The sequence below is a fragment of the Zosterops lateralis genome, assembly GCF_965231275.1.
Source record: "Zosterops lateralis genome assembly, chromosome: Z".
Classification (NCBI taxonomy): Eukaryota; Metazoa; Chordata; class Aves; order Passeriformes; family Zosteropidae; genus Zosterops; species Zosterops lateralis.
The window spans coordinates 7,353,456-7,497,634 of NC_139800.1; the positions used below are offsets into that span (position 1 = coordinate 7,353,456).

Consider the following 144,179-nt stretch of genomic DNA (forward strand, 5'->3'; position numbering starts at 1 on the left):
TTGCATTTAGATGTAGATGATACTGATATTGCAAGGACATTTCAAATATTGAGAATAATAAGGAAAAAGAAATAGGACCTGAGAATTAAAATACCACAACTGATTAAAAGTAAACATTGTTAATGATGATAATTATAGGGCTACTTAAGAGAAGAGGAAAGAGAAAAGAAGAAATTCATTATGGAGGAAATAAGGCACATATTGACCAAGAGTATTACATAGTTACCAGTTCATGCTTTTCCTGCAGTAGCAAAATATCCACAAAGAGGTAGTGAATAAAGAAAATTCCAATGTCCAAAGCAGAAATAATAGGAATTTCTATTTCAGTGTATAAGATCTTACTAAGCCATTGCCTACACCTTAGAGCTTGGATCACACCCATATTCAGTAATTATACAGTACATACATCTACAGTGGTTCACAAAATATTAATAAATACACAAAATACACATGGTGGCCACCACACATTAATAAGGCTGTCTAACTATGCCACAGAAACCTTTAAAAGATGGGGTTTTGCTAGGTGAGTACATTTTAACAAAATCACAGATTTCAACTAGTACTGCTTCTGTTAAGACTTTTTTTTTTTTTCTTGCCTTCTCTTATGTGGTATTCAGGGGATGGTTACACAAGAAATTGGAGGGTACACTTGCAAAGTCACTGAATGATATGTAAGCACAGGTCATATCTTAACATCAAAATTAATTCAGCTGATGAACTTTCCTGGGAGCCACATTTCATTACAAATTGTTGCAACAATTGGAGCACTTAGAGAAAATCCTAAAGGAGAAAATTGTTAAGTATCATTTACTAAAGTAAGAAGAATTACACCTCTTTATTTCAATGGAGTGATGCATCATGTTCTGTCAAGGAATTGACAGTGTGTCCAGGACACAGTACACAGTTACTTTAGTGCTGCAGGAAGAACAAGAAAGGTGCAAGGTCATTAAAAATGGTTCCATGAAACAGTTTCTGATCAAGTTCTAATATTGAAAACTATGACTGAAGTCACTGTTAATATGCAGAATATATATTCTGGCCTTGAAACAGCAAACAAAAAACCTTGTACAGCAAGATGCTCAGGGTTTTCCAGTGATGTCATAGCAGCAAAATTAATAAAACCCAAAGCTGAGGGTTTATCAGGAGCTTTTATGTGTGTCCTCTACTTACTGTGTGTGTGCCAGTCTTCTGGATTCACAGTTTTGGAACAGTCACCATTTCTAACAAGTTAAGATTCTTGTGGTTTTGGCTATCTGATTTCAATCAAAACATGTGACTCAGTGCCAAATCATAGTTTTTTTAAAGTGATTGTAGGCCAAGTGGTCTTCAGGAAGCACAGACAGAGTACATGCAGTTAAAACAAATAAAGATCACCTTTTTATCTCTCATCTGTCACATTAATTAAAGAATGATAGTGGCCCTGAACCTCCATTAGTGCTACTCTAAACATAATAAGTGAATCATTCTCTCTTTAAAAAATAACCAAAGAGGAAACACTACTTTATTCTACATAGTCTGGTCATAAAAATAAAATCCAGTGAATAAATATTTTGCAAGTCATGGGTCTATTAGATAATTTAAATTACAGGTATCTTACTTTTCTCATGTAAATACAGAGAAAGGAGAAATGTGGAGTAACTCACAAGAATAAAAATCAAGTGTTTTTACCCCTATACTTGGAGAAACCATATTTATTACCAGAGAAGTGGATGGTCTGTACCAGAATTTGAACAAGTGATAACCATAGCTTGAGGCACAAACTGAATAAACACAAGGAGGTTACATATTTAGGCATGTAGTGAATCATCTGCAATGTTCTTAGCCCCAAAAACTAGTTTTCAGTGGAATTATTCTGCATTTGGAACCTGTTAAAGAAAACAAACATGTTAAAGTGTTCAGCTACAATAACTTGTAAATAACTGAATATGTAAATCCAAGACTTGGACTAACATGGTTGTACAGTAAGTTGAACTACATTCAGCACCTTTATATTGCTTTATTTTTCCTCATAATGTTCAAACATATTATTTATGTTAATAAACTTGAACTACAACATTAAAATTCAGTGTCACTGATCATAATTCATCGTGCTAACAATTTTAACTATGTAATTAGGATTTCCTGTTTGTTTTCCCCCTGATTACACTATTTCTTTGTTTAAATACAGCGGGCATTTATGTCTCTAACGTCTTCCAGAACTGCAAAAAAAAAAAACCAAAAAAAACCTCTCCATACCAGAGACAGCAAAGAATGCAAAAATGAATGACCCTTCCAAGTCAATAAAGAAAGTTGGTATCATCCTCAGCAACAGCACATTCTATCAACTCACTTGAAATTGCCAATATCATCACATTTACGATAAGATACAATTATGGAAGATTCCCACAGCCCTGCCAGATTCCTCAAGGTTATTAGCACTTGTCTGATTGCAGTACACAACAAAGACATTGTTAAAATATCAGTGCATCAATCAGGAGGAATTTGGAGACTTTGAAGTTTAAAAAAAATAGAACAGTGTGGGAAAGAGAAGCAGCTACAACAGTTAGGTGCAGTTATGTTTGTCAGATTTAGTTAAATGACACCCTCTTGGATAAGAGTTTTATTCTTAATTTGTCAGAAACATATGTAGAAATAACTTTCCTTTTAAAAAGAAATTCATTAATATCAATAGTTACTTGAAAGTACTTCAGCTTTATGTGATCTTTTTCCCACAAGGAAGAACTAGCAAAATAGAACGGAACATTAATCACCATTAACCATGAGTCTCAGCCTTCTAATTAAGGGAGTGCAGAGCCTGAGACTGCACTTCCTTAACACTGTTGCCAGTGTTCCTTCCTCCCAGCAGCTGATTTCAAAAGGGTGTGCAGAAAGTCTGGAGTGTTGGATCTATGAAGAACAGGGTATAGTAAATGTAGTATGTGCATTCTCTTCTAAATCCCTCTCTGTCTTGTAGGCAATGCATAAACTTCAGGGGAACACAATTCACTAAGAGTGACAAAGAAAAATACCCACATCATATCCTAGGAGCACAAAATTATGATGCTGGAATTTACTGTTGCAACCTCCTTACAGTAAACACACGGAAATGTAGTGAATTTTGTTTTTCTAATTTACATTAATAGTTTCTGTCACTGTTTGGGTATGGACCCAAGCTAAAAGTCATTTACCAGAGGAGTCACCTATAGGGATTATTCCAACCAAGTGTAGAATTCACCAAAATCTTGCTATTATTTACCCAGAAATTTGTACTAGCTGCGGGAGTGGACTTCTCAGAATTTCTTCTGAAAATTCAGCAAATATCATAGTTTTAAGAAATGATACAAAAATACTTATCTCTTCAAAAGGATCTTGAATAGATTAGTCACGTAAGTGACTAAGGAGGTTCAATATATGAAAATAAAGTGCAGCGCATACATTGAAAGCACAGAGAAGAACAACCAGAGACTTCCTAACTGCTCTCCTTACTACATTTGTTCCTATTACAAACAAGACTTATTGAAGTTTACTCAGTTCCAACTGAATTTGCATTTTGTATCATGCTTAAAAAAATCTCATTTTTTTCAAATAGCACTGAGGTCTTCCAATGAAGTCAGAGGGCAAGCTGACACCAGCATGAACTTGAACAAATCCTTAATGAGAACAAGCAACCAGAGCAACTAGATAATTTTACTAGTCCAGAGTCTTTGCAATTACTATTGTAAAAATATATATCCATCACAGAAAGATAAATTAACAGAGATAACGGCAGCAAGCAAAACTGTGTGTCAAGATGTTTGCTCTATCAAGTATCTTACAACCATATTCTACAACTGATGCAGCCATGGTCATTGGATGAATAGGCTTATGCAGTTAGGACAAAAGTGTGTTTGAACAGACACACTGTGCTTACAGAAAAATTATGCTTTAAAATTGTACAGCTGCCCTTAACCATAACCATACCATCGGCAGAGAAATAACGAGCCTGTCAGAAAGAAATTACAGACTGACTAGAATTCAGTTACTCCTTCTGAGCATGAGAGACCCAATTGTTACCACTGCATGCATATGCAGAAGCATGCCACCACCACATGCTTGCTAGAGACCAGATACTAAAAAATAGGAAAAAGGGACTAATATCTTTCTAATCACTGCATACTTATTGGTATGAACCAGCACAGCTCCATTGGCTACAGCCAAGCTGTATCAGCCTCCTATTATGAAGATCTTGGCTCTTCCACGACTTTTTATTCCTCATGAGTTTGGAACAATAGGGCTGAAATCAGAGAAATGCAAAAACATGAATTCTCAGTGAAACGTGCATAACTAGACAATGTGATGAGAGCAGGAACTGACAAGAGAAAGGCCAGGTCATGAAGCTTTCAGTTTGTACGTGCCAACAAATCATTAAATGTGCATGAGGCTTTACAAATGCTACAGGATCTGAAAATCTGTTCTGCCTTTAAGTTTTTGGTTTACTGCCTTTGAGAGGAGAGGAATGAAGAGTGTCAGATTACAAAGTGGAATTCCTACTGCTGACCAGAAAACATTGGATTTCCTTGTTCGGACCCTAAGGGAAAGAACAGTAGCCACTGTTACGGCTTTTTGGAAGTCAATTCCTAAGCAGTAATGTAAAATTAAATATAGGTCCATTTAAAAAATATAGAAATCTACCAGATTTACTGTGCTCTCTGTCTCTGTGGACTCTACTATGGGTTTACCAAAAGAAAATTCTGTCTTAAACATATTTCTTTATGGGGTTTATAGCTATAATTTATTATTCCTTTTAAAACTTTCATTTCCAGGGGCAGAAAGATGAGAAAATGGAGATCATAACATTTTCAATGCAGTAAATCTTATTAATGATAGGTCCTAAGGTCTGTTCTGCAGGTCTGTTTAGAGACTGAAGTCCAATGAATAAATTGTATGTTTGCTAACTTTCTCTGGAGTCATATCTAGATAACTTTTATTTTAAAGATAAGCACATTAATAATATTAAGCAAGAATAAAATGTTTGCAATATGCATAGATTTAAAAACTGAGAGCTACTAGCTGAGAAAGTAACTTTCTCCTCTTCCAGCAGTGATATAGAGTAACAGTTGCCATCTTAGAATATTTTCAGATTGATGTTCAAAATAAGCCACGATCCCACTACAAATATAACTTAATCAGTGAACAATAATTTAAGAGTTTAATGAATTCTAACAATGATTCCAGTTTATATGATAAACAGCAATATTTAATTCTTCTCTCCAGCTTGACTGGGCCAGTTTATAAAACAAATGGGAACCCTGACTGCACTCAGGCTGAGTGACCAACACCCCAACACCAGCACAGACCTTTCTGTATTTCTTACAGTACCTTGTCCTCTCCATCTTTTCACATAGGCAACTAAGACACATGGATGTGAATTAATTGTTAATTAATTCAGAATCTTCTGACTGCAGCTCATGAGCAAAGGCTGTTCATAGGCACTGCATTCACTTGAAACTCTGGCCTTGAGTGGGATTATTCAGTTTCACTTTGACAGTACAGAGTCAGAGTTGAACTATGAACTGTGTGGTACAGAACTATGCAGTAATCAGCTCCTAAGACAGGAGTGGAAGGAAATAGTGCTTCAAGTGCACTGCAGTTGTGTGTGCATTTGGGGCTGATGCCAGATCTCTGCTATATCTAGAATTTTGATGGTTATCAGTGTATTTTAGTCACTTATTACCTGGATAATATTTAGGATGAAACCAAGTGTTCCTAAATCTTTTCTTGTATTCTCATGCATCAGGAGTACATTTATGACAAGCATAATAAAAATAAACTATAGGTAATATCATCATTTGCATTTAAAAATAGGCCATTTGATTTGAACATGTCATCAAACAAATGTCATTAAATAATGTTAAATAAAAGGATAGATTGTGGCTGTTGTTAAAAAGTGTGCTTTTGCTTGCAGCTTATGACACTTACACTGCTGTAGGCTCTGAAAAGAATTGTTAAACAGTGTTGTGATAGCAGAATCTCAGCATCCTCACTGCTTTTGAAAAAAAGTAAGTAATTCAATATTGATATTTAGACTCAAAATATAAAATTTAGAAATACAGTAAACTTAGACAACGTAGGAGCTTGCTTTGTTTAGATTTGGGGTTTGGATTAGGTCCACACATTTAATGCATATTTTGTCACAAATTAAATCTAAAATGCATAATTCACTCCATAGTACAAAAATTCTCAACAATATTTGTGAGTTAATATTTGTACTTGCCTCTTAACACTACACTCAGTCTTTATAGCCAGGAAGATAGATTCTTGCAATTACCTTTAATGCAAAAATAGAATAAATATTTGCATAGAAACTCTTATTTTTGTAAGAAAATTCTCTCCATTTTATAGTCTTGGAATAATAATTTTTTAAAATTTCCTTTCAAAATTTCTTTTCCATGTAACATGGCCTTTTCTTTAACAGAAAGTCAATACAGAAAAAGGTGAATGCTAAAAACTTCTCCACACAAAGCAATGTGCATTAAGTTCTTGCATAGTGTGGGCAAAAAAAATCCTGTTGTTAACAAGCAATTATAACTCAGAGGAATTTCAGACATCCTATACCTGCTGCCTCTAAGAGACAATCTCTCAATCATTCACATTCCTAAATGTTTCTTCACAGTGGGCTACTTTCTAGGGCAAATATAAACAGAAATGCAATTGTTCTGCTCTATTCCCTCCTGCATTTTTCAAAATCCAACTGGGGTATTTTCATAAGTTTTTCCTTTGATATTATAAATATGTCTATTTTTTACTCAGTCAAAGGCTATGCCATTTCAACTGTTCTGGATTTTTTTTTTTTTCTAATGCTGAATTTATGGCAAAAGAAAACTGACAGTAAATTCCTAGCCAGGCTTGTCCACTATATTAGTTTTGGGGCTTTAGTTAGAAACAGAGTGATGGTAATGTATATGTTGCTCTTATCCAGTTGTTTAATATACCATGACCATGCTCTCTTCATTATAGAGTAAAGTCAAAACAGAACTGAGAAGGCAGGAGAATGACTTTGTTTCTACAACATGTCACTGCTGGGGCTGCAGGGTATGACTAGACCAGACTAATAGTCACTTTGGGATTATTTCAGACAGTGCTTTATCCATCAAGTATGACTTGTAAAACAGAATATTCGAAAACAAAGCAAAAAGGACAAGAATTAAAGTGAAAATTCGGTACATCTATAGGGGCCACCTACAGGGCAGCAGTGCTTTCATGGCTCTTGGGCTGGCAGTTCACAATGTTCACAGCCTTTTTAAAAAGGCTCCTCTTACCACATACACAAGGGAAGAGGGGAAAAAAACTATGGTTCTCCAGGAACTGTCTGTATTCCTGGATAACTACACACTGATGAGCAACATCAAGAAGAGAGTTTGGAATCATAGAATTGCTCTGACTATAATCTACAGATTTAAAAAATACCCAAAGTATTTGTTACAGTGAGTAAAGTACAGTTAAGCTGGAACTGAGAGAATGTTTTCTGGAAGTTAAGTCCACCCTCTGACTCAATGCTCTCAACATTCATCTTTTCATCATCCAGACAGACTCATTAAAGTTTTCCCAGTGAAGCAGGATAAATGTGAAGGGTAAACTTAAGGGGTCAGATGTCCTTGAATAAGCCATTTCTGGCTTTTCTATCCAATAAAAATCAATGACTCCTACTTCATGAGTGTGCTTGGAGAATGTACACAATCAAGAAAGACTTCAACATCCCTGGTTAATAGGGCCATTGAGTGATGTTTCTGGCAGATTTGCAGGTCCCATGAAATGATTTGGGCAGGCCACAGATGTCCTGATCAAAGTTTTGCATTCATTACCATGGGCTCTATGCCCGAAATTACTCAATAAGCATTGCTGAATACCAAACACAGCTTACTTTGTTTGTACGTGTATTCACTGTGTTCTGACTCCTTGTTTGCTTGAAGAAATAGCAAGAATGCATAGCTGAAAAGAAAGACAGGGCTTTTTTTTTTATTTTTATCACTGTCCTGAATGCCAAAATCTGGCAGCCCAGAACTGTGGCTTTGGTGCAGTACCTTGTTGTGGCTTTTGAAGATTGGTCCAAATAAACACTGCATTCCTTAGATCCAAATCTAGCTATTCAGACTATACTTTTTCCTAACTATAGTCCTGCAGACAAAAATATAACTGCCTTTATTGCTATTGAGTTTAGCCAGGATTAGGGGATCAGCATCCGGAAACTGCTTTGATGATGGCAGCCGGTAGTCACTTCTTTGAAACTTGGCAGCAGATACATCACCAACCTTTCCAGTATCTCTGCACTCCACCCCACAGAAATAACACTCTCAGGAGGGAACACCAACACAACAAGAAGTTCTGCACCATCCTCCTTGCCTCTGGTAACCATGATATGCAATTATCACAAGGGCCGTCACTGATCCCCTCCGTGGTTGGATGGCTGACTCATTCCGACTGCTCTGTGCCAAAAAAAGATTTTACTGCTCCTTGCAGCAGTTCTGCTCCATGTAGATGAGCTCATACATTAATTGCAAGGCACTGGAAGAATACGGGAGAGCACTTCTGGATTCAGAAGCAGCAGCTTTGGACCCCAGGGAATTCTTTACACCATGTATTCAACCAGCATCTTCCCACATAATAACCCAGCCTGAAACAAAATTGAGTCCACTCCCTGCAGCTGACAGAGAGAGTAAGCTGGAAGAGTTAAAACATTCAGCTGGAAACCCGCTGGCAAAAATACTGCTTAACCTCCTCAAACTTAGAATTGGCAGGGTTTTTTTCCCTTTCTCTTAGCAAAAGCACTACTTCCCCATGACAAACCTCAGCTTATTTATAGTTAGAGAGACATGAAACCTATGGGCCTACTTGGGGTGGGGCTCCAAAGGGACTGCCAAGGGAAGGGCTGGGCTGGATAAATGGTCCTCTGACCCCTCCATCATGCCAGAGCTAAGGTTAGTGTTATGAGAGATACACAGCCTTGGGGTCCAGCTGGAATGGGGCCTGTGGTGGGCTGCCAAAGGAGCAGGTAGGCAGGAAAGCAAATCCTCCCATGATAACTGCTACATCTTGGAAATGGTTTGGTGTTCCTACACTTAGGACAGCCCTAACCTGTGGTTAGATTCTGGATCCCCTGGTTGTGCTTGACATTGTGTGTTTTTTATGCGTCAAGTAATTTTTCATTTTGACTTTAAGTGTTTCGTCATTCAGTTGCCTCTTTGTCATTTGGGTGTCCTTGGCCCTAGGATTACAAACATGTGGACTGCATGTCCCTGTGTGCCAAACTCCAAACACATGGATAGGAGCTCTATCATTGACTCTGTCACCATCAATCCTTCCATCAGGACCCTTCAGTAAGCCTGCAATAGGGTGGCACAGGTTTAACTGGATTCCCTATGTCACTTCACGCTCATTTACTGTTTGTTAAAGAAAGCATAAAACACTTTCAGGTTCTGTTGCTACTAGTCTTTCTACCATTAAACCACTTTGTCAGAAAGTAAGATGAAAGGCAAATTCACAGAGGCCAACAGGGACTGGTACTGGAACTTCAAATCCATACAGACCACAAGTGTTTAAACTCTGGGTTCTTCTGTTCAGAAATTCCAAAGGGGATTAAACTCAGATCTTTATCCAAGACCCATTTACCAACCTTACTAAAGTTGGACAAATTGTTTTCAGGCTGAATATAGGGCCTTTGACTCAAGAAAAGACCCAGATCTTCTCTTTTGCTCATAAAATCATCCACTCCTTGACTGTGTACATCTTTTTTACAAGTAAGCAATGCAAAATGAGTAGCCAGTGTCAGCATTCTTCCTAAACTTGGTTACTTTTCTGAAGCTTAAATAATTTCTAAAGCATAAAGATTAAGACTTTTGCATTCACAATGCTCAGATGTTTGCTAGGTTAAGAATGAATCTTAAATTGGAAAGGGATAAAATGAAGTTTTATTTAGAGTTCAAAATATTTGCATCTTTGAATGTTACTCAAGTAACCACAAAACGTATAAAGAATTCTCTATTTCCCAATTTGAAACAACTTAACAGTGTACAACTCTTTGCAGATGCCAATCTAAACGTGTCAGCCAGATGTTTATTTTCCCTAACACAGTTCAATTAAAATGTTTTATGAAGGACCACCCATGGAAAATAATTAGAAAATAATACATATAAAAAAGTCTACTGTAGCTGGGAAAATAATGAATCTTTGGATTCTAAAATATAATGAGAGGAAACAGGTATTGAATACCTGTGTGAGACAATGATATGTTACAGTTACTTCCTAGTAAATTAAATATATAAATTATAACATCAGCAAGACATTAAAATGCAGATTGCAGGACACAGAGAAAAGAGAACACATAAAAGTCTGCTTACCTCAGAAACTAAAATTAGACTTTTTAAAAATCTTTTTGAACTTCAGCCAAGAAGCTGACATTGATGGGAGTCAATGCCATTAATTACTTGAGTTGTTACAATTTAGGTGATTTTTTCTTTTCCATTAAACTAGGTACCAGCATAAAAACCCAGATAAAAATATCATTAACAGAAGTTTCCACTTCTGTGGGTAAGACAACATCTTTCCCCATGTAATGCAAGTGCTGAATGCTGAAGGACACACCGGAATGTAGGGCAGAAATTTCCCCCACCCAGTCCAGTCCCTTGTTATTGTGAAAACCACATCTTGTAACTCCTACTATGAACTAAAATTTTACATGTGACATTGACTGAGAACAGTTAGCTTTCTAATCTTACATGTCTGCATGTGTACATAGGGCACTAAATAAATAAGTACTACAAAAAAGGGGTGAGGATAATATAAATTCCTTGGATCTACTTGCCTTACGTACTGGGGAATGGCTGTCAACATCTCCATTTGCATTTGATTGCACAAATAAACTATACCAAAACATTCTGGATGAATAAGAACTAATGGAACTTCTGCTCTTTGGATGATTTATTTCAAAAAGACATTTGAAGGACAACATGTATCCTTATGACACATGCAAAAATAGTAAATCTAAAGGTCACAAAAGGTAATTTAACACTCTACTCTTTCAGAATCCTGTACTCAAAACTATGTTACTAACTGCATGCTACAATTAGAATATGGAACTTAGAGTTGCACTGAACAGATCAGTTATAAAGTAATATAAAACATTGTATCAGTATAAAATAAACTGACTGCAACAGTTGGAAAAGGAAACTGCAATTAAGGTTTTTTTGAGGGCTTGGAAGGAAGATGCAAGCTTTGTCAATGTGATGCAATAGCTTATAAAAAGGTTTTGTTGCTTACCTTTTCTCTACTTTGATGTGATCAGCAAATAACAGAGCCTGTGCTTCAGCTATCATAAAGAATCTTCAAAAGCTCAAAACTGAAATGCTGCTGTGTTCTGGAGCCAAGATTGTCATAGTCCAGTTGGATCTCTCTAATTTACAGGACAATACGGTCTGTAAATTATTTTACGAGCTCATTAGGAAAGGAAACAAACACACACATCAAAAAAAGGCTCAATCCCCTTCATACAGACAAGACCAATGTGGGAATTCACTAATCCATTCCTTAATTCTTAGGTTTTTAACTCACAAGTTGTCTAAGTCATAATTTACAGATTATAAGCAAAATATTCCCAGAGCTGCTGGTGAGAGTGCTCATCCTTTTTGCTCTGTCACAGTGCAGGCCTCCCATGCATCCCATCAGGAAGCATGAAAACCTCAGCAGACTGGCTGATGCTGGATATGCTCCAGAGGTGTTTTTGGGCAAGCTGTACAACAAGCATGTACAACTTCCAGCTTTAAAGTTTGGCCTACATGATTGCCATAAGTTATGGGATCAGAAGGAACTGACAATCAGTAGGAAGGATTATGTCTGCAGCAGACAAGTAAGGGCTTTGTGATGACCTGAGTAATTTCTGTGGGCTTCCCTAGGTGTTGCTGTCACTTGGATTTCACAAGGCTGGTCCTAACAACATCAGGTCTTTGTATGAGTTGTGTGTTAGCTAAAACCTGAGCAGGAAATCAGTGAAGAACCACATGACAGAAAGAAAAGCCTGAATGTGTTTCATGAAATGGAAGGAGATATGATCAGGTATCAGTTTGGAGACCACTTCTGTGGAACATAAAGTATTTTTTAATTTAATATTTTAAAAATACTAGTTTGTATGAATATTGCTAACTGTAGTATAGTAGGAGCTTCTGTCACAGCACATATGTTTTAATAACAAGAATATAAATTACCTGGAGGCAGGTAACAATCTCATGATTCTCCCAGTGTCTAGATAAGATGTGGAAATGCAGGACTGTGTGAATACCAACAGCTTAGGAAGTATTGTAAGGCTAGGCATTATACCTAAGGGCCCCAGTGGAAAGGTTGGGGCAACCTAATGGAAGAGAAACTAGTCTTTGAGGCTCTGAGCAATTTTTGAGAAGGTAAGGAACAATCTGAAGAGCTTGCCCAGTCACATCCTGCTGCAACCATTTGCTTTCAGCCACTGATGGATGAATGGAGAAGGAAACTGAAACTTGGTCTGAAACAGGATTCCACAGGAATACATCCAATTAAACCACAGAGAAAATACATTGCTTATGATATGAGAATTACTTTCTCTGCAACTACTTTTCTTTCCTCTTTGTCTTCAAGGCTAAAGATAGCGAACGAAATAGAGTAGAAAAAGATACTGACATAATGGATCAGAGTTGACAAAGGAGCCAGAGAAACATAAAGCTCTTTGGGAGAAAGATAAAAAGCTAAACAGGCTTCTGGAGAGCTTTAGCTTCACTTCTACTTACAGAAAAAACATCAAAGGTAGAAAAGACAAGCATTTAAGATTAGATTAAAGACAGTGTAGTGGAGAATCAGCTGTATTAGAAAGCATTTTCAGTTTTCTTATCTCACCTTTTTCCAGACTTGTGGTGTTTTTTTTTTTTTTTTTTTTTTTTTTTTTTTTTTTAATGCACAGATTTTGTCAAGCCTTTCCCTTCATTAATCTGTTTGCTAACAATTAGCACAAGTCTCCCAAGAGAAAACTGGGAAGTTGTGCAAAATTTTAGTGCAATTTATATGAGTTGATCCTGCAGCCAGGAAAAAGGCAATTAGATTCCTGGTTTCTGGAGATGATGACAGATTGAACTCTGCATCCTGAGAACTCAGCCAAGGACACTGAGAAGCAGTACCAGAACTCAGGGTTTGAGACACTAATAGAAAGCTGGCAGGTTATCTTGCATCAATTTGATGAGTAACTGAGAAATGTTTCTTGGCTTGGTTTCTTCATGGCCCAGAGCCCACTTCAGGATGAAAACAGACTCCACTATGGTAATAAACACAGAGTACTTACCAGGCAGGTAATAAAAGTAAGGTTTTGTTCATCACAGAATTGTTGTGTAATTCCTGCAGAAAGGGGCCTTTGGAGGTCACTTGTTGTTCCTCACCACCTCTACCAAACCAAGTCAATTTGAAACTTGATCCGGCTTCAGGGATAGAACTGTTCAGAATCTTCTCCAACCAAAGACTGAATATCCCCAGGATTAGGGTTGCCATAGTCTCATATTTCCCATATTTAATTAAACTAATGGTGTTTTCTTCCTTTCCTTGTATTGCACTGGAACTCCACATGTTCCCTGTGTGCTTTTCATCTTGTGCATCTCTGAGTCTGGCTTCCTCTTCTCTATGCTCTCACATTAGGCAGCTGAAGATAGCTCTCACCTTTTTCTCACCAGCAAAACTACCCCATTTCTTTATCCTCCCCCTGATCATATTAATAGTTCTCCACTGAACTAACTCCAACTGGTCAATACTTTTCCTGTACAGGGAAGCTCAAAATGTGATGCTATGCTCGAGTACTAAAAAAGGGAATTAAGACTTCCCTTACCTGCCGGCTATGTTCTTGCTTATAAGGAACAACATGTGGTTGGTTTTCTTCACCTAGAGAGGAAATGGCAACTCTTGTCATAATTATTGTCCAGAAAGATGCCTAGATTTTTTCCCCATGAAAATGCTTTCCATCTGGTCATGGCCCAGCATGTACTCTTGAATGCAGCTGTTCCATCCCAAGTGGAGGAATCTGCAATTGTTAACATTCATGAAATCTTTATTCACCCATTTTTGCAGCCTGTCAGGATCCTTTACCTGGCAGTCCTGAGAGTTGAGAGTGAACAAGAAAGAGAGATTTTGTTGTATTTGTGAGGTTTTCTTTTTTACTCTTCCTTTTTCTGAATAGAAGTACATGTTAAAGGCAAAATTTTTTATGCCAATACAGATATATAATACCTTTAAGTGGAATTTGTCTTCTGGACAAACATGAAACCAGAATTCAGTATACTCCACAAGATTGATTAATTTTAGATGTGCCTGCTGCCGTAACTCTTTACAAATAATTAAATTCCTTTTAATTTCTTTCAAGGAAAGAGGCAATGTTCATCTTCTGCACTTAAAGCATATTCTAGACAAAGAATATTAAAAATATATAATATATTTATATATAATATATATAATTTTATTAACATTTCACATACAATTTTTGGGAATGAGAGAGTGAGAAAAGACTGAAATATGATCCCCAACATATCAAGAATAAGAAATACTGAATCATTCAAAGAATAGGCTCACGATTAGAAACAGCTCATTAAAGAAAGTACAAAATACATGACTAAGACTCTTAGTCCATACACCAGAGTCTGCTACAGTGTTTTTTGCAGGATGCAGTGTGTGCACTATGCCCAAGGACCCCAAGCCCCAGTTGCTGCTGGATCACAGCCGGGATCCTCATCAGGATAGAACACAGGCACTGAACGTTTGTGATAATACTGAAGCCGTGAGAGCAGTTTTTCCACCACATGAGGGTATTTTTCAGATACATCATTTTTCTCTTCAGGATCGTGAACAATATCAAACAGCCAAAGTTTCTTTGTTGATGGATCAGACGACTGAATCTGTGACTCATTGAATAAAGACGGTGGAGGGAACCAGTGACTGCAACCTGCAGGAACAGGAACAGAACAAGGGTCAGTTCTGAAACACAGAGCAGCAGTGTGGAGACAGAGTTTTGCTGGAAGTGATGAATTCACTAGGTCCCTTCACAACCCCCTGCAGACTGACTGTTGCTGCACACCTTAACTCTAGCCCTGCACCAAAGTCTCTCCAGTCCAGGGCTACCTAAATAGGAGTCTCATTTATGCAAAAAAACCCCAAAACACTGCACCGCTGAGATTCAAAATTCCATGTAACTTTATTTCATATCAAATAAATTAATAGACCTTTTTCTTGAATTCCATGATCCTTATAGGTCCCTTCTAACTTGAGATAGTCTATGACGTTTTTTTTTTCCCTACAGTTCGAGTAAGTTGCAGATAAAATATTTGGAAAATGGAAAAAATACATAGTTTGGATTTTAGAAGTGCTCATTCTAGACCTTAGCATGTGGCCAAAAACTTAAGAAGTTATCAGAATTACTAAAATAAATTAAAATACATGAAACCAAATTAAACTGTGTTTGTGGTGGGTGGGAGATAGGATGCACTGTACAAAAAGGAGTTATTTTGTTACCTGGATATCCAGTTAGTAACTTCCATTTTCCATGTCTTATTGCTGCATGTATGGATGTATTGAAAAGTGTATCATACCATGGAGAAAAATTGCTCTGTGGCAAAGATGTCCTCTTGTCAATGCCAAGACCTTAATCAAACAGTAAACTAAGTTAGGTACATTGCATATTCACAAGGTAGTTTTTTGTACTCTGTTGGAAAATAATGCAGTTTGTTGTTACCCATTTATTTTTCCCGACTGGATAAACATTTTGTTGTATATATGTGCAAAGATCTGTGCTATGATTCAATGGATGTGTTTAACTCTGAACTTGAACTGCATTTTAAAAACTTACCAGTGGAAAATATTACAGCTGAGTCCAGATAACTGGACTCATTTTGTACACAGATATAAAATGTGCATCTCATATACCTGTATTAAGAACATTCAGGATCAGAATTGCTAAATTTGGTCATACCAGTGCCTGTATCTTTTGCCGGGTAGGAATACAGGATTGAAAGATCTCCTGAGTCAATGTTACTACTGTTAACTCTCTTAGTTCACCACAGGGAACAAGTCCCAGGTTCTGACCTGTGGGCTCTCTCTCTGGGCTGAGCTCACTGTGTTCACAAAAATCCACATCTGGTCAGCAAGCTGCTTCTGTGGCAGATGTACTGTCTTTGGAGGAGCTGTGTATGAGGTGGCACCCACATTCAGATGCTACTGAAAACTGAAATGTCAACTATGCATACATTCCCCCTCCAAAGGAAACCTGAAATTCCTTATAGGAGGGAGCTCAGGAAAAAGGATTAAAATGCATTGTCCAAGGATGATTAGGAGACCTCTTTGTTATTGAAACCAACAGGGAGGAAGTGAGTCAGAGGGACAGACCAGGAGCATCCAAACCAACTTCCATTTCAGCTTTCATAAATAAAATAGGAGTTCAACACATAAAATCTAGAAGTTTTATATCAACTGTATCAGCTGGTAACAGTTTGCCAATGACTACCAGAAGGCAACTTTAATCAGACTAGAAGACACATTAGAAGATGGAGAGAAACCAATGTTGATTTTCTAGCTTCTTTCCAAAAGAAATGGTTTTTAATCAGTTTAGGGAACCTGACAGACTCAGCTGACAGACTTTTGGAAGAGAATCAATGAGATGTACAAGGATCATGTAAGACCAATAGGAAGCAGAACTAGGTATTTCTAAAAAGGGTGAATTCAGCCCAACACAGTGAGGCAAATACACATCTAATGGAAAGAAGAACATAAAGCTGGGAAAGGACATAAATTAATAAGGACATAAAAGGGGCTACTTGTTTGGAATATGCACACACAGACTGGAGAGGACTCAGCCCATCTTAGATCAAGAAGCACCTAAACTGATCTAAAAATGAAAACAAACCTCAAACCCCTATGAAAACAAGGAAAACCTCATACGTAACCCCAGCAGAATCTCTTCTAGAGACAAATCCTCACAGCCATGTGATGTCCATAGAGAAAAGGAAACGTTTTGAAGATTAATACTGCTTACTTTTCAACATCATTGTGTTATGCCATTCACTTTGCTACTCCTCCTTGACAGCTCCTCTTTGCCATCTACTTTCTTCAGCATAATGAAAGACATTCTTCAGGTCAAAACAAGAAAATCATGCTTTTTAAACCTCATGTCTCAAAACTAGAATGTCAAGGCTTGGTCTAAAGATAAAATTATGTGAACCTGCATTTCTGATTTTAAAGTTTAGTGTGAAGAATATGTTTCTGCTTGCAGAGCTACATACAGTATGTGGAACCATAACATTACACAAGATAAACTATTTAAAATACTACAAATAAATGGTATGAAAGATTGTATTTTTAGATATACTTTGCAAAAAATGTACGAGACTTAAAATAAGATTCAAGGAGATAAAATAGTTTTTAAAAACTCTGATTTGGTCTAGATGACAAAACTAGACTCCTAAATTTAAAAAAATCCTTTAACCAGAGTATGAAGTTAAAATTATTTGGTGAAATATTGTCTTTCAGCAAAATTTCTTGAAGAGAAATGGTTATACTCCCTCATGTTGAGCTGTTATAAACAGAACCCTGTCAGTCATGTTAATTCACCCATTGCAAGCACTTGTTTTGTGCCAAAGAAACGTACTGTCTATTACCCAGGGAAGTGCATTGCCTTCCAGACAGTACAAGCCAACTTTCATCAAACGTATTGGTCATGGAAAACAGACTGATGGTTGTTGGAATGCTCTCTACAAGGATACTTACAGGACTGTCAGTTTATTACATTACATAAGCATCAGATACAGAGCTATTTAAAATAAAAATTTTGCTTGATATGAATTCCTTTCTTCCCATCTGTATGACTTACAGATTAAACTCAGATATTCCTCCTGCTGCATTTACCCACCTTCCTCCTTCTCTTCAGCCCAGCTGGTAAGTTTTTACCTCTGCCTTCAGCTTTTGCTGGTGCAGGTGAAATGCAAAATGCCTGGGCTGTCTTCTCCCTCAGTGTATGAATTTTGCAGGGATTCCTTTTCTAGTTTTGCAGACTGAATAAGTCATATTGGTTTTGTTTCCTTTTCAAGACATGTTCACTCCCATAGCATCTGAGCAGGTCTTTTCTACACTTGTTCTATATTGTGGGGGAGTAACAACAGCAGTGGATTAATTCAGCAGTCAAAGGACAGATGCCTTTTATCAAGCTCTGTAATCAAGTCAGCCTTCATGGGTCTGCATACTCTCCTTTTAGACTTACATATAAAAAATGTGATGTTTTTCCCTGTGTAGAGGCTAGAACATTTTACTTTTTTTGCCATTTGATCACTCTATCAGTGGCTAATGAAATAGGGCTTTGTTTTTACATTGAAAGAAAGTCTCACAGCCTTCCTCTGAATTTTATTATTGTCAAACAGAAGACACTGTTTCCTGAAGCTCAACTTTGGAGCCTCACCAGTAGCTGCATTTCTTTTTTAAGTAGTCTCTTGTGAAATGATCAAACTTGCATTAATCAAGGAAGCAGTGACCTCTCATTCAGATATTTATTTTCAAATATTTAATGCTAAAATAAATTTGTCTAAAGATTTTAGAGTTTTGGTTGGAATTCTAGGTCACCAATTAGTATTCAAATAGCTTTTATATCTCTACAGTAAAAGCTAGGTACCTCCAAAGACATTGCCCTTGGTAAGTGATTTTGGAGTTTATAGCATGTTTCAAGAAATCCTTTATATTGACAGCCTTAAAATGGCTTCAGGATCAGATTTTTAAAGGAATTGAGGTGGCCAACTCTCACTACCCACAAAAGTAAATACTTTAGAAGTCTGGCCCTTTGCCCCTAATGGAAACTTTAGCTTAGTTCTTTTACTTCTGTTACCTTACATTGTTTCTATACACATACATATTTCAACTTAGGATGAAAAATCCTATGTAATTATCAATAGCTAATCTGCACCTTAAAGAAACATGATTTTTCCAAAGGCCAATGTCATTAACTCTGAAAAATCTATACAAGGTGCTCAGAAAGCATCAGTTAAAACATTGACTACATTTGCAAAAATAATTGCCATTTTGATAATTTGAATATTCCATAGCATACCCTTCAGGCAGGATGTTGAAAATTTTAATACTGGGTAAGTATATAAGTAACATCCTGATTGTAGTCCAGAGAATATCCTGGACTTTTTTGGAAAAGAGAACAGTCTTTCAGTGCACTAAGTCTTGCTAATGCACAAATTTAAGTAAAACAAAAGGGAAAGTAAAGAACATGGCAGGGAAAACAGATACACAACAGAATGTGCTCTGAACTAGCTCCTGCTATTTAGGGAAGTGTTTGTGAAGTTTTAATGAACAAGTATGGTCCAGAGGCTGTCCAGAAAGGCAGTCCCAATACTAAAAGTGGCAACACAGAGGACACTATGCCACCACTGAGGTCCTTCTGTGCCTCACATGGTGTACTCTGCAGTTTTGGTTCCCATGTTAAAATATGGACACAGAAAAGATACAGAGACCTGAGACAAGGAAGATTAAAGCTATGGAACAACTTCTGTGTGAAGAATGACTAAGTAAATAGGACAAACTGGACAAAAATGGACAGATGACGAGAGAAGGGACAAAGGTCTAAGAAATGGTGTGGCCACAGGAAACTGAGTAAGGAACAAAAAGTCTTTCCCAACAAGGACATTGAACAAATTAAGATGTCATGTACTGAAAATAAATTATAATATAGATATAATATATATATTTTTATATAATATATATTAATATATATTAAGTTTACATTATATTTAAATTAAATGAAATATAAATTAATTTAATTTAATTATATTTTATTTTAAATTATATTATATATTTATATAAATATATATAATATATTTTTATATATTATTATTATATCTTATTATATTTTATTTATTATTTATTTATATATTTTTTATTAAAAAACAAACTCAATTCTTTTATATGGAATGCTGTGGGTGCCCAAAGTTTATGCAGGCTAGTAATAAAAGGATTCACAAAGTAGAAGAAAAATCCCTCAAGAATTCTTATATCCAAAATCACAGCCTGAAGATTAGGAGCAGGCTGTGTGGGCCACACAAGAGAAGTATATTTATGTGCTTGCTCTCATGTACTCTGTCCTACACAACTGCTGCTCTCAGAACAATGAACTAGACAGATTTTTGGTGTGGTCTTACACAGGATGTGTTACCAAATCACTTTCAGTTCAGGACAGTCAAAAAACTTACAAAATAAAGTGCTATATTGAAACAGATTTATAAAACTTCTACTATATTAACCCCTGTATGCACTGAACTGAAAGGGTCAAAACTTCCACAAAAACTAAGTAGAGAATATCTACTTAGCATATTTTAAGTAGGAAAGGACTCATGTGGATCATGGTCTCCAGCTCCCTGCTCTTCACAGGACTGCCCCAAACTAAACCATATCAAACTGACAGGCATGGAGCTGTGACACTCCCTGGGGAGCCACTTTCAGTGAAGAACCACCTCGTAATGCCCAGTGTGAACTTCTCCTGGTGCAGTTTCATGCCATCTCCCATGCCCTGTCAGCAGTCCCAGAGAGAAGGGATCAGCACCAGCCCCTCTGGTTTCCTCCTTGAGGAAGTTGCTGCTCTGAGGTCACCCCTCAGCTCCTCCAGGCTGAGCAAACCAAGTGACCTCCCATCCCAATGCCACCCATCCCAAGCCTTGCACTTGAAGTCTTCCACCACCTTAGCTGCCCTCCTTTCTATGTATATATGATTCAGATTCAGGTTTAACTACGATTTGACACTGAACACTCTTAAGTAATTTCTAGCATATCCTCTCGTTTTGTTCAAGTGCTATTCTTTAAAGGAGGGGTAGAATAAAGCAATGTAACATTAGTTTGCATCAGCAATGACTTCCAATGCACAGATCAGTGCGTGCAGACAGGTCAGCTATTTCCTTAGGGCTGTTTTTTCACTTACAACAGAATATAAATCAAGAGGACAGTAACTGAAATAATGGATTCACATTGAAATCAGGATCTGACACCTATATTACTTCCTGCTAGTCATACAATTTTAGACTTTAGAAAAGCCCCTAAAATTTACAGAAATGTTACAAGATGATGGGTTTTGCCATACTGAAGTGCGTACCAAAACACAGTTACTAACAGAAGAGTCAATATAAAACAGAAAAGATAAACCAAAACTTCTTACTTTGCCCAGCAATCTGTTCTTTCACTTCACTTCCTAAGCCTAGGAAAGATCATAAAAAATGCTGCAATGTGCTTAGCCCTGTTTTATTCCTCCTCGCCTTTCATAAAAACTCTCTGACCTCATTCAGTATCCCATGTGTACTCCTGATTTAAAACACCATTTATGTTAGGAGGGTAGTTTTTCCAGAAAAAAATTGTCTTCCTACATATTTTTGCATACACTTACAGAAACCTTCTGCTTAACTCATTAGTTCATCTATCCAACTGGGCAATGATTCCTGGAGGTGGAAAATAGGAAGCAAAATTTTTTCTCATTTCTACCCTGCTGATCAATGTATGCTTGAGAATCAATCATCTGTTCCTTGGCTCATACAATCCTAGTTATCTACCAGGAACTTACCTAAAATTAAAAAATACTAATTTATCTGACTACCATGAAAACCACAAAAATGTCTGAAAATCCGTTTATTTTCTGTACAACTCAAAACCTTTTAAATTTTTCTACTACTGCTGCAAACCAAAACAACTTGATGATCCTTTGATACCTGCGATGCTACTACACTGTAATAGAAGAAAAGAAGAGTTGATCCAGTTTTACTGCATTTTACAGCTTTAGATGCCTATCAGAAGCTCTCATCTTCCTTTAGGAGACTATAAATCTACTTCGTTTATCTGTCTAAGTCAGGTTCCAACAGTTTCACTGATAATCTCTAAAATATTTAATATTTAATCAAGAGTTCCAATTAATATTTAATTGGAACAAAGTTTTCATAATGCAACCAAAATCGAAAACAGCACAGACAGCAGCAAAAAGCCACTGCAACACTTGGTAGAAAGGCTGGAAAATTCAGATCTGTAAGCTCCTTTGAAAATATTTCCTATGATTCACTTCAATCCTTTGCTTTTTACCCTGCAAAGCAAATAGTCCAAGTACCACGTAACCGCTACTTGTAAAAAAAGGTTAAGGACAGTCCATACCCACATTGTGCAAACTTGCCAGCTCAAGAAAATAAAAGGTACAATCTGAACCTGCTTTTTAAAGAAAGGCTTGCTCTTTAAATTAATCTAGAAGACAAATTTGTAGAAACATTTTACTAAATACAATTGGTTTCTTAAGAGTATACTCAGTTAACATCGATAACTAATTTTTAATTGTCAGAAGGAAAAAGAGAAACTAAATAAAGTGTGTCTCTTCAGCTGTGATTTAAAAGAAGGACTAGAGATATTCTATATCAATATTCATGGCATTTTGCAGATCTAATAAACATAGATCAGTTACTCTTCTCATTCCTCTAGCTTTCCTTCTTTCATGCACTGAGACCAGCTTAAGCAATTGGTAGAAACTTAAAAAAGTGTGGCAACATAAATAGACAGTACATCTAAAAATAAACCATTCTGCCTTCAGTGTATGATTAAGATGATGAAAATGACCGTGGTAGAGAACAATTTTTCTTGGCTGGTAAGAGATCAAAGAGTACAGAGTTCTCTCTAACATGCCACTTAGCAAGGTCCTGACCACAAAACTTAAAGTGCCCAAAATGATGTTGCGTGGAGAATTCTGTATTTCTGTACACTGTGGTCTACAATACAAGCATGTGGGGAGGCAGTGCTGGGTACTGAGCAACAATTTTGGAGAAGGACAAAAGACCGTTAATTTATTATTTATTTGGGAGACAGAGCCCTGACCAAAGAGTAATCTGAACAGCTAAGTGAATATCAGAGTGGCCATGCCTACAATTTTCCAATATCCTACACAGCAACAAAAACATTCTTTTATAAGCAGCTGCATATAAGCAGGGCCCTTTAAGGAAAACAGAAGTAAATTAAGTTTCTACTGTTGCTTCTTTTCATCTTGCAAAACAAGGTTGTTAGAAGTTATCTACTTTTTTCAGCATATTTCCCACAGGAAAAAATGAAAAATATTAGCATTCTCTGTAGTTAAATTTCTATTTCTGATAATATAATGTAGCAGCCATATGACAAGGAAAATATAATCACAAAAAGCTCCAAGCTTAATTGCAACCTGCTTGACAGAAAAGACTGAAAAGGCTGTATTAAGAAAAGCCACAAAACCCAGAGTTAATTAAGATTTTAGACGGCTCACACTCTTTGCAGTCCAAATAAAAAACACATCTGAACAAACAGTAAACAGGTGCTACTGCTTTGCAGGTGTAAAGCACATTCCAGAGCATTCAGCCCAAGTAGGAATATCACCAGCCTTTCCTGTGACACAAGTGTGTGGACACATTACATTAGGTGTCTCAATAGTTTGAAACTTTGCAGTGTGTAGTGTATACTGCACAAAAAGGTTCCCTAGATATTTTCTCATTAACTAAATTTTTTCTCTGTAGTTCTCAAGACTTGTATTTCAGTATATATTTTGTCTGGCTATGCAACACCCCCTATAACTCGTTTAGTTACTCCACCCAAATATTTAATAACAGATAACAGAATCCACATGGAACAAAAGTTTACTTCTCACACTTCATGGCCATGTATGTCCAGAAAGTAAGCAACAACAGGAAAAGATGGAAAGATCCTCACATGGACAGAAAAATATCTAAAAAAATGGGAAAAAAACCCCAATTTTGATTTCATCACTGGAGGAGCCATCACTGGATTCCTAAAGGAATTTGTGTTGGGAACATGTTCCCAACACCATGGTACACCATGGAACATGTTCCAAATGACCTGGAAGAGGGAATGAACAGTAAGATGACAGAGACTGAATTAGGACAAGTTATCTAAAACTGGCTATGAAGAATGACAAAAAGCCTGTATGAGGCTGAGTAATATGCATTAAAATAATCAATTATATTTAACATAGACGCAGGTAAAGCAATGCATGTGTGAAAAAATCACTTGAAATTCATATAAACATATAAAATAATGGCCTTTGTGACACTCATAACCAAGAGTGAAACCCTGGAACCACAACAGATTGAGCTGACACTTTTTTAGAATTATGTCAACATTGTACATAGAACTGAGTGACAGGAAAGATTAGAAAACAACTTGATGACAAAGCAAAAAGCCCCATCCAACTGGAAAACTTTTTGGTCTTCCCATCTCAAAAACAAGACTGAGGAAGTTCAGAAACCATTTGCAATGTTAGGTGCTATGCAAGCTCTTTTGAATAAAACTCCTCTGCTAGATGCAGGCTCTACTTAATTAAATTTGAATTTTCTATGGAACTCCAGGGACCAGGTTGTTTTTGCTCCCTCCCATCCTGTGGGACACTGGCCAAATGTAATCATATAATCAAAACTTTATTGTTTTAAATGACAGCGGACATATCATTTGAACATGCAGGCCAAATACTTCAAGTTCTTTAAACTTACTACACTCACCTCATGAAGTATCTTGAGTGAAATTCCATGACCTAGGCAGTTTCTAGTATTTTCAGGGTGACTGAAATGCGGAGTGGCACTACTGCACACCTTGTAGGCACAATGAGAAAAACTCAAACATGCTGAAACACTGAGTGAGATTTAAATTCTTTACTTAAGAAATTCATTGCCTGCTTTGGCTAGGAATGGCCATGCTCAAATGGGACAAGACTATGTTTTCTGCACAAATGGAGTGGAGTTTTCTTTTTTGAACCACACTAGAGATGTTTCATAGAAAATCTCCATGTTATTCTATCATTTCTTAAAATCTTTAAATCACATCTCAGCTAATCAGAACAACTAGGACAACTCTCTGACCTGCCAGTCCCCTGTAAGCAAAATTGTGACTCAGACAGCAATTCAACAAAGTCCTGCTGTATTCAGACTCTTGGGAGGATCCCTGCTCATGTTTCCATACTCATCTCTGCTAACAGAGGCTGAAGGGACACACACAGAGCTACAGGTGTGACAAGAAGCACCCATCATGGGTTTCTCAGACATGGTCTCAAAGCAAGAGACACAGCCACTACAAGACTGCACCACACAGCAGAGAGCAAAATACTACTGACCTACAGAAACCAGTGCTTGCTCTGAGACAGCTTTAGAGAATGAAGTGGCACTCATGTATATGTTCAAAAAAAGATAATGTAAATAATTTAAAATAACTCAATCTTGTGCACAGTGGCTCTCAACTCACTGAAGAGTCTCACTCTTAACAGACAGGCTTTAAAAAGGTAGTTGTCCCCTGGCAATGGTTAAGTCTCAAAGGGATAAATTAGATGTTCAAATTCTGCTGAGATTATACTCTAAAACATCAAAAAAAGTTTGCTTATTTTGTAAAGATGTTTTCTATCAGAGAGAACTGAACAACTCCATATATGTTGCAGAGTAGAATTCTGCTTAATAGTTGAACCAAACCATGCACACTACTTCCAATAGGACTTAAAACCAACAAGCAGTAATGAGTATTATTTTCATAGTAAGGTGAGGCATACGCCTCCCTGCCTCTTGTGATCTGATTAGTAGTCTATAAAAACCACAGAGGAGATCCCCAGACAGAAGTCTGGGTCTGGTAAACCAAAACCCACTTACATATGAAACCCAAACAGAAAGAGAGTATTTTCTAGTATTTTCATTATCATCTTTTAAATCAACATACTATTTTAATAATCCAGTAAATTCCTATTGTATTCATCATCTTGTGTTGCCAGAAAAATGGTAATTGAATCATTCTCTTACTGCTTCCCCTAAAATAAAAGCTTCTGTTCTTAGCTAAGTTATTTGATGCTATTATCAAGATTTAAACTTTTTATTTACATGTTGCCCAGTAAAAAGAAAAAAGAAAACCCAAGCAGTTAAAAAAATTCACAAGTGATTTCTTTCCTAACAACAGACAATGCAAACTCCTTATAATCATCTTGCCCCATTTTTGTTGTACAATAGCAGAAATGTAGGTAAAAAAACCCAAAAACTTTCTTAAATATTATGAAATTCCGCATAAAAACTATCCTCATGGCAGAAGTCTTCAGCCTCCCAGAAATCTCACCACATGCACACACTCAAATCCTGCATGATTGGCAGGCTTCCTGTGCCCTACTAATGCTCAACTGTGGAACAGCAGGAAGTCTGTTAGGGCTTGAAAAAATCTACCCTGAAACAAATGGGAACCTTTCCATTAATTCCACTGGGCTCTGGTTCAAACTAGTTAAGCATCAGCAGTAACAAACAAGGAATTTACACCCTACCAATTTCTCTTATTCACATAAATGAAGCTAAATTCCCCTTTATCCATACAGTTGAATAGACACAATGTGTTTTCCACAAAACCATCATATGAAAGGCTTCCCCATTTGCATTTACAGCAATCACTTCTGGCAACAACACAAAAGCTTTAATCAACTCCTCAAATAAAAGTGATTCTGAAATCAAAACAGAAGTGCCAATACATGGTTTACCAACTCTCAAAAGAAAGAGTTTAAGAAACTAAGAACACACAGTGCCATGAGTTATACCAAAACTGAGTCTTACAGATGAGCAGATGAAAATTAATTCCAGAGTAATTTTCCCTGCTCCAAAACCCATGTCACCATGCTCTGAAGTTCTAGAAAAATCAAAAAAGTGTTTACTTAAACATATTTCCCTGCAGCACTGAAACAGCAGGATGAAGGCAGACTTGAGGTAACAGGTAACCAAACACTTGATCCTTTACAGGAGCATGAAGCCACATAAGGGAACACCAAGTCAAGAAATGAACCATAACTTCAATGCAGTAAAACTCAGGAAGCCACCCAGTAACTCTTCTTTGTGGTCAGCACTGCTTCCCACAACCACATCTTCTGAACTTTCCTCCAGCAGCATTTTTCCAACTGTCCAATAGTTTCCTCCCAAAGGGAATTCTCAGGCCACACCAAAAGCACTAACCAGCTGAGTTATTCTGTTTGTTACAAACAGTTTTGAACAGTCACCTCCCATCTTTCCAGGAGAGATTTCTCCCCAGCTCTGTGGAATTCTGTACTTTACATTTCATGTAATACATACAAATACTTTGAATGACAACACAGAAAATAAGTGATGGGGTATCCAGATGGGTTTGAGTTATTTTGATTTCCATTAACACCAAATTTGTACATAAAACTTTCAATTTATATAAGAAAGTAAGGAAAGTTAGCGGGCACACCATTTGCAATAAATTCTCAATGTTCTACTATTCTGTAAATCTTACTTCAGTGATATACGTGTTCCTCTAGCATTTGAGATGCAGCATATTCTGTAGGCACAGCATGTTTTTCATTTGGAAGTGATCTGGCCTATGGTTTGACTTGCAGACAGTCTACAAATACATTAAATCCCAGGTCTCTACATTACACCATAAAAACCAGAATGGTACAAGAAAAAAAAAAAAATCCAGATTTCCTTTGGTATTTCCCAGTTTTTAAGTACCTGGATCTGGGGAAAACAGAAAAGGTTGCAGGAAAGTTTAATGGGGGAATGTAAGAACAGAGAAATAGCTTTCAGAATACACCATTTCTAGTAGAGGCCACTTCACCAATTAAAAAATGGTACCATCTACACTGTTCATCTCTACACAGAATAAAAGTAGTATAGATCTACAGACTGTGTCAGAAATGCCAATAGATTTTCATTCTGTTTGAATTTCTTTACATTATGCTTTTGATTAAGCACCAACATGCTTTATTTGAACACAAGATTTTTTTCCCCTTCTGAATTTCAGGAAATAATATATTGAACATGATTGAAGTTTTTTTTTTACTATATACCCCAGACCACAGTGGTTACAGTATTGAGAGCAGTGCAAATACTAAACTTTTCATTTCCACCTATGAATATTAAATCAAGTCTCTTACTCACACTGAAAATATGGACTGTCTCTAATGTAGTAATATAATTTACTACCAAAATCGCTAAAATCCTAGAACACCCAGAGCAATCAAAAACTCACCTGCAAGATAAGACTATATTTTCAAAGAAAATTTTATTGAGAAATAAAAAAGCTAAAGGGCAAAGATTACAGCTATTTTTTTTTTTCCTGTTAGAAGATACACTTGGACATCATATATCTTTTATTTATAAACATAAGGTCTTTTAAAATGTCTTTTAACATTTGTTTGTTAACAGCATGGAAACACATGGCTGTTCTCCATAGATTTATAGCTCTCCATTTATAACTTTCTCTCTCCTATAGCCACAGAAGAAGAAAAAGTCCTCAGTACAAAAGGATTTCTGAGCAAAATTCTCACTTGACCATAAACAGAAAACTTTGCAGTGTGTTTCACTTGGATGAACTATAAATTTGTTGGTGCTATACTCCAAGTTTATTTTTAGCATTTTATACAGTGGAAACTTCATGACAAGAATTACCTTTTGCTAGACTTGATTCTTTGGAGCAGCCTGTCACTTCATTTTCATCAAGAAATGCACAAGACAAAGCAAAGTCCAGAAAGAGTTTTAAGAATTTCTCCCTATTGCTTTGGCAAAGAGCATACTGTTAGCTTGGCATGAATATAATTCATATTCCTCCAGCAACTGATTCAGCTCTTGAATTCAGCTCCCCTCCAGCAGAGAGTTCAGTTAACAGATGTATAATCAGTTCTGGTTAAAAATGCCAATCTCACTATGATTATTTGATACTCTGCAAATTATCTTAAGGCCTTTATTGATTGATAACTGCTGAACTTCAGCAAATCTCAGTCAATGAACTGCAAAAATGAAATTAGAGTAACTTTCACAAGAACACAGCAATTGTTCTTAATTTCGTGATTATAATGGATAATGTTACAAATGTATAGACTGTTCCTTCTTGGGATATATCCTTTCATTGGATATGATTTGAACCAACTTCACTGTATTTTCTCTGAATTAACTCTTACCTACCTGAGTAAAATCTCGGGAAGTGATAGAGAAATGGGAAGAGATGGAGAAACAGGCAGAAAAAAATGTTATGGATATTTGTCTTAACATTCACAGTCACCATCATTCACAAAAAAGGCAAAATTTAGAGCTTACTGAATGTTTCAGAAAATACGTACATTTTAGAGTCTTCCTAAACATAGTGGAAAAGTTAAACATCAAAGCCCCAGCAGGTCATTTTGACTGTTTTAAAGAAAGTATACATAAGAGTATCTTATTTGGGAAGAGACTGTTTTTGTGTAGACATTGCTTGTTGTACATTAACAAACCTTTAATCATAATATTATTTAGTGCTTCTTAGACATTTGCCTTGTTATGAAGCACTAAAGACAAAAAATATCTCATAGAAATCAAAGCTCAAAATTACAAGGTAGTTTTGAATAGCACTGCTTAATTAAGTAACATTTTCCCTCTTCACAATAAAAACCAAACACTATCAATGTGAGGGCTGAACAAGTTCTTCAAGGCTATTTCTAGGCCTGCTGCAGTGCTGTGGATTGTTGGTTTAGGTGTCTATACTTCAGCAGACAGACAATTCTCCTCGCCAGAAAGAAAGTCTTACACATTTTTTGAAAAGGCTTGAGGTCAAACAAGGCACCCTCTTCCATCTACATTTTTGTGTCTTCACCAAGATAAAGTCAATTTATTTTTGCTTTTTTGCTCATTCTTCTAAAGCCAACAATTTTTCCTTCATTTTTATAGTGAATAAAATACATATTCTACAGTGTTCTCTGAAAGATAGCTCATAGACAGTATAAAGTGATTTTTCTATTTCAGTTATAGAAATAGAACTTTCATATTGGCTTATCCCATTCATAAGGTACATTTCTGAAGCTGCACAATTATTTGTAGCTCTGGTGCCTTACTTAATGTGAAAGGTCATGAAAATATTTCCAGAAGAAAGAATAATCTTGGTACTTTGAAGCCACTTTGAAATGCAGATGGCTCTGTGAGCTTACAAGGCCTTTGCATATACGTGCTTTGTACTGATTCCTCTTCTTTTTTTTTTTTTTTTTTTTTTTTTTTTTTTTTTTTTTTTTTTTTTTTAACTGTGATGTGTAGAGCAATTATCTCACCTCAACAAGGAAACTCTGGAAATGTTAAGGGCTCTTCCAACCCACACTGTGACAATGAATTACCTGAGAAATAAGGGGCTTTGCTACTTCACTGAGGAAAGACATTTTGTGACCTTTTGCTGCTTTATGGCAATAATGAGTTTTCTACAAAAACTCTGAGTCTTTCTCTTATATTATTAAAATAAAAGCATTTGAGGAATAGCCTTGACCTTAACCTTGGGAGAATGAACAGAATACTGATCTTAAGGAGCAGATGAGCCCTAAGACACTGTAACTTCCTGCCATCATGCTGACAAGGTGTAGAGCTGCACATAAACTTAAACAGTGAAGCTCATCTATCTTAATTCACTTGGTTAAATGCTATGAACATCTAGACCTAGTATTATTCCTTCTAATGTTACTTTATCATAGCAATAGTTTGATTCCAAAAGAAAGATTTATACTAGAATATCATATTCAATCTCTCACCTTTCAAAGCCCTACTTAATTTCAACAAGAGTGGATATTTGAAGCGTTCGCCTTCTTTTTTACAATGTATTATTTCTTTTCAAAAGTACCACACCACACAAACAATTGAGTTAAATACAGAATCACTGAGAGCAGCAAAAAATTCTAGTGCATTATCAGCTAGGTGAATCATTTATCCAGGTTACTACATCCTTAGACAACAATAGAATAAAAAAATTGAAGTTATTCTAAATAAGAATAAACTTAACATTACAGCCTACAGTGTTAAATATGAAAAAAAAGAGAGACACCGAAAGTAAACGTTCAACTTTCAGTTCCAATGGGAAAATAAGGAAAACAAAAGTCAAAATCTCACTTTTTCCAGGCAAAAAAATGTAACTGATTGTATGGAACTTCAAAATTATTGAAGCTATGTCCTGTTGTGGTGGCCTTTTATGTGAAACACCCAAACCCCACCTGCATCACTGTAAGGATGCTGTATTGAAGGTAAGGAGAACTGAGCAGCAACTCTAATAACCTATGCTCTGTTAAAATTTTTCAGGTTTATGGCTCAGAGATATTTAATTTGAAAAATGTAATCTACCATTTGCATCAAGATCTGCATAAAATATAAAATGCTAGCATTATGTTCAAATAATTACAGAATACAATGAAGCATAAAAAAGCAGTATAGAGGGATTTCTGGATTCCTATAATGATACTTGCATTACACACTTAATCAAGTGACCTAATATTTCTAAATTCTAAGAGATTATCTACATCCCAAAGGAAACACGGGGATTACTATTTATGAGGCTCATCAAGCATGCAACCCTCTAGTATTAAATACTGCAGGGATGGATGGTTCACACTGAGATGCAGATGGGCTAAGAGCCAAGGCAATGCAAAAACACAGCCTAAACTTCTTGACAGCAACAGCTACACCCCAGAAACTCATATAGCTGACAGTCAAAAGAAAAACACCACTTGTCTCTGGTGTGAATGGCAGCAGAAGTAGCTGGAACAGCAGCCTCCCATTAAGGAGTGGAGCTGAGCTCTGCCCAAAACTGCCAGATCAGCATAACATGCACTGCATGAAGTGGCTGAGGGATGCAGGGTCCTGTGTTGGCAACTCCTGCCCTACAAACCTGCAGGGGGCCATTTCAATTTATGATTTTCTTGAAGTGGGAAGATGACAGAGTACAAACGGTCAGCATGCATATATGTAATTTTGCAGAAAAATGGTAATCTGGAGAAACAAAGAACATATCTGTGATTTTGTCCAGTCTTGACCATTCTCCAATTCCAGCTGTCATTATGTAAGCTCAGTCAGCTCACCATACTGGTCAATTTTCTGCACAGTTTTGACTCAGGAGTAGATTCTGGGTCTTAAGCCTGTCACAGACATGGAGCATATTTATCCCATTCAACACCCACTCAGCATGCTCATCCATGCATCTTCTGCTGCTACGGATTAACTCCATTATGACAGATTTTTCTCACTTTCTTTTTTTTTTTTTTTTTTAAATAACTCCGAACAAGCTACATCATCAGCAAAAGAACTGGGGAAGAAGTAATTTTTGTCCTATAAGGTCTCAGGAATCATCTTTTAGCTAGGCAAAATAAGTAATAAATGGGACATAGAGGAGCCTGCCATGTCTATTCCTTACTCAAGATGAATTATTTTGGTATATGTACCAAATATAATATGTATATAACATGTAATGCTACAGCCATTATAATGCAATTTTAATGTCCACAAATGACACATCAGTCCCAGAAGAGAAAAGATTTCTCTATAGTAATACATTATATGTTCATTCTGCATATAGCAGATCTAGCTCTTTACAAGCAATCATTTATTTTGGCAATTAATAGTGCAATATATGAGGTAATGGCTTCTTTCAAATGTCAAGGAGAGCAATGTAAAAATTGATTAATTTTGCTCTAGGCAAATAAGGGTTTGGAGGAAAATCACAAAATGTTTTTACAAGTTCTCTGTCTGTTCTCTCACTGAATAGATGTATCTTCCAAATAAATTTACTACAATTAGTAATCTACACTGTTATTATGTCTTTGAAGTTTTAGTTTATGGTTGAGTCTGGTATCTTAAATGAAGGTAAAAGTTTTTTCAGCCTAAGCCGGCGCCACCCAAAACATATTTATTTTGAATACATCTTTCTAATTTAAATAAATCCAAATTCTTTTTGAAGAGAAAGTGATGCTACACATGTAATCTACAAGATTTTGTGAAAGTCACTTAATTTATTAATAAATTTAGCAAGTCAGATTAAAGCTAATACAGTGTGTACTGACAGATTCTGATTAACAACTCTGAATTAAAGGGTACATTTCCTTTCAGCATGTCATTTAGTTCTGATTCTCAAAATAAAGTTGCCTTCTGTGGGATATAAAGTTTCAATGCTGCTTCAAGACAGGCCATCTAGCAAAGACTGTGGTCAGAAATAAGTTTGGTTTAGCAGTTAGGGGAATTGAGACTTAAAACCAGTTGGGTTTTTATTTAGCTGAATCACCAAAACTTGATGAAATGCCATAAGACTGTTTAAAAGACAGGAGATCTTTCACAATGGAAGAGCTGATGTCATCTGCACAGCTGCCAAACCATCAACAACTTGGCCTTTTTTTTTATTTTTAAAGACAAATTCACAAAAATGAGGCAAAACAGTTTTCTTTCTTTTCTCTTCAAGTATATGTAAATTTAGTTTTTTACTTTTTCAATTTTTAAGTTACTTTATGCATTTTATTTGTGTTTTCTTAACCTATACATTACAGAGAAAATTATACTCTCAACATAATTTTAGCTTTCTGTTTTTAATTTTCTTATTTTACTACTGAATCCTTAAAGCTAACAGAAAATGTGGATGTTCTAGACCCAAACCTGAAAGACAGATTTTTTGTAGCAAATTTACATAACTGTAAACTCTCTAATAAACTACAAATCTACCCTGAGATCAAGCAGCTGATCAAGCATATATTCATCACTTCTGAAAACAATCAAGAGTGTGATGAAGAAACAATCAGAAGGACAAAAGCAATGGCTTTCAGCAAGGAGGGAGAGGAGCAATCACCTCTGAGGCATGTGGGTCCAGCTCCATCTGCAGAGCTCACCAGACTGGTTTTTAGCAAGGCTCAACCAGAAGATGTGGTTTCTCACTCCTTCCCCTGGGGTTCTGGTTTCAGAAGCAGCCAGAAGGTGCTAGGAGGGTTGCCTCTCCCTCTGCCTCCCCTCTTCTAACCACACATCCTCCTTGCCCACACCTTGGGCTGACACTGGCATCCATCAGCCCCACCAACGTGCAGATTCAACCCACATGACAGAGGAAAACCAGGCTAGCAAGTTGGACCAGGTCACAGAGGTATCCAAGAAGTGCCAAAACCAGTGCAAAATAAGCACTAGGAGCATGTGGCTAGGGAAGAGGAGGGGAGAAAGTAAAGCACATCCCCAGCAGAAACCTGTTGGATGACTTCATCATGTATCGTGAAACAGAAACCTCAGGGTTTAATTTCAGAGCCAAAAGAATCAGTCTCACCTGTCCCCCAAAACTCTTTCTAGTCCCAGTCTTTGTGCCAAAATGAGCACTTGGCTATCCAGCATACATTCAAAAGGTGGTGGGGAGAAAGGCTTATTAAAATCTGAACCAGTCTCCTGACCTGGTTCATAGCTCGGCTCTGTGAGTAGTTTCAGTGACCCATGAGAAAGGGGAGCAGTGGTGAGGCACTGTGGGAGTGCAGGATATCCTCTGTGGTAGTAGCACCCTACTAACTTAAACTCCATGAAAGTTCTGCTTCTGGCTGAGGTTCCCAGCATGGTCAGAGCTGATAGTAAGTCCTGCGGCCAGACCCTCCATCTGCTCCCAACCACACACTGATCCCCTGCTCCCAGTCACACAGACACAGGACAGGTTAATTCAGCTCACTGAGGTGCTAAAAACCTTTCCTCCTCTTTTGCCTGGCTACCCAAAACAATCTGAAAACTGATCTGGCAGAACAATCATCTTGTCACCGTGTGATTTCTACATCTAACGGAGTGAAGGAGGGAGGATGGAGGAAGGAGAGGACAGGCTGGCCATCTTGACAACAGCTCACCACCAGACTGGTTCTGCAACCCCCAAAGATCACAACCCACCCCTCTCCTCATCCCAGTTTTGGAGATCCCACCCTAATTTTTCATTCCACTCTCTGCTCTTACATGAGTGCAATAGTTGTAGGTCTGCATCACAAATCAGATCAGTTTGTTAGAGAGAAGCTTGATTTTAACCACTCCACTGGGCTGCCACAGGTCGAGGGAGGCTATAGGCAAGGTCTGTGGCCAGGGAGAAGAACACCTCTTTTAGCACAAAATACAAAAAGTAAAAAATTAAAGTTTAAAATCCTGCCCATGTGTGTCAGACCACAGGAAAGGTTTGTATTTTAATGAAGGAAGTCTGCCTTCTGAGAAAGAAGATAATTTACTTGAAGTAGTCAGTGAAACAAGACCTGAGCAATTGTTTTTGGAAAATGGAACTGCAGGCAAACTATTTTACAGTGTTTTCCCTCTTGTGCTCTTTACTATTAACAACAGGAGAAGTGCAGTACTTGGTACAAGACTACTGCAGGGCTGCAGTGTTTTCCACTGGACATCAGGCCCTGAAAAAACATAAGCAGATGCTGATCAGCAGATTCATCAGATCTGCCAGAGTAACCCTGGCTGATGGCCAGAGATCAGAAACCAGCACTCAGTCTGAGAAGTTGTAAAGTTATAGATTGTTACCCCACAACTGGTAAATAAACACACAGCCCAAGGTCAGTTCTAACAGACCACAGCAGCAGAGATGAAGCTAGCTGTAATCTATAATCAAGACACCATGTCTTATTACTTTAACTTAACATTCTGTTGAATGCTTGGCTGTAACAGTTGACTTGTTACTAAACTAATTTAATGTATTTTGCACAAATACTTCCCTGAAGGAGTGCTTTTTTTTGGTGTAAAAAAAATCTGAACAGAACAAAGCTCAGTTTTCCTGTTTCAGTTAAATAACCCTATTAATTACATGAGACATACCATCATTCATGCTACTAAATATATATATATATAATCAGTTTCTTCTGACAGACATGAGGATAAATGCACCCATTAAATAAAAATATATTATGGTAAAAGAATGTATACATTATAGGCAAATCCACTCAAGAGTTCAGGAACACTGAACCCGCACTGAGTGCAGGTAAAATAGTAACTTATTGCTCCACATGTGCCCAACTACAACTGCACTGTTTTCTTGCCTGATTAACCACAACCACCTCAAAAGTTCTTTTTTGGTTAGATTAAATAGAATCTTTATATTTAATTGCCTAGTTGTTGTTTTACAGTACTCTGCAAACCCAAAGACTTGGCTAATCTTACCTTCCAGTTATTATTTCACTTTCTAATTCAAATTTGTATAAAAAGAAAGAGTTAGTATAATAGGAATACTTCATCTGACACCAGATGATTTAGGTGATGTTTAAAAGTATTTCAAAGTACTATTTTTCAAAGTAGACTAGGATGAGCAAAATGTGCATAAAGAAGGTAAAAGGTTTTACAGGAGTTTAGAAAGAACCCAGCAAAAACTGGACGCATCACAGGAAAAGAGTACTGCTATGTCTCTATAGGAAACAATAAACAAGCAAGAAAAGAGCAAGACTCCAGAGTTTATGATCTTGGTGACAAGAAGAGTGCATGGACAGTTTAAGATGCTTAAAAAAAAAAAAAAAAAAAAAAAAAAAAAAGAAAAAAAGCAAAGCAACAAAACATGAAGAGAACCATGACTGCTGAAAATCTAAACGTTCTAGCATATTCCAAGTTTTTGTGTCTCACTAATCTACCCATAATAGAGACACCAGCATAATTTTTTCTAGATATTAATTCTGAACTTATAACTTGGTTTCAATAAATGAAAAACAAACAGCAAGTAAAAATCAGCTGACTTACATACATATATAATTACTCCTAATAACTCAGGCTGCTAAATAGAAATTTTAATCCTTATATGACAAAGCATAATTTCACTAGGAGGCACAAAGTAATTTGCCAAAAGAGTAGGCCTTTGCTGAGAAGAGACAGGGAAACTCTACACAGTGCATAAGAATGTGCTTAGTTTTTTGTTTTTAATTATTTTTGTTCTTAATTATTGCCATTTGGAAAGGCACATAAATTGTAAATTTACAGGTATGCATATACCTTCCTCCAATCATGATTTTTAAAAAGTACTGAACTACTTCTTACCCAGCATGAGAGTTGAACCTACTGCAGATTCTCACTCCCAGCCCCACTTCCTGCCTACATTTCACACAACGCAAACAACTAAGGACATGATGTGTGTAGCAAACAGTGAACCATCATCAGAGCACAGTATCATGGAACCACTTTGGGGCCATATTTCCTAAGAGCTCAGGCTCCCAAAAACCTCCTCTACTTGTCCGCCTTCTGCTTACTCCAGGAATACGTGTAGTCAAACACTTCAGTCACAGACCATTCCTGAAAGGAAAAGATGGTCTCTGAAGAAGGCCTGAGAATACCTCACCAGGGCATAACTTTGTACAGGAATGCTATGATTCGCTGAGCATTTTTTGAAGGGAAATTGGAATAGCTACACCTTAATTCAATCAGTATGTAGGAATCATCTGCAGGAAGTGCTGCCCAGTCAGCATTAGATAGGCACAAGGTTGCTCCTTCTCAGAAAAGCACCACAGAACCAGATGTGCAGTGCAAAAGGCACCTTACCCATTTCCATCATGCTATTGCAGCACAACCTGTACTTGTCTTGCAGACAACAGATCACTGTCTCCATTGCACTACTATTGCACCACTTTTTCTCTGCCTGGATTTACTTATTTATATAATGAAATACAGAAATGCTATAAAAACACTGGAAGGGACCTGTTCCAATGTTCTGTAAGAAAAAAATGTCTGCCTGAAAAACTTGTAGTCCTTAGCAAACTAGTAATGTTGAATCATAAAACAGATGGTGCTTAAAAAGAGCTATAGAATTAGCAAACTTCAGCTCCAATTCATGTGATTGTGGTATTAAGGATTCAACCCACATGATTATGGAAAAAAAGCAATCACACAGCTTGGAACTTCACAGCTCCTCACAAACTCAAGCTTTCCATTTGCAAGGTCATACTATACAGCTGTATCAAGACGCATTTGGAACTCTGGAGAGAGGGTTTGGAAAGGGCTGCTGGCAGTGCGCCTCACTGTGCACCTCAAGCATACAGCTGCTCCTCAACATTTCCATGTCCCAAAGTACTTTATTCATTACTCAGCAGTGTTTTAGAGTTCTCTGAAATAGGAAGCCTGTGTTGATCATGTCAAAGTACTTACACCATCCAAGGGACGATGTCTCTGTATTTTAAAGCTGTTTACTGAGAAGCAAAAGGCATCCTACTGTATTTTGTTTCATCTGGAAGAAAATACTTCACTTGCAGAAGACAAGTAGTGTTCAGAAGGTAAACTGTAAGTTTAATAAATCTTGAGCATACTCACATGGGGAATTATCCACAAACATAGGGTCTATGTTATGGAGCAGTTCCACCCTGGGAGAAGGTCTTCCTTCACTAAGAGAGATTTAAAAAGAAAATGTTAATTATCTTCTATAGCTCATTAGGATTCTGAATCCTTTATTTTAAGGCCTTTTGTCATATTAACAGAGTGTGAGGTTATAACTTTAAATTGATTATTATCAACTTTAATCAGAGTGCTTCTTTCTGGCTGAGCAGCAACAATTTTTGTCTCTACAAGTTTTTCCTAACTACAGTGGTGTTTATTTAGATTATTCATAAGTTTACAGAGTACAGAACTGGCCCTACCTAAGCAGGGTTTTACAACAATCAGTTTTAAGAGTCAAATTTCACAGCATGAGCTGGCATAGCACTTGGTTTCCCTCTGCATACCTGAACAAGTGCTGGAGGCGTTATGGCTGGGTGCCTCAAAAAACACCACAGGCATTGCTACCCCACAAAAAAACCCACCTTTGATTTCTAATTGAGGTCACAAGGATTATTTAGATACTTAGAATCTTGTTGTGTTAAAAAATAAAACCATCCTCCTTTTTCTAGCCATTCAGTACATTGAGATGGTGGGGAATATGCCTCTGAATTTACCCATAATTTCTAGTTAAGTAAATCCCAGACTTAAAAACTGAGTAAATGAAATTTATTCCTGATAAAGGGCAACATGAGTAGGAAGACACAATTAGAAAGAGCCTTGACTACATGAAGACACAACAATAATTTATTATTTGACAGTAAACCTAAATGCATCCTTTCAGAAATTTCAAATATTTTTTTTTCTTTCATTGAGGAGCTTAACTTAAGACACAAAAATTCAACCAGGTTCTCTAAGCGTCTTGACATTAAGAATAAAAACCTCAGGTAATACAAACCTCAGTGGAGACATAAAAAAAAATTACAGTTATTTTAATATACTGAATATATAATCAAGCAGTATTTACCTGTAATTTAAAATTTTCAGTGACAAACAATTAAAATTTTTCTCTTACATTTCTAAAACCATTTCTGGATGATACATTTTGAGTGAGTACAGAACCAACAAGAAGAGCCAGAAGATTAAGTGTGTTCAGGTAATATAGTATTGGAATTAATACAGAGGAATTATTTAAGCTACAGTGTTAGTAATTCAATATATAGAAACTGCCACAAAAATGTTTTTCCCAAAATGTGGGTGAAAGGTTAACTGTCCCCCACTATAGCAGTCACACTCTTAATTAAAGAATACTTGGCCTTATTTAAACAAATTTTATCTTAGATTTAATAAACTCTGTCTCTATGTGCTCCATTGACAGCTGTGTTCAAGTGTGCCTTTCACCATCTGTTCATAGGTAACAGTAACAAGAACCAGTTAGCAAAAGTTAAACTAGAATTCAAATTTATAGCCTGTGACTGACTCTGCAATAACTGCCCGGGAAGGTTTTCTTCCAATTCCTGAGCTGATATTTTCCAGAATATTTTAAAAGAAAGAAACCACCAGAGTTATGCTAAGTAATCCAAGTATCTTCGACCGGAGTTAAATACTGAAAAATTGAGTAGCTTACTCCTATTTACCTCTCATCTTTATAGATTCAATATTCATAGAGTGCCACTCAGTATTCACATAGTGCGGAGTGACCAGCAGGGCCAGGGAGGGGATCCTGCCCCTCTGCTCTGCTCTGCTCAGACCCACCTGCAGGGCTGCACCAGCTCTGGGGGCCCAGCACAGGAAGGACATGGAATTGTTGGAGTGAGTCCAGGGGAGGCCATCAAGATGACAGAGATCTGGAGTGTTGGAACCCTGGTCACTGAGAATTTTAGACTTTCTGTGCTGACAGACACTGACCTCCAAGGAAACACTACATTTGACCTGAGGCCTTGGAAAAGGCTTCCAAAATTGAGTGATAGCAGCGTGATTATGGGTGTGAGGTTTGAATAGAAGTTTTCCACCATATCACATGGTGGAAAACTTAAGAGTATAAGTTTTTAGACTATAGTAATATATATAAAGCAAGATGGAGATTTTAGGGCATAGGCTAGTCCTTCTTTTTCACCTTCTTCTTCACCTTCTTCTTCATCGGTCTGGTGGTATTTTCTAATTGAATAGAAAAGTCCACATTGAGGGTAATGGGAGGTTGGTTACTGGGTTACAAGTAAAAATAATTTAGGTGTCATCTCTTAAGTGGAGAGTTTATCCTTAAAAGGCCTTGTAGAGAGATAGATACAGTTCCATTTTTACTTTGTTAGCTAGAAGTGCTTTGGAACTCACGGCTTGTGAGACTGCAATATAGATAAGAACTAATAAACACCTGAGTCTGAACATGAAATGCCGTCTCGAGGGTTTAATCCTGACTCTGGAAAAAAAAGAAGAGAAAAGCAACATGGAGCACCTCCCTTTTGGGACAGGCTGAAAGTTGGGTTTGTTCAGCCTGGAGAAGGGAAGGCAGCCCTCACAGCAGCTTTCAGTATTTAATGGGGGCTTACAAGAAAGACGGGGACAGACTTTTTAGTAGAGCCTGTTGTGACAGGACAAGCAGTGATCGTTTTACATTGATGGACAGTTGAATTAGATTAGATACAAGAAAGAAATTTTATGATGAGGGTGGTGAAACACTGGTACAGGCTGCCTAGAGGTGTAGTAGATGATCCATCCCTGGAAACATTCAAGGTCAAGTGAACAGGGCTTAGAGCAACTTGATCTAGTTGAAGATGTCCCTGTCTAAGGCATGAGGGTTGGCCTAGATGATGCTTAAAGACACCTTTCAAACAGCCTGTTCTATTATTCCATTAGAGTCTATGATTATACCAAGTGTATTCATAGTGTTCAAGCAGATTGAAGGTAACTTCCTTTATAAATTTTAACATGGAGAGTGGATATTATGTACAAAACTGTAATATACTATTTACATTACAGCTGATAGAACACAAAACCCCAAAGATTATACTTGCATTATTGTAAGTTTTTCCTGCAGCAGTTGCCATTATTATTGAATCAGATTTTGTTCTGGAATAGAATGCTGCTTTAGTACCTTGGATGTGATTTATATGTAATTGTGAGATACACTCTCTGAAGCTTGTGGCATCACTGCATTAAGCTCTGCAGAGCTATTACATGGTACAGCACTGCTTTTCAGTTTGAGTGTTACTGCAAGCATAGATATTCATAACCACCACATATCACAAAACAATAGGCAAAGAATGTGGCACTGAATATTGAAAAAAACACCTGTCTCACAGCAAAAGACATCAGGAAAACGAAAACAATATTCTGGGAACAACAAATAAGATATTTATGCCTGCAATAGAGATCTGTTTCCCTAGAAGTGACTTAACTCTGCCCTCCTTCCCATTTACAAAACTCCACAGAGACACAGATCCAACTACAGATTCACCTTGGCAGATGTTCTGCAAGGCTATTTTGCATCAGGAATATAGTCTAGCCAGAAGAGCTACAATAACAAAGCCATAATATTCTCTAGGGAAACCTGCCTTTGTATTTTAGTAACAGCCTGTGCAACCACATCTTACAATGGTCTAATTTTAGAATATTTATTTTTAGACTTCAATATCTGAATACGTCATCCCTCCCCTTAAACGTAAGGAACTTTTTATATTGTCTGGTTATTATTCTATCCTGTCAGATGGTAGAATAATTAAGATACGTCTTAATTATTAAATTAAGCAATCAAAAGCTGTTGTTTTTCAAAACAATCCTCCATGTAAGTACAGCCTAATGAAAGCATGTGGCCTAACTTCAGTGTTGGTATGAGAATCAATTAGTTCATTCTTCTGATTTGCAAAGTTCTTAAAACATACAGAAAGCCCTATTATTCCTCAGTGAGCACAAACAAAGATCCACATGCAATCTTTCACTTTTGTTGTTGTTAAACAGCCAGAAGGTGTCCTTGGAAAGGAATCCAAGGTTTTTCTGCGTAAGTATGTTTGTCTCGCACAAAAACATTCTCACTGTCACTAAGCAAAATCTGAGCCTTTATAACCTTGCCATATTTCTCTGGGTCTTATTTTTAATATTTTCCTAAAATGATTATATTTCAGATATGCTGGAAATAAACATACTGTCAGCTTTAGAGACTGCTCTTTCTTCTGTATTAATTTATATCACAACAATGAATTTTTTTAAAGAGGTGATTGATTCCTAAAACAAATGAACCCATTCAGTACAGTATTGAAGCTGATCTTACTTCATTTAGTATACCCAATAAGTTATATTACAACATTATAAAAGTATGAAAATGAAGCTTTCCCTACAAAACATACAAGTAAAACTTTAAACTCTCTGCCTAAAAATTAGCTTGGATGAAATAATAGTTATTTGTATTGTATTTTATCCTAAATCTCTCAGTGCCTATCATTCTGCTTCATGTGGTCTACCATTCCATTCTTCTGTTAATGCAAAATAAAATACTTTCTCTGAGCATGGACACACTAGATATTCAGTGGTGAAAACCAAGATGTATTTTAAAAAATGTATCAACCAAAGAAAAACTATTTTGCCAAGTGTCTTTATTTCAATAGAGTAGTAAGCATCTGGAGAACAGATGTTTCTTAAAAATGCAGCTTCCTTTTGTGATACTTGCTTGGAAATATGCAGTACAATTTAGACTCCTTGACTGGTTGCATTTTACTATTCTTCCTATTCTCAACTGCTATTTTTATAAAATATATCAGTGATATTATCACTTTATTTTCAGAAACAATTTGTAATATGTACATCATTTTAGAGCTATATTGTAGTCTTACCCATGATAATCTAAGGGAAGAGAAAAGGGAAATCTACTATGATTTATTATTTATGAATCTTTTTTAAAATGTTGATACCTGAGACTGGAAAGTTCTAAAAGTTATCCAAAAATGGGCTGACACAGTGATACTGTGCTAAGTAATTTTCAAAAAGAAGCTAAAGACATCAAAGAGGAAGTTAAATATCATTTCAAAGGTACTCAGAGAATAATAAAAATGACGTAAAAACGACTGGTTTAATTATAAAAATTATAAAAAATAATAAAAATGACTGGTTTAATTATATGCTGCAACAAAATTTTGGACAGAAAAGCAGTCCAAGATTGGTATGGAGATGGAGAAAGACTGGTAAAATCTGCATGTGAAGATAACCTCATGAGCACAAGAGCAGAGAAAGGGCTGTTTTAACAGCCCATGTTAATGACAATCCAGACCAGCAAAGCCCCAGCACATCGAGGCCATTTCCACTGGACAGGAACATCTGGAGACAAAACACTGATGGCCCTCAGGGACTCACAGGGGTGGTGCAGGACACAGATGCAGCATCAAAAGGACACAAACAGGCATAACTAGAACATGTGCAGAGTTACCAACCTAAAAAGCACACAGAAGAAGCTTGAAGGACTTCACAACTTGCATCCCTGGACCTCTGCACCACAGCAACAGATGCTGGGCCCATTTTGCATTCACAAACATCATGGTGCTGGGATGCCAGGTGGATGGCTTAAAATCCTCTGCCCCTGCCTCTGGCTGGGCAGACTTCCTAGACACACACCTCTTGGTGAGTAAGACTGTCAGGCTGTCAGAGTGTGAGCAAAACCTGCTCTATTTCAGTTTCTATTCTAAATAAAATCACATTCCTCTTTTATTAAGTCTTTCATTGATACAAGGTTGAAACAGTAACGGGTCAGCAGATGGATGTGGAAAGAGCAGACAAGCTTTTGAGTTAAAATGCCTGTCAAAGAACTTTCAAGTACCATGCAAATTTTTGCCTAGGAGTTCAAACAGTGAGACCACAAACACTGTCCTTCCTCAGCTTCATGCACTGCATGACAGAAACGTAGAGTATAGCTAACCAAAAAGAATGCGTAAGAAGATATTTTTGTCTACAAGATGTGTCCTCCTGAACATCATCTTTTTCCTGCTATTTCCTCCTAACTGTTAAATGTCTTCTGGTTCTTCAGGCCAGAATTAAGTGGACAAGGTATGAAAGGAACACTTGTCTATATATGTAACTCTCAGTACTTCTTTATACTACTTAATATTAATTGGTGTCATGTTAATGTGATTCCTAACTTGGACTATCAGTCATTTAAAGTCATGATACGAAGCTCATCTTGGTCTAGAATTTCAGAATTTATAATCAGCATTTTAAAATTTATGTTTAATTTCTGTGTATTGTACATATATTAATATTTCTATAGTATATTACATTTATACATAGTTATTTTCAGTAGTATAAGATTTGTTCTCAATTATTATGTTATATTGTATTTTATAATATTACATAAACATCATATTAAGAACCTATCTTTAAAATACTGACCATTAACAGACAGATATCACTGAAATAGATTCAATTTTTTTTTTTACTTCTGGGAATATCTGTACCATCCCATATATTCTTTTGAGTATCTGAATCAAGATTCCAAATTTATGATCTTTTTCCTTTTTATTGCACATATATCAACCAGCAGACTCAGAATTACAGTGTCCCCCCACAAAAAAAAAATCACAAGAAGCTTATGCATCTATTTATATTAGACTGTACTGAAAAAAATATAACACAGTGATTCATTTTCTTTTTTCAAATGAGTTAGAATATTAGCAAGTTATAATTTCACTCACTATGAGTCATTTGGTCCCAGAAAAACAACACATTTGAACTTTTCATCAGATATCACCAAAAGGGCACTGTGTCTTCACTGTTTGCTATCCAATATTCAAGTGACCTTTTGAATTATGGTCATGAAATTTAATACACTCATTTATCCTGATTACATGGGACAATCATGAAATTTGACATTTTGGCTGCAAGGTCAACCAATGAATAGCCTAGCAGTTAGAAAGCCTGACTTGTTACCTGTCCAGATAGAGACCCTCTCTTTGACACACCCAAAACCACTGGTAGTCACTTGTTCCCTGGAAAAGCCAGTAAGCATTGCATTCATTCCCTTTACAAGGAGAGAAATGCAAATGTCAGCAGTATGCTGGCATAGCTGTACCCTTCCTTCATAACAACTCTCCTGCTGAAGTACCCAGATCTCAGAAGATCAATCCATTGCAAAAATATAATGTTGAAACTGAACCCAAAATAGGCAGGAATTCCACTGGTAGCTGGAAGAAAAGTCTATGGTCTTCGTGTAACCTGGATCTTGCTGATGCTAAGTTTCCCCACAGGAACACTGACAAGTAAAACATTTTACTTTTTCTGGCTGGATGGGAGTCTCCATTCCTTCCTGGCAGCTAATGATCCCTGGCCTCAATTTTACATATCGTTATCTTCTTCCACTTGGAAGAGAGCCACACAGTACACCTGGGCACAAGGCCATGAGCTTCCTATAAACTCCAGCTACTAAAGGAAACCACCTCTTAGCTCTTCAGAAACACAGGCAGCGCTAAGAATGAAACCAAGTCTTCCAGCTTCAAACAGGTAATGCTACAGGTATAGACAAAACAATTCTGAACTCAAGATACGGGGCTTAGTTCTAGAGAGGTGTAGGGGGTTGGGTTTGGTTTTAATTTTTGCTTTTCACTCCAAGATCCATATAGATGGCTCCATGGATGGGTACATGGGTTCAAATCTGCCTGCTCTAACTCTCAATTTTTCATATCAGTCCCTAACCCAGACAGCACTCCTGCTCATGCTTATTTAGGAATTGATTTTGACTCTCACAATTCGCAGTCCAGGATACTAAGACACACACAAAAAAAAGGGGGGAAAAAAAGGTGATAACACACATAATAAGGTATAGCCTACCTGCTCTAAAAACAGAAAAAAAGCTACCAAAAAAATGAGAACACTAATCTTCAACTGAATATCAAGTAGGAAATAGAATTGTTAGTCCTTTTAGTTTGCTTTAGCAGTATTGAACTTTCCATCTTAAATTATTCTTATGTGAATTAAAATTGTATTCAAAGATCAACTAAAATAAATATAACTTCTACAAAGACAGACAACAGGATTTAGCCCCATCAATGAGTATATTACATGCAGCACAGAAAAGGAAGAAACAAAGGAATTTAAACCAACACACTATTTGGAAATTAGGTTGGTCACAGAACTTTCAAATTCTGCAGAAACTCAGGTTTTAAGGACTCCGTGATCCTTTTTAGTGGAATAAAAGAACACTGAAATAATCCAGCTGGAGCTATGCTGCCTCTTTCTTCCAGTCATCTAAGCATGTCTGCACTGTGCTTTTGAGTATTTCAACTTGCTTGAGTCAGTCACAACATGATGACCTCCTGGAATCAGGTCAGGTGTATTTTTGTACTTGATCTGGAGACACTGGACAGTGTGACATGGTTCTGTGCAAATAGTTACACTGTGAGACAGCCTGACAAGTCCCATACTGAGCTAACAAACGATCCAAGTGGAACCCATGTTCAATGAGTTTAATATCTGCACAGATTTCCCACGTGTCCAATTCCAGATGCGCACCACAGAGACACCTGACTGAGCTCTGTAGAGAACAGAGTTTGGTCCATAAAATGTACTAACTTATACTCCATGCTGTGCAAAATCTTTCAACATAATTTGGGATCACAGAATGCTCTTGAAGAAGTATACCATGCTTGTGAGCTGTTATATTCATACTGAAAAATTGAAAATACCAAGTTAAAGCTGTATGGAGGCTTTGCATATGTTACCAAGATTATTTTGCAACCTGGATAAGCTCTCACAGACAGCACAATTAACTGCATTTATACCTTCCCCTTTTTTATGGGAAAGGAACAGGTAATATTTCCCTCCGCATTCCAGTTCTGTTTTCTGGGCTGATTAAATTCTTCTCATACCAGAATGATGACTTGGTGATTTGACATGAAAGTTACCTGATAGCGTTCCAAACATCAAAGCCATCCAAAGGCTTAGTGCCATTGGTATGTCCTCCAGCAAGGTGCACCAGGGTCGGTAGCCAATCAGAGATATGGATGAGTTCATGACTTTCTACACCTTTCTGCTTCAGCAAAGGACTTGCAACAAAGCCTACACCTCTCACTCCTCCTTCCCAGAGGGTCCATTTTCTCCCTCTCAGTGGCCAGTTATTCCCCCCTGCTAAAGTCTGTCCTCCATTATCTGAAAAACAAATAAACAAAAAGAATTCTTGGTAAGAAAGAAACAGAACAATCCTCCCCACAACAGTCATTGATCCATTTGAAGAAAATATTTTCACAATACAGCTGTGTAATGTCAAATATTGAGGGCAAGTAACAAACATATGTTACCTTTTAACATCTACAAATTACATCAATGGAAAGTTATCACTACGAAGAAATTATACCATAATAGAAGACAGTAATTTAGAAAGACTGTGCTAAAAGTGACTTCTGACCAGGATTGAAAACACCATTAGGTATCCTAAGCTTCTAGAACCAAAGACTTCAAAAATTTAGTTTCAATTAATTTAAAGACCACAAGAAGAGTTGCTATCAATGCCATCATTAGTACTCAGAATACAATGGTTTCCAAAGCAATATAATACACCTAAAATGGAAACCTGTTATATCCAGTCTCAGGAAAATACTCACACACCTACTTTAAAAGCAGGTTTTTTCCAGATTTTTAGGCAGGTACGCTGATATATAAGGCTAGACAAAACAGGGTTTCCTTCTCTTCAGGCAGAATGAGAAAGCCCTAATAAATGAAGTGAAACTAGTTAACATAACTGAAATGATTCAGAAATTGAATTTATTGTTTGGTGAGAATAACATCTAAGATGGTTACAGAAAAAGCTGTATCACCACGACTACAGAAATATCTACATGAATTAGAGATGGTTCATGGCATGCTTTTCCTTTCAACTCTCTCTGACCAAGCTTCCACACTTACGCTAAAATCCAGATCCTTGAAGTTAACAGTAATGATTCTTTGAATTTACTTTCAGTACTGTTACATAGTTGTTCTTGTTCAAACCTATTGAAATGCTCTCAGAAGAGTCATTGCTGGCAATTATGTAAAGCATAATTTTCCTCTATTTTAATGAGGTTAAAATTATTTCAAATAGTAATTGCTGAACCGACGTTCAGTGTAATTTGATGGGTTCGTATTGTATTTTCTGATTAAAAACCATGAATTTGAGATCAAAACAAGAACTCCAACACCTTATAGGAGAACTTTACTGCAACCAGAACAAAATTATCTTTCTGGTTGACAAGAGTTTAAGAAGCATTTGGACATACTCAGGCACATGGTGTGATCCTGGGGGACGGTCCTGTGCAGGGCCAGGAGTTGGACTCAACGGTCCCTGTGGGTCCCTTCCAAGTCCCTTTCAACTCAGTTTACTCTGTAATTCTGTATTTAGTTAGGGATCAGTGTAAACCCCCACATCTTTCTACTGCACACAGAAGACCACTTTTGTTCTACAAACGAATAAACCATGAATATCTGTGAAGACTTTGAAAGCTAGAAGCCTAAGCTAAATTAAGCCCTTGGCAAAAGAAGAATTATTTGAAAAGAGTTAAATGTCCCGTGGCCCAACTAGCTTCCAGTTTGGTTGCCCATGTTCCTGCATTTTTGATTAAAAAGAAATTAATTAAGAGCACTATCATTATTTCTCTCACAACTATGTTGAGCTCTGACTTCTGAGAACTTAAAGCAGTTGCTGATTACAACGAAAAAAAAAAAAAAAAAAAGCTGTGTCAAACCACGACAATCAGTTTCAACAGTTCCTTCTACTCAAAATGTAAACAGGAATTCCTGTCAGAGATACTCATGGGAGAGAGTTTTCAGTAGCTTTTAACCTTTGGTGGCCTTAGAATAAAAGGCATCTTATCCACACTGTATTAGAGCACAGTTTGGACATAGAAAGGAATCAGAACTTAAATATGTTACATATCTCCTTTGTATCACAGACAGCTCACTGTCCATATCAGTTTAATAGCAGCACATGAGAGTTTTTCTAATTCCTGATTATCAACAGCAAAGTAGCAAGGAAATTACAGAAGTAGGTGGTATTTCTGAAGGATAGTGAGAGAGCAGCGTGCACTTCTCAGGTTACAGTCAAATCTTTAAGATATTTACTTTTTCCTTGCTTTCTGTAAAAACATTCACATTCTGCCAGTTTCACTACACATTAACTTGCCTGATACAAGGAATCTATCTAACATACATCCTGAAAAAACTCATGTCTTGTATCAGCATTCAGGCATAGTGCATCAAGTTTAAATGAAAAGGAAAAAAACATATTTTGATAGCTGATATGATATGCAAATGAAAAAATCTGACATATGAAACAAGGCTCACCTCCCACATTTGACTTCTCATTCTCACACTGCTAGAACATTTCTTTTTCCTTCCTCGAGAATTTATGTCTGGTCCTTCCTGCATAATTTCTTGACTGAGTTATCAAGAAAGTGTTGAAGGACAGAAAAGGATGGTTTCTGTTTAGGATTATTAAGGTTTGTTTCCTTTCTAGGTAGGCAGAACATAACTGATGTGTCACTACTAGCAGCTTGTATATAAGCAACACCTTCCACAAAGTCTGAAATATTATCAAGGACTTCAAATACCTACAAGTTGTTGAAGAAGAATTGGTTACATAATGGAAAAGCCTAATGGGATCTGTATCAATAAAATATTAAGCTAACCACTAAATAATAAAGGGAGAGAGGGTATAAACAAGAAACCACTGATTGCAAGGAGTACAGATGTGAGAGAAAGTCCACTCAGGACTGTAAGTGTTGTTCTGGTCCTGGTTTTACCTCCAGGAGTATGTCTGGACAGCAAGAGACAAGATGGGCACCAGATGTGTATGTGTGTGTTCTTGTTTCCTCTGAATCAAGAGCTGTGGATGTATATGTTGATGGTAAAAGTTTGCATGGGTTCAGAAAGCCACTGAAGAAGTTAAAGTTGGTTAAAGAAGAAAAAGGTACATAGTTTCTATATGAAATCACGTCACTTAGTTGCAAGAGTTTCTTCAGCCGCAAACTGCTTAAGATTTGCAAGTTTTCACAGAAGTTTCCTAGACACGCCACCAAGAATTGCCATAGTGAGGGGGTGCCTGCCTTCATTTGTGGAAGCACAACCATTCTCATTTTCTCCCAAATAAGTTATTCCTTATTAAATCCTTATGCTATTTTACCCAATTATCTCAAACATGGAACAAATTCCAAAGTCCATGTGGAAACTCACAGTAGCTTAAAACACACACTTAAAATCCACTGAGTTGTGAGACAAATGGAATCATTGTTCCATCATGTTCTACACTGGCTTCATATCCAATTCTAAATCCATTTCAAAACAGTATTTTCTGAACTATTTATCATATGTTTTGTAACTGTTTCTCTCTATGACTTACCCTATCTTATGTCAGAAGACAGTCTCCAGAGCAAGGCTTTTGGAATCAAGCTACCTACAATTTGTGGCCCTAATTTGTAAGATTGCTTAGAATTAAAGTTTCAGCCTTGCTACTTCAGCTGAAAACACAAGCCTCCCTCAGGCATAAAACTTCATTGTCTCTTTGCTGGAGACAGATATTAAATAGGATTTTTATTAAAAATACTGAAATAGTGTGGAAAATGGACTGAGAGTATGTTTCTTACGTGTAAGAATATTTTTTGCAATTACATTACATAATCTAGACTACAGCAGTACCCACAACATACTTAGGGGTATTAAAAAATCATAAAACTAACCAGCTCTTGTCCCTAAAGAAAGGATGAAAGCATCTAGAATAAGGCTGTATCTAGAAATATGCCACTTGGCATAAGCATTATCTAGCCAACATATGCAGCTTTGTTTGCATTCTTGAATGGAAGCACCACACATTTTTAAGGAGCTTTATTCCTTGCTTGCTTGGCTTTGAGAGATGTTTAGCTACCATAATTTCTCACAGGACTAATCACTCTAATTATATATTATTTTAAAGATGAGGGTACCTAGATGTTTTATTTCCATTCTCACGGAATTGTCTTCTATAAGGTGAAATTTGTGGCAACAAAGGAAAATATGGGGAAGAAACAGTCTCACTAATACAAGAATGGGCTGAAACAGAATTTGTAGGAGGCGCCACCACCAACAATGAGAAAATGCACAGCACATATATGCTAAACAATGATAAAACAAGAGAATAAAAAGCATCCTGGCTATTTTAAAGGGTAGTTCCCATCAAAGCTGAATCAACACCAGCCTTGATGGAAAAAGTTGAAACAACAAAAATACGTTGCAAAGTACCTCCATCCCAAAACAATTTGGGTGAAAATAGGACATATTTTTGACACAGAAATTCAGAGAATATAACCTATTCTTAAAATGCAGATGAATGCCTTTTGAACTACTGTGGTTCTCTTACTAAAAAAACACAAGGAAGGGTTATTTTAAGAAATATACTTAATAAAAACCTTTCAGCATAAGAAAAGTAGATGCAAAGCAAAGCTTGTGTGTCTTGAATATACAATACAACTTTAAAAATGAAGGCAAATGTTCTTCTCACAAACATCTGCTTTTGTAATTACTATTCATTGTCATATACATGAGAAAGAGTTTAATTTGCTAAATCTGTAATTTCTAAACTGTAAGAGATGTTTTGCAGGAGTTTTTAAGAGAATCAATAAACAAAACTAAACAGAGAGGCCCTTCTGTTCCTCCCAAATACTCCTCTGAAGAGTTGCCAGCTGCCAAACATTTTGACTTGTGCAGCGTATATGTACAGCGATGTGGGATGTATGCAACTAGTAAGCAGTTTAATGACTAAGACTTCTTTAAAGAAGAGATGGGCAATAAAAAACAGCAATAAAACAATTCTGAGAGGAATAATCAGTGAAGCATGGATTCAAGTCTTGGGATGGATTCACTTTCTTACAAAATTTCCCTGGAACTGAAGCAACAGTCTGCTTTGTACTATGATGTTAACCACTAGAAAGAGATGCTCACAACTGTGGGGAAAGCTTCATTTGGGATTTGTACCTCACTTGACAGTAAAAAAAAAAAAAAAAAAAAAAAAAAAAAGGTGAAAGTGTTGATTTAAGAACAAACTCTGACAAAAGGATCATAAATATCTCTTGCCTGCATGCATTCATTGCCAAGAAAAATCCACAGTAGTTACTGAACTCAGGGGAAATATTAATAGCATGAATAGATTTGTTAAAACTTAAAGCATCACTTCTCTGAGAAATTCATTTTAGACTGATCAATGAGCTTGAAAGTTATTTTTAGGAAAAGAAATTAAATGGAAACAAGTACTGTAATACTGTGTAAGGCCAGCTCTCTAATAAAGCAAGCTTAATCTCCCCCAGTTGTTCGCATTAAAAAAATCCATTATTGTCTATGCACAGGAATGAAAAACTTATTTAAAAAGCTATAAAGAGACCTTTATGTTTTATTTTTTTGGATAGTGGGCAAAATGCTACAATAAGAGTTTCCAAAGACCACCTAAGTACAGTATAGGTGGTCACCCTAGCTTCTCCACCATGTGAACATGTGGACCAAACAACTTCCTCATGTGACTTCTACTGCCTGCACATGTTATCTTAGCAGCTTTTGATCACAATCCTGCCTCCCGTCAATGCTTTAGAATAAGGGTACTGTTTTCTCTGCAAATAGGCCAGAAATTAGTCTTCATTTAAAGATATTCCTTGCTGGTTTTTATGTCAAGTCTTAGATAAGGCTTAAGTGTGACAATTAAAAATGGTAAATAGTACATGAAAACTTTTTTTCTTTTTTTTTTTTCCCTCCAAAAGAAACAATGTGTCTTCTTGTACAGCTACCTATTTTGTTCAAACAGACCAGGCCTTGTTTCAATTACGCTACAGAAAAGTGAATTTTATTTTTCTTCCTAACAGAGCATAGTTTTTTTGTCTCCCTTGTGACCACTCAGGTTGCTGCATTCTTCTTTCAACCACAACTGAGCTACACCCCACAGTCCCGTTGACGTGTCTGGCAAATTATTCTAGACAAGCTCTTCCGAGAGGGCTTCCTGGAATTTCTCCAAAGATTCATCCAGGACTGTATTTGGTGCTGTTATTAAGCAGTTTTCGCTCCAGCAGTTCTCTTCAGTTTGCATTTTCTTAGTTCAATAAAGTAATTTCTTAGTAATAAAGTAATTTTCTTAGTAATAAAGTAATTTTCTTAGTAATATCAGTCTCCTTACAAGTGAAAAAAATCAGTCTTGCTGACTACTTGAGTCAGAGAGTAGGAATACTTAACAAACATACTCATCATTTACATAAACTGTCTTTAAATTATATTTATTCTACACTTTCCATTCCGCTGAGACAATATAAGTGTGTTTAACTTTCTGATACATATTATACAACCTTGATTACAGTATCAGAACTGTAATTTTAGGTATATGGCCTAATAATCTTAATTCTCAAGGTAAGTTTAATGGTTTTGGCATTTGTAGAACAAGGAGTGATACTGAAAATCTTTATGGCAATACCTTTAGAAAACACAATAGTAATTAATTAATTCCTACAAGAAAAATAGCAAACTTAAGGAAAAAAAGTTCTCTTTCAGCACAGCAATCCAACAGGGTAAGTATTTCTGAACTGTTTTTCTCTGTATAACTCAGAACACAACAAATACTGCAAAAATAAATTTTAGCAGTAAGTTACAGAAGACCAAAAGTGCTTGATATCACACACACACTCACACACAGAATTGAACATGTTAAATGTTTTATGTTAATGAGGTTTACAAACTTAAGTATTTCTTGGATACCTATATTCACTTTTTAAAATAGCTATCCAAAAGTTTAATACATTTGTATGAATAGAACTCATATACCCACAGAGCAAGAAATAACCAACCAACATTTAAGACTTGACTGATTAGGAATCAGTAAAAAAAAAAAAAATATATATATATATATATATATATATAGGCAAAATAAATTAACTGCAATGAAGTGCTGAGTGCCAAGAAAATCTTTGACTATGAAAACACTTTTCTATCCTATTCAGAGCATGGCTCAAATAAATGATTTGAAATAATAAATCTGCAAAGGCAAAGAAAGAAGAAAACTTTAAATATCCTGGATTATATAAATATGATTAGATATCATGACCCAATTCAGTATTTGTTTATCATGTACTCATGATAACTTTAACCAACCATTAGAGCCTGGCTACCAACACCCAGGTCTCCTTTTTCCTGGAAACAGTTATAAAACACTTGCCAAATAGTCCTTATGTGTCTACAGTACTTTTCAAATCCAACATCAGCATGTCCCAGGCCTTTTTTTTTTTTTTTTTTTTTTTTTTTTTTTTTTTTTTTTTTTTTATTTTTTTTTTATTTTCCACCTGTACAAGCCCCTTTTGAATTGATGAATTTCTCTGAAGCTGCAATAGAAAACTCCCATGCTCTTTGATTTCTCCTCAAGGGCCCCTGCAGTAAGCTGATCTAGCACACATCTGTCTGATATGTAAACTGTGCCAAGCTCTGTTTGAAAGCCTTGTCTAAAGCCACACAATATTTTTAAAGTGAGTACAGACCAGAAGAAAAAAAACAACTTCAATTTATTTTATGATGCAGGATATTCCAATATGTTATCAAATTCAAGGATCTCCAAAATAGGGAGAAAAAAAACTCTTTTAGGTTTCTGCTACTCCTGAAACTAAAGGCTGCTAACATCCTAAAGCTATCAACTATATTTAACCTATCACGAAATACATGCATAAAAAGTTTGAAGGAGAAATGTGGTCAATAATAATTCTCTTTCCAGTTTCTTGCTTCTGATTAATACATTAATGGCTTTGTGAAGATAAGAGTGAAACTAAGGTGGTTTCTCTTGGCTAAATGGAAGAGAATCTGTCCTGTATGCTCCCTCATTGCATTTAAAATAAACAACTGTTGTAACTCAGAAGGATGCTTTGTTTCCAAGTGCATCTCCAACTCTCCCTACCAAACAGAAGAGATATGTCCATATGGTAGACAGACAATAATAAAAGAAGGACAGGATAGGGCTGACATATGACCAAAACTATGCTGGGAAGCACTGAATTTTACACATTAAATTTTCTAAGTACAGAGACTGTCCAATAGCTGGCAGCACCTGGGTGTTTTTATTCAGTAAAAGCATTCAGAAGTTTATTTTGAATACATTTCCTTTGCTTCTGGAAGCAGCATGACTCTCTCAGAACAAGCATAGTGCTATTATCAAAATAATATTATGGATCTAATTAGGAGGCATATTTATAGCAGCTTTTGGAAGAAAAAAAGCAGGAAGTGGGGCTGCTGTTACTATGCTTACAGACACTCTTTATAAGCAATGAAAACCACACCTTCAGATGTACAGAAAGATCTGACCTCAGACCTGATACATCTGTACTTTAGGCTGCAAGGTGTACGGTAAGAAAAGAAGATGCTATTGCAACTGTGAAGACAGGAACCAGTAAAAAACTAGTTTTACATTTATTGCTGATCAGAGCCATACAAAAGAAAAGAGGTCACTGACATCACATGAAGCAGAGGCACTGAGCTGCACGTGGCCCACAAGGAGACTGATAACATTAGGGGTTATTTCACTTTTCTCCAGTGTCATTTGAAGGGGAGAGAAGAAATTACTACGATTACTACAAACAATCTTCTTCCTTTCTTAAAAAAAAAAAAAAAAAAAAAAAAAAAAAATCCAAAAATGCACTTCCAGGGATATGACGCTGCCAAAACTCAGAATTAAAATGCAAACAGCAGAGACCTAATCTAATATACAGGCATTAAAGCCTCAGGGTTCTTCCCAGAACCCATATTTTCCATCCTAATATCCTGTACCCCTTCTTTCTTGGAGTTTATTTGAGAGGAAGCTGCTCTGATTGCTGTCTGTCACTCCTCTGGCACACAATAAACAGAGCAATCTGGAGTTAATTTAAGCACTTTAGCACATCAGGATACAGCTGGGAAAGGTTTTGGGAGAAAGGCTGGGGAGGAAGAACAGGGCTGCACACAGTCCAACCCAGCCTGTACACAGGAAAGTGGTGCAGATGGGCATCTTCCAACACCACTGCCTGCAAACAGGGAAAACTGCCCCACGGTGAAACTCTCAAATCAGCCCAGAACAATGGAAACCTCAGTTTCAAAGGATTTAGAAGTCCATTTCTAAAAGCAGGAGTGGCAGGGCCACTGCTTCATGTAAGGAGCATTACAGCTGATCCTTGGTCAACCAGTAGTAACCCAACCCCTCCTGTGTGTCTACCACTTTTACATTTCACCCTCTATAAGCCAGATGTCTTTTTTTCTACTAAAGTTTAGACACATGCATTGGTTTTACACTGTGCAAATGATGACTTGATTCCGGCCATTGGACAGATTTACATCTGTTTTTTACATCACTTTTGTTTGAGTTCTTAATCTCTTGGGGCCCTAGCTATACCCAGAATATATTGACTGAGTTCATTACCAGAAAGAAACACATACTTGCTGGCAAAAAAATAGAAAAATGAAACAAAAGTCTTTAGTTATTACTTACCACAGGGGACATTTTTAAAAAGTGCACCATGCACCTTAGGAAGAAGCATGTGTCCATAAGCTAATTCTCACACCAAGCCCACAAACCACAAAAGCTAAAACTCTTTACTCCAAAGAGTGAAGAAAATAACATTCTTTACAACACTGGTCTTATAGAGGGGATGAAAAAGGCTAATTGTTCTGTGATCAGTTTTAACTGTTTTGCTTGAGGTAGACTGTGTCATTCTCTGAGAGATTATGATAAAAAGAAACAGGTAAGTTAATTGAACAAGGTGAAAATGTCTCACATAAGCATGTCCAGCATTGTCTAAGGCTCTCCCAACAGCCACCTCTGCTTTTGCTAAATGCAACCAAGAACACAGGGGAGGAAAGGCCTTTTATAAGGAAGAACTTTTGTAAGTTAATATGGTGATAGAGAAACATAAGTAATGGAGAGTAATGGAAGTTTACATAAATAATACTTGTTCCCTCCAGTGATCTCATGACTAGTTCTCATAAATCCATTCTTCAGAGATGGGTTATGTTTTCCAGGCAGGGAAATGGCAGGCAACCTCTTTGCTGAATGAGTGTTTCAGAATACGTTTTGCTTGTTATTCCTTTCTCTAATATATTTGCTTGGTTACAAGTAACAATGGCTGAATAATACCCTGCTGAATCTAAAAAAAAGATGTTAAGCTGGAGAAAACTGAACTTATGTTCTCCAAAAAAACAGAAAAGAACTACCATTTACAGCTGTGCCTAATACTCTCCTCTCCTTCATTTTGTCACATCAATGCTACATTCAAGTGAATGACAAGAAGGAATACTTAAATTCAAAATTTTTAACTTACTAATATTATTTTATTCCAATTTTGTGATTTTTTTCCTCCCAGCCACATGCCAAAACATGCCCTCTTTAATTACTCCCATGTTTGAATCTCCACAATCTGCCTGCACCATGCTAGTTCAGTAAGGTCACCAGCAATTTCCTCTTGGCAAGACCCAACCTTTCTCCAATATCATCATCCTTGAACTTTCTGCCACTTTTGATCGTATTTCCTGAATCCTGAAGTTGTGAAATCTCTCCTCTTGGCAACATCTAGCTGTACAGACCACATTCAGTCCTCAAATATACACTACAACTCTCAGAGATTTTTAAGAGGAGCTGTTCATATGCAGAACAGAAACAACTGTAGACTTCAAAGGAATAGTCAAATTGCATATTTTGCTCTTTCTGGGCATTATAGTTTCAATGGGTTTGTGCCTAATGATCATTCCACAGAGCATTTACCCTGGAAACGCTATCCTTTACAGGGTAATTTTTTTCCTTTTCCTTTCCCGAAAGTGGAAAAGAAGCAGAAAAATCCAAAACGCACTAACAGATTCCTCTGCTCAAAAACAGTACTTCATTATAAACAGAATAAGGTTTTTTTGCCCCTGGATGGTCAAATGATTCACAGCACACCAGTACTTCAGAAATAGGCTAACCCAACCATTTTCAGAAGACATCTTGCCTTCTTTTCTCTGCAAATTTCTTAACTAATGCAGTGATATTAAAGCCATAAAGCACATCTGCTCTGTGATTCAACCTATGCTTGCCAAATTCCTTCCTCCACTATTGCTTGACATCCCTTGACTTGACGCCACCAACAGTCAGAATTTATCATGTCATTTATACCATTGACCAAACCACTCAGAGGATCCTTCCTAAACCTGCTTGGTCCAACCCTGCATTAAGAAATATGAAGTCACAGGGGTAGGTCACTGCAAACCAGGGGTGACTAGAGGTGATGGTGGCATCTCAAGTGGTGAGCTCTTCTCTTCTTCACATTTATAGCTGCAAAGGACTTCTGCTCTCATGAGTAACCCCTGCCTGAGTCATGCAGTAGTGAGTCCAGAAGCCACGTTTTCCCTCTACTCCTACTTAGGCAAGGGAGTTTTACTAAATCCTACTTCAGATTTCTCTCAGGATTACGGAATATGTGACCCATTAAACTAGGCCAGGTCTTCAGGTCCATGTTTTCCCAAAGCCTATCTCCTCATTTGCCTTAGGCTGTTGGAAGGCTCTGACTGAACTAATTTAAAGAACAGAGGTAATTAAAACCTCTTAGATCACACAAGAGGTCAACAATCCCTAAAAAAGGCAGGTATGATTGCAAGTATGCTTACTCTTCACACAGTTTTGTCAAAATTATCTAGATTAATAAATCGAAACTACTGTAGCTATTTAAATTGTTCAAGCTATCCAAGGTCACTTGGAGAGAATCACAGGAAGCCACATGCATGACCTGAGCAGCTGAAAGACCTCAGGGGCAATTAATTGCCTGTGAAAGGAGGCACCTGTGGGCAGAAAAAGCCCCTAACCTTAGCCCCACACATCAGCATCACTGTCTACACAGCTATTCTTCCACCTGAGACATGCATTTTTCCTTTTTAGGTATCTTTTTGTTGTTGTTGTTTGGGACTTTTTTGGCATTGTATTCTTTCTGGCACCTTTGACTTTGTAATGAACTGTAATAGATGGTCAGCAATAGTTTCTCTCTCCTAGTCAATGCAAACCATTTGTGGCCAGTGAAATCTAACTATGAAATTGTTTTAAACAAAAGCTTTGCTTTTTCAATCCTTTGAAATCACTGGAACACAGCTTGATGACAGCAGAATGTGTGATACATTCAAGTAGGTAGACATTAATTTATATCCTCTGCAGTCAGAACTGCAATTATGTACTACCTTAGAGAGAAATGTAATGGAATGCAGCTTTTGTTTTTTAACCCCCCTAAGTAACAGAAAAAATAGTGCTGAAATAATTTGAACTTAACCACAAAAACAAAAACAAAACCAAAAACACATGCAGAGGATGTTTTTCTTTATATCCACTTGTTACAAATGCTTATTTGATTGTAAAATGTGTTACAATGCTTCAGTGCAAATAAAAAGTTGACTTAAAGCAGACTTAGAGATACAACTATTAAAATTCTCATTAAGTTCTGCATACCAGATGTCAGCATATGCTTTTTTATTGTTGATTTGATAAAGCATACTCTTGCAAGTTATCAGAAGCAGTACAATGCTTCAATACATCCAGTTCTCTGCAGTGATCAGCAACAATCTTTTGCATAGCCTAAACATGGAGATCATCTACAAGGCAAGAAGTCAGTAATGAAAAACCTGCACTACATTTGCTGCATTATTTGGTTTTATCTGTTGTAGGTTAAAGCCATTTACTCTAAAATATAACTGAAATTACTGCTGCAGACTTCTGATTCTTCCCAATCAGTTCAAGCTACTCTGGAATCTTAATACAGAACTCAAGGTCAGCCCACTTCAATGTACACAAAGCTCTGGCTGTGTTTTAACTTGAGAAAACACAATTGGAGGTCAAATGTAAGAGCAAGCACAGGCAGCATTCCACACGGCAGCAGTGCTCAAAGTTCAGATAAAAGTGGGGGTGTTTCTTCCTGCTTTAAGAGAAATGTAAAGATAGATGCTGTGTTTGTAAGAGACAGATACTCCAGTCACAGGAGGCACGTGAAGTTGTCTAGAATCACAGAGATTTCAAAAGGGCATAAAGAGGTGTAGAGAAAGCAGAGGAATGATTAAGACCAAGCTGTAAGGAACTGAAAAACAAACAAACAAACAAACAAACAAGGAGCCTTCCAAAATGAGGGGAAATCAGTTTATCAGTTTATTAGTTTCAGTGTTGAGATGAAGAGAGGAAAAAAACTGCAGCGAACACTGCAGTAAGAGCTCTCCAAGCTATTTTCACATCAGATTTCCAGATGATCTGATACACTTACCTGTGGCCAAATATTAGCATCCACTGCCTAGTAACTAACATGCTCATGGATTTTAGTGTTTCTTCTGGGATTTGTAACTCAAAAATCTGTAAAATATATGATTTCCTTTGCATTCAACACACCTATATTCTGACCATCTAAGTAAATTCTGCTGGTTTTACTCTCTCATTAATTCAGGCAGAGAGGCAAAGTCTTAATCCTTTTATGCACACTAATGTGATATTGCCCACAAATATTGATCCATTATATTCTATGTATAAGAATAACATGAAATAATGAAAAATGAAAGAAAAAACAGTTGTGCAGAGCTTTTATTTGGAAGTTCTTCAATTCTTCTGTAGAGTTTAGTGTAACAGCATACTTTAGTTCTGGAATATTCATAAATATACGAAACAGATGTACTAACTAACCCATAGTTTATATGGACATATATGAAAAAAAAGAAAAAGCAGGGAAGGAAAACAGATCCAGAAAATCTCAGCAGGGATTCAAATAACCTTTTTCAGATACTACTCATTTGACTGAGGCCATCTTACAACACCTGCAACTTCTTCCAAATTCTTAACCCACACCAGACAACATTGCATGCTTCTTTCCCAAGTGAATCAATGATTGATTTTCCCTGTGTTTCTACAGGGCTGTCAATGATTGACAAAGTAAGTCCCTTGGAGAAGCAATAAAGCTTTGTGTCAGACAGTTCTGGGTTGTTTCAAACAATATTTATCAGTTACAAAGGAAATCTAAAAATGTACGTATATAAAATATCAGACTTCGCTTTAGTTCTATTAAGCAATTATCGAAAAAATACTGAAATAAAAAATCATAAAAAACTAAGAAATTCCATTTTGATAATTTTGAATGGCCTTCTATCATATAATGTACTGGCAGAGTTCTTGGTCTTGAGAGATACGGGCCAGTAAAGAGTGAAGACAGGATCCTGCATTTTAGGGAAGCAAACTTCCAGCTCTTCAAGAAGAGCAATAGTCAATAGGACCTCCTGAGAAAGTGCCCTTCAAGACAAGGGAGCAAAACAGACTTGACAGATCTTTAAGGACATAGAGGGCAAAAGCTCTTGAACCCCAGGCCTAAGAAATCAGGAAAGGAAGGCAATGGCAGAGTCAACCTGCTGGTAAAACTAAGGGGCAAGAAGAAAATGCACAGGCAGAGCTTTCCACAATGTGGAAGGACAAACAGGTATTCTGGGAAGAATACAGGGATGCAGTCCAAGGCATGTATCAAGGTATAGCAGGAGCTGTTCATCCCTTGGTAAGGGATGTAGAGTATCAAGGTCTTTACAGCCAGGATAGGAAGGACAGAGGATGTACACCCCCACAACTGAGATGACTAACTGGGAAGAGAGAATGAGGAGAAGCCTGAGGTATTCAAGAACTTTTTTTGTCTCAGTCTTCACTGACAGTCTCTTCTCTCACACCTCTTGAGCAGATGGACCACCAGAACGGGAGCAACTGTAAGAGAGGATCAGGTTCATGACCACCTGAGGAATTCACATAAATCTATAGGACCTGACAAAATGCATTCCAGAGTCCTGAAACTGATAGTGTTGTCAATCTAGTCTCCATGATATTTAAAAAGTCATGGGAGTTAGGGCAAGTCCCAGCTGTCTGGAAAAGGGAAACATCCCTCTCTAAACTGGAGGGATGGATTTGATGGGTGGGCCACTCACAGCACACTGATTTGGCTGGATGGTCACATTCAGAGAACCAGTCACTCTCTCACTCTCTGGATGTAGATCAGTAATGAGTAGTGTCCCTTGGGGTCTGTATGGGGACCAGTACTGATTAGTATCTTCACCAAGGACACAGACAGCAGGACCAAATGCACCCTTGGCAAATTTGCAACACCACCTAGCTGAGTGGTGCAGCTGACACGCCTGAGGGACAAGATCTCTTCCAGATCCTGGACAAGCTCAAGGAGAGGGCACTTGGGAATCTGATGAGGTTTAACAAGACCAAGTGCTGGTGCTGCCCCTGGGTCAGAGCAGCCCTGGCACCAGCACAGGCTGGGCATGGACAGATCACAGCAGCCCTGCCCAGAAGGACCTGGGGGTGCTGCTGGGGGAGAGGCTGGACATGACCCAGCCATGGGCACTGACAGCCCAGAGAGCCAAACGTGTCCTGGGCTGCATCCAGAGCAGTGTGGGCAGCAGGGCCAGGGAGGGGATCCTGCCCCTCTGCTCTGCTCTGCTGAGACCTCCCTGCAGGGCTGCACCAGCTCTGGGAGCCCAGCACAGGAAGGACGGAGGAAGGATGGTCCCAGATTCTTCTTTGTCTTCTCCATGTAATTCTGGCTTTGTTTTCCAATACTGAGATTTTTATTTTTCTCTCTGATATTGTAATACTGCACTTTAAAAATCCAATTCAACTCAGCCTTGAATACTAGCAACCATGTAGGTTCCCTTAATTTACAAGTAAGCAATAATGAATGTAACAAATACAGAAAAGGAGGGCAGAAATAAGATAGCATAGTCAATTCATCCAGAAATGTTTAGTTCTGTAAACATTTCTTACATGTTATGTATCTCGTGCTCCTTTGAAGGGCTGGGGCTTTAGGAGCAATCATGTTCTTAAACTTAATCAGAGCCACATGGAGGTCAGTGTGAGGGTCCATACAACTGAAGCAGAACTGGAAAGTATATTAAAAGTTAACTACAAAATTATTTCATATGTAACTTACAGACTTTAAAAAGCCACTTTAACAATGTTAGTGTCTTGGTATTGTTGAAAACAGAGCATGTCAATGAAATGAATCACGCTACCTTCAATATTTCTACAAATTAGGTTTCTGAAGTTTGTTAAAAATAAAAGGTGTCACATGAAAACAACCCTAAAGTTGTTGAAGACAAGAGAAAGCAGGGCAAAACCCCTATTCCTATGCCTTTCCTCCTGTTGCCTATTTCTGACAGGGAGACTACAGAAGAGCCAAACCCCTGCAGTGTTGACATCTCTATTCCATAATGCAAATCTGAATGCAGTACAATTTTGTCTTAAACACTATTGAAATTACAGAGGCAGTAAATAGTTCACATTAGTAAAAGGCAAAGAATGAGAACTACAAGCAAGACCAATTCAACAATTTAAAACCCCTACAGGTATTTAGCAGACAGGACACCACCACATATTATTTAATGAGTATTATGTAATTTAAAAGTGAAGTGATGCATATAAGCAGGAGACAAGTCTACTTGTCTACTAATAGGTCATGCCTAATCACTGTACACAATCTTTAATGAAAACTACAATCAGTTGCCAATATCAACAAAACAAGCAGGCAGCTAGTTCTTGGTTTGGTTGGGCTTTTTTTAGCTTTTTGTGTGAATTTTGCATACGTGAAAAGGAATTAAATAGCACTTAGTACTGCCAGACACAATATAAGCAAACATTAGACAGCATCAATGCACAGCTCTGTATATGCATCTCATTTTTGACCTCCAACATTCTTGCTGAAAGTCTAGGTCACAGAACAGGACTTCAGAGCCCTTTGTATGTGTGATTTAAGCTCATGGTTGTGAGCCACAGTTAAACAGAGAGCACTGCCAATAATACTGGTAAAGGATCACATTTGGGGAAAATTTCTCCCCTCTGATCTTCACAGCATAAATAATGCTTACTCTGTACATGTTCCAAGTGCAGAACTCCCATTGAGGTTTCATTAAAAGAAAAAGAGTACAGAACACACAACAGAGATCTGCACTGTGGATAGGAGATTTGCAGCATGAATTGGAGAATAACTTTGCCCTTAATTTGAACTCATGTTCTTCCCTGCTTTCCCCACACTGCATCTGAAAGATCCATGTGTAGCTGCATTTTTCAGTCGTGCTGCAAGAATCACAGAAGAGCAATCACACTCCCTCTGATGACTCATAGAAACACGTATTTCCTACAAAATGAACCTAAATCATTCGGTAAGACCAGCTGATGAAAAAACATCTGTTGTGTACTTCAGTCTGATGTTGTTTACTCAGAGTGGAAAGAATAACCTTGAAGGTTCAGTGTTCAATGGCAGAAATGCCACTTTTTCTTCACAGTGCTAACACATCACTATATTCCCAGTGCTTGATATAGATTTATTTGTGTATGTGTGATGGAAGCACTATTGAAAGCCTTTCAATTAGAGGGACAATAGAAAACTATACCTAATATAAAATTCTGCTAATGTAATTCCTGTAATTCTTGTTGTGCTTTAAATACAACCACAGGGGTTTTTATTTTCCATCAAGGGAATATAATACCTTTCCTGCATCAGAGCACCATTTGCTGAACAACTTTACTGAGCATTTACAGAGTAACTCATATAAATCAACCTCTGTGGTTTTCTGCAAATCACCTAAACTGTCTCTTTATTCTCCTGATTTTTCCAAAGCTGAGGAAAAAAAAAATTGATCTCATGGGAAAAGAAATTGATGTACACAAGCTTCCACTAGTTTACAGACTTAGCCCTACAAAAGCTGCATGAACAATGCCCCTCTCCATCCCACTGCAATTTTTTTTTTTTTTTTTGCTTCTTAGTACAGTTTTCATGATAGCAGCAATCCCAGCACAGACAGTTTCAGTCGAGTGCTTTCATTGCGAGCAGTCTCAGTAATTACAGAGGTCTCAGCAGTTACAGACCCTGCTGTGTCAAGGTCTACACCAGCACACATCATCACTAGACACGACAGAAACAGAAGGAAATTTTAACCCAATGCCAACAGGAATAACCTGACAAACTGTTAATATTAATATGTCTTAATATGTCTGCAGTGGGAAAGTTGGATAAGACATTGTCAGGAAAACTGTGGATTTGCCCCACTTGACAGGAGAAGTGAACTTGACCACTTTTCGGGTGCAAAAAATTCTGACACAAAGACTAAAGGCTTCTCAAACACTATTATGGAGAACAAAATTAATGTAGTTAATAGTAATCATAATTTAAGGCAACCTTTTGGGAGCTGTGGCTAATTACTACACATTATTGTTAATACATAAAATGAGCTGTTTTCAGCATTCATCTCATTCTGAGAAAAAAATCACTAGCAAAGCTATTAACATGCTTAAGTCAAAGCTTTAAAAAAAACTGGACCGTTGGCAAAATTCTGGGCAAAGTTCACTTCCAAATTTCATTTACAAATGAACTTCACTTCAAGCACTGGCATTTGCTAAAAACAAGAAGAAAAATTCAAGATTCAACTTATGATGGAGTTTTTAGCCACGAAGACAAAAAAGAATCTAGCACCTCTGGCATGAGGCTACTCCCTGTTCAGGAACTTGGCTTTGGAGTGTTACGTTTTGCATGGAAAAAGCTGGGTGGGTGGGGAGGGATTAATGCTAGATGGAACAGAAGATAAACAAACATTTCCTACAAAATATTCTGGGTTTTCACAGGATTTTAAAAGGGGAGAGGAGGAGGGAGTCAATATATTGTCTATCAACATCTTTCAGTACTGATTTTAAATCCATTCCCACGATAACACTTTCACCTTCGCTAACATATTCTTAAAAATGCAGTTTCATTATTACAATCTGCATCACATGACAGAGAATGTATTTTTTAACTTCTAAATTATCACTCATACATGGAAAAAGCCTGAAAACAAAAACAGAAGCCAGCAGGGGAGTAGAAAACATCAACCACATGCACCTTTCACTGTCACTGACATGTAACAACTCTAAGCAATGCAAGTACAGTGATCTGTCAGAGCCTTTGCCTGTATGAAAATAAGATTAAATAAACAAGAAACAGAAAAATAATATTTGGGAATAGATGAACTCAAATAACTACTTATTATATTACATAAATACTATTTATATTTCTTATTAGTGATTGAAGGTGCTTGCAGCTAAGTGCTTATTTGCACTTAGGAAGCAGCAGATGCTCAGGCAATAGATGCCCAGGCATCTTCCCCACTGGCAACACACCAAACCTCTCAGAAACATCTGAAATACCAATTAAAACAAGTCTTCAGGTCTACAATAAAAAATCTGAGAGCACAACCTTCAAAATTAGCACCTCAGACATCACAGACAGAGAATAACTGATTTAGTCAGATGGGTTAGCCAATTAGAAGGCTCTCTGAAGTCCCTTACAAGCAAAAGTGAAGGAGTAGTAGTTCATTTTTGAACAAAGATATCAAGAAGATAAAAATATGCCTTTAAGGGATCAGTGAAAGTCAAATTCATAGTCTCAAAGAAGGCACTGGAAATAGGAAAAAGAAAATCCCAGTATTTCATTAGCCAAAAGCCACAATATGCTGGCTGGAATGAAAGAAGGAAAAAAAAAAAGAAAAAAGGGGGGAAAAAAAAGGATAATATGAAATTTTGTAGGGGAAAAAAACCTAGGAGTATGATTGAGACTGTATAAACATCAGTAAGTATGTCCAAAACAATCTGTGCTCTTATTAATCATAATTCTACAATGATAAAAAGACCGTCTTTTGGAGTGAAAACAGTCATCACTGTCACATGCTCCATTATGGAAAGGATTTATGTGGTTTCCTCTTAGCAATGTAAACCAAGGCTTGAAAAGTTCCATGTGTTTTGCTTTTCAAAGCCCTCTCATGGCAACTACTGGGCATTACATTTTAAAACAGCAAGAAATATTGGAAGAAAGGAGTGTTGCTCCACAGTGTTTCAGTATAACAAAAAGCTGAAAGTTACATGAAGCAAAGGACAGTAGCTTTAACACAGAACTGAAATTAGAGGTCATAGTCCTTTGCTTTAATGTTGGCAAGTTCACACCAAAATTTCTTGTAATACCTTGCAGAAACTATAATCACATGATAGTCATAGCAAATCCCCACTTCTTACCTCAAATCATAGCTCTGTATTTGAAGCAAAATTTGGACTCTAAGCCCATGTTAATAGTTCTGAGCCAAATTATTGCAATTTTAATGCTTTTTATGACCTTTATTTTAAATTGAGGCCCTCTTCAGTGACATTGGTAGTTACAGTCTCCTATGACTGCTAAAAGGAGAAATATGCCTTATCTCATTCTCTTTGATTTCAAGTGGACAAAAGGCCATGGGTACCCACCAATGCTGCATTTATTTTCACCTGTTTTGATTAAACAAGCAATGATTTCATTTTCATCAATCTTGTTAGCACAGACTTACTTGTATCTGCTGTGTAAAAAATGGCCCATAGAAGCAAATTGTATTTAATATCAAATCAGTCAAGACTTTTTAAGCTACTACTTGATACACAAATATAACACCACATACAATGGTATGATGAATCTGCTCACCTTTTTGTTACTGACTTGTAGAAATAGCCTATCTGCTCAAAAAGACACCAGAGGGTTGATTTACAGGACAAACTGATGAAGTCAGACTGTGCTAATGGCCAAACATAATGAAATTGTATTTTTATCCTGGTATCTCCATCAAGCCAATTTGAAGAGGAACTGAAGTTCTTCTACACATTTCACAAGATTCTTTTAAAATGTGCAGTATTTCAACTTGTCAACTGGCGTTTTCAAGGCAATCCCTCTTGAACCATCACAGATAGGAAGAAACATGAAAAAGTGTAATAATAATTTAAAAAGAACTATCACAAGATCAAAGATTGCATCATATTCTATGAGTTTTAAATATGTACCCACTAAAAGAGATCTACAGTCAACTCTTCACAGGGAAGTAGTCAGAATACTATGTTTGTTGCAATGTTACTTGCCATAGTACAAAACATGAAATGACTACCTGTAAATATTCTTTTAAGGACTTTTAAAGCATGGAGAGATACAAACATGAGAGTGTGACTTTTGGCCTCAACTGAAAGGGAAATAGTAATGAATCCAGTAAAATAAACCATAAAAGTAGAGCCTTCTTTTTCCTCTACAGACTTTCAACAACACCTTTATCAAAGGTGCTAAATTGTCTGCAGTGAGCAAGTTGGATAAGATATTGTCAGGAAAACTGGATTTGCCTCACTTGACAGGAAAAGTGAACTTGACCACTTTTTGGGTGCAGAAAATTCTGACACAAAGACTACAGGCTTCACACAGCTAACAAAACAGAGAGTGCTTTTCTCACAGAATGGTTTGGGTTTGAAAGGACCTTTAAAAGTCATCTAGTACAACCCCCCTACAATGAGCAGACTTTGACTACATAACCTTATTTGGTGCCCTATCCAACCTGACCTTGAATGCTTCCAGGGATGGGACATCCAGCACCCCTCTGTGCAACCTGCTCCAGTGTTTCACCAAACTCACTATGAAAAATGTCTTCCTTATATCTAATATATCTTATATCTGGATCTGTTCTACTTCAGTTTAAAACCATCACCCCTTGTCCCCTCACAATAGGTCCTCTTAAAAACAGTCCTCATATTTTTATAAGCCTACTTTAAGTACTGAAAGGCTGCAGTAACGTATCTTCAGAGCCTTCTCTTCTCCTGGCTGAACAACCCCAGCTCTCTGTCCTAACAGTGAAGGTGCTCCAGCTCTTGGATCATCTTGGTGGCCTCCCCTGGACTTGCTCCAACATCTCCTTCCTGTGCTGGGCCCCCAGAGCTGGTGCAGCCCTGCAGGTGGGGTCTCAGCAGAGCAGAGCAGAGGGACAGAATCTCCTCCCTGGCCCTGCTGCCCACACTGCTCTGGATGCAGCCCAGGACACGTTTGGCTCTCTGGGCTGTCAGTGCCCATGGCTGGGTCATGTCCAGCCTCTCTCCTAGCAGCACCCCCAAATGCCTCTGAGCAAGTACAATGATTTTGTATTTTTAACCACGCTCCTTAACCTTATGGATAAACTTTATCATTCCCTAAATTCTCCCTTGCAGTCTTAAATTGATTCTTAATCCCACAAAATGGGAAGATATTTCTTGGAGAGAGTAATTGACCACAAAGGAAAGTGTGTGTTCCCTGCGGTGTCCCACCAAGCAAAATAAGGGTCTCCCAGTGCCAGAACAGCACCTGAGGCAGGGAAAGGCACTTCTTCAAGCAGACAGATCCTCAAGAGCTGAAGGCAAGTCACACTATAATCATATGCTCATATTACAGCTACCAGTGCACTCCAGGACTCTGAGTTCCAAAGGACCTGGAAGCTGTGCAGGGAGATCTGACACAGCTCTCTGCACAAGATGCTCAGCTGCAGACTCCCGTGTGTTTCTTTTCAACCATGTTCTAATGTCCATTCTGAAACCCAACACCTGCAAAAGCACTAAACAAAATATAGAAAAATGGAATAATTCGGAAAAAATTGGAATGGAATAATTTGAAAAATGGAATAACTTTTTTCCTTTTTTTGCCTTTTAAAAATGTTTAATGGTTGTAGCACTTGGTTTTTGAAACTGGGTCCTTATTGCGTGCAATGTTTTATGCCTGTAAAGAACAACTGTGTGAAGTAAAGAGAGAACACTGAAAAAAAATTGAATCACTGGCACCTGCTTAAATCCTGCCTGATTTAAGTCCAGTTTCCATGCATTTTAATTATATTAAATATAACTCCTGGAAGTTTAAACTACCCTCTCTAAGTCCCATTAGAGAGGGTAGACATTTGATTCTCCTGATTGTTTGACTCTTGTTGAAACATACCTGCAACTGATTGCAAAATGATCACTGTTTAAAAAGCACAGTGGACTGTCACTGTTCAGAAAAATAAATGCTTCATAAATGAAAAAAGAAATTTGTCTTTTTAATTCACTCATACCTTGTAATTCTAGCTCAGATATATTTAGTTTTATTCCACAATGTACTGAACAAACATTACTGAAATAACTCTACCAAGCCCCATCACTGAAGACTGGATTTTTTCCATATGGAATAAATACTAGTATCATTTTCCACATGTCTTTGCTTACTTTCAGTTCTAAATATAAAAACATTCCAAACAGAAACAGGCATAAAAGAGTTATCAAATCCTGCTAGAGACAAAACCTGGATGCAAATGTAACATCATAAGGCAAACAGGTTTGGACTCAAAATGAAATTCCAAGATTCTGAGTTGCTAAATTCAAAACACATCATCATCAGTGCATTTTCATCAAACTTTGGTTGGTTCTTTCCTTGTTTTGCTTGTCTGTTTGTTGTAGTTGGGTTTTTGGGGTTTTTTTGTTTTTTTGTATTTGAAGTGTTCACAGAAAATTAATCTGCCATTTTGACAGCCCTATTAGGTGAAGCATGAACAAAAGAACAACTGTATGCATTGAAAGGTTACTTCCCACTTCCAATCAAACAAGAGCAAATACGTTCTTGAAACCCAGCCAAGCAGCTGTATTTCAAAAAGGTTCTGTTTCATTCTTAATTTAGAAACAAAGGAGACTGCTTTGCAATGTATTATTTGCATTACTCTAATAATCTAGAATCCGGATCATGTGCCTGTACGCACAAAAATTTAGGTTGCAATTTGGCTGACTAGACTGCTCATCATACTTTCAGCTGTTTTATTAACAGACCTTTATTTCAGGGGAGTAAGATGCCAGTGAAATACTTCAAGAAAGACACAAAAACTACATGCTACCCTAAAGTTAGGGAAAGAAACAATTTTGGCTTCAAACTGCCTGCTGTCTGGCTATTTGTGCTTCATGCAATCTGTGGCAATTCACAGACAGGACAGACCGTTTCAGAAGAAATAAATTTGTAGATAGCTCTCAGTAAGGAATCAGTTTTGACAGACCCTCAGTAACTGCAGTGTAAAGTAGGATGCTTCTAACTCCACTGCACTCCTCAGATTTTACAAAGGCATTTTTACACCACCAGCAGCATCTCCCATTTGCACAGATACTACTTCAGAGCTGTTTTTGTCAAGCTTGAAGAAAAAAAAAAAAGCCCTAAGAGAAGGGAGAGAAACCCTTGTTTCCCTTAAAGTCCTGCTCAACTTCCATCACCCTTCTGTCATCAGAAAATATCCAGAGGAAAGACAGAGGGGCCAGATGTCTCTGTAGTCAGCTTGTTAGACACTGCAGCAAAGCTGCTGCTGAAAGAAAACTTGTAGGAACTTACCAGTAGAGAAAACAAAAACTGTGTTGTCCCAAAGACCATATGTTTTCAGAGCATCAGTAAGATTTCCTACTGCTTCATCCATGAGAGTCACCATCCCTGCATAATGGCGTCTCTTTACATCTTTTATAAAAGAATATGGTTTCAAGTATTCTTCAGGGACCTCGAGAGGTTCATGCACAGACTGAAAGGCAAGATAGAGAAAGAGGGGCTGGGGTGGAAGAGATAGAATGGAAATTAGTTGAACATAAAATAGTAAGTGCAAAAGCTACTGCAGCAAAAGCAGACCTTATTTATCAACAATGCAAGTAGAAAGTTTTGATTCCTTCTACAACTTCTATATCTTCTAACTTCTGCACATAAACTAAGAAAGCTTTGAAAAATTACTTTTGAAAAACTATGGAAAAACATCACATGTATCTTTTCTTCTTAACACAATTGTTAACAATTTCTTTCTATTAAACTTCTTGCTATAAACCTCCCTTCTCTTTTTAGAAGTGCAAACTATTTGCTAAACCATTTCGAAAAAATTATTAATTGTGTTATAATAAAAGAAATGGAGAAGGGTAGCAGGCCAGGCCATGCAGGACCATGCAGTCAAAACTGATTTTGGCAGCAGAGGAGTTTCACCAGTGCTACTTCTCACATCTAGCTCTATGCTAGAACAGGTCTGAATTACAGCTCAAACACAGCTCTCTCTATTAATATCTCATTAATTTTTAGAAAACATTCTTTAATGCTGAAGTTATCAGAACAGCAGCTGTTGCCTGTACCTTCTCAGTTTTGTGGTTGGCTATAAGATCTATAGCTCTTTTTGTGAATAAATTTGTGGAGTACACATCTTTAAATCCAGTTGCAACTTCTTCTCCATCTCGAAAGTCCAGAGCACAGCGTGTCACGTTCTTTGCTTTGATGAGGACACAGCGGTCATGATTATAATAATCCTCACTGCCCAGGAGGTAGCCTAGAACAGGAAAAGACCTCAAATGAGCAGGCTGACATCGTGTCACAGAAACACATACATCAGGAGTAGAAAAGAAGTCAAACATAAATGTCAAAACATCTGTGGTTTTGAGCTAAAACACTATTTCAGCCCTGGACCACCTACTGTGGTACCCCTGACACAACTAAGTGGCTCAATGTTTAATATCTCATAGGCTTTTCATTGCTGATGCAAGTTGTAATTTCAAAAGAAATTAAACATTTTGAAAGCAGCTCAATGACTTCTTATTTATAGTCTGATGTCCACAAGCATTAAACTAATGCACTGTGAGCCAAGGCAGTGATCTAGCCATGAGCTAGTTTGATTTTTGGTGGTATGATTCTCTGTGTTTGTATTTTGACGTAAACTTCCACCTCTATTGGAAAGTTTGGAATCTTTTAAATCATTTATTCAAAAAATACTCAAGTACAAATCATCTTTTATGTCTGCTGTAATGTAATTTCTGATCCACTGCTGACACCAGCTGGTGAAGAGAAGACACTATAATTTAGAGATATCCAAAAGAAATAAAGGAAAAATTCCACATGTATAGATTTGCTCCTAGCTAGGGCTAGCCAGTTAGGTATGGACAGCCCTTGTGTTTTAGCAGTCACAAATAAAACTTTTCAAAATCACTTGAATCTCAAAAATTACATTTTAAATTAGATTTTAGATTTCTCCCCCAATATCTTGAAAAAAACAAATGAATCTGAAATAGTCTTATGTTCTGCAAAAAGAGAACTTGGGACAAAAATCCAAGACACAAGAAATTTACTTAAATTTTTTTTCAGCAGCTGCAGCTAGTAATTTCTGCAAAAACAAACGTACAGAAAAAGAGACGTTATCTTAAATACAATATAAATGTTTAGTGTATTTTTAGGGGGAAAAAATGGGTAGTCTTTCAAAAGATGAAATGATTTTATAGCAGACTGCTTATATCAATGTACTCAGAGGCACATGTTGCATTTTTTCCATTTTGAATGCCCACTGGGGGACACTGCATCAAGTGTGCCACGGAATCAAACATCACTAACCATAATCGATGCCTACTGGAATCACAGGAGCATTGCAGGATATTAAACCACTCTATCCCCTGAAAAATAAGGTCATATTGGGCACCCAAAAACCGTACTCAGAGCCAGCCTGTCCTCAGGCTCTTGCATTAAAAACCTGCTCAGTCCCAGGGTGAGATTTCACAAGGAACAGCAGCCTATCTACACCTATGCCATCAAAAAGATCCCAAGCTCCTGTGAAGGGATGGGAGAAAGCACAAATGTTTGAGCAATGAGCCATTACATTCCAATCCACATATATTAGCTTAATTCAGTTGTGAAACCATGGCCCTGAGCTCCTTGAAGAATGAAAAGAAGTAAATTATCTAAGGGAACCGTTTTTCCCACCTAATGTCTGGACTAACATAGTTTATAAAAAGACACACACATAGCACAGTCACACTCTTCATTTAAGCCTCAGGTTAGACAAGACCAGTGCAGGTTTCTGCCTTGAAATGAACTATTTTGAAATTCAAATTCAAGATAAGTGTCTTAAAAACAACCAAGTGGAGATGGACCTCTTTGAGCTCAGTGCTGTGCAGAACAAGTTGTACAGGAGACAGCCCAAGCTACATAACATCCATGACATTTGTGCAAAACTAACGTATGCTGAATTAATACTGGGAAAAGAGCACAAACCACACCTGGAACAATAGACAACAGGTAGCTACAAGTTGGTCTGCAAGTAATGCACTCACATTTGGACAACCTATTGTTAAGTCTGACAGTTTCACTTCCTAATTTGTGATTTTTTGGATACTACTTTACAGAGGCTTTCACACCATCTCACTACCAGCTCTGGAAAACCAAAGCTACACAAACTGGCTGTAACTCCCATTTCCTATTCCCCTGCACTGCTGTAGGTAGGAGACCGAGAATTTGGAGTAAAAAGTTAACCCTGGGAAGGAGGGAGGGGTGAAAATAATAAGAGAGAAATACCTTACTTGGAGCCACACAGCAATTCAGATACTTTCTTCAGTAAGATGTAACGCTTCATACATTTAAGGCAGTATCATTTTTTAAGCAGTGATACTTTGGAAATATGCATTACCAGGTACAGGTTTACTTCTAAATCAACAGTACATCTGCTGTTGTTACAAGAAGGGGGAATTTTAACACTCTTTTCAATCCTTTTTAACACTCTATTTATTATCCATGTTAAACCAAACCATTACCAAAGTAAGTGTCAAATCCCCTGCGAGTTGGAAGGCACTCTTTTCTGTACATCCCCAAATGCCACTTCCCCACCATGTGAGTGACATATCCTGCCTCTTGAAGTAACTCTGGGAGGAGCTTCTCATCCAGTGGCAGACAGCTGGGCTGGCATGGCCAAATTATCTGGTGTTGTAAACCTGTGTGGATCTAGCAGAGAAAAGAAACGTGAGAGATCACTTACAGTGCAGCCCTCAGGTAAATTTATAAGCAGGCCCAAAAAGAAGCACAGCTGCATTAGAGATTAGGATTAGTTTTAAGGGCTCTTCATTTTACCAGTGTAGACTGAAGATGATGAGGAAGCTGCAGGTGGAGGGCAGGGGTTGCATGGATGAAAACAAGAAAATAGCACTGCAAGAGCTAACATCTCCCCAGGCATAAATCAAGCACAGTTTAAAAAAAAAACCCAAAACACTCAAAACAAACAAACAAAAAGCCTTTTATGCTTTTAGCTAGAAATGTAACAGGTAAGAATTATCATTATGGTTTGAAGACATCTCGAGACGGAGTGAGGGATTTTAAATGGGATTGAAATGGGCAAAAATGCAGATGGCAGGTGAAGCTGTCAAGCTTTTGCCTGTATCAGAGAATAGTCACTGGAGGAAAGGTCAATACAAGAAAACTATTTTTCTATTACTCTTCTAAATGGAAATTATATATACACACATATATTTATTTGCATGCTCTGAATGAGTACAAGCACTATTGAAAGCATTTGGATATGGGGATGACACAAGCTTTACACTGACTAGATCTGATATTTAATTGTTCTACTAAAGTTTCCAGTCTTCCTAAATGATGAATTTTGTATTTCTTTAAAAAAATCCATCACTGACAACAATACTTTGAGTAGTATATCATGCTTGATATAAAGAAGCTCCTCAATTATTGATACTATAAGCTGGCTTTTGTCAACTTCCCTGTCTTCTCCACAATAAAAAAGGCACTACCCTAAACCTAGGCCTGCAAACACCTGTATACAAGTATATATATGTTGTTTATATGTTAAATATTTCTAGCAGTCTGTGTGTGTCAAAGCACAAAGTCTCCAAGATCCCCTGGAGCAGATTACACCAGATCTTATGACTGCACTAAGCACACCAGTGTAGCAAGCTTTAACCTTTCTAACTTTCAAAGCATTGTTTGAAATTTAGCAACACTCTGAACTGACTTTTAAAACCTGTAAGCCCTGATCTTAGGCAAGTGGGTAAAGCCTTTTTCTAAAAGGCCTACTACTTCCTCATTTTCTTTGAACAAAGAGGTTCCAAAACTTAAATTATAGTATAAATTTTATATTATATATAAATTTTTTAAAATAGTTTTAAAGGTTGTATTACAGAAAATATTAACATACAGAATGACACAAACCATCAAAGCATTGTAATTTCTTGCACTCCATCTGAAAAATCAGAAAAAGGAGGAGGAGGCAATAATAAAATCACAATAAAATTATAAAAATAGTTATTATAATATTATATTATAATAAAATAAAAATAATAATAAAATAAAAAAAGATCTATCACTTTCTTACACCAATACCATCGCTTATCTTTCATATGGATTGCAAGGTGACTACCAAAATTTCAGCTCCAGAGAGGACTAGATTTAGGTTACTTTCCAAAGTTTCTAAGCAACTGTTAATCATATCCATGGTAAAACAATTTTTAAAAAGATTTCACATATTTGCTCCATAATATAATTATTTGCTGCATAATTACTGCTGCACAGAATTTCTCCTGTATTAAAAAAAAAAAATTACTTCTATTTTCTAATATCATTTTACTCAGCTGCAACAAGGTCAACACAAAGACCATTAAGCTACCAAGCCAGATGTATGAGAGGAATTTAAATCCAGACTGAACTATAGGTAATTTCAATGTCCTCTTTTAAGATGTGATGCAGCAGTGGCCCATTTGATGGAAAGCACACTCAGACTATGAACCATATTTTTAAAATAGTCACTATGAAAAAATATTTCAGGTTATTTAACCTAAAATACTAGGTTATTTAGCCTATTTAACAGCTTAAAGGGTTATTCATTCTTGGAATTTCCAGTAACAGGACAAATGTTGCTTGGAAAGAGCACCACCTAGAACAACCTCCCTGCAACAAGAGATAGCATCCACTAATACAGGATGACATTTATCTTCTTTCATTCGGAGCACTTTATTTGGCAATCACTATGGTTAACATAGATGTGCAGGACTTCTTGAGACAGAGGGGAAGTTTCTGAAACACACTTAACCCTTTCTGAGTTTCCTCCTTCTATCCATGCTGCATGTCCATACCTTTTTTTTTTCCCTGCTCCCCATTCCCCATGCTTCTGCCAAAATGGCAAAAAGGATGGGAAAGGGTAGAATGATACCAGTATTACAAAGCCCAAATCTTACACCTGTACAACTGGGAGAAAAAAAAGGAAAAAAAGAAAAAAGAAAAACAGAAAAACAGAAAAAAAAAAAAAAAAAAAAAGAAAAAAAAGAAAAAAAAAAAAAAGAAAGAAAGAAGTGAGAAAAATCAGGATAATGGCTACGAACTATCTGGACACCCAGACTAATGACCAGTCTATGTGCACTCCCTGATGCACAACATCCACACCTCCTGTACCAGGTCTGTACCAGGTGGAGGTGAACTGTGCAGCCTGTGACGCATCTGGGCGCTGCACTGGAAAACATGTTGCAAAAACTGAACAAGTGATGCTGATCTGCTTCTGCCTGGTGTCCACCGTGTGCCCGTCCAGTGGAAAAACATCCCGGAGTCAGACGGCTCGGGCAGGGATATCCCACCACGACATCCCGCCGCGCCTGTCAATCCAAGCACAGAGAGCACCTCGGCTTTTCTGGAACAGAGCAATTCGCACTCATTCCGTGTCTATTTAACTCCCGAGCTCGCAGGGCAAAGCCAAGTTTGGGCTCCAGATCAGCTGTTTCCGCAGCGCATCCCCTTCCCCACAGACACCCCGCCGGAATCCATCCGGGACCGCCCGCAGCACCCCCGGGCAGCGCGGCGGGGATGGGAGAGCCCGCCCTACCTGGTATCGGCCCGAGAGCAGCTGGCTGCGGGACGGCGTGCACAGCGGCTGGGTGTAGTACCGCTCCAGCCTGACGCCGCCCGCCCCCAGCGCGTCCAGCCGCGGCGTGCGGATGGCAGAGCCGTGCCAGCCCACGTCGCCCCAGCCCAGGTCATCGGCCAGCACCAGCACCAGGTGCGGGGCGGGCGGGCGAGCCGCCGCCGGGCGGGGCAGGCACAGGCACAGCCACAGGCACAGGAACAGGCACAGGAACAGCAGCCGGCCGGAGCAGCACCGCAACAGCCCGCCCGACCGCCGCGCCATCCCCGCCAGCAGGAACTGGGCCGCGGGGCCCGGGCCCGGCTGGGTCCGCCCAGAGAGAGACCCGCCCAGAGAGAGACCCGCCCAGAGAGAGACCCGCCCAGAGCCGAGCCGAGCCCGCCCAGAGCCGGGCCCGCCCAGAGGCGGCTCCGCCCGCAGAGAGAACGGCGCGGCCCCCGGGCGGGGCGGGCAGGCCTCGGATGTGCTGGGCCCGGCTGAGGGGGCCGGGCTGGGAGGTGTCGAGGCGGGAGCGGTGCAACTTTATGCCGGTGCAGCTTTAAGCCAGTGCACTTTTTTTTTTTTTTTCTTTCTTTCTTTCTTATATTTCTTTTTTTCTTTATTTTTTTTTTCTTTCTTTCTTTTTTCTTTCTTTTTTTTCTTTATTTTCCCTTTTTTCTTTTTTCTTTCTTTTTTCCCTTTTTTCTTTCTTTCTTTTTTCATTTTTTCTTTATTTTTTTTCTTTCTTTTTTCTTTCTTTTTTCTTTCTTTTTTCTTTCTTTTTTATTTTTTCTTTCTTTTTTCTTTCTTTTTTTTTCTTTCTTTTTTCTTTCTTTTTTCTTTCTTTCTTTTTTCTTTCTTTTTTCTTTCTTTCTTTTTTCTTTCTTTTTTCTTTTTTTCTTTCTTTTTTCTTTCTTTTTTCTTTCTTTCTTTCTTTCTTTTTTCTTTCTTTTTTTCTTTTTTTTCTTTCTTTCTCTTTTTTTTTTGTTATTTTTTTTCCTTTTTTTTTTTTTTTCTTTTTTTCTTCTTAAAAAGTAAATTGTGAAGGTGTTGTCAGTGTTGGCAAGGTGTGTAACCCGCTGATGCTGGTGGTTCCTTCCAGTGTTGTCTTGCTTCAGCTCCTGCGTTGAACACCCGGTGCAAACCTCGGAGCCTTTCCCAGAGGAACCGAGGAGCTGTGTGCGAGCTTGTGTCTCAAGTCGTCTGTGGTTTAAGGAAGTCAGTACAACATTATGACAGGCGAGAGTGCATCCTTGTAAAATTAGCTGGACTGTTAGTTCTGCCTTCATAGCAGCTCATCCATCTCTAATACTACTGCCTACAGAGCTTTATTCTGTCTGTGAGCACAGTGAGACAACACACACGTGGCCTTGCTGATGCCTGGCCAATGTGCAGGACAAAAACTTATAAAAAACAAGTTGCAACCATCACTGAAGATGCAGCTGAGCTGAGCAAGGCAGCAATTCATTATTCCTGTTGGAGAAACTCTCCTGTCAGATTCAGCTGCTAGTGCATGCACACATACACGCAAGCACAAGTGAGACCCACGTGTCTTCCCTCTCCCTTCAACGCCCAACAACTTGCAAAATCATGAGCAGCTTAGTGGTTTTTTTTCTCTCCATTTTGTCTAGGTCTCAATCTCCTAGATCGAGGTCTGGCTGTAAGATGGCGCTTGTGACTGTTGCAGTGTAGGAAGGAAGTGAAGTAACACAGAAATAGCAGCAATGTCAATGGGGCTGTTTCTTCAAACCATGTAGTTGTCTAAAGCAATATTGCAAATAACCACTACCTTAGTTATAATCTTGATGTAAAATCTAAGAGAGTGAAAGGACAGAAGTAGCTGTCAGCTCTGGTCAATTTTGTTCATCTGTGGACTACACATAAATTTCAGCGTCCGATGGAAGATGAAATAACCATATATTTCCCATTTAGCAGGAATGGTAAATACATGTATTCCCAAGTTTTTATAGCCATTTGGTAACAGGCAAAAGAACAGTCCACATCAAAATTTGTTTTTCTTGGTTAGAAAGCCAAATATTGCTCCTGACTATTTCCTTACAAGTCTCTATAGAAAGAAAGTTCCTGCTTGTATTAATGAAGTCTAGTGGATAAGCCTATGAAGCTCCCAGGTTAGTTTTTCTTAAATCCCACTGGTTTCCTTGCTGGTTTGAAAACAACAGCCATGATAAGTGATGTCAGCTTTTTTTTCTGCAATGAGAAGGTACAACAATCTACAGTCAGTACTGGAACAAGAAGCAACAGTACTGTCCTAAAGTCAGTTTTCTACGAAGTAAATTCCAGGATCACTGGCAAACTGGTGTGTGACTATGAGTGAAATGTGATTCATACTGTTCAAAAGCTGCAAAGATCCTATTTCTCTTGTTTCTTGTTCCAATCCCATGACCAGTCTCAAATGTCTCACTGACCTGTTCATTTTTCTAACTTCTTCCATGTCCTTATTAGAGGTGAATCTCCATTTGAATGTTAGCACATTCCCTTTTGTTCTCTCAAAATAAGTACTTTGAAAATCCACACAGTGCTGGCGAAACAAGAAATTTTGAAACAAAATTCATAATTTCTATTCACCTTTCATATTTCCAGAGTTATCATGGTTTTCAAATGTAGCTCAATTCATATTTCCTTGTAGAGAAGCATCAAAAGTTTTATACTGGTTGTCTTATTCCACTAGAACAATAACCTGGTTGCCTGAAGTTAAAACATTACATTGAACTGTCTTAAATATGTACTAGAGATACTGCACAGTCACAGTGTGGGTGCTGCTGCCTGTTGTATTTTCTAGTATTTTTGGGTTTCTATTTATTTTATTACTAGTTGAGGGAATTGGAATCCTAGTCAGAAAAAAACTATTTCTCTCAGATAGTATTCACTTGAATCAAAATAATAAATCCAGGAAATGGTCTATGTTCAGTCTCTGATGTTACAGTTTATTTTTTCCGAATTTGGGGTTGAATAATTTGGGTGTCATTTTGGGATCAGTGATTAAAGAAGTCATTAGAGTGACACACAAGGTTACAGTATCAGTGTGGATTTATCATTCCATACAAAGCATGGACTGCACACTTTTTGCTATAGCACATGGAAACTTGGAACCAAAATAGTAACATCTGCTCTGCTGTGCAAAAACTCTGGAGATGGGTAAATATAGGAAAATGGAAAACAAAAGTGTCTGAGAAAACTGCTTTTTACATATCCTGATTTGAGTATTTCAGAAAATTTCCTAGATGACCAACTGTCATTTTTTCACTTCATTGCAGATGTGTCTCCTCTGTTAGCTGATGAGATTGAGAAAGACTCTAAAGAAGTCCCTACCAGTCTTTCTACACCGGTATTTCTGTTTGATTGGTTAGAAGCCCTCCTAAAACTCAATACTCAAACATTCTTCCTCTTATTCACTTCCTCTTGCTGTGTCTTAGCACTAGTTTAGGCAACACCATATCTCAATCTGTAACGAAAAGAAGTGACGGGAAACTACAATAGCTGCTGAACCCTTCCCCCACCTCATTTATTCAGGTTTATCTACTTTTTTTTCCTAATAACTTTAAAGGATTGACTTACGTATGTAAACCTGTATGTGGTCATGATTTGTAAGGCTTTGTCTTGATACTGTTTAATTTATCCGTGCTGTGCAGAATGCAATGTTGAGCTGTTCTGATGAATATTCAATAAGCTGATGGGTATCAGAGCAGTAAAAAGAAGCCAAGTCAACTAGGAAGCACTATCAAACATTGCTATCACAGCTACAACACTTCTCATTCTCAACCATCCTTGCTTAAAACTACTTCTGATGTCTCTGCTCCTGAATTCATTATTAAAGAGAAAGCACAGACATTCTTAAGAAGTAACAGAGAGCAGCAAGATATTCCATTTTCCTTACATGTGGTCAGTAATGAACTGGAAGTTGTTTTAGTCTTGTAGGCTGCAAGAAAAAAACTATATTGCTATGACCCAGAAACATCATGACGCATTGTTAGCTTATCTAAATCTTGAAGTTAAATGAAATTTAGAACCATGGAATATGCTGAATTGGAAAGGCCCTCCTAGGCTCATTGAGTACAGCTTCTAGCCGTGCACACAACAACCCCAAGAATCAGACTGTGTCCCTGAAAGCATTGTCCAAAACACTCCTTGAACTCTGACAAATTTGGTGCCACGACCATTTCCCTGGGGAGCCTGGTCCAGTGCCTAAAAACCCTGGAGGTGAAGAACCTTTTTCATAACATCCAACCTGAACCTCCCCCGACTAGGCTTCAGGCCATTCCCTTGGGTTCTGTCACCAGTTACCATGGAGAAGAGATCGGTGCCTGTCCCCCATGATGAAGCTGTGACCTCAGCCACTCCTCATACAGCTTCCACTAACTGACCAAGGCTTGGTCCTGGTGAGACTTGGGTGACAAGAGTTGTCAGTGAGAAACCCCCAAAGAAATCAGTGTCTGGGCTGGTATAATACCACACTGTGAAATGAGAGAAGTCTGCATCAGCTGCAGGGAGAAATTGGGAGTTGGGAGGTTACAGTTCAAAATGCAAGTACAAGCTGCCGGAGGCTACAGGTTCTGAGTTCACTTGACTGTAGGAATTGTATCTAATTGTATCTACTATTCTTTCCTGCTCTTTGTTCAGGCTGCAGAAAGCCTGTCCCTTCTGCACTCAGATTGATCCAGCTGATGTATTAATCTTTCTTCTGAGTCAGAAAAGGAGTTACAAACATTCTAACTGTCAGGCTGGATATGGAGGCATTGTTGGAACACTTTTGGCATAGCAAAGCTAATTAAAAAAGTATAGGTAAATCTGTCTCAGAGTAACATTACAGTCCAGGATGTGGTGTCTAGTGAATTTACATAATCTTGGGAAATACTGAAATTCAGAACTATGTTGCTAAGCATTGTTCTTTTCCTCCATAGTCTAAATAAAACCATACAGCACCATGTTGTACTTCAGATTTCTTAAATGCTTACGGAGTCACAGTGGTTAAGTGCCTCGTTACAAATAATGCTATCTTTAGAAAAGTAACATTTTGATGGTTCAGCAAAATAGCACAGAATCACTTATTGAAAGTATAGCGGACAATAATTTCTGAATAGATTTTTCATTTGAGCTAGTACTATATGCAAAAATAGCAAAGCTCATATATTTAATTTTGACCTGCTTTGTAAAAGGTAGTCAAAACAGCACAATGTAATGTCAGCTTACTTTATCAAGAGTGAGTGTTCATTACTCAAATGGTGTTTCTCCTGGTATGTACTATTTATACATTTGCTTCTTTGCTGAAGATTTAGAGGCACCCACTCCCTTTAAGAAAGTGTATTTTTGACATGATTCATACACACTTTGAAAACACTTATTATAGCTTAAAGAATAGCATTACTAAGCTGAAAATTTTAACATTATTATTCTAAAGAATTGTAAGAATATTGATTTCCAGATGAGTTTTTATTAATTTAGTGTGTTCCTATCATATCCCAATGCTGCTCACCTGGGTTATTGAATATTTAACACTCAATAAAGCTCCTTTGCTGTGAATTTAATTATAATTTTTTCATGGCTAATATTTCTGTGTAATAATATATGGTTCATACTGTTGCATCTATAATTAACAATAAGAAAAAAACTGACCATATTTGGCCAGTCAGTGACTCAGATTTAATAATTTAAGCTTTGTTCATAAATTGAATAACATACTATTTATTGTAGAATATTATATATAATATGCTAGATGATTTATGTAAAATAGTGAAGAATCGACTTCCTATAACCCTTTCATTGAGAAGAACTAGATTTTGGTCTGCTGTGAGAATTTCTGCCAGGCTGACACACAGAGAAAAAATGTCAAGAGTTCAGTTTACCTTTAATAATGCCTTTATTATTTTAATGGTTAATGAGATGTCTTTCAATGCCTTATGAAGCATTCTGTGTAGAACTAGTGACATGATTTTATGGTAAGCTTGATATTAATGTGTAAAGAAGGCAGGATAAGCTACCTTACCTCAAGGGCAGGCAAAGGAGGAACTGTGGGTGTGAGGGAGGGACAGGAATTTGCTATCCAAGGGCAGAATCAAGAGCAATTTCTCATACAGATTAACACAGATCTGCCAGTCAATTTGGGAGCAAGGTGAATCCATGATGTGCTTATTCCCTGTCACTTTCCGCTCACAAGTGCCCTGGGAAGCAGAACACAGAGCAGCTCATCCCCTCTGCTCAGCTCTCTAATGTGAGCAGCTCACACAGGAAAGTAGGAAGCAACGCTGTTGGATTTCTCACTCACGTATAGCAGTGAAGGTCTTGTGTTTAGTAATTAGAAAATCTGAGTAGTTTAATTCTCTTAATTTTATGCATAATAAGGTACTATCCCCAACTGCACAATTTGCTGTATCCTCATCTGTGTTTACATTTTGGGACTTTCACCCTTTCTCTGGAGACGCATTCTTGTTGGTTCAGTCAGCACCAGTGGTTCCTGTATAATGGTTGCTGGATAATTTTTACCAAGAAGTTCAACTTCCAACTTCTGTCCAACTTTGCTGAGTTCCATGGGAACATATGCAAATGCTAGACTCCGCTGAGCTCCATAACTGAAACATCCAGATGTGGTATTGCCAATAACCTGGAAAAAAAACAAAACCAATTGTATTTCTTTTCAAGATGCAGTGAGATTTTCTGAAAAAAAACCCAAAAAACCCCAAAAATAAAAACCCAACCAACAACCCAAACAACTAGACATCTCACATTTTAGTTTATAGACTTCAGACATCATGCAAGTGTCAAGTGTGTCATGCAGTTCATAGTATTCTCAACAGAGAGCACCACCTAAAACTGGGAAGGTTTTGCTTTTTGAAAAAATACCTTATTCTTATAATGTTCAATTAAGTTTTCACTGGAACATATACGATACACATGCGTATGTTTATTATCTGTAACAATTTAACTGCTAGTGAGTATTTCAACACATAATCTGTACTGAAGTGTGGGGCCCCAAATTTTGCTGTTGTTTCATTTCTTTTGAGTAGCAAAAGTGTTTCCTTAGGACAGCAGTAAACTTGCAGAAGAAGAGAATGGATGACAATACTTTAGTCTGTTCTAACCCTAGTTTCAGTGACTTTACAGCATTTCACACCTTCTCTGTAAGTATTTTTGTTAGTCTTTACTTACTGCTTGAAGATTAGAATGTTTCTCATAGCTTAAAATTGTTCTGTGCCAGTAAAGTAGAAATGATGCATTCACACTTGAAACACAAAGATTCTTTTCATAGAGAATTAAGACCGAAATTTTTTTTGCAACATGAACTATAGTCCTTGCCTTGCCGTTGTGCCACACACTCTCATTTCCCTCTGGATCAACATTATCTGTGTCCAGGGTGAGATACACCAGTCGTCGTTGGAGCCCCTTTTCTTTAATCTGCTTCAGTGCTTGTTTTCCTGTAAAGTCTGCTGCCTGAAAAAATACAAGATAATGTTGATATATGTTTATTTGGGTTCTCCAATATGTTTAGAGATAGAAACATTTAAATGAATCTTAATGTGTTTGTCTGTCATGCAAGTATTTTGTATGAAATACAGATGAAATCAAATCTTCGGCAGATTGTATCTTGGTATTTTTATAATGGTATATTATACCTTGGTAACTGTATTCTGTATATTCGTTTTCATAGATCTCAGCCTTAAATATCCATAATTCCAACGTAGTAGAAACACATCCATAGTGAGCTGTGTTATAAGACTACTTGCCCAGGTAAAGTTGTAAGCCAGAAGACTGTACATCATTTCAGTGTCTATGACAAGAAGTGAATTCCAATACCCAGATCTCAAAGTCTGGGCCTTGCTCTGTCAACATACAGTGACCTGTCAGTATTCTACTCTGATGTCTCTGCCAGGCTGCACAGCTGGAAATTTACTCCATATTCTTGTTTTAGGGCAGGTACTTTTTTTTACCCCTATCTACTGTTTTATGGCATAAAGCAGCATGTTTTGTAAAGAATACTGCTGTTGTCTGGAGATCCCTTTTTCACCCTGCTTAGAAAGGTACAAGCAGATTCTCATATTTCCAGAAAAAGACTGCACAAACTCTTGACAAGTATGAGACTAGTCATTGGCAAGTCTCAGAATCCTCAAGGGTATCCTCAGAATCCTCAACAATCCTCTGTTCTACACAGAATGCTTCATAAGAATCCTCCAATATAGGACAGTATTTATTGTATTTGATCACACTGAGCTGATTCCACTAGCCTGATTCTATCACAGAATCATTTAGGTAGGAAGGGGCCTCTGAGCTCATTGAGTGCCATCTTTCACCAATCACTGCCTTATCAACTACAGCATAGCACAAAGTATCATGTCCAGTTGTTTCTTGAACATCTCCAGGGATGGTGACTCCACCACCTCCCTGAACAGTCCTTTCCAATGCTTAACAACCATGAAGAAATTCTTCATGATGTCCATTTTTTTCTCCTTTGACATAGATCAGACAGAACAAAAGAATTGTACTCAAACTAAATTGCCAAATACACACAAGCCAGCCCCATGGGTAGAAAAATAATAGCAGTTACAAAGTCCTGTAGCTTTCCAGCCTTTGCTTTACTAGCAATGAAAGCCATTCCAAGGCAGTTGATCTTAGGTCTGAAGCAGGAATTATATTAATTTAATGAGAGTTTGAGGGTAAAGAAATGAAATATTGATGAAGTCTTCAAAAATACTATTTCTGGTAATGTTCTTTAATTTCAAGTAGAGAATTATTGCACTGTCAGAATTACAAGCAACACGGATGTGGAACAGATATTACACAGTCCGTTCATGTGTTCTTGTATTTCTTGAGGTCCACATAAATCCATGTGTAGTCTCAGAAGAAATTACTTAAGTGACGAAGAGTTTTTGAAAGGCTAGACTCTGTAAGCAGTTGTGAAAAACAGCTTATGAATCAGTTAAGGGGCTGTTAGTCTGAAAATCAAGGTGATTCAACTGGGGATAAAGCAGATACTGCACATAAAGATCAGAGCTGGCACTCTTTGGAGAAAAAAGGCATGAAATACAGCTCAGATCAGAAGGAAAGACTGTGGTAATTCATTTTAAATATTATGTCAAGATGCTGCTGCAAAATATGAAGCAAAGTTTTCACACCAGAGAATAACCAGCTTCTGGTAGTTCCCTCTCACTTTTCTGCTACATGGTAGGTGCAACTGTAGGAAACACCTATAACTAGAAATGCAAATAAGATTGTATACCATTACATGATTCATAGATTAAAGTGCTTTGCATAACAAAGAGAAATACCAAGAAGTAAAAGTTCTATCCTTCCAACTCATACTAAGTAATATCAGATATTTAGTCACATGGAGTGTAACTGTGGAACTAAACACAAGCATTCAAATGCAATGTTATGTGCCCTAGGTATGGAAACCACTAGAACAAGCAGCTAGCAGGCTTTAGAATCTATGTATGGATCATATTTTGCCTGTTGCTTGCAGATAAAAAATTAAATCCTTTCCCAATTAATTTTAACTAGGCGAAGCTTTTGGCCACCTGAAATAAACCACTAAATAGCTATTATGCTAACTGAAGATGCATATGGGGGATTTCATGTAAAGAGCTTTTTCTTTGCTATTTTCTGTTCATTGAAGGTTTGGAATATTCCAGTCTTTTTAGAATGATGGCTTGGAAAAATAACCAGGATGTAACCTAGAATTCAAACTCTAAAAAATACACATCTCTCATATATATATATATATATATATATATATACACACACACACAAACTACAAAAACATGTGTATGTACATGTATAGATACATAAATGGATGCACACTTGAACACTGTATGAACATGCATAAAAATGTATGTATGAAAATGTGTGTATATATGTAAAGCACAACTCCAAAAGTCTAGATACACTTTAAAACATTTAAAACACCTTCTTAAATTCCACCTATAGGAATTCAACTAGTTCAGTTTACTTATTTTACAGTTCTTGGGTGACCATTCACACCAATGTATTCCCACCATTATTCATTTTTGATTTTTAAGTGTATGTGCATGGGATTGTTCATGCTAATTCATACAGTATTTGGAAGCTGATGCATTCAACCTCTGTCTGGCTATTTTTGGTAACAAATGCTTCCTCTTTCTAGGAGAAAAATAGTCAGTGTGCAAACTGCTTCCCTTTGCTTTATCTTGTCATACAAAATACAATGCAAAAAAATCCTATTTAAACCGGTATAATCCAATAAATCAATATTAAAAATCTCAAAGCCAACAAAACAGAAGAAAAAGAACAGAAACAAATGAAAACACTAAACAATTCCAACCTTGAACAAATATCAAATTTAAAGCTGCTTTTCACTGTCTGAGTTTAAAAAAAAAATGACTCAACAGGTAGGAACAATGTAAAATGTTTATACTAGTTGAAGTAAAGATAGTCCTAAAAAGCTAAGCTTAAAATACAGAAGACTTTCCATTACTTTGGCATGAATTCCCAAAACATTAAGCTTTGGCAGATGTAATGGTTTCCACATAAAATAAATACCTTTCTTAGACACCAAAGATAAAGACAATATCTAATGCTTAGCTTCATTTAATTTGAGTGCAGTTCACCAGATAAAAAATGGGCTGTTCCTTTTTACTTGTGTGTTAGATAAGTTTAGATAAAATTAAAATGAAAAATCATATCACAAAGACAAATCAGCCAAATTTTTAAAATAACACATAGCTAAAGTGATATCACTGATTAGTTCATATATTAACATACTGTATATATGTATTTGCCTTATTCTTCTTATCAGGCTTTTACTTTGTGTTAGTTGCCATGCGTTTGATGGCACAAGATAAACCCACTGTTTTTTAAAAAGAGTTTAAGAGACAATAACCAATGTATTTTTTTACGCACAGTGAGATGCCTTGAAGAGTTTAACTTACTGTGTTTCAAATGTACCTGGCTTTCAATGGCACCCCAATCCTATTTCTAATCCTCTGTAAAAACCTCTTCTAGTTTAAGGGAAGCAAAGGAGTAGAAATTATCTATAAGCCTTCTAAAACCTTTTTTTGTTTGTTTCTCAGACTGTGTAGTTGATCAGAATAAAGTCAAAGTGTCTAAAAAGAAATATGCTGTATCTGTGCAACAGTTGCAGCAAAGACATACAACTCTCAGCAAGGAACTGCTGTAATTTATTCAGTATAACCATTTAGGACTATGGGCATAGAGCCAATAGAGCCAAATTATGAACACAAAATCACCCAACTGAGTGAGGCAGCACCAACAGCTGCTGTCATCTACTATAACCATAATTCTACAACACTCTGGAGGTAGCCTCTATACAGTATTTTGAAATTTTTCATAGCTAGATGCTCTTTAATTATTTCAGGGTAACACCCAAATGATATCTGCCTCACCAGCCTGATAAATGAAGAGAATTTTTCGTCTCAGAGAGGAAATATTTGACAAGTTTGTTTTTCTGTAGCAAATCAAAGCTACAACTTACACCACACAATAGTTTAGTAAGGGAGGTGGTCAGTCTGTATGTATGGCACCTGCACCAATGCATCTTTCACTCAATCCAAATAAGTCCTCCTTGTATGCAGTCAGCTGAAGGAAATTGATATGATAACAAACATTGATGAATTACTGAATTATTTTGGCTCAAAATCCCTGTCTTGGTAGTGGTTATTCCTTTACATGCACACAAACACACAAGGAATCACCTAGATGTGCATTTTATACAGATAACAAAATCTTTGGAGATTCTTTCTAACATGTTTCCTAACCTGAATAAATTTATGGAATAAATCCTCTGTTTTCTGACCCTCTGGACACCAAATGAAGTAATGATAGAATACAGCTCCCCTCCTGAACTTCAATTTGAAAGGGGATAGGATTTAGATGGAAAAGTACACTCAATACGTTATAGGCATAACAAATGGGGATTGAAAGGGGGGCAAGGGGGAAGAAGTACCACACCCCACATCAAATTTCCTATCTACCACTCCCTTTCTCCTGTCCTCAGGCTCCTTAGCCCTTCTTCAGTAAAACCTCTGCTCTTTCTTCTTCCTCCTCTTCCTTTTCTTGTGTGGAGTAAAGCTGGCATGGAACACAATCTTATTCCAGATTATGGAGTGGGGTCAGTGACCACTACTGTAGTCATTCCTCTCAGAACAAAAGGGATGCAATCTGGAGAAGTGAAGCAAGGGCAAACAATGGCAATCAGGGGGAGAGGCAGGAATATTTGAAGCTCAGGCTGTTCCACACCAAGACCACGGGAACACGAGCTAGACTGAAACAACCGAGGGGCAGTTTTGGCAAGCGTCCAGGACAGAAACAAATGACTAGAAAGAGGAGGGAATAAAACTGTAAATCTAAGCCTGCTATCAAAGGAATAAAAGGGTGTAGGCACATCCTTAGAACTGCTTGTCCTAGTTTCCTGAGAGATAACATCTTATGTATTGTTATGCTGGAGGTTAGGTCAATACTCAAGGACTGGATCTTCACTTACCTATATGAAGCTGATGGGTGTGACAAAACTTCTATTCATAATGCATACGAAAGCAAATAAATACTCACAGGTCTAACAACTGCAATAGTAAAAACCACCAGAAGTCAAAGTGAGGAAAAGAGGTAGCACTTGTAGCCTTGAGAGATGTGCTTTGACAAGGACATTCAAGTGGTCACTGAGCAGGGATAGAGGAGACGAAATGCAATTAGTAATAAGCAGACAAGGAAAAAAGCAGGAATCAGGGGAGAAGGTTTTAGGTTGGTAGTAAAAAGAAAAGGAAAAAAAAAAAAAAAAAAGAGCTGCTAGAATAGACCTAAGGAAAAATAAGAGATTCTGGATATAGAAGAAATATTTAAAAATCTGGAAAGAAGTTTGGAATTGAGGGGGAAAAAACCTGCCTCAGTAAATATAGAGGGCCTGAGGCAAAGAAACACTGCCTCCAAAAATAGTAGTTTCTCCTAGTGGAAAAACTGATGAAATATGATAAGAAATATCCGAGTTAAGCACTCAGATCCCGACCTATAAGAGCACACTAGAGCTGAGTTCCAAATTATTTCCTTCACCCACTGCTCCCCCTTCCCAAGCCCCGGTGTTGTTCCAGGTCTGTGTTCCCGCAGCGAGCGTGACCAGGAGGTGGCAGCCTTGGATACAGCAACACCGACACAAACCCACCGACAGCCAACTGCGGGCTTTGAGCTCAGAAAAATCCCTCTGAAAGAATTAAGTTCCGTGAGCTTTTCACTCTAACATCAAGTTTCGTAGGGATTTCTGGTCCATTACAGTCAGGAGAAAAATAAGGCTGTTTCCAGCATTCAGAGGTGATATGCTACATCTTTGAGCACTTGAAAACCTGAGCAAGTGCAAATGTACGGAACAATATTCTTGGACGTGGACCAAAAAGAATTGCAGATTTTCTTCCTTAAAGATATTTATGTATATTTCCTGGCACAGTGACTAACATTGAGACTCAACTGAATATTTAGTAGCAGAGTGCTTATTAATGAGATGAGGCTATCTAACAATATCTAACTAACTTGCTAAATGCAATTGAACAGCCAAAAGAAAGTTAACAGGTATTAAAACAAACCCCTTCCCTATGCTGGGAAGAATTTTGTTGTGAAGTTGTGAAAGCATTTCATACTCTAAATTATAAATTAATCTGGTTAGTGTCCCTCCACTTTAGTTAAATTGCAGCCCATCCTGCTCATCTGTGCAAGGAAGCAACTAACACTAACATTGCCAAAACCTGGATTATCAAGCAGACTCCAGAGAAAGCCACCAGAACAATGCCTCAGACTTACTGACAAAATTAAAATTGTGACAGAAACCCTGTGAAAATGGGTTTACTTATTGTCATGTTATAATTTAATACCCTGTGAGAAAAAAGGAAGCTTCAGCTTTGAAGAGATTTCCCTATTATTCATCCCAAAAAATTACTAGTCTGTCTGCACACGAAGATGATGAATACACTAAAGTTTCTAAACACAGAGACCATGAGGATTTTATGGGGACTTTACATCTCTTCATATATATTCCCCAGATATTTGAATGCCCTCTTGTAGAAATTAAAATTCTTTTTGATCGTATTATCTTCACTGGCATCTGGCTCTTCATTAATTTTAATCTGTTTAGAAACTGTTTTCATTTTCCATGATATACCACTTAAGACTTGCCTATGCTGAAGTCTTTTCACAACTGTTTTGTGAGCTATTTCAGCTGCTTGTTGCACAGTAAGAAGCACTCTAGTAATTAAGTGAACAGTGCCTTTTGGTTCTGATTTACACAGAAATCATCGGTTTCCCCAGCTGGGGGCGCCGGCTTAAAGAAATAATCCTTGTGAGGAGCTGAACAGTCCAAAACGTCAAAAAGAAGTATTTGAGTATCTTTTGCTTTGTAATTTTTATCTCATTTACCCTTTTTTGAGGGGAAAGTGTCTGTAACAACAGAAACAGGTAACAAAAGAGTGTTTTGCTTGTGTTCAGTCACGGCAACTTGTAAACAATGGTGAGGTCTGTGCTATGCCAAATGTGCAATAAAACCAGAGGCATGGAACTGGGATTCAAACTGCCAAGAGGCAGAGTAAATAATCTCACACTGCATTTCATGCTACAGTGTTTAGAGTGCTTCCAATAGCTGAATTAGCTCAGGTACCTCTGAAGTGTCAACATACAGTCACAGCTGCCCTCATTTAAGTCAATAAAAAAACATTGATTATTTTCTTTTTCACATTAGTTCAGCAAAACTGGCAAATGTTTCAGGCTGACATGCTGCATTCCTGCAGGACATTCATTCATGCCCATTTGTCTACAAGGTGAGTACCTGCTCTGGAGAACTGCTCCAACCCTGCATTGCAACCATGCAGAGAGTGTGCAGAACAACTAAAGAATCAAACCAGCGTGCAAACCAGTGTGCAGAGCAACTAAAAATCAAAGTGCTTCTTGCACATTAGTGCCTTCCTATGATCTGCCTAGATATCTTGGCAAGCAACAGCTTTCCCTGCTTATGGCTGCTTTCCTACTTACACTAAAGGGAAAAAAAACCCAAACAAACAACAAACCAAACCAAAACCCCAATCAAACAACCAAACAACCAACCAAAAAACAACACCACCCAAACCCACTAAATGTATCAAAAGGAAGTGGAAAGAAAACCAAGTAATAGTAACAGTTTTTTATTGCCTTTCCTGAAATTCTGCTAATCTATCCTCAAGATGGAAAGGGTTAGATTTCTAAATGTAACTTAGTCCTAACCTAAAAAATTCTGTATATCCGTTGCATGTGTTACTTCCTTGGATTAAGGCAAAATTATGCTACACAATGGAGAGAGCTGTAACTCCCACTACATGTAGGAACTTCCATTGACATCCTTGGGAGGACCCTGCCTCAATCCTGCATAGATTGAAGAACTTTACCTTCTATAGACAGGTTCAACAGTGAGAGGAAAAACACCTTCCTGGGCTTGTTCTATTATGGTCAATTGTCTCATAAATATAAAAGCATACTTTTACATTTAACATGCTTCTGTAATTCTTTCCTATGCAAAGTTTAAGATTTATTTTTTATTTAGAGCTGTAACTTAAAGTTTGGGGTTGTTCTTATCAGTTCTACAGTGCCTCCACAAAACAGGGCAAAAATATCAAGGACCATTTATTATCTGATTTATTACCATTTCAGATATAAAGGGAGCATAAACAATAACAATTTGTTGCTATACCATATTGAATCATTGTCAAAATTAAATGTTTTGCAAACATTTTTTCTTCTTGATCTCTTTTATATACTTTAATTTACAAATTAATAATTGAAGCAAAAGATTTAATCAGAAATAGTCTGTCATTTAGAACACCTCACTTGCAATCTCCAGGACCAGATTTTTCATGTTAAAAACTTCAGATCCCTTGTGCAGGCAACTACTGTTTGAGTTGATGGAGTAACTGATAGCAGCAGATGGCTTTAGATCTGCACAGGACATGATTTCACCGGATTTCTTGGAAAGGTCCTCTATTTGACAGAGTTTAGACATTTAGTTTGTGATTCATCTGGACCAGGAAAGAGAATTACAAGTAATTTTTTGTATCTGTTAGATTAAACCAGAATTTTAATTGCTAAAATATTAGTACAAAAAAAGTGAGGTTGCTAATCAAAGGAGATCAAACATCTTTTCTTTTTTACTGCACCATTAAATTCAACTAGCTCCATTCTCTAACCTTCAAATCAGGTGAAAACAAATTATGAGCAGAGGACCTGTTCTGAAATTCCATGAAAAACTAATTATTCTTTTAACCAATATACTAATTTATTTATATTTAATATATTGTTGTCAGTTGTCCCTAGCAGTTCTAAAAAATACACTTTTTTCAGTAATTGTTGTACCGGACTGGTAGCCAGGGAAAAAAATTCTAGAGCTGTCTGCTTTAACAAGAATGAACAGGTAGAATATTATCACAACATGAACAGACTTGTTATATATGAATATATATATATGAACTTTTGTATATATATGTGTGTGTGTATTCTACTATATGGTTATAAAAGTACATGACTAAAATTTCTCTCAGAAAATAAATCTTAAAGAGTTATTTTTCATTAAGACAACATTTAGCATTTGCAGCTTCCTGATCTAATGTATAATTTTGATAGCAAGGAACATGGGGAGCATTTTTTTATACAAGTTGCTATTTGTAAAGTAATTATAATTATAGTTGTGTCATTGATTTACTAAATCTATTTTATTTTCCAGCTAATGGCATTTTTCATGTTCAAACACCCAAGGAATAATCTTGGACATAATAGAACATTTTTAAAATAGTAAGACATACCTTGTTTAGCTTTACAAAATACTCCAGTCCAGCTTCCAAGGGATTAGTGTCACAGTTCATCTGTTAAAAGATAAAAATTCACCATCCATACATGATGGACCATCATAGCTTTTGGACATTCCATACATCCTTCTATTTACTCCTGTGTCAAAGTTTTCCACACTGCATGTGTACAACTTCTGCCTGAACACACTGAAAGCTTCCAACATGGGATTCAGACAATGTACCAACTAGCACTCCTAGTATGACATACAGATATGTAAACCAGTCATCCAAGGTTCCATATGCAGAGTAAACCCTTTTCAGTAAGAAACAGGATTTTTCTTCAAAGCAGCATGGAACCTCAGAAGAATGAGTAACTGAGGTATGCAGAGCACTTGCAAAGCAGCAGAGAGGCTTAGCTGGAGAAGGAAATAAAACACAAGGCCAATTTCATTCACTGCCTTCACATTAGGTATAGGGGGAAAAATTTCTCAGGCAGCACTTGAAGAAAGAATGAAAATAAGCAGCTCAGGGCAAACAAAAAGGACCCCTAAATTCCCTCCATTTCAATCTCTTGAGTTCTTTAGTTTCCAAAGGAAAAATTTAAAGTAAAATGAAATTATGCTGATTTCTCCCAAATTCTCTAGGTCCTCTGAGTACTTCTTTATTATAAGTGAGCAAATTCTGCAGAAAAAAGGTAATGGGAAACTAAAAAGTTCCAAATACATTATGGAGCAAAAATTATTTGCCTCTCATGACATAGTTATTAGAGAAATAAAACATTTTGAGAACCTGTCAGCCAAACCTTTGATTTTAAAACACTAGAACTCAGCAAAACCCTCATAATTTTTTTATACACAAGAAGAAAACCATCCATGAATCAAATTAAGTGTTTCTTTGCCAGCAGTGCAATGGAGTAAACCAGTGGTTTTTATTTAGAAAATCACCAATAAAAATTATAGCCACTTTTTCTGCTTAAGGAATTTTTTTTCATGTCAAAATGAGAAAATAGTAAAATTAACATCTGTGCTAACTATGACTAAAAGCTGCATAGTCATAACAAACTTTAAAAATAAAATTAAAAAAGAAAAAAACCCACCAACACAACACTCCCCACTCCAACAACAACAACAACAACAACAACAACAACAACAACCAAAAACAAAAACAAAAACAAACAAAAAAAAAACCAACAACAACAACAAAAACAACTCCAAACCTCCAGAAGGAATAATAAAGAAGTTGTATTTGCTGACCTCTGCTCCCCAGGCTCGGAAACCCTTTTCCAGCCTCAAAGTATTTAGAGCATATGTTCCAAAGTCATCAATTCCCTCTTTTTGGCCAGCTTCCATGATTGCACTGTAAAGAGGTACAGAATCTTGTTTTCTGTGGTAAAGCTCCCAGCCCAATTCACCTGTAACACAAAAAAGATTAATATTATCATCATCTCAGTTAAATGATCCTAATAAATATATTCCTGCCCTTGGTCAAAAGTGAGGTTCAATGCAGTAGGTGTTAATTCACACTGTAGGGTCAATTCTATCACATAGAAAGTCTAATTCCCAGCAAGAACTACCAGAGGATTTGTGCCACACATCTTTAACAGTGGTACTATTATTCAAATTTAAACTCTAAACTGAAAAGTGTGGGTAAAAAAACTATCAAAATAACTGATAAGAAAAGGTCATGTAACAAAGTCACAAGGATAAATTAGGGACATTATAAACAGATGATGACTTGGCAAGTGAGTAGCAATTGTAACTGAGTGTAAATAAGAATGAGTGTATTTAACATATTAAGCACAACAGAAAGAGAGTATGAGTTGCAAGGACTTCAGCTGCTTCAGAATGCTCTCAATTCACTCTATTACACTCAAAATGGATGTAAAAAGAATTAAAACTAAAAAAAGTAGCTGAGAAAGCCAAATACTAAGCAGTTCAGCTTTACATTTTCAAGGCACATTACAAACACTAATATACGGTAATCCAAAAACAATTCTTGACGTTGGTTTTGCAGCAAATACCAAAGAGGTTATCAGAACTGGACTTTTGTTCTGCAAAACAAATATTTACACTACAGAGTATTTCTAGAAAAAAAGGTCTTGGAAAAACTCAGCACAGACCCTGACCATGTCACATTTGAAAATCAATGTACTGCGATGCCTCCCACACTTACGTGTAAGATGTAGCAAACATATTTCTTATGAACACATGATGAGACTTAGTTTTCAACATCATTTTAGTGATATTTATTTTTTAATTTTTTGTCTCTTTCCTTAAGTCCATGTTTTTTTTTTATTGCTTACCTGTGTAAGATATCCTAATGGCAGTCACAGGAATATTGGAAAGTTTTATGTGTCTACACTGGAGAAACTTAAATGAAGCATCACTTAGGTCTTCATTTGTCAACTTCTGGAGGACCTGTCGTGCATATGGACCTGCTACACTAAGTACTCCCATCTCATCTGTCATGTTTTCTATTTCAACTTTGTATCCACCTCTTGCTATTTGCTCTTCTATCCATCTGCACATAAAACATAACACTGATGTTACACATCTTGTGGAAAAAAAAAAGAATTTAATAAGACTTTACTAGGAGGTTTTTTTGTGTTCATTTCCTCAGCAGCTTGCAGTCCACACTCTCAAAACCTACAAAATTATGTGCTATATTAGATAGACAAATCCATCTCACCAGAGTTTTCTGGTGAGATACTGATATAGGAACACATGCATCTGACACAGCCTGGAAAGAATAGCATTTAAATGGGTAGAACAGTATTTTTAAGGTAACAGAAAGAAGTGATCTTCTAAAATGACAACAGATTTGGGTTTGGTTCCAGAATGTGTTAATAAAATGTCAACATACAAAAAGAGTAAGAAACAAGCACTATGAACATAAGAAATCTCTAAATAAATTTCTGTGACAACAGAAATGTACAGGCAGGTTTGTTGCTTCCTGAATACAGCATTCAACGTATTGGAAGGAAATTCAGTTAGGATTTAATCAGAAACAACACCTGCAAATTATCTTTCGGGCAGCTCAGAAAATAAATAAAATTGTTATATTTAAAAATCTTATGGAGTATACATTGTTAAGCAGTATGGAAAGATCTCAGGCCTAGGTGAGTACTAAACAGGACCACGGAAGATCTGTAGAATTAAATACATTAGATCGGGCTCTGCCATTTGGTTTCTGGATGTGGCAATGCTCCTACTGATTCCTGTGGGGCTGTTATGAAACAGGACATTATTATTTGCCTGTTAGGGTGGTGAATTTCAATCTTTAATGTGTTGATTCATTTTGATTAACTGACTTGCCAGCAACCTCTAGTAAGAAGAGCACTAGAAATGTCAATTCCAATGCTCATCTATGAGAAGTAAATTAGTGAAGTCAACCTGCAACCAACTAACTTTCTTTCTTTTCTTTCTTCTCTTTCTTCTTTCCTTTCCTTTCCTTTCCTTTCCTTTCCTTTCCTTTCCTTTCCTTTCCTTTCCTTTCCTTTCCTTTCCTTTCCTTTCCTTTCCTTTCCTTTCCTTTCCTTTCCTTTCCTTTCCTTTCCTTTCCTTTCCTTTCCTTTCCTTTCCTTTCCTTTCCTTTCCTTTCCTTTCCTTTCCTTTCCTTTCTTTCCCCTCTCCCTTACCCCTCTCCTCCCCGCTTCTTTCTCTCTTTTCCCCTTTCCTCCTTTCTTTCCACTTTGTGACCTCAGAGCCCAAAGCAGAAGACATTACCATAGCATCAGGAAGACTGCATTGCCTATCAGCATGGGCCAGGTCAGTGCCTCAGGGGTCATCCCTGTTAAGAGCCAATTTTTTTTTTTTTTTTTTTTTTTTTTTTTTTTTTTTTTTTTTTTTTGCGTAAGAGAACACACTAGAAAGGAACAGCCATGCTGTGTTACATCATGCAATGCCAAAGACAAACAGGTTCAACAACAAAACAAGAACTACCTCCAATAAAGTATATTACATAACTGTTAGCAAGTTCTCCATCTTTTTACATCAGCAATAACCCAATATCCAACTGCTTATACTCCAGAATTCAAGTCAACCAAGTTTTTAAGAAACTAAAATCAATAAGTAAATATAATTCTCGTTAAGTTGGTGAAAATTTTGTTGAGTAATAATTGAGAATTTGGAACTTAGTAAAAATGTTTCTGCATTAATGTGACTGTGTAGCACTATGTACTTTAAAAAATACATTAACCTGCATTAAAAAATACACTAACCTCAGATCATGGAGTTCTGACCCTGACCCAGTTACAAGCATGAATTCTCCGGGATACAGTTGAGAGACAGTTAGCTCAGCATAAACTTTTCCTCTTGGTGTCAACATATGGCTTATATTTGTGGAACCCACCTATAGAGTAAAATTTGTGATTATTAAGAATGCAAAATAAAACATTTGAATTCCTAAACATCGTTAAATATATGATTATTTGTCTTCATTTGAAAAAACAAGTTGTTTATGTTTCCTCTGCTACGCCATAATAGGAGTGGAGAGATACACAGCTGGGCAAACTCAAGCTTTAGAGTAGAAACTTCACTTTTTCCTGTATAGAAAAAAATGAAAATTTTAAAATAAATTAAGACCTTCATAAATACCTTCTAATTATGCATTACACAAGGCACTTTTAAGCTACATTTGTTTTCATCTAAATAAAAAATTCTCCGTGCAATTGACATGAATATTCTTTTCCAATCCTGTGAATAAGGCTTTAGGTCCCAAGAGAATGACATATGCTTTTCCCTTCACTATAAAGAGAGAAATACTGAGCTGCCTTATGCTTTTGTGGCCCTGATTTATGAATGCTTTTCTATTTTTTTGTAGTTGCTGACTATGAATCTATATCTCTGCACATTTGAATCAGATTCTGTATAGAAACTCAATCCCTGGAGACAGACTTTTGAGTAACAGTTACTTAGCAGTGACCATAAAACACATGCATGTTCCTATATATATCATCCATAGAAACAGAAATGTGAACGTGCCAAAGCTGTTGTGCTGGCCTGGTTCCAGAGGCAGAATTTAATCTCTCTGCTTTAATCATTCTGCTTTCACTGAACCTTGTCAATAACCCAGTCAGCAGCCAGCTTCCATACAATGAGAAAGGAAAAATATTTCAGGTATTAATATAATTTTGCAGGTCTTATTGCATCAATTAATTATGCCATAGTTTGGCATATTACAGGAATAAAGTTGAATTTTCAGGATTTGATGCTGGTCACTCTTGACCCAATTGCAATACAATTGCAATACAATCACTAGTAACTCCACTGGATTTTTTTATGAAGGAGACAAGCATGAATGGGACTAAAAATCAGGTAGCTTAAATAACAACAGGTGTGAAATCTGGATTTTTAAGTGAACTCATAAATTGTACCTTCTGCTTTGTCACCTAATTTTCCCTTAGCATTGCTGATTAAACTCCATAGAAAGGACTAGGTTTGTTCTCATAATTTCCTTTTTAATCTTGATTTCTCTGTATCACATAAATATATTCAGCAAGTATTATCCATGCCCACTGATGACTCAGTGACTCTGCCTCTACCCCAAACTTTCAATTCAAATTGTTATCACAAATACAGTAAAAAATACGACTACATGGCAATTCAAACTCTTTTTTTTCGATCTTGCGCCTTCCCACTGAGTTGACTTTAACCTTTCAGAAGAGCTTATCTATCTCCAAAACTATATTCTCAGAACACTTGCTGTTTCCCTCTGTTTTTTCCCTTTGGCTTCTGAAGCAATGAAAACTGCCAGGTACTGCAAATACTTGATGAAATTCTGTGGTGAAATGACCAACCCAAGCCATCCTGCAACTGCAGGGTCACTTCAGAAAGGAACAATCTGCTTACTGGAGGAGTATCTCTTAAGTTAAAGACACTACATAAGAGAGTTTGACAAAGTAGGAAATAAAAAGGACTCAGGACAGAAACCTGAAGCCCAAGAATAAAAAAATCTGAGGTAGTTTGTCACAGTGTGCCATTTTTGGGCACAGGATCATACTCTGAGGATCTATGAATAGCCACCCTTGAGAAGAAGTGACACATGTGAGGCGAAAGCAGAATCTCCTAAATACTTGCAATCCTGCCTGCACCAGGCAGCCAGGTGTAAAGCAGAGTCAGTGTGAGTAGATGAAAACAATGGGTTCCATTTGAAAAGTAAGGCAAAGCTGGTCTTAGAAATTCATTCAACAATAGTCAGGCAGGAGCCCCTTCCACTGTTCTGCTCTACTGCTCAAACTGTCACTGTAAAGCACAATTTTAGGCAGGCAGCTGCCAAGCCATTCTATTGTAAAAAAAAAATCCAGGTAGGATTCATTTGCATTTTTTAGGAAAAGATTTGAAACACAGGAGGGTGTGTTTCAAACATAAGGAAACATATTTTTACTATAAAGTGGCTAAGTACAGGAACCAGTTGCCCAGTTAACTCAAAAGCTGTCTAAACACATTCCTAGGCAACGAGCTCCAGGTGACACTTGTCCAACAGGGGCTTGGGCAAGATGATATCCACAGTATCCACAGGTTCCTTCCAACCTCATCCATTCTGATTCAATGATCTCTTGCAAAAGATACTTCTGCATGGAGCTATAAACTAGTATAAACTCCACTTCTGTAATTTCAACTCAGTGCAATACATCTGACACAGAAACTTCTCCAAAGGATCTGTGTATTTGGTATCCAAGAAATACAGGAATTATACTATGGTTCATTTTCCATATCTCAAACAGAGCTTGTCTAAGTTCTACCTTACAACAGTTACCACTGTCCCATTTACCTTTGGAACAACATTTGCAAATAGATGATCAAGCAGCTTAACAGAATCTGAGCCTTTTACTTTAAACTTGCCAAATGGTGACAGGTCAATCACACCAACTTTTTCCATAACCTGTTTGTACTCACGGCCCACAGGCTCAAACCAATTTGTGCGCCGAAAGCTGGGTCTGAAACAGAGCATTTAGACACACAAGACACAATTTAGAAATTTTGTGCTCTTTGCAGCAAGATGCAGTCTTCAGTTTCTTCAGTTTAATAATCATCCAAAAGAGATAGACTTTCCTGATTGTAGGTACCTTACCCAATATTTTCCTTAGTCTAACACAGCTTAATAATTAAAATCCTTGAACAACATAGAAAGATATGGATTGATACTATGTCAACTCCTTTGTATAATAAGCCATGAGCTGTTGAAATGTTAGAATAAGTAGTGGTCTGTCGTGAGTAAATTTACAGCATACTTTGTTGATGAATCATTTATTTAAGTTTAAGGAGTTGAAGGCTTTATTTCTGAACAGCAAAGTGTGTCTCTTCATTCCTTTATGAGCCTCATTTAGATTAGACTCCAATATCCCTACAGAAAATATGTATTTGCTGGAAACTCCCTAATGCAGGCAGGTAACCAGGTGGGCAGGCATAGAAAAGGGGAAAAAAATAATGAAAGAAGATTGGGCTTCTCCTCCCCAGACACTCACACAGACTGGAATCAGATTTTTCATGAAAACATTATACTGTGCTGCTGATCAAATAGTAAAAGATGGAGAAAAACACATTTATAATGAACAATTTGTTTTCCAAGCTCTTCTTTGAGCTAGGTTGCTTCCTGGTATCTGAAACCTAGAACAGATACAAGATACCTTGATGTGTGTTTTGAAATGTCTGCATTATCAGAATAAACTGTATTTTAAACTATGGAAAAAGCAAGAATGGAAGATCAATCTAATAGATACCTGTTGCTGAAATGAATGATAAATGCATGCTTCTCACTAAATTTAAATTGCCTGGCTCTTACTATCATGACAATTTTTCAAGGGAGGAAAAAAAAATTAATATTTCATTTACTTGTATCCAGTCTCATCTCCAGGTTTGTAGAACCAATGAGGTTGCTCCCATCCTGCATGGAAACCCATTGAACATCTTGACTTCAGCAAATCATACAGCCCACTGGTTCTCTCTGTTGGTCTCCCAGCAAACCTTTCTTCTTTAGGGTAACCAACTAGAGGGAGAGGAAAAAAAAAAAAACCAAAACAAACCCAAACCAAAAATCACCAAAAGCTATGCCATGCTAAGATCATCATCCAAGACAGAAAACACATCTATAAACAGAGAAATTTAGATATAGGCTTTGCTGGAATCCATCTTCAGAACATCAATGTATTTTAAAAAATATCTTCTTACCAATGTTATTAAAGCCATAAGATTCTCTTGCTTTGGCTGCTGTGTACTGTGTAGTGGTCCACTTTCCATAGCGGTTTGGATCTACTTCTATCAGGTCAAATGGAGGTTCCCCCTCAAGGATCCAGTCACTGAGGTACTTTCCCATCCCACCAGCATGTATAATGCCATACCTTAAAAACAGGAAAAAGTCCAGTAGTGCCAAGTCTTTTTGTTTTGCTTTTTAAAATTAGTACTAATATATACTACTAACACAAAACCCAAAGTATTTTAAATTTTTCCCTCTTTTTTTCTTTTTAATTTGTTCTGTTTTGTCCTCTTTTCAAAGATTAAATTCTGTATTAATGGATATTTCTACAGCTCCAGTCAGCAGCAGAATATCATTGGTAATGTACAGTAGTTGCAGTTCAATGACAGTAGTTGCAGTTCAATGACAGATAATCATTAGCAGCAAATAATTTAAAACTTTTTAATTCCTTTATTATACCATCACGTCTTCAAAAAAATTGCCAAAATATCTTTCCATCTCAAGATGAGAAAATTAATTTTTAGTTGTTTGTGAAATGCTCCCATAAGCACAACAAAAAAAAATCCTTGAATAAACAGTAAGTCTGTCCCAAATAATTTTTCAATTAACGTGCAGCAATTAAACCATAGACACTCATGCAGAATAATGAAGCTAAAACCAACTTAATTTGCTGATCATCAATTCTGCAATCTGAATTATATGTCTTCATTTAAAATAAGCAAGGATCTCACCAAAAAGAAAAAAAAGGGAGAAATCACTTAATTCTAATGTGTAAGAAGAATGAATCCATAATGGCAATGATAAGAATTTTATATAGTATGTTATCCATTGTTTGCTTATTTGAATAAAATAGGAACATCAAAAAATTGAGTATATTAAATAATTCTGCCAAATACAGTCAGTACAGTGCAGTTCAGCACAAATCTCCAGACTCAGCACAAACTTCTACCACTGCAGTGGATGCAGGAAGGATCCAAGGAGAGCTTGTAAACTGCTACTACAGAAGAATTTGCTGCTGGTGGTGCTAATTCAATTAAGCAACTCTTAGCTATTATTCATGGGTATAAGCTTTGGTACCCTGAAAGCTTAGGATGCTTTCCAGGCCAGGTCCAGGTGAAATCTTAGCCAGTTTAAGTCTGCCTATGCCATTCACTGCAGCCAGAAGCAAAGGAGAACAGCAAAGGGACTGTCAGTGGTGACAGACCAAACACAATGAGGAGTTTTAGCTTCAGCTGAAGACTGCTGAGCTGATGGCAGAGGAACCCCAGGTGCAAGACTGTGCAGGGGAGGCTGTGCAGGTGCAACCCTGCAACTGGACTGAGGTCTCTGCATTCTGTAGTTTTGCAGCACTGACAGCACAACCTGTTGATTTTGGTGCTCTTAGCTGGGCCTACATTATCAGAGATTTTACATTACACAGGGTGTCCAAATCCCTCTTTATCTCAGATAAGAGGGAGCTGATTGTGTAAATACAACCACTGCAATTCTGCTGCACAAGAATGAAATATGTACTTCAGGGATAGGAGATTACAAGTAGCTATGAAGAGAGGTACAGTGTAGGAATCTCAGCCTTCTTATGATGTAGACAAAAATTTCCTTAATGAATATGAACTGGTTTTATCCAGTTTTTCTTCTCTCCTTTCAATCCCTGAAAGATTAACTCCCCATTGTGCCTGTCACATTCTTGTATCTTACTTATGAGTTGTTGCATCTCACACGCTTTCAAGTCATTCCATTCCTGTTCCTGGGAAATCTGAGTCTCTGCACTCTCTGGTACCTTTTCTAGTGTCTTTGTCCCAGGTTACGAAATGGTTTCACTGCTTTGAATTAAACTTTTCTGAATAAAATCCTAAACCCACTCTTGTTCACATTTTCAAAGCTGTAAGTAACTAAAAATGGGAACCATTGAGCAACCTTAATAATAAATAGTGCTACAAGCTCTGCTAACTATACTTAACTTCTTTGCATGTTAAAATGCCTAGCAAGCTGCTAATTTTAGATAATAAAAATCCTCTAATCTAAAAGCACTAAGTCCTCTGTCACAATGTCCCTGCTAGCTGACTGCAAGATAAGGATTTGCTAATGCACACAAAAAATTACAACACTGATAGAGACACTGCAGTGACCCAGAGGCATAAAACAGAGAGTCAGAAGTCCCTGAAAAGCAGACTAAGTAATCCAATAACAGGCACTTAATTGCAACCTGTGTCTATCTGAGATTAATCAAACTCTTGAAATGAGCTGTTTAAAGAAAACTAAACATGTAACGCTAGTCTTCAATTTTTTACGTATGGAATTTGATTCTGCTCCCATTGACATCAACAAAGAAAAACATGCGCCAAAGTCTGGCCACAGAGTAATGAACTTAAACAGTCTTTTTGGTGAACAAGGTCTAGGCAAACCGCTTTTGTAACTATAAGTTCTGCAAATGTTACTGAAAGATAACATTATTTTTTTAAAAAATCCAAGCAGCAAAGGTGAATACCTTTCACAATGAATCATTGCAAAATTACCAAGCTCTCTTATTTTGAGGGCCTCTGAAAGCATGTCAGTGATACTGCCTTATCTTATGATCTGAGGGTTTGTTTGGTTTGGAATGAAAGAAAACTGGAAAAAGCTGAGCTGGATTTTGAACAGCAAATTAGGCAATTGGAAAGACAATGTAAACAGAGTGTGTTCAGTAACATCTGCTCGAAATTGTATTTGGTTCATTCTATCCATCTTGAATCAATGGTCAAACTAAGACAACTAAATTAAAGAGACGTTGGTGTTTTAACACTGGCTCCAGTGAGGCCATAATAAATAAGATGTAAATCACATTCAAGAAAAACACCATAATGGGTGGGGGAATTACACCAGTAAACCACTTATTTCTACTGTTGCATTGCCCTCTTTATTTTATTTCCTCAAATACCCAGCAATGTAATTTTTCAGCTCCACTTTCAACAGTCAGAAACACTGGATTTGTACCCCTAGAGTAGTCAGTCACACACTAAATAGAAATGTTTTCTATTTAATACTCCTTCAGTTCTTCACACATTCATTTTGTCCAATTTCAGTGAAACCAGTGTTACATACAACAAACAACTATAAAATACAGTGGAATTTGAAGCAAGAAATAATGAACAGGAAAGTACACTTTCAAACCCAGTACTTTTGTGACTTTAAGTTGCTGCACAGACAGTACAAAGTACTACCATTTCTTTTTGCTTCATAAAGTGACAGGTCTCGGCCTCCAGGTCAAAAACAGGAAAGAAAAATTACTGAGAGTGATGAAATAAGACAGAAGGATGATCTTACATTATACAGGCTGCAGTTACTAAGACTATTTCTAATTAAATTTAACACAAAATACGTGCAAAATAATTCCCAAGCCTATAAAAATGCACAAAGCTTGAGCTAACTACCATTTTAACAGTATGACAAACAAAAATTGTCACAAAGAACTTACTCACCCGAAACCAATAGCTACCCAGTAATTTCTGACACCCTGATGTGGTCCCACCATAGGAAGAATGTCTGGAGAATAGGTGATAGGACCTGAAATTGTGTTTACAATGTCTGCTTTTTTCAAAACGGGGACCATTTCCATAGCAGCCTCAATATGCTCCATTATTCGGTCTAAATCAGACTCAAAAAGTTCTTTTCCAAAACCTGCACAAATAATTGACTCTTATTATATGTACTTATTTGCACAAAGAACACATACATTTTCAGTACAGCTATGGTATCTATACAACAGAGTTATTTATATCAATGCAGCTATCTATCTATCTATATATTAAAGTTTAATGGGAATAATCAGTGCAATATGTTCAAGCATTCGTCATCCTGCATAGGAAAAATGGCGTGCATAAAAACCTAGTTACCTGCAGGACCAAGTTTATTTGTCACTGCAATTATACTATCCTTTATACATATTTGTTTAACCCTAAGGTCATGCAAATTCAACAATGAAGTAAAAAGGAAGTGAAGACACACGGAAACTTTCTTCTACATTAATAAGACCCACTTATTTTTCTCAATATGCCAATAATTTGAGGAGGGGGGAAAAGATACTTCCTGTATCTGCTTATGATTTCCATGAAATCATACAGACTTCTGTGTATATTTCACCCCCAGTCTGGACTCTAAGCATGGCTGAACAGTCTTATGTAGAGACACTTGATGCTACTGGAAGACAATAAGTTCAGGAAGCTGTGACAGGGCTATCCAAAACTGAACCATGTCAACTGCCCTTTGTTAGGAAATGTTTTGTTTTTTAAAAGGACAACACTAATGACTTTGTATAACTTTCTGTCTGAAAGTGAATGGAAAGCTGGAGCACAACACATAACATGACATAATAACACAACTATTTATAATGTTTTTAAGTAAGCAGCTGGATGACATAGGTTATTTTTTTTATATTCTATACATATCTACAGCTCTCTTGCACTTATAGCCAATCACAGCATTTTGTCGAAAGCATTCCTTTGCTGTTTATATTTGATAATCACATTATCTCTAGGGTATCAATAAACATTCAGAACCACTGTCAGCATGCTGGAGAGAATTGTAACTTAGAAAAATTTATATTCAGACAAAAAAGGCTATATATTGAAGATTTGGTGACTGCCTCTAATCATAACACACAAGCACCTCTTCAGGAAGTTGGGTAAGACTACATAAGCCTACATTGTGGTAGGGTTTTCATATGTTATATTTGTATTTCTGTTATCTTTTATTGTTAGAGTTAGAACTATTCTTTGAAAAAAGTTTTTGTATTACAATCATAATACAAATATTTTGTATTTTCCATCACATAAGGCGGCATGACAGCCTGGGATTTCTGCACATTTAAAATGTGTGCTAGTGCTTATTATGTTTAAAGATTTAATGTTCTTAATCACCTGGTGGAACTCCATTTGTTACCCATGACTCCTGCAGCTTCATTTTCTCCTCACTTTCATATGGACCAAATAAAAGACCATCCCTTTCTTGCCTTAGATAATATGACCCTTCTAAGTCACGAATCACAGGTAATTCTGTTTTTAGGGCTTTCACTTCAGGTACAGTTGATGTTACAACATACTGATGATGAACAGGTATGAGAGGGTGCTGCAGGCCAATCATTTTGCCTATGTCACGGGCCCAGAAGCCTAGAGGAGAAAAAAAAACAAAAACAAAAAAACCACCAAAATAGAAATATTCAAACACTAATTTCAGTGATTGGAAAATGACAGTAATATATTTGCAGTAAACACTGTGCTTTTATGTGTGACAGGGTTTTTTTCCACATACTTCTAAATTTCACTTTATTTTTTCATATTATCTAGTATATTTTATACATAATCCCATGTACTTTTTACCTAATTATACAACTATCTATTATTACAGTATGCAAATATTAAAAATATAATTAGTAAATTATAAATTAAACTTCTAAAAATTCAGTAGAGAATTTAATTAACAGTTCCAGAAATCCCATGGCTTATTTCAGCAAAGTAGATCTGCAATGTACTCCTAGCAAAGTTAGAGACACTTAAAAACTAGAATAAATTAAATCACATTGTCAGTGTCAACCAAGCCTCTTACTATCAACCAAATGAGTTAGTATGCTTTACCAAGAGAGTAGTCAAGTCCTAACATCCCAATAGACTAAGGCAGGACTTTTCAGGCAACTGACCTCAAGGAGTTTTTCTCCTCTTTCACATGCATCATGTGACTTGCATTAATTATGTCTCTCACACAGCAATCAATTCATAACACTTGTATTGGTGAATAGTCAAGTGTGCTCTCTCATAGCCATCAAATCAGAAGTTCTGATACAGACTTGGACCAGAAAATGCAAGCAACCATTCTCCTGCCTCTGTGGCTCAAGATCCTTCATGCACACCGTGAGATAGAAGTCAGAGAAGACCTAATTCTCCTGTCAGGGTGAGGTTGGTGAGGCACATTCACTTGGTGAAGTACCTGTGTCAGAATGGAGAGGTGGAAGCCACTTAAATGCCAAACACCAGTTTGGGCTCTGCATTAGGGCTTACATCTGCTGTGAGACTGGAATGTAACAGCCTTGGGAATGAGACAGGTACAACTGACTGCAACAGCAGCTGCTGTCATGCTTTGAATTCTTTGAATATCCCTAAGCCCCACTCTCCTGACTTATATCAAGGAGCAGAGGCCTCAAGAGTGGAAATGAAAGGGGAACATCCAATGAAATAAGAGTTTCAGGGGAATCTGGGAGTGAGGGTGGGAGGAAGACAAAATGAAAGATGAAGAAGAGGTAGGAGGGCCTTTCAAATAAAACCTATGTGCCATATGGCACTGAGTAAAAGAAGGCAAGTCAGCCTGGTTCCTGTGTAACCAGCTGACTCCAAACTGCATAAGACAAAATATCTCCAGCAAGATTTTCTACCTTACACACCTGCCCCTTCTCCTGGGACATACACTTCCTGCTGCCCAGATTAATTGCAACTTTTCTTTCTTTTTGCTGTTTAACATACTTGTCTTAACCAAATTCTCCTACTTCTCTCTTCAATCCCATATTCTCCAAGGCCCAGTCAAAATTTCTCAGTGCCCCAAGGACACCAAAAGGCATAAATGAGCCTGAATAGCTTCACCTGGGACTCCCAGCCATACCCATGGGCACAGGAGTCCCATTCCAGGTCAGCTCAGGTCCTTTAGAACCTGTCTGAGCTGGTTTGGTTGTGTGCCTGTTTACAGCTCTGTCACAACCATGCCTGTACCTGGCCATGGAACACATTGATCCAGACCCTGATCCGTGGACTACTTCTCAGCCTGACCTCAGCTCAGTCTCAGCTCTACAGTCCTGCTTATTGATCAGTGGGCACCATTTGACCTCAGTTACCGTCACCAGGCCTGTTCCTGACCCGTGGTCACATTCCTGGCTTGGCCTCAGTCTGGCTCCATCACTACGGATCTGACTGTGCCTCATCTCCAGAAGTCCTGCCTGAAGGACTGGACCGTGGGCTGACCCCCAGCTGCAGGTCCTGGGCCTTCCCTGCTCCATCCCCTGTGCCCTGCTGGACAGAGCCCTTGCTGGCTCAGCCTTGTTACCCTGCTTGGCTCCCTGTCCCGTGGGGAGCAGCCGGCTCACGCCACTTGATGGCATTAACTGGGAATACATCCTCTCACCTCTAGCATGGCGCAAAGCCAGGACAATTAGGAAAGTTGAATTGGGCCGTGCTGGCCTTGTGCCATTCCCCCATGCCAGGATGGCTGTCAGTCTCTTATTTAATGTTACAAACCAGCCTCAGGGTCTAACACCCACAGTGTTAGATTAGAGGGAAAACGTTTTCTGTGGTGATTCAGACCTAACAAGGACTGATACCCAACTAAGGCAAAGCAAGGGAGGAAATCCAGCATCACCTCCAAGAGATCTGTTCAGCTAAAAGCCCCTGCCCAGAAAATGCTAGAAACAGCAGCTGTTGCAGTTATCATATGTAAGGCTTTTGTCTCTAAATGGCACCTCCCCATTTGGAGGAGACTCATTGCCAGAACACTTGTTATGTCAGTTAGATTGGTTGAGGGATGATTGTGCCATAATCATACAGTGAGTGATCCAAAACATCCTTTAAGGCTAATGAAACATGACTTATGTTCTCCTATAAAGAAGACAATTAAAAAAATTTGAATAAATCTGCATCTCTAACAGATATGCAAGGGTTTCCCTCGTTACACACGACATACTCAAATGTGGATTTAAGTGGCAGCTAACAATCTTCAGGGAACTTCTTTTGATTTGGGCATTTCCATGTCACCTACAAATAAAACTATTTTAAGATAAGATCAGTTCATGATCCACAGAGGACAGGAATAGTTAGAGCAGCAGAAAATTAGGTCTCTGAAAGAGCTTTCTTTCTTAATAATAAGAAATTTCTTAGCAATTAGATTTTCAGAATAACATTACAAACACAGTTGATTTTAAAATGTTTTTAAGTAAGAGACAAATAGGTTTGCTTAAAATAAAATTTACAGTACTGTACTTTAAGAAAAAGTCACACTTATAATAAGTGCTTTTTTAATTGCTTAAAATAACAAAAGGCAACATTTACTAAAAGAAAAATATTAAAGTTTCTTTGTTTAAGGTTTTTGAAAAAAAGCAAATCGCAAAAGGAAGAACATATTCTCTGAAACAAAATTGTAATTGGACACAGATGTCAAGTCCTATCACACATAGTAGAGATAAATGAAGGCATACATTATATCCCTATGACATTTGTGAAGATTAAATTGTAGGCACTGCAAACATCTGATGCTGAAATATTTAGTGGTAGTATTACTTAGCATATGTGCTGAAGTATGTCATCTGACTATTTCTTGGTTTTGAAAAAGACGATCTTCTACCACTATATTTAAATGGTTGTATATATAGTGTGAACATGTCTGAAAATACACGCTTATCTACACACACCCACACTGTGTATATAAACAAAATCCACTATTTCTGGAGATTTTAATCAAACATTCCATTATATATAGGCTGCAAATAACTTCACCAGGCTCAGTACAGTTACTTCATGTCAGAGATTATTTATTGGGCATCTGCTTTCCTCTAAAATGGAAATCTCACACAAGGAACAGCTAAAGATTGGTTGGAACTAGTTTGTTCCAGTTCTGCAGCAGATGTCAGTTGGAGGGTGAGGCAGGGAGGGGGAGAGGGAATGTAAAGAGCCTTCTGATGTATTTTTCTCTGCAACATGAGCCTAAAATTATACAAGTCATGATCTGTAGTGGAATGAGGCAAGGCTGAGAAAAAGAATGAATGTTATCTGAGAAAATATTTATAAGAGATATGTGTTATACAGTATTGATTTTACATCATTAGCCAGAATGTTAAGCAATATATGCTTCAAATATTCATTTTGGCTGAACAGTTAACTACCAGGAGAACTAAGTAAATATATTGTTGATTTAATAACTTATTTAATAATAAAAAAGACTTATGAAAAGCTCACAAAGCTGAATTCTAATACTTGCAAATAAACTCTGAAAAGCATTTACCAGAAAACCCTGCCTAATAGCAACTTGATATATTAGCCAAAGAAAGATAACTACACTACAAAAATGTAAGAAAATTACTACATCTGTGATACTTCATCCCTACGATGCAGAGCCAATAGGTAGGAATAATGAGTGTCCAGAAGTTTGTGGACTAAATAAGTATGATTGCCAAGAGAGCTGCCTTTCTCTTTCATAATCTTGGATCTCTTCCAGACCAATATAACCACACTGTGTAACAAATGACATAAGGATCCTATTTGTAAGAGAGCTTGTGATTTTGTAACTGAGTGCTGTTCCATAGTTCATGCCTGAAAGATACGAACTGTCAGTCCAAAGCCAATCAAATATTGACACCTCTCATTTTCCAAGTGCTTGACTTTGTATTCTATATAATTTATTTTTTAAAATTTGGTTTCCCTGATGGTGGGGTTGATTGCCTTCTAAAAAGCATACTAAACTCCTCTAGTCCTCCTTCTCTCCAAAATTCATTATGTGGCACTCATAAGCAAGCTTAGAGCCTCAGAGGCTTGTTATTCTAGTATGCACATGGCAATAGCAGGTGATCACCTATATATGGAAGGCATATATAAGGAAGTGCACTTTTCAATGGATTTTCCAGATGGTCTTTACTGAAAGCCTGGAATTATTTGACACAGACAGGGTTGTCTATATCCCAGACTTTGAAAGACCTGTAAAGCACATCCCCTGAAAATCCAGCTGTTTGATCCAACTCCCCCTAAATTTCTTTTTTTTTTTCTTTTTTTTTTTTTCCTGCTGTCTCAAACTCTACTCTTACTCCAGTTCTTACATCCTTCTTCAGTTATTTTCTCACCATGTGCTAGTCAGTCTCCTTCATTTGTCAAGTTCTGTCCCAGCAGTCTTTTCCTTCCAGTCCACTCCCATCTACCCTTCCCTTTCTATTACATATTACACCAGTCTTTCATGTTTAAACTGCTCAGTTTTCCACTCAGTTTCACATACAACCATTCCTTGAGTATCCTTGCTAATCACCTTGTCTGAAAAGCTCCTATGATTAATTTCATTAATGAAACATATCAGATACTTTCCCAGTATCTCTCTGGTGTCATACCCACTGCTGCCAACCCCCTGTGGTTTGAGCTTCCTTATTCAGCAAGTCCTGTATCATGTAACTCTTCCACTTGCTGCCAGTGCTCCTAAACACCTCCAGAAATCTTTCCAAGGCATTTTGCTCTCCCAACCTATTCCCTTTCCAGTCCAATTCCTTCATCATTCCAACTGCCGCCTGTGGTATTTTACCCACCAAGAAGAAATGTCCCTGTCTCACATAACTTCTTAATTTTATCTGCCCTGCACTAGAAATAAGTGCTTTTATTTTTTTTTTTTCTCTTCCACTGCAAATATACAGAAAGGAGTTATAAAGATGTATCCTTGCTCTCAGTTCACTTGTCCCATCTGAGTAAGAAAGTCAAGCTGAGATATCATAGACTCCCAATGAAGCCTGATTATTCACTGTGATGGGAGGTATGCAGGACTAATGCCCTAAAAATGCAGATGTGATCCAGTTTGAGGCAGAATCAGCAAAACTTTAATCTATATGGTAAATATTCAACATGTTTTCAAACAATTGAAAACCAAAAACTTACTAAGAAGCAGAAAGCATGTTTCGCATAAGACCTGCCAACCATTTCACCAAGAATATATTTTTCTACACTTCTATGAAGCAGTATAATAATAAGTGAATAAGTTTAGATTGAATACAGGTTTTTAGACTTGTTAAGTTGCTTAGGGATATAAACACAAATCCAAAGGACACGTGCCCAAAAGTTCTTTGAAGCAGAAACACCAGTTTGGCTTCTTTAACAGAATGAAGAATAAATTCACATATGTCAATACAAGCTCCTTTGAGTTAGGAAACTTTTATGACATACAAAAAATGCGCTGTTAAGCCAAGCCTGTTTAAAATATGACTCAAAGGACAACAAAAAAAATCTTCCGTTTCAAGGATATGTGATAGAGTTAAATCTTAGAGAAAGATAATAGTGAAATAGGCAAGGTCAAATCTCAGTCTCTTGGAAGAAACAGTGAAGACATTTCTATTTCATATGTCCATTTCATCTCCCTCCCTAGGTTTCACTAGGTTTTAGAGGACTGTATGGACAGTGCCTATAGGGCACTGGAACAGGCTCCCCAGAGAAGTGGTCAGAGCACCAGCCTATCACAGTAGCATTTGAACCATGCTCTCAGGAGCACAGTTTTACTCTTAGGGATGTTGCTAGACAAGGCCAGAGTTGGACTCCATGATCCTCGTGGGTCTTTTCTAACTCAGGATATTCTGTGACTATGATTCTGTGGCTCTAGACATGGACTCTTGTCTACACAACTTATTGTAGCCCAGTAAAGGTCTCTTTCGCTACCAAAATCTAACAAGGCAGTCTGATTACCAACTGCTGGAGACAAATCAGGGTAAATATTTTTAATGCTTATTTAAGGCAAATTAATATAAGAACTAAATTGTCACCATACTGTGAAGAAATATGTGCAAACCACAAACCAAGTTAACATTCAAAAACACATATATTCCTTATATATGTAACCCACACAATTCAGTACAGGTTCTTTGGGTCAGCTAGTATGTAATTCTGAAAAGCACTCAAATGCTTATATTAAATCCTACCTGCAGTATTCACAATTCTCTTTGCTTTAATTGTTCCAAGTGGAGTTTCAACTTCCCACGTCCCATCTGATCGGGGATTCAGGTTAGTCACTTGCACAGGATAATTTAGTTGAGCACCATATTTTCTGGCTCCTGCAGCCAAGGCCATAGTTAGAGAATAAGGATCAATATGACCATCTCCAGGGTTATACAGGCCAGCTAAAACCTAAATGGAGGTAAAACCCCCCCAAATGAAAGAAAGTAAAATTTATCAAAATTAGATAGGTTGTTTTTAAAAAAAAAAAAACTTCCTTTCTTGAACATAGTAAACTTTGAGAAGTGAAAACAAATTTTTAAAATATATAATAATATCAGCCTTTACCCAACTTAACAATGGCTATGAGAGTAAAATTGCTCAGATCTCCCACACACTCAAAGGTTGCAATGCTTTAATACTACAATATTATAGACACAGTAAATAATAATAATAAGTACTCTTGCACTAAAATTCACAGATTCTGATTTTAGGCTATGGTACATATTTTTTTCATTGAAAAACAAGAACCTGTTGTACAATTTGTATAAAGAAAGGAGACCAGACATGTATATTTCTGATAGACCAATATTTAATTGCAATGGAAGTTATAGTGTATAAAACTTGCTTCTTTACCTTATCCATGTTCAATAAGGGAAATAGCTCTTGCACTTTCTCAGGTGTGATCAAATATTGCTCTGTTGGGTGCCAACCAGCTCGAGTCATCTGGTACTTGAATTCATCCACTCTAGTAGGGGTTGAAGCAATTCTGATACTGCCAGGCTGATGAAACCCCACAGCCTAAATCAAAGAGAAACAGCAAATTACTGAAAGAACCTTTACTGGTTGCCATACATGTATCTTCCTGTGCTAAGGGAAGTCTACAGGAATTTTTCCACTAACATCACTAAGAAAAATGCAAGTAAGCTACATCCTTACAAGTAAGTTACAGGCCCTTGAAGGATGAGAGCTTAGGTATAGACTCCCAGAGAAAATAATTTTTCAAGAAGTTATCAGATTAACTTCCTAAGTTAATGCATACTATCTTCAAAACAGTTGAAAGAGGTGTCTATTGAATGCCATGATACATTCATTTTTTATAACAACTAATTAATATTTGATATACACACTCACAAAAATGAATCAGATAAGTCTCAGAAATAAGTATATATTATATACTTAATTTTAAATTCTATCATCTGCATGATTTCCCATTGAATGTATCTAACTAAGCACCTCTATAAACAATGAAAAAACACTTGCTGGTGTCATCTTTTTAACAAATTAAATATCCTTACAGAGCTGGACACTGAATGCTTACATTTCTTCACCTTTTCTATGTTATCTCACAGGACAATGATAAGGCAGAATAAGTCTTTCACTGGAACTCACTATGATAATCTGATGTGGAAGCTTATCTAGTTCAGTAGCAGAAAGAAGAAAAAAAGCATTTTATGAAAAATACAACAAATATCTGTCATATATATATATGACAAATATTTTAAAAACATAAAATTTGTAGACTAGTACAGTGAGGTTCATTCAATTTCTGCTGCCATCCAAAGCAAGCACAAGTTTTGTAAATAAAATCTATAAGGCTGAGAGATGTCAAATGAAAAAGATGACTGTGTTTTTCCATGTATCCATTCCTTAAGTCACTAAATAAAAACACGTCTCTGAAAGGGAAAAATTGCAGCACTCTTCTCAAGTACAGACAGCATAATATCATATGAATTTTTAAGTGGACATATTTAAGGCAGGAATGTATCATAATCAATCTGTTCATTTCAGATTTCTGATGTTATTTTAGCTCCTTTATTGAGTTAAAATTGCAGAATCTCTGCTGTGTCTTGAGATATTTTATGAGCACCATTTTCCTAAACTGTAGAGGGATCTGGAAAACCATCTACAATATGTAGCAACTAGGCATGAAGAAGAATGTATTTCAATAAAAATGTATTCTCCTACTTCACACTGTTATCAACTACACTTTTTTGTAAGACTATTGCTACAATTGGTACTGCTCTGAATTAACACTTCAAAGGTTAAGGGGATTACCTGTCCAGTCTCTTCTTCTAGCTTCTCATAGAGTTTGATGCTGTAAGCATGGATTTTCTTCAGGTTAATTCCAGGATGAAAATAAGTAGTTAAACCAGCCTCAAATAAGAAATAGGAACAACATAGATTAGAAGTGAAGTGCTCTTTCCTTCCTTTGTCATTTAAAAAGGAACTGCCATGATACTTTACAGAAAAACAACACATGGATAGAGCCCACTGCTACAGAAATAAAAATAAAGTCCTTTCTCTACTTATGCCACTTCTGTTTTCTGCACAGGTCTTTTCCCATTTGTCTTTTCTCATGAAATTTGCCAACCCATGATACTGTGGCAGTTGTTCTTTCCTATCTCATATATCAATTTATATACAATATCATAGTGCACCAGATTACTGAAATGCCTAGATAATCCAATGGAAAAGAGTATAAAATTAATGATTTGTCAGTATCACATTCTTCAGTTGTATCCATAGTCTATTCATAAATTTGACTCTAAGTATGTTTGGCAGTGTTCATTACCTCAGCAATCTGTGTTTAGGAAGTGATCACACAAACCTGTAGGAGGGAGATTCAGTTTTAAGGGCCCCATCAAGCACAAAGCAGGAATGTTGGTTTCAGGTAGTCCCTGGGCTAAATTAATAGTCTGGAAAAAATATTTCTTGTTCATTTCTTATTATCATATTGGACCATTAGCATCACACAGGACACAGCTGAAGAATAGATAGTTGACTAAATGTGATTTTTATCTCATTTGATACATGGGCATTCATGTTGTGAACACATTTATTTTAATTACCTTAGACTAAACCCCAGGGCTGTTTCACTGCAGAGTTTAGCTAACACTTGTTTGTTTCTCAAAAAATATATTCTAAGAGTCTTTTTTTACTGTGTATAGAATGAAGAAATAAATTAGGCATTGAAATATTTAAATTTCTTTAGCCAGGTACAATGCCGAAGAGAAATTAATTTATTTCTACCTGTAAATTTTGTTATCTAATTTTGTTTTCACTGTATTCTTTTATTTATATAAACATTTTCTGGCCTTCTTGTTTTTCTTCCAAACATAGTAATGCATCTTTCAGACCTAAGGAAATTCCATTTTAGTGGTTGCTATTAGTGTAGTCATTTTCAACTAAATGAATCACAAATCACTTGCAAGTTAGCTACAAACTCATATCTATTCAATAGCATTTAATTGCAGGAATTAAATAAATACTTCAATCTCTTACACTTTCAAGTGAAGAAAACTTTATATGCACTTGATGCCCTTTGGGTTGAGATAATAAAGGTTTCTGATTTAAAGAGGGCAGCTGGCAGACAACTATAACCTGATACCACTATATAAAAATTAAGATAATAAAATAATTACAATGAAACAAAAAGAATGAATGGGTCCTCAGGAGATTTCTCTTAAATTTCATATTCAAAGCAGGGTCAGCTAAAAGATCAGACCACATTTCTCAAGATTTTTTTTCAGCCTGGCCTTTGAGAATTTTCAAAGACAGAGGCTGCTCTACTCTCCTAGCTACATATGGAACTTTGCATTCAGCCTTGTTAAATTCCATAAAACTGTCCCCTTAATATCACTGCAGCCTGCCTGGGTCCCTCAGCATGGCTGCCCTGCCCTTGAGTGCATTGACTATTCTTCCCAGTTTGGTATAAAATTCAAAAATGGATAAGCAAGTACTTCATCGCCTACTCCGAATTACTGATAAAGATATTAAACAGAATGGGTCCCAGGACAGATTCCTGTGAGACTCAACTTATTTCCAGGGTTTGGGTAGAGTATGGCCAATTCACTAGCATCCTCTAAGCCCAGCCATCCAAAGAGTCTTTTAACTTTCTGGTTGTCCAGCCATACAGATAGCAACATCTTCAGTTGAATACATGGCCAGTGTGGGAGAGGATGTCTAAAGTCTTGCTAAAATCCAGCCAAGTGACATCCACTGATCTCCCCATGTCTATGAAATCAATAATTTCATAACAGACAGCAATGAGATTTGATTTGATATGATTTATTCTTGGCAAATTTGACTGTTGCAAATCACATTTTTTTTTACCTTTAAGGACCTGGGGCTCATTTGATGATTTTCTGAAGAACTGAACTATGGCTAGCTGATCTTAGTCCTCTGCTCAGTCCTTTGCCTTTTTAGAAAAAGTCATACATTTGCCCTTTGCCAAATCTTTGGCACCTCCACCAGTTTCAATAGTCTTTCAAATGTGATACATCTGTGGCCTTGCAATGAATCAGCAGCATTATTGCATGCAGCCTGTCTGATGAATTTCTGCCTGGAGCAAGTGTGTTATTAGCCCACAAAGATTCATCACACTCTGAGGGCTGCCAGAAACCTCCCAGAAATGGCTTAAAAATAATTAGTGAGATGACTGATCGAAGGTGTTTTGAAAAAGCAAAAAGGTTTAATTAAAGAGAAAATAACAAACTATACAGAACAAAAGAATAAAAGCAATGCACAATGCAGGGAGGCTCCTTACACCTACTAAGACACCCCAAAAATGCCCCAAGAATCTTTGTGCTCTCTCTTTAGTATCCAAGGATCTCGGAGGGAATTTTGGCTTGCTGCCCAATAGAAAATAGCTACATTCTTTGAGGAACAGCTCAAGGGTCCAACAGGTGCTATTTTCTTGGCACTGGGCCAATAGAAGTTTCTGGTTCTTCTTCCTTTAAAGTTCAGGGGTGGGGCTAAAACTATTTTCCTATTATGGGAACACCTGCTCAGGTGTGGGGGTGCATTGCAACACCTGTCTGCTCCAACACATGAGCACATGCCAAATTACTCCAGAAATCACTGGTTTGGTCCTCATCCACTGCCTGCAGTTACTCTTCTCCTCTAAACCAGAGGCCTGAGAAACCCTGTCAGAGAAAACTGAGGCAAGAAGGCACCAAGACCTTATTAGTGTTCACTGGGGCTGAATTACTCCCCTCACTCAGCAACAGTTACTTATTTTCATTTTTCAGCTTTTTACTATTAATGCAGCAGTAGAAGCAGTTCTTGTTGCCTTTCATTTTCCTTACAAACCTTAAATGCAGTTGAGGTTTGGCTTTTCAGCATCCCCCTTACATGCTCAGGTAACTTTTTAAAATTGCCTGATTTGCAGCTTTTTCCTGCCAGTATACTGCAGGAACTCAGTATCTTGAGTTTTCCTCTGGAACTCAGTCATGAATTTGATCAGCCCAGCTGGCTTCCCAACATATCTACATGTTTTCCTGAATTTCAGAACGAACCATTCCTGTAGTTGAAGGAGATTTTCTCCAGGTTTTACTCCATTTTTCTAAGAGATTTTGTTATTATGCATAGAAATTATCTGGAAAAATAATTTAAAGAGTGGCCACTTTGATATGAGAATCAACGCAAATGTTTTAAAGCATTTTCAAAGTTGAAATTTTTAAATGTTGAAATGTTCATGTATCAGTTTTGTTCCATTTCAAGCAGTTTCAGAATTTATTCTAATGCCATTATTAAATTAGCTTTCCGGAGAAAAATGTTATTAATACTGTTACACACTAAATTCTCTATTCTTGCAAGTGTGACCAAATTGTAACAAGTTATTATTTGACTTGTGCTTTACTATCGGCAGCAAAATCAATGGCATGTTGCAAGAAAAAGTATAATAGAACATACAATAACTTGCTCTGTTACACTTTTTCATAGCTGGTAATACAAAAATGTGCATATTTGTTGTGCTGTTTTAATAGCACACATGAAAGTCAGCCAAAGTTATCTCAGACCTGAGAAATAAAAGAAAGGTTTGGCAGCAACACCAGCAGAATATGATCCATCTGAAACGTGATCCTGAGCTCTATCAGGACTTCCAGGACTGTGAAAGGGGTAAAATGTGGAATAGTGCAGCCCTGCAGTCAGCCTGAACCAGACTTGCAACATTTGTTGCCATGTGCCATTTTACATCTTAACAGTATGTGTAATTATCATCTGTATTTAGTGCTGTATCACTGAGGAAAACACTGATAAATACACAGACAGTATCTGGTATAACGAGTCACAGTTTTGATTTTTCTGTTCATCTGAAACAGATATCACCAATTTTTTTTCATCTTCAGACAAAGTTCTCTAATACAGAGTTCAATGAAAAGAGACAATGAAGACAATGAAAAGATACTATGTAGTTATCCATTTTTAACATAGCCCTTTTAAACGTAACTAGGTGTCTTGCTGGGTTAACTGCATAAAAATGTTTCTAACAGGTGTCATAAGGCAGCTTTCTCACTTCTAGTAGTGCAGGCATTTTCTCTGCTGAACTCCAGGCCTCTCCTTACCTTTGAGACTGACCCTCACTCAGGGCTCCAATGCTGTACTCACTAAGAAGTGTGGGCAAAAGTTCTGGAGGAAGGGCTGCTTTAACACTGTTATGAGCAGTAAGTTAGGGTGAGTGAGTGTAACAACAAGAGCAAATTAAACATCCAGTAACAACACCATTCATGATTCTGGTTCCTTATTGAAATTGTGGTTTGTTTGTTTGTTTGTTTGTTTTAACAAATATTTTCTATATGCATTGGGCAAATAGAATTCAGTCTGCGCCTCACTCTCATACTTAAGTTGAAGTACTCTTTGGATATTTTATAGTTATGATTCACTATACAAGATCTGACATTTTGCATGGAGTTGCTCTGTTTGCCAAACTGTTGTACAACTGTCTCAAAGACATACAGTTAGTGAATGTTGTTTTTTCTTACTACATATAGCATGTTTTCTTTTGCTTTGTTTACTGAAAAGCAAGTAAAAGGAAATATACTACTTATATTCTGCAGGCAGTGGGTTGTTTTTTGTTTTGGTTTGGTTTGGTTTGGTTTTTTTTTGTTTTTCACTATTCTTCTCTCAAAAAGCCCCCAAACCACAAAACATCTGCACTAAGATGAAGCATTGCAGACTTCAGACTTCCTCCTCTGGGAGAAGTATGAGAATACACATAAAATGTAATACATCTGAGTCTTAATTTGTCCTCCTTAATTTGTCCCTGAAAGGTAGATCATTGCACGAATGCTTTATGGTATTCACAGAGTAGATCTAGAGACATCAAACTGTTGGGTTTCTGCTCTTTTGTGTTGCTGCACACAATTGATAACAATTGATTGATTGATAACAATCTCCCAATTTCAGTTAAGAACAGCTGGAAATGAATGGGGAAAGCATCTATTGCTGTATTATTGTGGCAAGCTCTATTTAATTTTGTTACATCATCTACTCCAGATACAGATTCAGAAAATCTGTAATTACATAAGTGAACACTGTGAACCGGTATGACCATGGGATTAGCATCATTAAAGAAGGTGTTGCTACCATGGCATCATTAAATGTATGTTTTTTTAGTTCTTTTCCTTAGAATGCAAACAAATATTCAGGCTTAAAAAACTCACAGAATACATTTGTTACCTTTGCTCCTCCAAGATTTTATGTAGTGTCAGCAATTGCAGGAAAGAAAGCAGCGGAATAAAAAGGCAATGAAACTTCCACCACCACTATATACACAAACTACTGTTAATTTGAGAGATGAACAAAACATTTCTTACTGCATGCCAGGTAGATCCTGCAGTGAGCTCAGATTTTTCTAGCAGAACAACATCCTTCAAGCCAGCTTTAGCCAAGTGATAGGCTAGACTCACACCAACACAACCACCTCCAATGATCACTGTGTCTGCTTTGTCTTTACCTAAGGAAGGAGATGAGGCTTCCCTACTAAAAAAAAAAATAAAATAAAAATTTACAAACAGTTAGAAAAAGACAATTGGACTTTTCCCCACCTCTTTTGTTTATGGCTTTGACCATAATACATGTGGATTTCTGCTTAGGAGTTTACACACATTGCTTACCTGTGTTGAACCTAACTTGTTCACTCATATCCACTTTTAAAGTAAATGCTCTTTGAGGGTCATATAGGTAAATAGTAGTAATAAAAAGAAAAAAAAAAAATCAATCCACAAAACAACAAAACAAGTTTACTTCCCACTTGCAACTTTAAATAATATTTATCCAATATATCTTTATATGTAGATGCTATTTCTCAAAAAAGAAACTGATGCTGAACATAACAATATCAAAACCTGACTTTTCCAAAGTCCTGTATGTGCAACAAAAAAGGCTTTAAAAATATTTACTCAGTAAGACCCTCTAAAAAATTTCTAAAACCAATGTCAGTAGTATATATCAGTGTGCATGTTCATGAAGAATGAAGCTTGGTAATTACTTTCACGTGCTGTCTATTTTGCCATGTTCACAGATTCACGGAATATTCTATTGGAAGGTGCCCACAATGATCATCAAGGCAAACTTTTAAGTAAATGGCCCATGCAGAGACTGAATCCACAACACTGGTGTTATTTGCAACAGGCTCTGAACAACTGAGCCATTCCCAGAGCTGACATGTCCTGCTTTGCTTAAGATAAAACATTGTAGGAACAGGCTTTTGTCAATGGCCCACACCTGCTGCTCCACACTCTGCTTTCACTACTTGAGACCAGCATAAACCAGAACTGCTGCCACAGGCAGCCCCATTCCTCTGCAAGTCAACTGATCCTCCCCTCTGCTGTCTCATCCAGACAGCCAAGCAATAAGCTACATGTAGAAATTTATTACAAAAATTTAAGCAGTAATTTTTTTGGATGTGAGAAAAGGTAGGACATGTTATTACAGTAGCAGTACAGACTACCATGAAACCACAGTATCCTTCCCTTCAGGACAGTTAATCAATACTCAATTTTATCTCTCCTCTTACACTTTCAACTTCTCTGGCAACAGACTTTCTAATGTATAACCAGTCTTCTGCTTCTTCCACTCAGAAACAAAAGCTGCTAGTTTTATGTCCTTTGAATGGAGATCTTATAATATTTTAAATGCCATTGCAAGAGGAATATGGACCCTGCTCATACACTAGGATGTGGTGAATGAAAAATAAAATAATTGGGAGCACGAGACACCCACAGGTGTTTTGGAGCACCACACACACGCACGGGTCCTTGTTTCTGATTACATATTAATTTTTTGCAAGTTAACCGTGAGCTGTTTAACAGCCAGATGTGGAACACACCAGCTCCACTAGTGAATTGTGAGGCACCTGGTAATCGAGGTCAAGCATAAAGACTTTTCTCACTGTTCTTCTTTGCTGAGGATTTGAGATCTCCTCAAGGGCCTTTCAGCATCTTTGCCCAGGAGCCTGGCAAGAGTCTGGGGTTCACCTTCCCAGTGAAACTGACGCATTGATTTAGAAGAATTAAAGACTGTAGTCAAAATAGATTGTGCTGAGATAATGTAGCTAGGACTTCCCTTTTGCTAACAGAAGCCAGACTGAAGGAACTGATAAATCTTGGGAGGAACTGATAAATCAGAGAAGCTGTCAAACTAGGCTTTTGCATCCTGAATAATCAATAGACCCCATGAATACAATACAATCATAAATCAAACAGTCCTGGAAAAAACAGGATTTAGCTATCACTAACACTAAAGGTTAAAAAGTCAAGGGAGGAAGACCCACCTTACTTCATCATTTTAGGACCCTACCCCATAAAAAAGACCACCGACCCATTTCAAAGAACAGACTACGCATGCTTGATGGCTTTTTGGGCTAATTACCATATGAAGCGGGGAATGGGAGGTACCAGAGTTATGAATACGCATTTGTAGTTTGTGTATTCAATATTCCTGTACATAGAAGACCCTGTGATTGTCTGTAAATTGAGGTGTGTTTCTGGGAGCGATCCCGCACGCTGCCCGGCGTCGTAATTTATATATAAAAATTATATATATTTATATATATACACTTTCTAACTTTAAACTGTTAGAGAGTCTTTGTCCGTCATAGTTGGATATTGGTATTAGATCAATATCCATAGTTTTTTAATAAATCAAAACCACACAGTTCACCCAGATGTTTGATCCTGCCAGTTAAAACCGGTTCATTATTTGCTGATAATGCTGGCACGGCCCAGGAGACGGGACAACAGCCGGGACAACAGCCGGGACCTTGGTGGGCAAAGCCCCCGGGCTGGTTCCGGCTTTGCCAGGGGCACAGAGGCCCATCCCGGCCACAGGTGCCCCGGCCGGAGCCCGGAGCTGCTCCCGTCACCGAGAGCCTGTTCTGGGTATCCCCGACAGCAGCAGCAGCAGCAGCAGGGGCACCACGGCCGCCCCCGGCCCCTCAGCCCAGCCCGGCGCCCCCCGGCCCGGCCCGGCCCGGCCCGGCCCGCACTCACCGCCCCGGGGGCCGCAGCCGCCTCAGGGCTCCCCGCAGCACCGCGCTCATCCCGCACCCCGCAGGGACGGATGGATGGTTAGATGGATAGATGGATGGATGAAGAGCACTGGCTCCCCGCCGCTCCCCGCCGCGTCCCGTCCCGTGGCTGCCCCGCCGGGCCTGGCGCTCCCGGGGGAGGGAGCCCGGCCCGCCCCTTGGCGCGGGGGCAGCCTGAGGGCAGCCTGAGGGCGGCCGGGCCCGGGAGGGAGCGGGGCAGCCGCGGCCCAAACCAGGGCGCCCCGCGGGGTCAGGGGCCGGCCCGGGCGGGATGTGCTGCCCACAGTGTCCCGCCTCCTCCTCGGGCTATAAAGGCGCGGCCGGAGATCGCCCCGGGCCCAGCGAGCTCCGAGCCCAGCGAGCTCCAAGCCGAGCCGTCGGGGGGCAGAGCCGGGCACTCCCTGCGCCAGGAAAATGCTGCCGATCAGGAAGACCGCCAAGACGGGCAAAAGGGTAAAAAATTCTCCCTTCTCCCTCCCTCGCCGCTTCTCCCCGTGAGCCGGGACCCCTTGGGAGAGCCCCGAGCCCCGAGCCCGGGCCAGGCAGAGCTGCGGCCGCCCCTCCCGCAATCCCCGGGCCGTGTCCCGCAATCCCCGGGCCGTGTCCACCCCCCGAGCGGCGCCTTGAGCAGCGCGGCCCTGCCCCGTTAACCTCCCCTAAGGTACTGGGTGTATCCCTGCAGGTAAGGTCAGCTTGTGGAAACCTAAAGTAAAGCCATAATAGCTGTACCTGTTCGGCATAGAGGTGTAGAAGGTGTTTGGGCATCGTTATGGCATCTCATAGGATCAGTTAGATTGAGCTGAAAGCAGTCATAGCTCAAATAATATTTGTTTTCTCTGAATGCGGAGTGAAGCTGCCAGAGTACAAAACGATTTAGCGTAATGTTGTTTGACACACAAATTAAGCGGGATTTGCAATGTGCTGTAAATTAAAATAGTAAATATTTTAAGGATTAACTGTCGTTGGATGAGATTTCTGTCTCCAGCATCCTGCCTGGTCTATTTAAAAGGTGCAGATTGCTTGATAAGAGTGGTGTTTATAAAATCAAGCCAGGCTCCTGTGTATGAACACCCACTGCTCTTCCATTTAGCTAAAGAAATAAGTCAATATAAAAAGTTATCCAGGCACCAGCCATTCAGGCCACTAAGGCACAGCCATGAGCAATATCTAAGTCAAACTCTCTGCCATACATCGGTCCTGGTACTCTGGACTGCTGCTTGAGAAGGTCAGCAGAATCACCTATTCTGTCTTTTGCTTAAAGTTTGCTATTGCCATTAATAGGGCACATCTTTCTCAGAATGGATTTAACTCATTTTTGTGTGTAGAGCAAAAGAGCAGAAATACATAGAAGGAAGTCTGTCAGCTGTAGGTCCTACAGGTAGATTGGTTATAAAAGAAGAAGGCAAGGGGTGTTCATTCTGCTTTTTTATATTTTGGTATATACCACCTAATTTCAACACCTAGCAGAAGAAAACTGTTCTAAATTCCTCCTACAAGCAATGGACCTCACTTGAGGGCTTGAGATGTGAATTGTTTCAAGATTTATTTTCTCTTCACTGATGAAAATGTGGGTTATAGGGTGGCCAAGAGGCTTTTCACTTACACAGAACAATTACCTGCCTAAAGATGGTTGTAGGAGTATCTTCATAGAGGCATTTGCACTCACTCTTTCCATGCAGAGGTGTATGGACCGTGTGCTGCAACCTCATTCATAGTAGCAAAAGTAAAGCAGCAAAAGGCAGCTCAAAAAAAGCCTTGGATAGCTTTTTCCACAAACTGTTTCTGGTAATTTAACACCAGATTTGTCTCCTACCAAATCACCTGATGGTACAATTTTTGATCTGGATTAGACAGGAATGCACAGCTGTAGGTCTCTGAGAAAAAAAAAAGTTAATGCTGAGCTTTGGCTGGCTATATGGTGGTTAAATAGGTGGTATTTTGCACAATGCATAAAGTAAAAATGGTGCAACGAGGAGATATCAGACCTATAATAAAGTTTGCAAAAATGTTATTTCCATTTGAATCCAGCATGAGCTGATAAACTAAGTTTTCATGAAGTATTTTGTGCTTTGTATTTACCTCTCCTGCCATTAGATACCCTAGTGCTAGACTTAATATATCACAATATGTTAAGGTGCCATGGTCTATTCAAACATGGCTTATGTTGCTCTGTGTGTCAAAAGTGAAGATTTGCACTTCACAAAGAAACAGAACCGTGAAGAAAAACCACTATTGAATACTAGAAGTGACTTGTTAAAAGAAAGTTCTGTTGTAATACATTTAAATACATACATAGTAATATATTCAATACCTTTATATTATGTAATTTTGTGTCTATTACTTAATGCTCAGTTAAAGAGCAAAGCTGAGGCTGCCTTTTTGTTAAAGATTTCTTTTTCTTCTGCACACTTGCTCTCTGCACATTAAATTTCTGAAGCAGGCTTCATCTACAAAAGGTTCTTTGGCAGACAGAGGAAACACCGACTCAAGTTTTGAGCTTTTGCTGGCTCCATTTGAGGCATCCTGTTACAAAAGAAAGTTTGTTGCAAGCACACTCTTTACAAAAAAACCTCCTGACATTTGCACTAAAATTGTTTCTCCCTGGTTTCTGTGGAAACAAAGATAAAAACGTGCACACTTTGTTGAAGTTTTAAAGTTAATCGGGTCAATACTTTGGCAAGTCCATGGAATGCAACGGAATGTGATGCAGAGATTTGCAGGCCAACACTTGGCAAAGCTGTGCCCAGCAGCCCTGTAAAGACCAGTCCTTTGTCACTTTGTCCATTTCCACTTTGCTGCAATGCCAGTGCCTCAGGCAAAGTAGGTGATGCTCCCAGCCAGGCTTTGTGTCCTCCAAGGAATCTTACTGGCACAGTGCTCCTTACTGCTGGAAAGGCACACTCTTGTTCTGCCTAAATGGCTGGGAGGGACATCATAAGTGTTTGTCTTTGCTGGATATATGGCATGAGATAATTGTATTAATGAAAAGGAAATTATCAATAAAGATAATTACCGGTTTGAAGGGTAATTGTTAAACAACCGTCCACTCAGTGTGAAAATCACACTCAACTCTATGTTAATAAGGCTTTTCTTTTTCCTACTCTCTCAAGTTTCTTCTGTTGAAATGCCAGTGCCAACAAGAAAACTATGGATGGAAATTTCAGTCTTACCTTCAATTAATTCTTATCCTGTACGCACCACCTTCATATATGTAATCTTCATTCAACTTTTTAATATTGACAGAATTATGATTGCCATCCAATAGTTGAAATCAATCCTACTCTAATAGCAAGGTCCTTTTTAGAAATTTTGAACAAGTCAATGAAGCAATGAAAGGAATAAAAATATAATGTATTTTAGGATAAATCAATATTTGTTCTCATGTTTTTCAGTTTTACAAAAAAAGTAATTGTCACTTTCCTTGCATCAGTGTGGAGTTCAATGGAGAAGCAGAGTTAATCTTGTATAAGGTTTCTAATTTGGCACTCTAAAACATTTCAGGGCTGTGCAATACAGACAGGATTTTCTTTCATTTTGTAAATCTGGGTAAGGAAACCCAAGCCTGTGAAAAGACTGTCAGAAACTGCAAGTCAGCTTTCTGAGATGAGTCTTGTTTGGTAGGAAACTGTTGCATTCTTACTTTTCTGTCGTGCCTGTTGTGCCATCTGGTGTCACAAGCTGCTTGTGGTAAGGCTCTCTCAAGGTGGCATTGGAAGCTAGAGAGCAAATGAGCTAATAAAGAGATCAGTGGTATTTGTGTTTTATTTTAAGAAGTTTTTCATGTATTTTACAGGAGAATTTGAGATGGCAAATTACTTTCATAGGAACAGAGTTGGACCACTGACTCACAGTTCTGGGAACAATATCTCCGGAATGAAAAGTCTTACACATAATACATCTGTGCAAATTAAAGTCTTATGCTGCAAATGCTGCAAAAGAACACATCTACCATTCTTTAATTAGAATTTCAGGAAGGAAATTCATTACTTTTTATTATTGTGGCAAAAATATTTCTGCTAGCTCACAGATATTTATGTCTGCCTGGCAAATGTAAAAAGTAGCCACCAAGCTGAAAAACTGTAATTGTTAACCTGCCCTTCTGCTTTCTCCAGGGTATTCTAGAACGCTTGGACGGTGGAGAAATTGTGATCGGAGATGGGGGATTTGTCTTTGCCCTTGAAAAGAGGGGATATGTAAAAGCTGGGCCTTGGACTCCTGAAGCAACTGTAGAACACCCAGAAGCAGGTCAGTTTTACTGGGAAATGATATTCCTATAGTGAATGTGAACAGTGTAATGGTTGGCTACATAATAAATATATAGGAACTCATAGTAGGTTTTTAAGTAGAAATGTTCCTTGACACTGTAGAATTATATTAAGAACAGCCCAAAACCTGCTCATCTTACCTGTTTTACTTGCTCTAACATTGGCCAAAAGAAGCTGGCTAGGTAAGAATAGGAGAAGTGCAAACATCTACTTATGTCTCTTCAGAATGCTCTCCCAATTTTCAATAGCTTGGATCCCAGGGACTTTTTAATACAGATGTGGCTATATTTGTTTTTAATAGCATTCAGTGATTTCTCTCTCATGGATTTGTCCAGTCTATCCTTGCACTGATCAATTAAATCTTGTAATTTAAAATATCTCATGAAAAGAAATTCTGCAGTTAACTACCTGTTTGTTTTGTTCTAGTAATTCATTTATATTTTATAAATGAAAATAGGTTTTTTAATAATTCTTTCAAAGAAATGGCAGTTTTTAATTAACATTATAATGGGGGTACTTAATATTTCTGGCTTCACTAGAAAATGGGGAATGATAAACCTGATAGGAACCTAAAAATTGCAATAAACATTTAACAGAGTAACTCTCTTAAAGTGAACAGAAAAAAAATGACCAACCATTCTATGCCTCCTAGTGTAAAGGCTGTAGTGTTTAGCATAAATAGTGCAGAAGCAGATAGTATTATCTATTTATGCATGCTTCATTACAAGAAAGTATTTGCCCTAATAATATGATGTGTAGTTAATCCTACAAGTCAGTTCAAAATAACCCAGAGGAAAAAAATTGTTTTAAGTGTTTTCTATTCCAAATTAGTCATTTTCTGCTATACAGGAGAAGAAGGAAGAGGAGTAGAAGGAGAGATATCTTTGTTCTCTCTGTTACATCACTTTGTGCACTTCACCTGTTTATGCAGCCTAATCCTTCTCAGCCTTCAAATGTCAGTTATGTGTCACTTAGCATCCCTAATTTAGGTTTATGGGCAGCTTTAGATAATGCAGAGCTCCAGGAAAGGTTTAAGGATTGATGACCTAATTTGCTGACTCTCATCTTCCCAAAGAGACATTCCATCATCTCTCTGTTTCTCTCCACACCTAACTCTGTCTGCCCCTGCATGTTCCATCTTACAACTCATAGCACTTGTTCCATGCTCTTTATTTCCCCTTTGTTTGTCATTTTTCCACCTCAAAAGCCATGAACCCTCTGCTATTTTAAGCTATTTATAACTCCACCCTTCAGGACAAATGTGTTCATTTCTTTTTGTGCAGTGGGGTTGCTTTCCCTCCATTACTGCTTTTTGCTGCTGCTGGCTCAAGGGTCATGTTACTTTCAAAGCAGATGTAACAGAACACAAGAAGCAACTGGCAAAGCCAGTGGGTGTGAAAACCATACAGCTACCAGAGCTTCTTGTCCTTATAAGGAAAGGAAAAGGAAAGAAGATCTGAGAAGGCAGCAAGGAATAAAAGAAAAAAAAAATTAAGTGAAGGCCATTAACTGTATTACAAAAGAGATTTGCCAGACTGATAATTGTAAAAATTAGGAGAACTACATTTTTCTTCTGAGACAGATCAGGTATTGCTCTGTAGTGAGCCATGTGCATGGGTGCTTATTGCCCCTATCTCCTCACAGCCTATGTCTGTGTCTTTTATGAAATGCCCAACTCATGATGGATTTAAATGAAAAACTGATGTTTACACATTTGACTCCTAAAATGTGTCAAATTATTAATAATGGTTTAGCATAATATGTGACTGTTCTTTCCCTTTCTCAAGTGCTGGAGGAAATATGATGGAAGTCACACAAGTAAACTACAGAGTGTGTAGTTCTGTGGGTTTGATTAAAAAAAACCAGTGTATTTGACTGATAAAGCCTGTTTGCCTGAGGTCGAATGAGATTCAGGCTGATACTTATAACACTATTGTTTCCCTCAAAATGTATCCTGTGTTTCCTATTCACATATCTGGTATTTTGGGATATGAAATTTCCTTAATCATATGTGTTAGATAATATTTCATTTTCCTATTTATGTCACCATCCATATTCACACAAATCCCAGGCATTCTTTTAGGAATGGTCTTTAGGAATGGTCTACTATTGGAATGTCATTGAGGAGTTGTGAAAATATTTGTAGATTATTTTTTCCTTTTCTTATTTCCTGACCAGTTTTCATCAATGCTTTCTCATTCAGGAGGATAAAAAGTAACCCACTAGAAACATACAGAGACAGCCCTTTTGTTTGGGATCAATGGTCTGTTGTTATGATGTGGGAAAAAAAGTACTCCCAGCACTACAAATTTTTGTTTCTTTGTAAAGGTGTAAAAATGAAATTTGACCCCAGGCATTCAGGCAGATTCCAAGAACTTTTTGAAAAGTAGCTCTGCTATAACCTATGTTCCTGGAAAGATTTTTGTGACTGGTGGGCAAAGAATCACTGTGTTAAATCACCTGTGTAGTAGGAAAAGAAGCACTTTGTAGTTACCCAAGGTGCCAACTAGAAATAAAATACTGTAACAGTACAGAAAAGCAAAGGACACTAAACTACTTATCTTTCACTGAAAGCAGACATGCCTGCATGCATGTAGGTTGATTCTAGCAACACAAAATTCTGTTTGAGCTCCTCTGGTGTAGAAAGATGTGCTGGTTGCAGCATACGGGAGTAATTTTATTCTCATGACAAATTTGTATATTTTTTTAGTGACACAAACTGTGTTTGTAGACAATGAGTTGTGATAAACTAGGACTTCAGGAACACTTTCCTAAACATCTGCCACAGAAATTGCAGTGTTCTTGTGTGTGTAGGTAATAAATATCTTGTGTACAATATGTAGGGAATTCCTGTATTTGCTATAAGCTGTTGAGCATTTAACTCTGTTTTACATTCTCGGCAGCATTCTTGTAATTATTGTAAATATTATTCTGTGGGTATACATATAAAATCAATTGACTGTTCCTGCTGTGGCAATTGCAGTGCTCTGCTTACTGGCAGAAAGGCACAAGTACCATTACAGAGCCTTTTCCCAAAATCCTGTGGTAGGAAATTTGTCTATTAAAAGTAATGGCAACCCTCCCTTTAAAAGGAGTGTTATCTATGTAGTAAAACCATCATATGCAGAGACATATGAGAAGAATTAACTTTGTGCTGTGAGTCACTTTTCTGGAGCAATAAATCTTCTTTTAATTAAGGATGTGTTTAGCAAAATAGAGCTTTGGTTTTGGCTGACTAGACTCTTATAAAGCTTTGTTGGGGGAGAAAACTCAAAAATGCAAAATAGAGGAGGCAATGAAACACTGTATTCTTCCATATAATTATCATCTTGTCCCTTAATTTGTTGCTATGATACTTTCTTCTGTTTTCTTCTTCATAGTATAGAAGCTAAGATAAGACAGCTTTTTCATTTGAAGAATCTTTTATCTGGTATTTCTTGTTGTGCTTTCATGTTCTTTTGTCAGAAATCTTTTATCCCTTCCTAAATCACTATTAAAAAGCTCTATAAAGCTCTATATCTGGGAGATCTGAAGGACTGCAGAAAATAGAGGCTAGGCAAGGTGGCAGGCAAAACTGAATCTGCAGCTAAACTATATAGAAATCTTCAGTCATTCTTAGCAGGGAAGGAGAAAAGGAGAAAAACGTAGTGTTTTGATGTTGAGAAGAAAGGAATTCTATGCAGACTTGGCTACTGCTTCTAATTTCTCCTAATGGGTCTTCTAGTAAACACAATGTCACTTATTTTACAGTAACATCACATTAATAAACACTGGATTTGGGGATAACACAGTAGTAACTTTGTTTCTTAATTTGCAGTTCGCCAGCTTCACCGAGAATTCCTCAGAGCTGGATCCAATGTTCTGCAGACCTTCACCTTTTATGCCAGTGAAGACAAACTAGAGAACAGGGGCAATTATGTAGCTGAGAAAATAAGTGTGAGTAAAACAGTTTTGATGGAGATATGAAATAAATTGATCAACTTTGAAAGGTTTGGCAGAGAGATTATCAAGTTTTTCCTAACAGTTTTGGCCATATTTGAGAACCAGAAAATGAGATGATGGAATTTTGGAGTTTGAAACAGCAAAAAAAGGCAAGGTGAAGTGATAAAAAAACCCCTAAACACAAAACAAAAATCAAACACAAAATGGGGTAAGGATGAAGAGAGGAAAGAGAATGCCCACATTGTATTTTTTCTGTATTTTTATCTGAGGACATGGGTTTACTTGATTTTTGATACAAAGATTATAGGGAGTACTAAATGCACAGAGAGCAAAACTAGTGAAAAAACAGAAATGTTTTAACATCCAGAGAAATGACTGAACTGTAAAAATGGTGAAGAATCTTAGAGAACAATGAGTAGCTAATGAGAACAAAATGTTTTCAGAGCCACATCTTCATTAAGTAACAATTTAAAGAATCCAAGCTACACACTGTAGTCAATATTTCCTTTTCTCTTGTGTGAAGGTAATTTTTTACATCAGCAGAAGTACCATGTCAGTGTTTTCTTACCTCCTGCACAGAGGAATTGTAAGATGCTGGGTATGTTTACTAGACACAGGCCCAAGGTCCAGTGGAATTCCTGGCCAAATATTTCTGTATAGTTCCTTTCAGACTAGAAGGTTTGGCGTTGAGTGGTTTCTCTGATCCTGTTTGTTCCTACCATACGTTTTATCTTCTGAAAATTAGAGAAAATTCTCCACAGCTTAGGGAGGAAGGAATATCTGTATCTGTGAAGATACGCTCACTCAGAAATTAGGACAATCTGGAAGCTAGGGGAACACTTGAGGGTTAATTGAGGTCATACCAAAATATCATGTGATCAAATTTATCTGAAATGCTGTACCTTTTACATTCAATAGATGCAACACTGAAATGTCTGAAGCGGTAGTCCCAGAAACACAGAACCTCTGGGACAAGCCATGCTTCAGCTCTTGCTGACATGCAAAACTATAAAGGCTGGAGAGCACCTGGCATAGTGGGATTGCATTACATCAAACCTCTCAAAATTTATTTCTTGTCAGTTCTAGAATCAGGTTCCTCCAGGATTGTTCTCATTTATGGTTCCACCTCTCAGGGTCCCCAGACATGCACAAGTGCAAATGGAAGACAATCTGTCAGCAACAGCCTTAAAAATCAGCTGGGTTTTTTGAGGCAGCAATGTAAAACTTCAGCTGAAAGAAGACTATGGAGATTCTAAATAGTCTGTGGACTGCAGAGAGACCTGCTATAATCAATTAATCAATACTTGTTGAATACCACAAATAATGTTTTTTTTTCCTAGATCTTTTTTTCCTCAGTTTAACCTCTTTTTGAAAAGCTGTTCTAACCATCTCAATTTAGGTATAGAAGGAATATGACTTTCAGTATAGGTGGTTAATTAACAATATTTTTTCCCTTTATTTTAGTTGAAAACTTTAACATCACATAATTAATGATTTTTTAAATTGTCTTAAATAACCCTGTATGAATATGGTATCAGGGGTGAAGGGTTAATTATCAGAACACTAAAATACATTTAAGAAAAGAAAATTCCCATATATTTTGTTTTCCATCGACAAATTTCAGAATGAAAGCATATGCTTAGATGTGACTACCTCATTTTCTAAGAGGCAAAGAAATTTCCACTTCACATCAAACACTTTTTATAGGCTATTTGTGTAAGATCTGTTAAATGTAATGTATTTTGTAGTATTTGATAATGTGATAACTTAGAGGAGGCAAGAAATTAATGTTTGTTACTGTTTGAAAGAGTCTTATCTTCCTAATCAGTATTACTTAAAATTAATTTTATTTTAATTACACTTCATTTAAGTTGAAAAAAATATGAAAAAGCCATTATGACTTTTGACTATTTTTGTCCTTCTAAGGTTCTGAAATTATGTGCATACCTCTGGTAAGATAAAACTAACAGAATCTATATTCACACAGTGCCAAAAAGTGAATGAAGCTGCTTGTGACATTGCAAGAGAAGTGGCCAATGAAGGTGATGCTTTAGTGGCTGGAGGAGTCAGTCAAACACCATCTTACTTAAGCTGCAAGGATAAAACAGAGGTTAAAGCAGCCTTTAGAAAGCAACTGGAAGTTTTTATGAAAAAGAATGTGGACTTCCTAATTGCAGAGGTAAATCTGTAAAAAAAAAAGTACGTGTGTTCAGCTGTCACAGTGTTAACTTTTAAGATGTCTAGCTTTCTGCTCTGCTTTTTATCCCAGTAGTATCAGGTATTTTTCTAAATGCCCACCAACATCTGCAGGTGTTCTAGAATAAGACCTTGAAAACTCAATTTCTACCTCAGTCAAGTAAAATTCTGTACTGATACAAAGAAAAAAATGTTGATAGGATCTTGACTAATCCCTATTTCTTCCACTATATGGAAAGCAGCCTAAGATGACTTTTCTAGTTGTCAACAGTTTTTGGGTAATTCCTTGATTAACCTCCCATATGGGCATTCTTATTCTGAAACAAAAGTATCATTATTTTAAATTTATTTTTACTCACTTTTAAACATCGTTTTTTTAACTGTGTGGCTGGTAAACTCAGTTGAATTATGTTAGTATAAATCAGAGAAGTATCAAATCATTGTATTGATGGTGAATTTGGGGTCTGGATTAATATTTTTGTATTTCATTGTTGAGAAACAAAATATGTTTTAATTTCTTTCAGTATTTTGAACATGTTGAAGAGGCTGTCTGGGCAGTTGAAGTTCTAAAAGAATCTGGAAAGCCAGTTGCAGCTACAATGTGCATTGGTCCAGAAGGAGACATGCATGGAGTGTCCCCTGGACAATGTGCTGTCCAGCTGGTAAAGGCTGGTAAGAATCTGTTTCAATGTGCCCTTTAAAAGTATGGAACAAAATAAAGTCCCTAATAATTGAAATAAATAGATGTGTATCTTGTATCTGCCAAGGTACAAGGTAGCTTCCCCGTTATATCTGGTAAGGATTTTGACGCTGTACAGAAGTTTTTTATATGTACTTTACTGGAACAGTCTTGTAAAAACATAAGGAAATGCAGCTATGAAATCCTTGATAATCAGTATGAAGTGGGTGAGAGCAATAGCCAAAGACAACTGATACTGAATACAGCAAAATCCTAAACCTACTCGAATTTCATTGCAGACCCATCCCCAAATTATAGAATCACAAGTGTAAAGCCACTTTTGATTCTCTGCCCTTGTTTTTGCATGCAGTTCAAACTCAAGATGAGAGAATTAAGAGGATGAAAAAAATAATAATTTTGTCTATCGAAGGCACTTTTCTACAAGACAAGGGGAAGGGAAGAAGAAATTAATCAGGAGCATGATGAGCGGAGATACACAGATTTATGTATCTATTCCAAACTGCTCTTTTCCTTTCAAGCTGAGGTTGAAATCTAAAGGTAGAACTTGTGTTAGGGACATGCTACGTGTCTGCATGTGTGGCAAGAAAAAAAATCTGCAAGAAAAAAAACATTTGCCTTTAGAAAGGTAAAGAGTGCAGCTGAGGTGTAAATTATGTGAACAACCTCAGGAGAGTTGTGCCTGGCTCTAGCACAGCTGCCTTGATTTCATAACACTGATGTCAAGATGGACAGCACTGCTTCTAGAGTGCTGTGAAACCTTCATCTCCCACTTCCTGGGGAACTGTGACTCAAAGTTACTTTTCTCCTCCTAGGTGCCTCTATTGTTGGAGTCAACTGCCACTTCGATCCAGAAACTTCCTTGGAAACTGTGAGGCTGATGAAAGAGGGCTTGCAGGCTGCTAAACTGAAAGCCCACCTGATGTGCCAGCCACTTGCTTTCCATACACCTGACTGTGGAAAGCAGGGCTTTATTGATCTTCCAGAATTTCCCTTTGGTAAGACAAGGATATCCTTTTTGTTAGTGGTGGTTGGTTGGTTTTGCATTATTGGTTATTCCTGGCTTTTTTTCCCCCACAGCTTTTAGTACAGATGAAGCTGCAAGGGGTCCTTTTATTCAATACAATGAGTCCTAGTTATTATATCTGGCATTTTCCAGACAGATCAAAATGTAATACTGGAATAAAGATCATCCACATAGTGATAATACTTCGGTAGTATTGCAGCATTTGACTCAATGTGTAATTACAATGAAAAGAGTTAAAATGCCACAATCTAAATTAATTTTAATAACGTTCTTCCTCATGCTATAGAACCCTGTTTAAGACAGCTGTAGACTGCCCAAAGAGCAGCAGCAAATATACTAAACCCCCCCTGTTTTTATGGGTTGTGACATCTATCCCACAAGGCCTATGTGTACCTGTGTAAGGATTTAATGTGCAATACAATACAATGGATATAGGAGCATTATTATTGCACTCCTAATAGTTCAGTCTGTAACTGTGACTGTCTAATGGATGTGACACTAGAGAGACACCAGAAAGGGGACTTTAATATTAATAACAAATTAGCAGTTTGGAGAAGAAGTCTATAACATGTATACTCAGGAGAAATTCTACAAAAACTGAAAGATTCAATCATTTAATATTTATATAAGGCTTGTGTATTTAGGGCTTATTTTCATGTGAGTAAAGGAGGCCTTTAACGTAAGGGTAAAATCAGCTTAAACCTTTTAAGGCTGATTAGAAAATTCTTTCATTTTCAGATACCATACACCCTTCTTATCAGGATCAGAATAAATGGTATTAAAACATTCACAATTTGGATTTGCAGCAAAATATTGAGAAGTAGATGTGATTTTCAGGAAGCTTGTTTTTCTTTAAATTCCTCTCTTTACATAAATGAAGGAAAGACAAAAAAGTGCAAGCCTGAGGCATTCATTAAATGGTAATAACATGGCTGAGTCCTGAAAATATCTAAGATGTTTAAAAGTGTTAGGAACTCATTTATCCTATTCATTCTTTCATATAGTTCCTCTGATTGCAAGCAGAAAAAAAAAATCAAACAGATTCAGTAAGCAATCAAGTGAATGGAAGGATTCACTCTGGTTTGTTACGGTTCTTGGCTTGTGTGCTATAAGCAATCTGTATCATATCTCAGCATTTAGAATTCCCATGAATAATTAATTGGTGAAGACTGACTCTGTGGGTGTTTTCAAAACCCAGAAGTAGCAACTGATTGCTTGACAGGAGATAATCTGTTTGGTAAATCATTGTTAAACTGACCAAACTGCCTGGTTTTCATGAAGGCAATAACAGAGAAATATTTAGATATCTGAAGAGTACATAAACTCTGTAGAGGGCAACAAGATCTAAGTTTCTAGAAGAGCATTAGGTATGTTGTACTGACAAACTCCAGCAATTAGATGCCAGAAGAATTTATTTTTCTGTAGAACTTTTTCTATTTTTCTGTGTTTTCTCTTCTATGTTACTGCAATTTCTCTGAAATGTCACCAGTTAAATAAGGACAATGTTTCAGAAAGAAATTATCTGGTCTCTGAAAGCATATCCAATTATCTCGAGGGTAGATATACTGAAGGGGCAAATCTAGGAGCACGTTATAGTTTTTTTCATCAAGAGCTCTTTTGTTAGAGATATTTAATTCTGAATAAAGCCAAGAAAAGTATTGTATTGACAGACGTGGAAAAATAAAATTTTAGTCAGTTTTGGGAAGGTGTCTCTCCGCTTTAGAGACAAGGATGTTGTGTGGGACAGTATCAAACGCTTTTCAGGAGTCCAGGAAGGTGACACTCATCACTCTTCCCATCTCCACCAATACTGTAACCCCATCATAGGAGGGTACCAAATTTGTAGCCACGATTTTGCCCGAGTAAAGCCCTGTTGCCTGCCACCAATAACATCCTCATTTTCCATGTGCCTTAGTACAGCTTCCAGGGGATTTGATCCAAGGTTTTTCTGGGCATGGTGAGACTGGCTGGTCTGTATTTCTCTCCTTTTCCTTTTTTTTTTTCCCCTTTAAAAAGTGTGGGCTATGTTTCCCCTTCTCCAGTCACTAGGAACTTCACAGGACTGTCACAAGTTTTCAAATATGATGGACAGTGGCTTAGCCATCTGCTTTCAGATGAATTCATCTCATCAGGTCACATGGATTGTGACAGGCTGATGGAGAAGACAGGAGAGTAACCTATGCTGTTCCCCTGAAGTTTAGTTGCTTATACAGTTGTTGAGTGCACAATGATGCATTCTTACTGTTGATCATTTGTTTTAATTTTGCACTGGCTTTTAAATTGTATATGAAAGAAAAGGAAATAATGCATTTGTGCTTCTGATGCTTTCTATCATATCTGCAGGACAATACAAAAGCTTGTTTTCATTTGAACAGCTTTCTAAAATGCCTAATCTAAGTTTTCCATGAAATATTATCCACCTACTTTTCCTTTGCCCCATCTTTCCCTCTGAGACCAATATTTTTCTGTATAAGAATATTTAATTGTCTCCTTTCTGCTTTTTAATTTGTGAGCCTGATTCTTAACTACACAATGGACTTAGAGTATATCTGCTTTGTATCAGCTTCTTGCATGTTAGGAGTTTTTTGGGCAGGACATGAGGACATCCTTCAATCCTACCACTCCTTTGCGTTGCTGGAACCTTACTATCTCAACCACAGCTTCTTTGCCCAGCAGAGTTCAGTGTATGTTCAATGTTCAGTGTTCAGAAATGATGCTGCACTTGTCTGATAACCATGCTGGTTCATGTCCTGCAGATGTGCATGTGCATTAAGAAGTGGGAGGATTTTCATTCTTTTATTTCTGTATTTTTATTTCTTAAAGTTTCTTCTTAAGTCTCCATTCATTTCTTTCCAGTTATGCCATTCTTGTGCCTCCAGCTCCTTGAGGTGTGGCTTTTTCTTGCTCTTTTCACTTTTTACTCCTTTTCTTCCACAAGTCTACTCTCTCAGCTCTTGTTATTCCATCAAAATGTTCAACACAACTTGCAACAGACAGAAGGGTTGAAAATAAAGGTGGCATTCTAACTTACCTACATGCAGAACCTTCCACAAGGAATGGGTGTTTTGAGGCAGCAACTGCTCATGACTGGGATTATAACTTAGGGGTGGGCTAAGAAATAGCTACAGGTACCAGCTGAAACAACTGGCTGCCAGTATACAATAGTGGAAAAAAGTGTAGAAAGCATTTTTGAGGAACAATGAGCAGGATTATTCCTATTCCAGTAGGCTGATACAGTCTCCTTTCACAGATTAGTTTCTGGTAATCGGTTTTCCCAGGTATTGATTGTTAATTAGGAAATATAGCCATAACATTGAATGTACTCCAATTCTTCAGCTAAGAACTCTGCAGAATGGGAAACAGGATCAGCCTCAGAAGGTACAAGGTGCTGTTTTCCAAGGCCAAAATGCTTACAAGCACAGGTCAGCAGAGCACTGCAGAATCTGAAAGCCAGCCTTCTGAAAGTCTGAATAACTGACTGATTCTAGGTCAGACAGTTCAAACACATAAGTCTACATCTACAACCACTTTTGCAAACACAGTGCAAGTGTTTCAACAATGTGATTTCTTACCAAAAAAATGGATAAGAATTGAATGGACCATGGTGGAAACCTGAGATACAGAATGTCTTTGCAGGTCTGGAGCCAAGAATTGCCACCAGGTGGGACATTCAAAATTATGCAAGAAAGGCCTATGACCTAGGAATCCGTTACATTGGAGGCTGCTGTGGGTTTGAGCCTTATCATATCCGAGCAATAGCTGAGGAGTTGGGTCCTGAAAGAGGATTTTTGCCAGAAGCTTCTGAGAAACATGGCAACTGGGGTGACAACCTGAGCATGCATACCAAACCCTGGGTCAGAGCAAGGTACGTATATCTGACCTGAAAACAAACACACCTTTTGCAAATGTTTACATTGCTCTACAGAGCACACTGGTCTAGCTGATGTGGGCATCTAAATATCACTGTAAATATTCTATGTTTAGGATTTTATGTTTAAAAATTTGAAAGAATTAAAGCTGACCTAGGAGCAGGGAAAGGGGTGAAGGAGAAGTAGAGGAGGAGCTCCTGTGAATGTAATTCATGACAGTGAAAAGGAAAAACTGACAGAGTGTTGTAAATCAGCTCCTAATGGTGGCTGGTTTACAGTATTCCTTTCAAAGATGGAAAGATACTTCTTAAGCGTGTAACTTCTAATTGCATATTTTCATTCACATTCTATATCTAGATAAATGTCAATCTTTACAAGTTAGATGACCCTTTGCAATTGTCATTTAAGCCATATTTCCTTCAATATTATAAGGTTTCTGGGAAAAAAAAATTAAAAAAACCACCTGGATTTTTATATATATATATATATTTTTTTTTTTTTTTTTAGGGCAAGAAAAGAATACTGGGAGAATCTGAAGCCTGCTTCAGGCAGGCCATATTGTCCTTGCATGTCAAAGCCAGATGGCTGGGGAGTGACCAAAGGAGCCAAGGAGCTGATGCAACAGAAAGAAGCAACAACTGAACAACAGCTGAAGGAGCTCTTCCAGAAAAAGAAGTTCTAATCCATTGCAGTTGTGTAAATCTTATAATGATTTATCTACATACCATCTCAGGCTTCAGAAGAAAATCTGTGAAGATGAGTACTGTGTCGATTTATCAGTTAAAATGAAATAAAAGAGACAAAATCCAGAAAGAATGTGATTACATAGTAAATATTTCTAACTTTGGTAATACAATCCTTCTCTGGATGAATAGTTTAGAGAATATACAGTGAAAAGTAATTTTGAATTCTCATAATTGAGAATAAATGAACTTCTGTTATGTGCCATTAATTGTGTAGACACAGAAGTATCTGGAAATAATAGTTGGCTCAACTTACCTGTGAAAAAAGAAAAAGCCATCTAGTGTCAATGGACTTCAACTCTCAAGTCTGTTTTCAATTTGGTTTTATAAGAGCTTCCTCAGAGCTCAAGATTTATTGAGAACTAGTGCAGGAACACACAAACTGCCAATTATTTGTGGTCATTTTCTTGGTTTCAAGAGAAGAAAAGTAAACTGGAATATGTATATTGTAATTGTAATCAAAACCTAAGGAAAATGAGATCTTGCGAAAATTTCTTATATGCAGAGAGCTTTTAGAAGAGAAAAATGCTGGGTCGGTAACTCAGTTTTTGTCTTACGGTGCCATGTATAAAAGATTTACTCTTCTGGGGATAAAAAGGCTTAAGAAATTACTCTGCAAAAAAAAGTGAAATAAATAAAAAAGAATATAATGAAATAGTATTGTATTTTCTTCAGACCTTAAACTGTAAGACCTCAAAAATAATATTGTATCTCCAGTAAAAAAACCCTAATTTTCAAATGATGCAGCTGATTTCTGGAAATCTCACCTAAATTACTTGGCTATCTTAAAACAGCAAAACCCCTGCAAGTTTCTAAGACATAAGTCCTGTTTAAGAGTGGTACAACATGCCTTTCCTTTTTTTTTTTTTTTTAGCTGATTGATTCACTCTACAAGCTTAGTTTTAACAAATGAAAACCTCTGTTAGGAAATAGATCAACCCATTTAAGTTAAGAAAACCCATGGAATTTGTACATTGATTTGTTGAGAAGGTTTTCATAGGAAGGATACCACTATATTTAGAACTTGTAAAGGACACATTTCCATCATTTATTTTTGCTCAGGACCATACAACTTCAATATCTCTCTAGAATGAATTTCCACCCATCCTACATTAAGGCAACTTAACCTTAACCTTTATGAAAATCTCATTCTCACGGTTAGTGTTGAAAGATTAAGTCAGACTGTTGCAGTGAGCAGAGTTGGTCAGGTGCCACAACCTCCCTCAGAGAAGTGTCTTTAAAAAGACACCCTGGAGGCACAGGCACAACTGCTCTGCTGCTCAGCTGCCCAGGTGATTTTAGGCTCTTTTGTGAGCAGCAGTTCCCTGGGGAAATGCAGGGGAGATGGGATGGAGCCTCTTGCTTGGAGTTCCTCAGCAGCCTCTGTTCTGAGAAGGGATCCAGGAACAAAAGGACCCAGAGTGAGAGATACAGGGGTTTATATAGGGAAGGCAGGGGCAGGGTTTACATAACTTGGCCAATCAGCTAAAGGGTTGAGAAATGGACCAATCAGGGGGAGGATCAAGAGAGGACCAATCAACTGGGGCAAAGGGAGAGGGGAAGGGAAAGGACCAATGGGGTACAAACAATTAACATAATAGTTGCAAAGGCTTCTGGGGGTAACAACTTTTCTCACCATCAGCGAGAGCAGTCTCTCAAGGTTTCTCCCTTACGGGGATCACTTTAAGCTTGAAATGTTAGGGCTGCTTTTTGCCAGAGGAGAGTGTCTTCACTGTGATCAGGCTCTACAGCTTCCTGAGGTCTAACTGCCTCCACATTAGATTACTTTTTTATGTATAAGGTTATTTTCTTATTTCTATCCATGCTGGCATTCTGCAGTTCCAAAACCATATATGCAACACTTCAATGAGAGAAACCTCAGGTATCCTTTCAGACTGTTACTGGCAGACAGGTTTAAGCCTCCCCTCCCCAGGCTTAAAACATGTTAAAATACTTACTAGCCAGAATTTTTGCCTGAAAGCCAAAAGCAGACAAATCAAGAAAGTAGATACTTTAAAATGCAGATTATTTGGCAAGCATCTATGTAAGTATATATACTTTATAAACTCCTTTCCTTCCTAAATGCTTTTCAACATTACCTCTGCAGAGGGTGGAATATTGCAAAATCTGTAAAACAGTAATGCCAGATCTTTGATCATCACCAAAATGCATGTAGCATTAAGCACATATGCATGATTAGGTGGCTTAAAACAAATGCTACAATTGGCACAGAAGTGGTTTGAACAGTCATTACTTCTTGTGGCACAGAATGCTGCTATATGCAGCTGGGCTGATTTTTTGGAAGCTGTCATAACATGCAAAATTTTGTATTGAAATGAGTTACTTCACAACACAGAATTGTGAGGAACCTGGTATTTATGAAGATATGGTTTTGAATTTTTGATAACCAGTTTGAGAAGGATGAATTTTAACACATTTTGATGAGAAATACCTAAAGGCCATTTGAAGACATGGAAAATGACAGTGGGCCCAAAAGCAGAATGAAATAAATATTCCTTGTTTTATTCCTATCACAGTCTGGGCTTATAAAGGAATTTCCAGTGAGATGGAAAACAACTTCAGGAGATTTTATTGATGACTAAAAAACCCCAATCTATCAAAAAATCCCAACTTCCACCAAAAAAATCCAACAGCCCTTGCCTCAAAAAAAAAAAAAAAAAAAAAAAAAAAAACAAACAAACAAAAAAAAAAAACCAAAAAAAACCCAACCCCAAAAAGGCAACAACCAGCAAAGCTAACCAAGCTACCAAGCTTTCTTCCCCATTTCTTTCTATGTAACTTCTTAGGGATAAGGAAACAGCTAGATTTCCGTATGTTTCTAATGGTTAACTAATGTTAAGGAAGTAAGAAAGGCCAACAATTTCCTAGGAAATTTGTTTCCCTGGAAAACCCTGAAAACTTAAATAGGAAGTGAAGGGTGTTTTAGAGGGCTAGCTCCTGTATTTAGTACCCTAAGGATCATTTATTTGTAGGACACGGGGTTTGTTTAACCTGTTTGGAAATAAATC

General features: G+C 37.5%; 3 protein-coding genes across 4 annotated transcripts; 1 reads left to right on the top strand and 2 right to left on the bottom strand.

The window, feature by feature from the left end:
- Positions 1-14,184: 14,184 nt before the first annotated feature.
- Positions 14,185-78,610, bottom strand: ARSB (arylsulfatase B). The gene is made up of 8 exons (XM_083884603.1): positions 77,424-78,610; positions 74,359-74,545; positions 71,923-72,113; positions 71,153-71,360; positions 46,877-47,120; positions 38,061-38,131; positions 15,517-15,645; positions 14,185-14,950 (listed from the first exon to the last, which is right to left on the bottom strand). The coding sequence occupies exons 1-8, from the start codon at positions 77,724-77,726 to the stop codon at positions 14,685-14,687; spliced, it is 1,599 nt and encodes a 532-aa protein (XP_083740729.1). The 5' UTR covers positions 77,727-78,610; the 3' UTR covers positions 14,185-14,684.
- A 4,665-nt stretch (positions 78,611-83,275) lies between these two features.
- Positions 83,276-124,534, bottom strand: DMGDH (dimethylglycine dehydrogenase). Of its 2 annotated transcripts, none has more exons than XM_083883069.1 (16): positions 124,374-124,534; positions 121,698-121,860; positions 116,155-116,253; positions 114,733-114,897; positions 114,084-114,288; positions 107,314-107,562; positions 105,877-106,075; positions 102,397-102,566; positions 102,061-102,214; positions 101,000-101,165; positions 98,448-98,578; positions 96,531-96,748; positions 95,482-95,639; positions 94,244-94,303; positions 84,750-84,884; positions 83,276-84,057 (listed from the first exon to the last, which is right to left on the bottom strand). In XM_083883069.1, the coding sequence occupies exons 1-16, from the start codon at positions 124,421-124,423 to the stop codon at positions 83,842-83,844; spliced, it is 2,538 nt and encodes an 845-aa protein (XP_083739195.1). In that variant the 5' UTR covers positions 124,424-124,534; the 3' UTR covers positions 83,276-83,841. The 2 variants fall into 2 exon arrangements, with proteins under 2 accessions (XP_083739195.1, XP_083739194.1); XM_083883068.1 differs by having other exon boundaries at positions 121,698-121,863.
- A 203-nt stretch (positions 124,535-124,737) lies between these two features.
- Positions 124,738-141,635, top strand: LOC310923331 (betaine--homocysteine S-methyltransferase 1). The gene is made up of 8 exons (XM_083884604.1): positions 124,738-124,864; positions 128,524-128,656; positions 132,494-132,612; positions 134,606-134,797; positions 135,339-135,486; positions 136,327-136,509; positions 140,175-140,403; positions 140,915-141,635. Exons 1-8 carry the CDS (start codon positions 124,826-124,828, stop codon positions 141,087-141,089), a joined length of 1,218 nt encoding a protein of 405 aa, XP_083740730.1. The 5' UTR covers positions 124,738-124,825; the 3' UTR covers positions 141,090-141,635.
- Positions 141,636-144,179: the final 2,544 nt, after the last annotated feature.

What these genes read in the sequence shown, in the direction of transcription:
- DMGDH (XM_083883068.1), bottom strand. Translation starts at nt 124,423, where the DNA reads ATGAGCGCGGTGCTGCGGGGAGCCCTGAGGCGGCTGCGGCCCCCGGGG. An exon ending in CAGGATCTACCTGGCATGCA is followed by an intron (nt 116,254 to 121,697) that starts GTAAGAAATGTT and finishes TTCTTATTTGAG; the next exon opens with GCTGGTTTAACTACTTATTT. An exon ending in TAGAAGAAGAGACTGGACAG is followed by an intron (nt 114,898 to 116,154) that starts GTAATCCCCTTA and finishes TCTTTGATTTAG; the next exon opens with GCTGTGGGGTTTCATCAGCC.
- ARSB (XM_083884603.1), bottom strand. Translation starts at nt 77,726, where the DNA reads ATGGCGCGGCGGTCGGGCGGGCTGTTGCGGTGCTGCTCCGGCCGGCTG. An exon ending in CCAACCACAAAACTGAGAAG is followed by an intron (nt 71,361 to 71,922) that starts GTACAGGCAACA and finishes CTTCCACCCCAG; the next exon opens with CCCCTCTTTCTCTATCTTGC. An exon ending in GTTTGTGGATAATTCCCCAT is followed by an intron (nt 15,646 to 38,060) that starts GTGAGTATGCTC and finishes TGTTTGATTAAG; the next exon opens with GTCTTGGCATTGACAAGAGG.
- LOC310923331 (XM_083884604.1), top strand. Translation starts at nt 124,826, where the DNA reads ATGCTGCCGATCAGGAAGACCGCCAAGACGGGCAAAAGG. An exon ending in TCTTCCAGAATTTCCCTTTG is followed by an intron (nt 136,510 to 140,174) that starts GTAAGACAAGGA and finishes ATGTCTTTGCAG; the next exon opens with GTCTGGAGCCAAGAATTGCC. An exon ending in AAACCCTGGGTCAGAGCAAG is followed by an intron (nt 140,404 to 140,914) that starts GTACGTATATCT and finishes TTTTTTTTTTAG; the next exon opens with GGCAAGAAAAGAATACTGGG.